General features: G+C 38.8%; 4 protein-coding genes and 1 long non-coding RNA gene across 6 annotated transcripts; 3 read left to right on the forward strand and 2 right to left on the reverse strand.

Moving 5' to 3' along the window:
• Positions 1 to 18,189: 18,189 nt before the first annotated feature.
• Positions 18,190 to 31,730, reverse strand: lhfpl2b (LHFPL tetraspan subfamily member 2b). Its single transcript, XM_036599006.1, has 3 exons — positions 31,600 to 31,730; positions 24,311 to 24,917; positions 18,190 to 18,936 (listed from the first exon to the last, which is right to left on the reverse strand). The coding sequence occupies exons 2-3, from the start codon at positions 24,717 to 24,719 to the stop codon at positions 18,680 to 18,682; spliced, it is 666 nt and encodes a 221-aa protein (XP_036454899.1). The 5' UTR covers positions 24,720 to 24,917; positions 31,600 to 31,730; the 3' UTR covers positions 18,190 to 18,679.
• A 14,993-nt stretch (positions 31,731 to 46,723) lies between these two features.
• On the reverse strand, positions 46,724 to 78,939 carry homer1b (homer scaffold protein 1b). Of its 2 annotated transcripts, XM_036598885.1 has the most exons (9): positions 78,470 to 78,939; positions 70,922 to 71,078; positions 63,019 to 63,150; positions 59,637 to 59,729; positions 58,255 to 58,412; positions 50,580 to 50,736; positions 49,061 to 49,171; positions 48,887 to 48,967; positions 46,724 to 47,997 (listed from the first exon to the last, which is right to left on the reverse strand). In XM_036598885.1, the coding sequence occupies exons 1-9, from the start codon at positions 78,472 to 78,474 to the stop codon at positions 47,809 to 47,811; spliced, it is 1,083 nt and encodes a 360-aa protein (XP_036454778.1). In that variant the 5' UTR covers positions 78,475 to 78,939; the 3' UTR covers positions 46,724 to 47,808. The 2 variants fall into 2 exon arrangements, with proteins under 2 accessions (XP_036454778.1, XP_036454777.1); XM_036598884.1 differs by lacking the exon at positions 78,470 to 78,939 and having other exon boundaries at positions 70,922 to 71,338.
• Positions 53,646 to 54,633, forward strand: LOC118827501. Its single transcript, XR_005008869.1, has 3 exons — positions 53,646 to 53,702; positions 53,770 to 53,848; positions 54,357 to 54,633. It is a non-coding gene; the product is annotated as an uncharacterized LOC118827501 (long non-coding RNA).
• A 658-nt stretch (positions 78,940 to 79,597) lies between the features above and the next one.
• On the forward strand, positions 79,598 to 87,073 carry tent2 (terminal nucleotidyltransferase 2). Its single transcript, XM_036598907.1, is given in 16 exon segments — positions 79,598 to 79,692; positions 80,375 to 80,543; positions 80,987 to 81,014; positions 81,016 to 81,098; positions 81,202 to 81,478; positions 82,016 to 82,130; positions 82,231 to 82,322; positions 82,449 to 82,512; positions 82,608 to 82,674; positions 83,116 to 83,192; positions 84,048 to 84,176; positions 84,337 to 84,380; positions 84,491 to 84,627; positions 86,009 to 86,100; positions 86,226 to 86,305; positions 86,440 to 87,073. Coding segments are annotated over 15 exon segments (1,497 nt in total). The 5' UTR covers positions 79,598 to 79,692; positions 80,375 to 80,406; the 3' UTR covers positions 86,515 to 87,073.
• A 393-nt stretch (positions 87,074 to 87,466) lies between these two features.
• cmya5 (cardiomyopathy associated 5) lies at positions 87,467 to 106,371 on the forward strand. Its single transcript, XM_036598830.1, is given in 15 exon segments — positions 87,467 to 87,839; positions 90,047 to 92,571; positions 92,573 to 93,687; positions 94,969 to 95,064; positions 95,155 to 95,388; positions 96,318 to 96,340; positions 96,605 to 96,726; positions 98,870 to 99,004; positions 100,214 to 100,360; positions 100,657 to 100,804; positions 102,077 to 102,122; positions 102,124 to 102,211; positions 103,203 to 103,317; positions 104,084 to 104,260; positions 105,594 to 106,371. Coding segments are annotated over 15 exon segments (5,343 nt in total). The 5' UTR covers positions 87,467 to 87,720; the 3' UTR covers positions 105,847 to 106,371.
• The last annotated feature ends 8,741 nt before the right edge of the window (positions 106,372 to 115,112 follow it).

The raw sequence follows: 115,112 nt of genomic DNA on the forward strand, positions 1-115,112 counted from the left end.
ACGGATTGGCGCCTGGGAGATGAAGCCGGACTGATAGGCACCAAATGAACAAATTATGATGGGCCCAACTCACTGTGATGAGGCCAAACGCACGCCACCATTTGCTGACAGTTCAATTTCCTCCCAACGTCTCTCATATCAAGACCAGCTAATTATGAGTGAAAAGTTATCAGAGGCCCACCTATTGAAAAGGAGGATTAGATGCATTTTTTTGTCGAGATCCAAATGTCTAAGTGTTATTTCTGACTACATGCCTGCTAAAGAGAAGGTCAAACACAATAAGACTGCTTAATGTAAATGCTACCAAATACCGAGTGATATATTGCAGGCTGGAAAAGAGCAGAATTCCAAAGTTTGCCTAAATATCCCCCTGAAAAACTAAGGAACATTTATTGTTCATTAGGTTGCATGATAATGGCACACTTGTATTTTTTATATGTTTAAGCTATGCCATAAAATGGGCATTACATGGCAGCCTGGAAAAGAGCAGAATTCCAAAGTTTGCCAAAATACCCTAATGCAAAATCAGTTTTTTTTTTGTACTTTGTTTGTTGTCTGTGCATATATGTTTATGCATGGGATGGTCATTGTATTCCAGATATGAAATTCCAAAGTGATATACGCTAGAAAAGAGCAGAATTTTCCAAAATATCCCACTGTAAACATAAGGATTTTTTTTTCATTAGGTTGCACAAATGATACCATTTATCTTCTTTACATGCTTAAACTACACCATGAAATGGCCATTATATTCCAGGTTAGAAAAAAAGCTTAATTTCCAAGGTGATATATTTCAGGCTGGAAATGAGCAGAATTCCAAGGTTTGCCAAAATATCCCTCTAACAAAAATAAGAAATATTTATTTTTTTCATTATTTTGAATGAGAACTGTGTATTTACATGCCTAAACTATACAATGAAAGGGGCAATATTCATCTGCATGCTTAATGAAGGTAACACAAGGCAAGGCAACACAGTTAATGCAGGTTCAATAGTTTAATACCTGGGTCTGACCTCAAACGCCAGCCTGAGATTAAATTATGACACCGAGAGCATAGCTAATATTTTATCATTACAGACAGTGCGAGAAATGTTCGTGATGATATTAGAGGCTCAATCAGTGACTGATAAGACATGCTAAAGAAGGGCTATTAGAATGGGGAAAGCGGGTCCACCACACTTAAATGTCTGTATAATAGAGAACATTTGAAAGGAATGGACACTAATGATCCTTATGAGGCAAGTGTGGATGGGTACAATATTTTTTGCATGTATGGTTGGATATATGTGTATAACTTGCTGATAAAATTCTTGTGCCCTAGATAAAAGCTCTTATTAAACCTGTTTATGTTTTGCATGGCATTAATAATAAACACTTGTCCTGAAGACTAAGCTATATGGTCTGTGAAAGCATGCTCAACTGCCATCTTTCATAATTTAAAATGATCGTTTTCGTCATACTGCATGTCAGACAGCAATACAACATAAGCACAACCATAATCATCCCCAACAGCAGCATCCCTCAGTACAGTAAGGTATGAAGTCATGAACGCTTCCGTCACAAATGGCGTGCTCCCATAACCAAGCCAGCCGTTTTCACTCTCTGAAGAACCATAAAATCCACCACTGGTTCAACACACAAAAGAGACTTGCACAAAAGAGAGATTTTACACAGCAAACAAACAATGAAGTTAGAACCATATCCCATCAAATACCTCCCCATTCAACAATTCATCTTGGTAATAGAGATAGAAGCAGGGTAATGCGCAGTGGTCTTGAAGCGTGAGATTGAGGATTTCTCTGGCACAATGCATAATTCATGGCCTTGGCCAGCAAAGTGTGTAAGATGGGAATTTCACAGCATGCTAAGAGTAATGGGGATAGGGGGAGAGGTGGGCTATATTACATTTCACCATGCATGCTCTTATTTCAAAGCCACCGAGTAATCAAGTATCAGAATTACCCAAAATTGCCTGAAAAATTCATATGCGCTGGAATATTTGCCTGACAACTAATTCTGAATTTTTTTCAGAGGCTATTTCTCAGCCTAAATAAAATAATATATGACTGTTGTGACGGCATAGTGAAGCCCCAGTATTTGCTTTTCATGTTAAAAACACTCATAAGGGCAAAATTCTTAATCTATATGTTCAGCTGATGATTTTCTTGCTGTCATTCCTGAGATAATGCAAAGCCATTCATTACTATCTAGTCTGATTTATGATCACAGCTTTTACAACCTTTAATCTTTACCTTACAAAGCTTGAATTATGACACAAGCACAAAAGTTGTTGCATCTTACTGAGAAAGCTGTGCTCCACCAAAGAAATGTGTCCTATTTAAATTCCTCCACATTACTACTGTTTACTGTGCCTGCCTGGGGGTTTCAGATGTGGAACTAAAGATGAAAATGTGACAGTAACAGGCTTTTTAACTTCCCCCATCGATGAAAAGCCTGTGTTAATCTAAGCTACAGATTTAATTTGTTCGGAGCAGGAAAAACAATATAAATCATTTTTAAAACCATTAGATGCTGACTTACATTAATAAAGTCTTAATTTGGGCATTATGCTGGGTTGGTTATGGAAGCAGCAGGGTGAGATAGCATAATTAGCATCTGTAATAGGGAGAGCAGAGCAGGGTGCTGTGGATCGTCGTCAAGGCCACGGCTGAGCGAGAGAGACCGGTCACAGCGGCCAATTTTAGTCTGAGGGGTGTGTGTGTATCCGCGGGGCGTGCGCATGTATTCATACGAGATAAATGTCATTTGGCCACAGAAAGTCCAGGTACGCTCCTAAGAATAAAGGTGCCAAAAAAGGTTCTTTGTAGCGATGCTATAGCAGAACTTCTTTCTGATCCATGGAGAACCTTTCACTTGATGGTTCTTTAAAGAGCTGTTTTTGTAAATACACTCAACAATAAAGGTGGGAAAAGGGTTCTTTCGAAGAATGAATTTTGGTTCTTCTTAATGGACGGACCCTTTTTGTGGTTCCTGAATCCTTTAAAAGGTTCTTCACAAATCTCTTTTTCAAATGTGTCCTTTAGGGAAGTGGTTTGTTTGTGCCATCACTTCAAGAACCATTTGTGGTTTTTAAGAGTATAAGATGCACACGTCAAGAACCTTTTCAAAGTTCAAAGAACCCCCAGTTTCAATATCATTTTTCTGCACTCTTGACTTGGAAGTACAGTTCTATGAAAAATATTAATTGGAATAGAATGTCCCTATATAAATACTTTATAAAGGTTCTTCATCCATGCTCATATCAGCGAAAATTATGTTTTAAAGAACCATTTATTGAGAGGTTCTATGGTGTTGTGCCAAAGAATACTTTTTGGCATCTTTATTTTTAAGAATGTAGAATCGTACATCCAAGCCAAAAACCATTTTGGAACCTTTAATTTTAAGAGCCTATCTTAAATCTCCTCTTTCATGACAGGTACCGATACAGAACATCTTCATCTGAAGAACCTTTGATGTTGGAGTAGTCCAGCAATGCAAAGTAAAAACCTTAGGTCACTAAAAATACCCTGAATTTATCAGAAGGTAATTAAGGCCACGTCTGTCCATGCAGAGGACTCTAGTCGAGGCTTTGATGCTCGCTGTAAAGCTGAGGAGGAGACAACTTCTATCTATTAGGCAAGCCGAGGAGGATTCTGATCACAGCACAGAGCCACCACAAAGTCACAAAGCCATCTAATAGGGAACGCAGGTAATTGACAGAAAATCAAGTCAACTCTTGGAGCACGAATGGCAACCGGTGCCAGGAGCTCGTGCTAGAGGTTGCAATGTAAAGCATACGGAGGGGTTTAGACAAATTGTCATTGGATTAAGCCAATGACAAGCACGTACACACACACACACACACACGCACACAAACACACACACAGACACACTCTCTCAAACACACACACCTCAGTCCTCAATGTACAGCCAAGGATAAAGCTTGTTATCCATTTACAGCTGGCCCAAAGAGTTCGCTCTTCACCAAATATAATTGCCACAGCACTTAAGAAGATATAATAGCCTCCACCCGGAGTATGAACCTCAGTTATCATCTCTGTCTCCTTTGACACTTTTTTTCTCTTTTAAAATGCACATGGACATAAGGCAGCCAATGAGATGCAGCACATTAAAACTATGCCTGATAAGTTTGCATATGTTGCAGAACATTGCCCCCGTCTACAGCACTTTCACAATGGTTTGACGTCCATCAAAGCCATTATGAAAAAGAAAGGGCTGGATGGATCTTTTCGGTGCAGCCCATTATACACTCGCAGCTAGTTTTTATGAACTGAAAGCTAAAACTAGCACGCCTTTCCCTGCAGAGCACAGATATGTTAGTATAAGTGTGATTTTACAAAGACGTGGGCATGGCAGAAAGAAAAAGAAGAAGAAAAAACACATTCCTGACTAGTGTATGTTAATGTGAAGAGATTTCATTCCCAATCATTTTGCGCCATTTCTAGAGGGCAAAAAAAAAAAAGCTGAAAAAATTGAGCTGGAAATTTCACTCCCTTTGACAGAGGAATACAAAAAAAAAACAGCCATTTACACTCATTATACATTATTATGGCATCCAAACACTGCATAAGGCAATACCAGCTTCCTAGTCAACCAGAACATATAAAACCGTGAGCTCATAATAGGAAATAATCTAAATGTGTATCCCTTGCTTTGCAAACAGGATAATAATGGCTAGCACGTATGACTTTTGGTGTTAATGAGCTGGTTAATGATTGTGCCACGTTTACATTTTGCTTACAGTGGTTATTGTATTTATTTAATGCTATACGGTGTGCCTTGCTAATTTTGAGCATTTTATTTATGTTTGGCGTATTTTTTCATTATATTTTAATACTGAAAATTTGAGCAGTCATTTTGGGTGGGCAAATAATGTGTGGGAGCCTAATCATACTGCCACCACTGGTCCTCCCTATATCAGCTTCTAGCATGGTCTCTTTCACATGCATTTTCAGGAATCCCAGCATGAATGTCACTAAGTCAGAGCAGTATCTTGTATTTATCCAACTAACATTACTCTGATTTCTTTTATTCTCATCAGCCACCCTATTAAACCACAGCCTTTGCCAATTTCATCATAACATCATAACTTTTTAGTTAAATAACCTTAGCTGAGAAATGTGAGCAAACTGAACAAATAACAATTATGACATTACAAAAACTGTGGTCCCATAGTAAATATTAGACCTTAGACATTTACAAGGATTATGTTATGATCTAAACATTCATTGGGAGATATTTTTTATTTTTTGATGTGTTTTTGATTCCTGTTAGAGTGAAGTTGAAAGATTTAGATTTATCATGAGTTTAATTTTTAAATAAAAAAAACTTTATTCCAAAATACTGTCCCACGTTTTCATGTGATAAAAACACAAACAGTTTTAGTCCACAGACGGACTTTTTTTACCCACACCCCTGTATGTTAGAGCAGTAAGTGAGACTGCATCCCTGTCCCTCATGGCCCCATGGAGAGCAGTTCGATCTCATTGCTTTGAAGTAAATGTGTCCCAAAGTCTGAAAATCAGTGTGTAACATTAAGAACTCTCACTACCGAAACACATTTTCTGCAAACTCACTTTTTGGTGTTTAATAAAAATATTCTGATTTTTAAATTATGATCAGAATTGCCCAAATTGTCACTACTGAAACATTTGGTAAAGTTTCAGAAGCATTTTTATTGTAGTGGTAGTGACAAAATGGAAATATCAACCAATTTTTTAATAGAATAAACATAATTAAAATATAGGGTCACTCAAAACAAAAGGATTTTAGTTTAAAGTCCAAGTCAGTTAAAAGTCTGAAAAATACATTTTGAACTCTGACTTTGAACCAGTTTGGTAGAATTGTTCTTATACGAGTTTAGATTATTTTGTATTATGATATTAGGATAAATTAGATTATTGTACATAATGTTAACTGCAGGTAATGGTATACATTCTTGTATAGCATATTTTTGCATAGTGCAGCAAAGAGTACTTTCATAGAGACATAATAAATAAAATATGCTGCTGTTGAGTTGCCCAATTATCTAATTTCAAAGGTGTTATTTTTGTTCATATAAAAAGGAAGAATTACAGCAGGTCTTCACCTTGTTTCATTGTTCTGATTATTCCATGTGTTTTTTGGTTTATGGACTCTCCATCCCATTGACGCAGTCCTAGCTCACTGGTTACGAAAATGCTTTCCATTTGAAACAGCTGCGGATATAGATATATGTTCACAGATGAACAAAGTGAGAGAAGAAACCTCCAGCACAATCAGAACAAAACAGTCGTTCCATTTCCATTGGCATATGAATGTATATTTGACCTCCAAAAACTGTAAAATAAAAACATATATTCAATATACACCCAAAGCATATTCTACCCATACACTTGGCAAACTTTCTCCATCTTTCTAACCTTCAGTGGCACTCAGCATACACAGATATTGAGTTTTTCTTGAGTGCTTCTTAGAGGGCAAATGGCAAATTACAAGGAAGGTCATCATATTCATGCTTTTTGCAAAACTTCCTCTAAAAGCCACCAATGCAGCGAGCAGTTAGAGGCTCATCATCGCATTACTCCAGGAGTCACCCACTCTAATTTGAAAATGGAAATGCAAATTGTGTGGCCTACCAAGGGCCCCTTCCATTTATTAATCTAAATAGGTTTAATTTAAATTTTTCTCGGCATCAGCTTTATTTGTAAATGTCGCGCCCTATGAATACTCTCTGTGTGTGTTTTTTTTTCTTTCACATATTCTTGCTGCCTTTCATTAATATGTAAATAGGAAGTCAATCGCTCTTCTTCCTGACAGTGAACTGCACTTCTAGTGCAGTGTGTAATCAGCTTTGACTGCATTCCACTATTTATCATACGGAGTGCCAGCTTTGACAGTAAATTATGGGAAATGTACTCTGATGCCCCTCACTATTTGGGTGGTACACGTTTAATTGCCGATCATCGTTTCTCTGAGCAGATAATGCAAATACTAACAAACGTAGATTACGAAATAGCAGCGTCAGATGACTGTTTTGAAATATTCAGGTGCTAATTGTCGAGTTCCACCACCTGTATGTACGGTTGTCTGTCGTCAATTATGCACTGACGTCGGGAGTCTGAAATCTAATTAAGCGTATTGTAGCCATATTGGGTGGCTGCAGTGTACTCAAAAACCTCGTTCTGCATATCTGTGGCCAGGTACGGAGCTGCGAGACAACTAATATCTCATACGGTGAATTTGGTGAGCTATATTAGCTGACAGGCTGGTAATAGGAAATATCACTCTAAGCAAAATGCTTGGCCAAATAACAATAAATTCTCCATGAAATGATGAGGGCTACAGGATGCTTCCTTGCATATATTTTGCCATGAATTCTAATTAAGGTGGCATAAACCTGAGAGTGCATGGTCATCACTGCAAGACGGCTGAGGCTTGATTGATAATGCAGAGACGCTGGGCCTTCCTTAAATTAATGGCCATCCCAACAACCCTAATAATGCAGCAAGGATGGGGATGGCACCCCCCCTCCAAACCACCCACCCACCACCAGCAGCAGCACCAGCACCAGCACCACCACACACACACACACATTTGTACACACTTCACCACCTCCACCCCCCAATTTCAATTTTCTAGAGGCATGGAAAATAGGAGAGATCATTCATTTATCTTGTAATAGCTGGATAATAGATCCATCACAATGGAACATCTGCACACACACACACACACACACACACACCACCACCACCAGCACCACTGCTGCTGACACTACACGCTAAACACTCTCTCGCCTCTCTCGCCCCCCTCCCCCTCAGCCCCCCATAACCACCGACTGTGTTGAATCAATATCCCGAGGACACGGGAGCCCGCGTGTGTTTGAAATTCCGAGCACACACGCGGTTATGGATATACAGCCCATATGTTGATTATGTATCCCTGAGACAAAATGTGCTATTCTCTCTGAAATGAATATATTGCTGTAAGATGGAACTTATTCTGGGACAAATTTGCAACAAACCAACACACCTTCAGAGGAAATGCAAACTGTTACGCCAGATAAACATATAAATTGAAAAGGAATATGTAACTGCAGAGAGAAAGGACAATTAATATTATGTAAATTATATGTAATATATATGTGTGTATTTTTAGTTCACTCTAATGATGTTTTCTGGTGAGATATTAACTATATTACCAACATAAATTATATATTATCTTTGTAATCATTAAACATCTAATCAGACATTAGTCTAAGCAATCTATATACACAGTACTGTGTAAGAGTCTTAGGTACTCAGAAAAAAAACTATATATCTTTACAGTAAGTGTGTTCTGGCCCTAAAAATACTAAACCGTATTAGAATAAATATAAATAAATACAAAGGTACAAAGAAATACAAATGTAGTAAAAAATAATAAGATTTTCAATTTTTTTGAGTAAGCTGGTTAGAAGAACACAGGTTGCTTTCCAGGTGCCCCCAGCCATCACCTGGATCTGCACTAATTTAAAACCAAACCAGATGTTTTATATACGGACCATTCTACCAAAGTAGTTCAAAGCGGAAAAAAAGAATTTAGTATTCAGAGCTTAGATATTTATAAGAATTATTTTATGATCAATTTAGACCCAAGACATTAATTGAGTTAGGATTAATGCTAAATATATACAAAGTCATCATTTTAGGGTACTTTAGATTTCAACTTGTGAAAATAGTTAATTCCTTTTTTTGCAGCTGGTTTTATTTTCTATTTTCTATTTATTTTATTATCTTTAGAACTTTTTGATTTCTTTTAAAGATTAAGATTTATTATAGTTTAATTTTAAAAATACATATTTAAAAATATATACGTTTTTTTGTCACAAAGACCACAAAAACCAAAACACAAAGAGTTTTAGTCTGTAGGCGGAGCCTTATTTTAGCCACACCCCTGCTTTTTAGAGCAGGAAGTGATACTGCATCCCTATCCCTCATTTCCACCATTTGTCTGAGCTGTTAACCTTTGTTTGTTCAACAACATACCTGCATTAAAATAAATACAAATAAAGAAATAAACACTACATTGTAAACAACACTTTGTGATGTTATGTGTATCAGTATGTTAGTCTTACCCATTTCCGAAGCTCTCCTTGAGGAAGTTCAGTATTTACCATCCAAAAGCTGCTTTAGCCAATAAATCCTTTATTCTATTAATTCAGGTGTGCCGATGATGGAATTTACCAAATCCCCACAGTGGCTGGAGTGCAGCAGGAAGTCAGGAACCAAACTTGTTCTTCTAATAAAATTATTAATGACTTAAAAATGTTGTGCTTTGTTTATGTTCGACTGTATTTATCTTGATGTTATGTAGCACTTCTTCTGGAAAACATAACTGGACAAATTACATGTTTTGTTGATTTTCTAAGAAAAAATAAGTTAACACATCATCAGAGAGCAAACGTAAATATAGTCATTTGTAGCAAATTGTATTGCATAATTTCTATTTAACATATTGAACAGAAATAAAACCTTAAATTATAAAATGTGCCATAATGTTTCACATGCCACAATTTGTTGTATTTGTTCTGATCTGTTAAATTCAGCAAATAAACGGTAATTGTGTATTAAAATGCGCAGAAGTGTGTTCTCTGTAGAGGGTGTGGGAACTCATTTTCACTTAGAAAATCAACACGTAAACTGTACACACACACACACACACACACACAAACACACACATATATGTATATGTGTGCGTGTGTGTGTGTGTGTATATATATCAGTTTCTTAGTAATCTCAGTTTCATAACTTGTTAACAACAATATAACTCACCCCAACACAATGTTCAATTACAATATAGTCAGTGTCCAGGTCAAATGTTCCAGTATACCGTATGTTGAGTTGGTTCTCTTTTGCTGGTCAGTGAGATGGGATGGGATGGTGTGGGGAAGCAGAGTGTTCTGGAAGTTTAATGGTGCTGTCACCAGTGGTGAAGTGAGGAGGAAAGGGATCACAGGTTGACCGGCCTCTCTCCCATCCACCTGCTGGATTAGCAATGTGCACAAACACAGCAGTCTGCTGTATACTGCAGCCTGCACCCCCCTGCACTCAGAACACAGCAGATGTGCTCTGTGGAAAATGATGCAAATGAAAGAAATGATGCTACACAGATAGCTTAATGATTAAACAGATCATGAATAATATAAGAAATATACATTTGCCCATTATGTGCTTATCTTCCAGTGTCCATGGTTGATTGTTGCTGTTTTGGTTTCACCTTCCACTTCAAAGAAGTAACTACAATTCAAACAGCTAAAAACAAATCCCAGGCCTCATCCATGCAGAACCCACATATATGACAAAAATCAACAAATCCACTAAAATGAGACAACAGTTTGATTTCTTACTGAATATTTCAGTCTATTTCTAACAATGGCTTGATCACTTCTTGTAAATGCATTATATAATATTGCAATAATTTAGTAATACTTGGTATATGATATGATCACATATTACAGTTAATCACCTTGAAATTATGTATAATATTTCATTATATAGACCTGTGTGCACATATACTGTATATAACTCTAATCCCCCTTATTAACTGTAGTGCTCTGCATATACAGCAGAGCTGAGAGGAGTTGCTCCTCATTACCACACACACAGAGGAGGAAAAACGGTAAAGTGGTAGACGAGAATGTTAATGGAGCAGAGGGTGTTAATATCACAGGAGTTGTGCTTGTTTTTTATGCTATTTGTACTTATTTTGATTTTATTTTACTTTTTGCTTTTTCACATTGCTTACATAATGTTATATACTAATACTGCATGAAACAAATGCAATAAATCTTCCTAAAAGTCCTAAATATTTAAAAATAGGAACATTTTGCCGAAGTGTGAATTTTATATTACATTAATCAGAAATATTAATATCTAACATCAGACATGCGCAACAATTTTATGTCAACAAATCATTTTCAGGTCTTTGGTTTACACGCTGATTTGTCATAGCTTCATAAAATCCAACCATTTGGGAGGGTTCCCACACTGGGCCCAATCAGCTGTGATTGGTGTCTGAAACTCACTCTCTCTCCAGTGGCTCATTGTGGAATGAAAAATGAATGTGCAAGTAATCGTATCTAATACCTCCTAAATGTTCATTACATTTGCAGTTTGTCAGTTGGTTGGAGTTCATCTGCATAAGCAGTTTCAGCTGCTCTTTGTGTGAAGGCCTAGCGTGAAAGCAGAGGAGTTCCGCACAGGAGTTATGAACAGCTTGACAAAGGCGCCCCCAAGTGTTAGATATACAGCATTACTGCAAATCATTTAAGAAAGAAAAGACATTCTTACTGCATGTGTAATTTATAGCAGGCCTTCATCTACATTTCTTTGATTTCTCATTAGGTTTTTCTTTGTGACTGATTGGAATTTGATGATAATATAAATATACCTAAATATTACAACATCTGACAGCATTTTTACCATCATATTCATTACCAGAGTGATGTTCATGACACATGAAGTATATCATCGCTGTCGGAACAAAACCTTGTATCTCTAAAATGGTAACTTTTTAGAGGAAAAAACTTTATTACCAAACATTTCTGTTGGTCCATTCATTACAAAATTGAAAAAAAAGTAAAGGTCAGCTGGAATTTTCAAAATATGTAAAAGCAAAAAAGGACAAAAATAAAGAGATACGAGGTTTTGTTCCGACAGCAACAATACATTATTTTATCATAATGGCAAGCTGTAACTGGCCAATCTATTGTGTATATATTCATATTTATGTCTACTCTTTTAAAAGAGGCCCATATCCTTCATCTTTCTTGTACTTTTTTTGTGGGTTTAGATGCCAAAATGAGTCATAATACATTTTTACATGAATTATTTTCCAACCTATCTTTATATGATTAAAATTAAACAAGCTGTTTTTGTCACTATGCCTTTAAGACTAATATATGTAAATAAGCTCTATTCTGATTGGCTGTCCTGTATCATGCCTGGTTCAAAAAGCAGTCTATGCTGAAACACTTCTCATAACTTCAACATGAATGGGTGGAGCTGAACTGCTGTAAGCTGAATAGGTGGATATGTGTAAGTTTGTTGGTTTTTGCAACATCACAACAATGGTTTACTAAAAACAGGCTTTTTTGTTGTAAAAGTAATTGCCAAAGTAATTCTACCTTGAGCTTTATGATTTATGAGAATTGCTGAAAAGAGTGAATGTGTGACATTTTCCAAAAGGAGTCTCTGGCTACCTTTACCCAAACTCTGTCCATATACACGAAACACTCAGCCCTTTGTTTCATGATGCCGCTATTCTAGACTTTTAATTTACAGGCTTAAGTAGGTTCAACATAGCTCCAAACTAGCATAACAACTCCCAAATTGTCACAAGCCTTTCCAAATAACTGTTCCTAAAAGGATTTTAGCTTGGATGTACGGTTCTAGGAATAAACTTTAATTGGAGTAGAACTTTATGTGAAGCAGTGGGGAAGCGTGAATATTAGAGCTAGGCCTTAAACTTGAAACAGGAAAAACCCACCTCTACAATAATGCTAACTTCTGCCAGCAACGCTATGAAATCCTAGTAGTTTGTTAGCACTAAGCTAATGGCAATTCACAATAATTTTTTTTGGCAGTTCTAGATTAAACACAGACATCTGAAGCTACTAAAAGACCGTCCCTGTTTTACCTGAAGCTTGTGACTGATATATTAGCATAAATATATTAGAGTCATGATTTTTCGGCCAATTTTCTGCTGAATGTATCAAGAATAAAACCCTTTTGTTTCCATTCAAACCATAGCAATGAAACAAGGGTAGCAATGAGTTTTGCTGAGTATGTGCTGAGTTTAAATTCAAGCATGATTCTATTGAATACAATTAAAATTATAGACATATTTATCAGTACCCAGAAATCATTAGGCTCTCTCTGAAGACTTAGACGGGTTCCCCTTTGATGTGGATTTTTTTTTTTACTTTAAAAAGGTTCTTCACACTCAATACTTTTAAAAGTGGTTCGTAGAAAATTGCAACAGAAACCAGATGTTGCAAAAAGAAGCTCACGTGTAAAGAGGGGATATCAGACGGCTCGGAACAGGACACAGGACTCTAATGAGACGAAACAGTGAGCCATGCCTGTTTGGACAGCAGTTTAGGTGGGAAGTCCTGCATACATTCATCAGGGAAGAGTCCGCTTCATTGGGAAGGCATTAATCACCACAAAGCTAATTATAAATTGATCGCCTGGTCATACAAGATGAAGAGGCCTGTCGTGTGTTTCTGATCAGCAGGGGAGGGCCACGGAGGCCTTGCCTGGAGACTGGCAGGATCTACTCAGATCACCTAAGAGAAGCTTGTATGAAAACCCTCCCCTTACCACACCTTTCAGTGCAAGTCATTATACCATGTAAAAACTGAAAAGGGCAGCAGTTGACAAAGTGTTTGTGAAATGGGGATTGATGAGAAATATTGCTTTTGTTCATTTGAACTGTAATTTTCTTTCATATGAAGTATGCTATATGGCCAAAAATATGTGGACACCTGACCATCACCTATATATGATATTGGACATCCAATTCCAAAACTATGGGCATTAATATGGAACTGGCCCCCTTCTGGTCAGGGCTCTGTGCAGGCCACTGGAGTTCCTCCACACCAAACTTGTCAAATCATGTCTCAAGACTAGCTCACTTAACCATGCTGGATCATGATAGGGCCTTCACCAAACTGCTGCCACAAAGTGTGCTGTAGCATTAACCTTAAACCCACAGTGGAACTAAGGAGCCGGGCCCAAACCCTGAAAAACAGCCCCAGAGCATTATACCTCCTCAACTGAACTTTACTGTTAGCACGGTGCAATCCAATAAGTAGCTTTCTCCTGGCATCCGCCAAGCCTAGATTCATCTACCAGACTGCTTGATATTGAAGCGTCATCCATCAATCCAGAGAATGTATTCACTGCTACAGACATGCTTTACACCACTCCAGCCATCGCTTGGCATTGCACATAGTGATCTTGTGTGTAGCTGCTTGGCCGCGGAAAGCATTTCATGAAGCTCCCAACACACAGTTCTCGTGTTGACAGGTATTTTTTATGTGAATGGTCTACTGCTTCGTGGCTGAGCAGTTGTTGTTCCTAAACGCTTCCATTTCACAATAATAGCACTTACAGTTGACTAGGGAAGATCTAGCAGATCAAACATTTGTGACTTTGTGGCAAATTTGTGGCAAAGGAAGCATCCTATGACAGTGCCACGTTTAAAATGACCAAGCTCTTTAGTACGATCCTTTCTACAGCCAATGTTTGTCTATAGAGATTGCATGGCAGTGTTCTTGATTCTATACGCCTGTTAGCAATGAGCGTGTCTTTTAAGGGTTGAAGATAACATCTTTTGCAATGTATATCCATTACAGGTCCAACCCCAACTATTACTACCACTATTGCTGGGTCCGCCTTTCCTACAGTCTTTATTTGAGTGTAATTCAAAAGGGTTTTGGTTTATATATTTTTTTTTGCATATGTTATATTTACAATACTTAAGCTTCTCCATTGCCATATTATTTTACTTATTTACTGTTTTCATCAACTTTCAATTTACTTCTGTGTTTGACAGAGGTGTCACTAGAGGTTCATGGATAGGGGGGCTAGCCTGTACTTCAGGGGGCATGGTCCTCAAACAATTTTTTTAACAAACATTTTTTAAATGTTTTTATTGCACTTTTAGAGTAGCAACAGCCAGAAAATGTCAAGTATATCAGCCATGCTAAGTATATCAAAAATGGTTATTTGGTCAAATTGGCGCACAGTAGATCTGTCTCTCTGTAGTTGGTATTAAGCACAGAGCTAGTATAACAAACACTATATCCATCCCCTTACAACAGGACACAGATCAAGCAAAGGTACTGAAATCAAGCGATGCTATCTCCTCTCTCTTAGACAAGCTGCAAGGTCCTAAATATATTATTCAAACAGACAGATTACAGTTCAGTTTCAGTTGGTGCGAAATAGAAAGAGTGTGATTTTGCTCTGTAGGCATGTTTAATAAGCTAGATGACAGAATTTCATGGTCATGGTGACAAATATTATATTTTCTTAGTTAAATTAATTCAGTAATAAAGTTTGCCAAAAACGTATACAACTCTCCCTCGCTTTCTTCTTGATCACTAACCTCCATCCATCAGATCTGCTCCTTCAGCTTTTTTCTCTCCCTCTCTTCCTGTGTTTTGTAATGCATTAATATGATTAAACTCTACAAGAATTCAGGGAAGTAATGATCAATCAATTTCTTTTTTAAATGGTAAAAATCTTCTCACCTGACTGGTCTTCGACGGAGCTGCTGCCTCTTAATTTCCCTTTAAGTAGCTTCTTGTTTTAATGTTCCATCCCACCTTAAATGCTGCAGCGGTTTCATTCTGGCTCCTCGCAGCGGGAAAATTCAAACAAGAATCTGGCAACTTCAGCCTCGTCATTTTCACTGACATTAATATACTGTAAACAGCAGTATATATCAAATACTGGTGTCATTGTTTCCAAATACTGAAGAGAAATCTAAAAACAACGAATATAAGTTAAAGAGCTGTCTATAACGTTATTTTTATCCCTCTTGTTTTTTTACATTCTCGTACGGAGCCCCGTAGGGGTCACTAACGAGGAACGAAGTTGTGAGGAGGAAAATCTGTCCCCGCAGTTCAGTAATCCGTACTCTCAGTTTATAAACCGTACCGACGGATTTGTAAACTGTACTCTCGGTTAGCAAAACTGACTGCACTACTTAAGCTGGAACGGGAAAAGTCGAACAAAAAGCTGACGAATGTCCTCAGAAAAAATGTTACCAGCAAAAAAATAATAATTAGCATATTCTGATAGCCTAAATCAGTTTATCAGGGGTGATAACTATCGAGTAAGATGGATAACCTGCTTAAGGAGGCTGCCAGTCTAATGATGTGAATTCAGTGCGCAGTAGCTTTAGCTCATATGAAGCAATATTCATATTTCAACACTTTAACGACCTCGTAAATCAGAGGATCCAGTGGTATTCGAGAGAAGAATGTTCACAGGACAAAACGTATCGGGTTCTGAACATTTTTATTTAACACAGGGGGCGATAGAGACGTTTTTTCGAAAACACTATTCATTCTGGTCATAGAGAAATGAAGCTTAGACCCGGAGTTCCTAATATGGGCATAAAAGCATGGCGCCCACTACAAAATGACGACATGACTACAGTGGTTTACGAAAGAAGAGACTCTATGGGTGAAACTTGTTGGCTTGTCAGCTAGATAGCTAATGTTAGTGTTAGCTTAGCCTCTTTTCTTTACCTCATTTACACCCAAAGTTAACTGAAGTTAGCTAACTAGAGTTAAGCAACCGAGTAAAACAAAGATATCCAGCTATTCTGACCATAATTTGCCTCAAATCCATACTGTGGGTGGATGTATTCACTCTGTTTAACACTGTTTCACTCTGTATACTGTAGATTTTAAATTAATGTTCATCTTGGTGAGCTTTAAACCGAAATCCTTCTTCAGGTCGGTTGCAGCGCACAACCAGAGACTCGCCCGCAGGTCCGATATGATTGGATTACACTGAATTACAACGTATGAGGTCTGATATGATTGGCTTACAATGTACGGGGTCTGATATGATTGGTTTACAATGTGTGGGGTCTGATATGATTGGCTGAACGTTACGTTAGTCAATCTTCGGTAGTGCAGCAGAGGCAGAGCTGCGTTAGAGCAGCAGCACCAGCGCCTCCCCCCAGGTCGCGCCCTGATATTATTACAGATGGATGGATGGATGGATGGATGGATAGATAGATACTTTATTACTATGATACTTTATTGATACTTTATTGATCCCGAAGGAAATTTAGCAGCCAGTAGCAGTCACACAACACAGGACAGTAATAATAATAAGGGTGAAAGAATATAAAAGGAAGAATAAATATAAAAAATCCTATCTACAGGCATATATACAAATAGAAATATACAAAAATCTGGAATACGATCAGTACATTGTGAATGAGAATAAACTATAGATAATTTGGACTAGTAATGTACATTTACTTGGGAAGGGTAAAGCCCCCTAAAATTGCCCTTTGTGCCATGTTTAAAACGATTGAGCTCTTCAGTACGATCCCTTCTACTGCCAATGTCTGTCTGGGGATATTGCATGGCAATGTGCTCGTATATTCTTTGGGTTTTACACACCTGTTAGCAATTAGTTTGCCTTTTAAGGGTTGAAGATGACATTGTTTACAATCTAGAACCCCATTACAGGTCCAACCCCAACTATTACCACCACCATTGCTGAGTCCTTCTTTCCCACAGTCCTATATTTAGTGTATTTCAAAAGGGTTTTTTGCTTGTATTTTTTTTTTGTGTTATATTTACAATGCTTAAGCTTCTCCGTTGCCATATTATTTTACTTATTCACCATTTTCTTCAACTTTCAATTTACTTCTGTGCTAAATTAGCACTTTGTTAAACTACCCTGTGTGTGTTGAACAAAGGCAGGTTTGTTTACATGGTGGTGCTCACTAGGCTATGGGCAGGATTCTCTTCTTTTCCTGCTTTCTCCATTGATATAGTACTATTTATAGTATCATTTTCCTGAATCCGCTTCCCTTCCTGGCTTCTGTCTTGCACAAGTTTAACAACATTGTATGTGAAACACCACAAATAAACCATAAATGTGTTTTTCCATCTAACGCTTTTATTTATAATGCTCAGTAAGAAGCACAGAGAAAGATATAAAAAAATAAAAAACAAAAAAATAAAGTTTGTTAATATAACAAATAGATGAAAATTAACATGAAAGAATTACATAGCATCAAAAGATCCAGCGCAAAACAATGTGATAGGAACAGTGATTATTCAAGTGTTTGCAACGTTTTTATTGCCATCAGCTGAAAACTCAAAAACAAAGAATAGCCAAAATGAGATGTCTGAACTACAGAGAACACTCTCAAACAATCTTTGAAAATACACTTCTTGTCACTTGGGTGTTGCCCTTTAAGGGCCTATAGCTGAAATGTCTTGTATACAATTTTTTTCTCTACAGTCCACTTTGTGTAAATTTGTGTAAAAAATATTTTTTATATATGATCTCTGTTCTAATTGGCTTCCCTCATTTAAAAAGCAGTCTGGGCTGAAACACTCCTTATAACTTCAACATGAATGGGCGGAGCCAAACTGCTGTAGGCTGAATAACCAGATATATGTAAATATATTGGTTTTGTGACATCACAAATCAATTCAAAACAGGCTGTTTTTGCAGCTTAGTTTCCATATATGGGCTGTATGTACAGGTGAGAGAACGGTACAGCACTTTAACAGCACTTCAAATAAGAACCACAGTGGATGGTTCTACAAAAACACGCAATTGAAACCACTGTACTGAAAGGTTCTTTAGGGAAGCAAAGGTGGTTCTCCTATGGCATCGCTCCAAGGGACCTTGAGGCACCCTATTTTTAAGAGCGTATCTGGGTTAAATAAAAATAAATGAAAATGAAGTCTACATTCACTAAAGTAGTAAAACAGTGACATGTGGAAATATACACATGTTGAATGACAGCATAACTAACCTTTGGTAAACGGCACATTACTACCCCACTTAGTTAGAATTTGGACTAAATCAAAGGGAAAACTCTGTATATCAACCAGCCTACAGAGGCCAACTAGGCAAAAAATTCAGAGCACACAGATGAGCATCCTGCCCTCATCTATCTCATCCTGCACCTTGTCACTAGATGTGGCGATCTCAGCCTGGGCGGAGAACATGGCGCAGATGAAGGTGAGCACTGTTCCTCCTATCGCTGTGTACAGGGCCCAGCCCAGAGAACATTGACCCAGTTTATATGCAGAAGCATCTGGCCCACAGTAGCTCACCACTTTGTCACAGCCAAAGCCTGCTGGGTAGAGCATCAGCCCCAGCATCAGGAACAAACCTGTGCAAAAGCAAAGAAAGGATAGATCTGTAATACACAATATAGCATATCCATCCATCCATCCATCCATCCATCTATCAGAGAAGGAAAATATTTTTTTACTTAGCATCTGGTAATGTAACTTAAAAAATCCTGAAAGGTTTTTCTTTCCAAATTTCTATTGGTCTATTTGTCATACCACATTTGTCTGTGGCATGTATAAAAATGCTGAGTAGGCCCAGCTGACCAAGATTTTGGATCAAGATGACAAAAGGAAAGGATCTAAGTGACTTTGAAAGACGGCTCTTTATTTGGGCACGAATAGCAGGAGCTTCAGACCCAAAGAATGCTCAACTGACTAATAAGAACAGTGAATAAAGTAACATTTAGATCTGTGGACATCAGTAAATAAGGTTAGAAATGGTGGTCAAAATCACGCATTTAATGTGCATTAGTGTGATACGTATAGAAAAAGAGCAACTGTTCCTCAGGTGAGGAACTACATAAAGAGATATTATAGTAGAGTTGCAGTGCATAAACCCCTCATTACAACGAAGTGGGCACATTTGAGAACAACCGGCACTGGTCTACATAGATCCTTCACCCTATTCTTCACAAGTGGGTGAGAGCAAATATGGCGTACACCAAGAGAACGATACAGGCCTGAATGTGTGACCCTACAGTGAGGGTCTGGTGGCTCTGTTATGCTATGGGGTGCATTCTGCTGTTATGGTTTGGGGCCACATGTCCCCTTAGAGGGAAGGACCACTGCAAAACATTTACCTTTAGCCTATGATGAAACATTTCTATCCTGACAGGAGTGAATGACAATGCCCTATCCACAAGGCATGAGGCGTGGGGGGGTCACTGGATGGTTTGATGAGTATGAAAAATGATGTAAATCAAACGCTATAGCTACTCAGCATATTTCAACCCAATTGAACTCCTATGCAGATTTTGGACCATTGTATTGGACAGTCTTGTATTGGACCATCATCAAAACAATGCAAATTCTATTCTAAGCTGTTCTGATGGCTCATGGTGACCCAACACCTTACTAAGACACTTTCATTTGTCATCTGTAAATATATAAACAGAACAGTGAATACAGAATTTCTTAATGAGTTCATCAGGTAAAACAAATTTCCCATTAAAGCATTTACCCCTCTTCTGCAGTCATAATTTGGGTAAAATTATAATATCATATGAAATCATATGGTGTCCTATGGTATCTGAGAGAAAACTTTGTCATTATCTTGAGTATTGTGACTCATTGTAATCCCAAAGGTTCATAATCATAGTAGTTATACACTAAATGGCAGGGAATGGATTTTTCTTTGAGTAAGTATTATGCCTCCTGCTGGATGTGACATCTATTTTCCTCTCCACCAGTTGTGTCTGTAAAGCAAAACCTCACCCATGCTGTCTAAACACTGAGATCCCTTTGAACTGTCTGATATAATCTGAAAGTTCTGTTCTGGGTAGAACGTTCAGATAAAAACTCTCTATGGTACGAAGACTTGCTTCAAAGGATACATATCATGATCAACATCTCAGTGATTTCTCTATAGACCTATTTAGGTATAGACATGCCCTAAAACATTGTAGAAGTGAGAGAGACTTGTGGATTTTATCAGGACAGCTTTTACACATGTTGAACAGAGCAGGCAAGTGAGCTTTCTAAGCCACATAGTGTACTCACTCCATCATCGGATCGGGCATGCGAGGTCCTGCCTCAGAAGCCATTCTTCTGACTGTTTGGGAATTGCTCAATCCTGCTGTCATAAATCTTTCACTGAGATTGCAGTACAACTACGTAACTCTTTCGTCCTTAGATAAACCCCTTTAGATATTAAAAATTCCTTAACCTCTTTAAGGAATGCTTCAGTGCTTTTTAACTTAATCTCTGTCTGCTGTATCTGCAACTTATTTTTCATAATCATGGACAAATAACTTTGACAAAAGAAAAGAAAATGTGTTAACTTAAAGCACATTTATGATAGAAGTCTATGACCAGTTGCAAAAAACACCTTCCCATTGGCTTTTATTATGAGTGTGTTTTGAGTCTTTTTTTTCAGTTCCTTTCTAATCATACACAAATTTCCGTTTACCCCAGATCAGCGTCACTCAGCCATCAGAAATGTTTGGAGCGCATTTAGTAGTGCACTGGAACTACAAGGCTAACACTGCTAACAAACACTAGGAATCAATAGTCACCCAAATCTTTTCTGTAAATTCATCCCCAAAACTTCTCTAAACTCATTCAAACTGCATCCAGGTCTTCATTAAGGTAAAACAGACTTGTCAGTGTGGTTTAGGACACAGTATGACTTAGTGTGAACTAAAACAATGAACAAAACATCACTGTGTAGTTGAACTCAGGCAGCCACTTTAGACATGTGTCTATACTGACAGCCCCTAGCATTAAGCTACATGGTGGGGTTTTAGCAATCTTTTTAGGAGGAGTTCGACAAGTCTGAGCAATCTTAATAGAGACCTGAGTGCAGTTTGAGGGAAGTTTTTGGCAAAAAAAACTGAAAAGATTCCAATGACTTCTAGTGCTTGTTAATGACGATAGCCTGATTATTTCAGCACTGAACTAACGAAGCACATATTTGTACACCAAACATGTCTTGGCTGATCAACTACAGTTAAAGGAGTAAGAAGTCTGTACCTTCTGACAGGTCCGTACAGGTACAACATGAAGAAATATACCTCATGCTAAATGCTATTTTGTTAAAAATGCTGATGCTGTTAAAAATAGCAAAGCAAATAACCACCACTTACCATTATGGTAATGACTATTCTAAAATGGCACTGAAATGGAATATTTTTCTATTGTAATATGATCATTTACAGAGCTGATGTGCCAGCTTTCTATCCACTGGAACTGAAGGACAATGGTTAATAGTGGCACTGGCAACAGCAGGCCTCGCCACAGTCAACAATACAGCTCTGTTGCTGCGGGTTGGACTGGAAAGTGGTGCTGAGGGAGCAGGCAACGTGTGGTTGAGATACTTTACTCACCACTAAAATAAGAGGTAGCAATTTTATGACTTGCACAAACCACAGCAAAATGTAGGCTACTGTAATACTAACAGCGGTTAAAAAATACTTGCACAAGCTTGGAGCCACTGTATTCCAGATTCTTCACCTGCGTTTAGCCTGGAATATATCAGCTTTAAAGGCAACGTCACAAAAACAGCCTGTTTCATTCTAAAGGATGAGAGGTTGGAAAACGATCATGTAATAAAGGCTTACAATTGTGGTACATAAAACCACACAAACGTCAAAAGTGGACCTTGAGGGGGACAAAATTGAAGAAAAACAGGACACAGCCCTCTTAAAAACAACACTTGCCTAAGTTAGAGGCCATGGCATTCTAGATTCTTCAGCTGACTTTAGTACATACACCACCACCTAACACTGATGCTCTCATAAATAACAGGTTTATGAAGATTTAATAGATGATGTAAGAGCTGGGAGTTAGAAGGAGTATGGAATCTTATGATCAGACTGTGTATTTCCCAGGCAAGCCTGAGCTTCTGAGGCTAGATGAAAGTCATCAGAGGAATGTCAGCCTCGGTATCCTGTGGGCTCAGAGGCTTTAACATCTGCCTCAGTATGACCTAAATATACGCCCTAATCTTCTATCTTTGGCCCATGTGGCTGAACTAAAAATTGGAAGGCTAAAACAGGGTAAGACGAAGACTAAACACAAGTAATACCACACAGTATTAGCAAGAAATTGAACCCAAAGCACAGGAGGTCTGAGAAGTGATATAACTGACTTTAAAGGGGATGGGGAGACAACACCCACCCAAGCTTGTGTTGTGAATGTGACCAGTTTACTCTACAAGTTTATGGCAATACATACATACTGCAGTGTATCAGGAACAGATCCACCATACAGAAACACTCTGTAGCTGTGGTCTACCAAATAATATCTGGTCAGTGGTGGTCCACTGGTGGTCCCTTTGCATTGATGGATCACCAGGATCAGTAACTGTATACCTTCAAATTGCATCTGTGCCTGGTAAAATTGTAATAATGAGTTCTTTTGCAGCCCCCCAAAGTTTCAAGGTATTAAGTGGGTAAGTGAAGGTTACAAACTGAAATGTACTAGGTAATTGCTTTGGGGTACATTATGGTTATATTGAAATATGAGAAACACCATATTTTGGGTAACACAATGCATTATACTGAAATTCCAAACAGGTTCTATTTATGAAGTGGATAAGTGTGGTACAGTTTAACTAAACAACACTGAAATGCCTAATAGGTTCTACCTATTAATGAGGTAAATGACATAGTAAACTATCTAGTATTTGAAGTAACAAGGTGGTAAGTATGAACAAATTCACACTAACTTTCACTGTAATGTCATGCATTTAACTAGGAAAGTGCATTGGAAACACCTCCAAGTACTTGATGGCTTTACAGGATAGTCAGGATTAAAACACGAGCCTTACATAGTATGTTCTTTTCAACTACCTAGAAATAAAATAGCACCGAATCTGGGCTGGAAAAGAAATAATAATTTTACCTACCAATTACTTTTTTACTATTTATTTTCCTGCTTAAACATGTTTAATTACAGTGAAATGTATTTCAACCATGTTTGTACTTACCACCTTACATTTTTTAAATATTTTACAATCTCCGTTATCTGCTTAATAGCTAGAACCTGTTAGGCATTAGAGTGTAATTTAGTTAAAATCTTGTTGTCTTGTCACATACCCCTTTTTGCCCAACATGGCTACTATGGAGTTTGTACCACACTTACAGTGAACAGGCAGAACCTGTCTGGCATTTCAAACTGGAACTTACAAATGTTACTCAAAACATTTACCTAATGCTAGGAACTTTGTTGCTCACACTAAGCCAGATATATACCTAGAACTTACAGAGACTGCAAAAGAAAACATTACCAAAATAGCCAATATGTGTAAAAACAAGGTAGTTTATTGTATGGTGTACCTAATACAAGCAACTGGTGACGTGATGTATAAGGGATCTACAGTTTGCACTGTGTCCTCTACTTTCCATGATATAGCTCAGCCAGTCCAAGTATTGGTATTAAATATTCGTTTTGCTGCCGTCACAACAAAACCTTGTATCTCCAAAATAGTACATTTAAAGGAGAAGAAAACAAAACTTTCTTAACTTTGTTACTAACTTTTTAAATTTTTTAACCATTTCTATTGCTCCATTCATCATCAAATTTTAATGCAACATAAAGGCCAGCTGGCACAGCAATGATATTTAGGTTTACACTTGGCTGGATATCAGTGATATACTAGAATCACAAATAAAATTGCACGGACTGAGATAGAAAATTAAATTGTAATTAATGGTGGGACATACAAATTATAACCTTTAGTGATATTCTTACCTGCTATGCCTTGAAGCAGGCCACACACGTTGAAGATGCTTTTCCCCAAGATACTCTGAAAGCACAGGCTAAAGACTGAGAGAAAGCCCACAACGGACAACAGGAAGATTCCAACAACCAGGAATATAGTCGTAGCTTGCCAGAATCCACTTGCAATCTCTGTAAAGTCTGTAGCATATGGTCCACACTGGACCATCTTCTGTTGGGCCACCTTGATGCAGCGGCTGTAGAGGCCAAGGGAAGGCCGGTAGGGTTCTGGTGTCGGGACGACTGTAATGTTGGATCCAGAGGGGTGGCGGGTCCCTACAAGCCAGTCAGCACTCATGAAGGCAACCAGCTCAGCGAACGCCACTACAATGCTCATCAAGGTCCAGAGCATAGAACGACACGTAACAATGACATGACACATGTTGCTGATCTTATGAGCCTTCAGGCAGATGTTCTCTGTAGATCAAACTAGGAGAAAGGTCTGGTGGAGACGCAGCAGTTGAAGATCGCCAGTGTCACTTTCATAGTTCTGTCTTCAGAAGCAGAAGTTCCATGTCCGGTATGACAGTATCCTTACCCATCATGGATGTGCAGAATTGAGAAAATGCAAAGTGGACACCTAAAAACAGATGAAAACAGAGAGATGGGAGTTTTTTTGAGGAAGTTAATGTCCAGACCGCCTTTCTCTGGTATTGACAGATTGCCCAAGAGCTCTGAATCAGACTCCTGCATCACTACCAGGACTACCATCTGTAAACACTGACTGGATGCCTTCCATTTCAACTAGCCTGAAGCCCATAAAACCCCTCACACAGACATACACCATGCCTCTGGCGTATTCTGTCTCAAGATCAATCATTTTATCCTCTCAAAATGTAATATTTAGGGTTGGATTACTGATCGGGCCAGTAGGGCCAGTGCCCTGGGGCCTCAGACCACCAGCTCAAAGACTAGGGACAGTCCTCTGCAGATGCAAAAATCAGATGAACTAATAGCCTTATATGTAACGATTAAAATAAATGCCCATACCCAGCCATTATATGTAAAACAAATAAAAGCCCCCTAACATGAAGACTATACAGAAATATGATAGTAGAGCATAATAGGCTATTGCCCATTACTTGATCATTGGTCATTTTGGTTACATTAATTTTTTTCCAGCACTGTTCAAAATGTACAGAAATACACACACACACACATTTTCTAAACCGCTTATCCGTCTAGGTTGCAAGGGGTGCTGAAGCCTATCCCAGTGGTCACTGGGCGGAAGGCAGGAAACATCCTGGACAAGTCGCCAGTCCATCGCAGGGCAGACACACATAAATACTCATGAGCAGTTTAATCAAGTACCCAAATGAAATTCTGTAATGATGTTTCTGGGGGTTTATGTGCCAAAAACATATATAGACTGTGCAGATTGTGGAGTAAATGGTACATTTTAAACCTCTAACAGTGTCTACACACTACAACAAACCTCCTTTATTGCAAAAAAGCGAGAAAATCCAATTTTTTTCATGATATGAGCCCTTTAAAAAGGTCTATTTTTTCCTCATTTACCATCAGAGTATGGGGCTAGGAGGGCCTCCAAAGACACTTTACCTAGGGGCCGCATAAGACCCTGATGCATCCCTGACAGGACAGTACCACTGAGCTTCTTCTAGGTTAGTAAAATGGCCTTTGATACATTCTAAATTGATTTTGGAAACACCGGTCAATGTTCCTATTGTTACCATGCCAGTAAGCATTGTAACACTATTGCCCATTGGGATTTGGATCACTTGGGTTCAGAGATATTTTCTTTGGAAGTATACATATTTCTCCAAAATCACTATGACGACACTTTCAAAAGAACAGCTGAACAGGTTCTTGAGCAAGTTATCAAAGAAAACTGCAAGCTGTAGGCACGTTGCACCCAGGCTTGAGTTATGACAGGTTCTCTCCTAGATAAGCACCGGCAAGACCATGTAATTGGCAGATGCATAGCTTTAAGCTTGTGCGGACAAGCACAGGGCAAACCAACGCCGTTAGCAGAGGGAACAAAATTGCGCCTGGTTAGTCATAATACAATCAAAACAGACCATAAAGGGTATAACATGGAATTTGAAGCGCTAGTTTACTGACACTTTCTTTCAACCAGAATGGAAGTAGACTACACACAATGTGACAGTAAATACAGGACTGCTATCACATATGTATTTTTGTATCAACAATTACATCAAAGCTCTCCATAGCTAGTGGATAAGATCTGGGCATTTCTTTGCACAGCAAGCAGGCATTTGAGTTAACTGAATGAGGCCTTATTGTTGTTGAATAAAAGCCTTAACATTGCCTAATTACACATCACCTATTCTTTTGATAAAACGAGAATGGTAAGTCAGTAATTAAGGCACTATTTCATTAAACGAGGCCTAAGGGAAATATGTGAATCTTCAGAGAAACTGCCGTCATGTCTTTCTTTTTAAGCACACATTTCCATGTGTCAGTATGGATGTGCTCATAACAGTGCTTGGCGACATATTGTCTGCACCAGAGGTGCCCAACCTCTTTTGTCTTGTTGGAAAAGCACAATGTTTGGCCCAAAAAGGCAATTTATAATATAGAAATAAAGAAGGTAGATTTTAAATCCAGTTTTTAAACATGTATTAAAAGTATTTTAGAATATTATACTACTATTTTGTCACTACAATACTTCAAAAATACAATTTTAAGAGTAAAAAATAAGAATTTAATTAATAATATAACACTATGCAAAAGACAGAGACCCCCCTTCAGTACTTAAAGCTTTCATCTTTGAGGGATAGGAGAAAATCAAGCTCCACTCTGCCTCATATCTGAAAAAATCCACTGGTGTTTCTGTGCATCCTTCCACTGTGAGAAGACACCTCAACACTATGAATCTGAAATGATGTGTAGCTGATGAGCCACCAACAGAAAAGGAAATAGCCAAAAGAAGAAAGTTAAAATCAAACAAAGAAGCTTCTGGTGTTCTCAGAACAATGGAATTACCACCCCAGAGTCCAGACCTCAACATCATTGAATGTGGTTGGGATTACTTTGATCATGTGAAGCAGAAAATCCAACCAACTTCTAAGACTGAACTTTTGAGGTGTGGAAAAATATCCCAGATTTCCCAGAAATGCAGATTTCTTTAAAAAACTGAAAGCAAGTCTTCTGAAAAGAATGAAAACTGTAATAAAGATAAAGAGTGGACATAGCAGCATGGAAGATTTTTGAATTATATTTAGTTGTTGAGGTTTCTGTGTAATTTTCTGCTACATATGTTTTTAGACCCATACCCGGAAAAATTAATAACATTTACTTATTTGCCATTTTGACTAGAAATTAAATAAATGAAGGATATTGTCTATAATTTTGCACAGTAATCTATATAGTAAATATGTTTGTTCTCTCCTCAGTGGAGGGGTGGGGTTAGGGTAACTTTCTGGCCCGGGGGACACCCTTTGGGCAGTCCTAGTATACAGCCATTGTGTCACTTAAGAGTACTGATTTTCAGCTTTAACAGTATTGATAAATAATAAACACTCAGTACACTGCAATCTATGTCATTTGATTCAATTTGTTTTGAAAGAAAAATTCAAATACAAAAAGGTGAATCAACGAGAGAATCTTGTGAATCTTGTCAATCTTGTAAAAGTGAATACAAAAGAGAATCTGGAAATCTGCTTTCTGTCTAGTTAACAACACTATGAAATTTACTTTGGTTAGCATTTTAAGAAAAGCAGAACAGACCAATTAAAACAAACTATGTCAGTTTCTTAAGACATTCTTTTAGCGCGGAGGAGCCGTACTCCACAAACGTGTTTATTAAAGTTTATTAATGCAAAGCATTTTCTCTACTTATGAATTTGAAAATGAAGAAGCAGTCATGTGGCATTATTTTCTGTCTTGTAAACTATTTTCTGTGGTAACTTGTCTGACCAGAAGAAAATAACTGACATGCATATGAAACCCCAAAAAAGGGAAGGTGAATGTGAGGTTGGCTCCCCTTCTGCTCTTCATGTGTGAAACTCTGCTTACAGCAATTATAAAGAGTCGTGCTGTGATGCTCTGTTTACCTGGACAGGCACTTTAATGTGTCTAAATCGAAAAACACACAAGGCAAAATTACTTGAGCGCAGTCTAATCAAATCAGAGCGCATGACTTCCCCGAAACAAAAGGCATAAAGGCAAGACTGCCTCTGATCCTTAAGGGACCTCGCTGAAGAATTTGACTGCCCGTGAGCGGTTGTGAGTTGCAGAGACAATAGCATCTCCTGCTGCGGTCCCAGCGTGGTCTTCAAATTGGATGAGCCCCCACTGACAGGGATCAAAGAACTCAGTAATGTCCACAGATGGAGTTTCAATGTCTGATGGATCAAATGTTGCCTCAGATACTGGTCAACAGCCGACAAGAATCCTTGCTCGTTCCTCTCATTATTTTACTCCTTGGAAAGTCTGGAATCTCATTAAATATCAGAACTAAACTGTTTCTTCATTCCAAATTAGTGCCTACAAAAGGGTTCTGTATTAAAAAAGTACAAAACTTCCCCCTCAACCCCACGTAGTCAATCAGCTGGGACATGTTTAGTGTCAAAATATGTGTCTTCTATTATAACAAAAGTAAACATCTATTGTACTAGGCTAGTAGCACCGCTGCAAAACTGAAGATGCAAAGCTTTGACACCAAGCACATCTTAGCTGAGCGACTACCTATCTATTTATTTATTTATTACTTGCTAAAACTATTTCCTCAGGAATTGGGCTCTTTGGCAGAACTTAAAATCTTAAATTTAAAATAGCTCAGGTCTAAAAACTGGCCAGGCTTGGGATGTAACATAATACAGGTATTAGGAATACGTATTTCATGAAATTAAGTATTTGTATTCAGTCCAAGTTTACGTTTTGTAAAGCCAATATTCAGAATTTAGTTACTTTTTACATTTTAGCATAATACTTTTAGAATATTTAGCCACTAAATACTACTACAAAATTCTACTTTCAAAAGAAACACAATGTTTACTTTTTTAGAATCAGTGCGTGGCATGTTGCAAACATGCTTGTTACATGAATTCTAAAGAGGTTTTAGAATTCTAGAGTGATTTCAATTAATGGCTACTTTACAAACAACGAAGTTCCTACTAAAGCCTGAGTAGACTGATGAATCACATTGATGAGCCAGTTATTAATCTCAGTGTTACTAAGCTTTGCTAAAGCCTGAGTAGACTGATAAATCACAGTTATGAACCAGTTAATAATCTGAGTGTTCCTAAGATCTGTTAAAGCCTGAGTAGACCGATAAATCAGTGGGTCTTATTCACCAATACCTTCCTAAGTTTTTTCTTAAATTTGTTCTTGTGAAAGGTCCTAAGAAAAAGTCTTTGTCAGAGTCATGACATGCTTTTAAACTGCAGAATTGTTCATACCTTTGTGCTCCTAAGTGAGCACAGATTCTGTTTGTACCCAAGAACAAATCCCAAATAAGAAAACACTGATGAATGCCAGAATCTTCATGAAAACTGTGTAAGTAGGTTGTAAGAAGAAAATTCTTCTTAAGAATGGCTGGTGAATCAGGCCCAAAGTGAAGAACAGTTATTAATCTCAGTGTTACTGAGCTCTGCTAAAGCCTGAGTAGACTGATAAATCAATGTGATGACCAGTTATTAATCTCAGCGTTACTGAGCTCTGCTAAAGCCTGAGTAGACTGATAAATCAATGTGATGGTCAGTTATTAATCTCAGTGTTACTGAGCTCTGCTAAAGCCTGAGTAGACTGATAAATCAATGTGATGACCAGTTATTAATCTCAGCGTTACTGAGCTCTGCTAAAGCCTGAGTAGACTGATAAATCAATGTGATGACCAGTTATTAATCTCAGCGTTACTGAGCTCTGCTAAAGCCTGAGTAGACTGATAAATCAATGTGATGATCAGTTATTAATCTCAGCGTTACTGAGCTCTACTAAAGCCTGAGCAGACTGATAAATCAATGTGATGATCAGTTATTAATCTCAGCGTTACTGAGCTCTTTTGAGGGATGATCAAACTAATAATCTCCTCAGTAGTGGACATGTCTGCAAGTGATAAGTTTAGCATCCGTGTTGTACTGGACCTACTTGGGGGACTGTGGGAGGAATAGAAAAAAAAATTCATAATTTCATTTAAATTATGTAACAATTTTTAATAAAATTTATCTGCTAAATAATTGCATGAGGAAAACTGCCAACCAGTATCAGCGCTGAACAGTGTCTTACCAAAATGTATTGCAAATGTATTCTTACTGTATTCTGAGTACACGACTGTTTTAAATGTGGTAATGGAACACATTACTGAATACATTTAAGACTGTATTCAGTGTATTCAGTATTCAGCACTACGTTTTCAGTGTATTTCATACAACCCAGCCAATGGCTGAGGTAAAGCCATCATTTAGAATAAAAATAAAATCTTTATAAGTGAACTCAGCTAAATGAAGAAGCTTTGAAGAAGGAAAATGTGTTGAAACACAACCTTGAATCCCTTCTGTCCACTACCATTATCCAGTGCCCCAAACTGCCAGCACTTCAGCCGCGCGATGGGAGGAGACCTCCCCTTCTACATGGATCTGTTTAACCATAGCTTTCTTTTCCTGAACAAAGACTAAAATAAAACTTTGATTTGTCTATTAAAATACCAAATCTGTCTTGCGCTTAGGCTTAAACCCCTCAGAAAACAGCCATTTTGAGCCGTGTAGCTGGACAGTACCTCCAAGGGCTGCACTAACAGAAGTTAACAATGAGAGCTGACAGCGTGCAGCTCTTTTGTCTCTACCGTTCAGTGACTGCACGTTAAACTCAGCCTGGGGTCCAACAGAAACAGATAGACTAGAATTTGAATCCGATTCGCGACAGAAAGTGTGAATGGAGAGCTTTTCTTTCATTTTAAGACGTTAAGTTACTCTCGGTGGCTGCCTCCTCGACTCTCCTCTCTAAAGATACCCGAACACCGTTAGCGCCGAACATCGTTAACCTCCTAATTCAGCCGAAATAAAGTCTGAGCTCAGAATTCAAACCGGACATTTCACCCGGGGGAGCGGCGTGTTGAACGTAACGGAGAAGCCCGTTACACTGACCAGCTCAGACTAGCCTACTTCCTCCTACGGCGAGCATTTCTGCCCATATACAACCAGGAATGTGATAAAAAGAGGACAAAAACTACGACCAGTGCGATCATTACGAGTCTCCCTCTCAGCTAAAGTAGTGAAAGTTATGGGAAAACCATCAAAATGGCGCTTCATTTTAAAAAGCAAATACGATGAAAAGCTCACCCGTGAGTTTGTTAGTGAAGGCACGTTCATTCTTCTCTTCTTACTCCACCAGCCATTCAGGAAGTTTTCATCTCTCTCTCTCTCTCTCTCTCTCTCTCTCTCTCTGTGTGTGTGTTTGTCTTCTCTCTCTCTCTCTCTCTCTCTCTCTCTCTCTCTCTGTGTGTGTGTGTGTGTGTGTGCGTGTGTGTGTGTCTCTGTCTCTCTCTCTCTCTCTCTCTCTCTGTGTGTGTGTGTGTGCGTGTGTGTGTGTCTCTCTCTCTCTCTCTCTCTCTCTCTCTCTCTCTCTCTCTCTCTCTCTCTCTCTCTCTCTCTAGATTCCTTTTGAATATCCAGGGCGGTTTTATCCACATGGGACAATTCCACCGATTTTTTGAAATTTCTGAACGATTTTTATTTATTTATTTATTTTATTAGTATTAGCAGTGGTTTTGGGGTGGTTTGATGTGAAATGGTTCATTGTGAATCTTAACCAACATCTTTACAGTGGTGGTGACAGGAACCAGGGGTCAATGTCTGCAACACAAATGTATTTACTACCCAAAACGACCAGTGAACCCAGACGTGCCCTCTGAGTTTTCATACATAATGTTGATAATGGTAAAATAGTTGTAAATATGTAAAGTACATTTTCTAATTAAAGTACTGTTTTCCCTACAATGCCCTACAAGCACCTCTCCGCCATTTATGGAATTTTTAAAAAATACTGTAGCAACCTGCTACTGGCTCACGCTGCCTCCAAGATACTCTGGAGGCGTGGTCATGCAGGTGGCCATACGTGGAGGTTCATGGTAGGCACCTGCCCCCCTAAAAAGGGACTTTTATATTGTTTAAATGTCGTTGTGTGCTAGTGTAAAGATGTTTTGTGTGCTGTTTGTGGTTTATTGTGTCTGAGTGTGTGGGTGTTTTGTGTTGGGGGTTGGTCAATGTGAGCATGAAGCCTGTAGCTGGTGGTGACTTCCTCCACAAGTTCAGTACCTTGTTTGTTCCTGTCTACCTTGGCGTTTAATAAAGATCACTTCCTGTGGTGGAAATCATGGCCTTCCTTGTGTCTTACTCTACACTGATGCCACAATATGTTTTGTGCCAAACGCTTATGTAAATCAATATCTCAGACATCAAGAGGTGTATTTGCATGCATTTAATGTATTAGCATTATGTGAGGTAGCTTTTAGTAGCATTAAACACTTTAAGCGTGAATTTGCCATCACTACAGTTGTAAAAATCTAGAATGGAGCATTTCACATCACACCACCCTGAATTACATTGTTTAGACCTCAATGATTTAATTATGCAAAAAGTATTTATTTTTTTTTAAGATAAGTAGTTGGAACAAAACTGACACAAAACTGAATAAGATTATATCAAGACATAGATCAAGATATCATTCAAATATTTTATACTTTTAATTATACATATATAATGAAGATCTGTGTGTAAATATTATTGTTGTCCAAAAAGCACAAGTCTCTCCTAATGGCAACTTTACAGTCAAAGGCAAAAACAAGTTAATGGACTTGAGCATTTCTATTGGTCCATTCATCATGAAATTTTCACTCAATGTAAAGAGCTGCTGCTGTGCTTAAAAGAAGTAGAAATGTAAACATTGAAAAAAGGACACATTATTTTTTAGTTTTTATGTAATGCATCCTATACATGCATATACAAAAATGAATTTATTTATTTTTAGAGAAATAGGGAAAACTTAATCACGCACAAAGACTGTGCATATCTTTGTTATATGCCTTTCCTACAGATGATGTATAACAGTCACAGAAAGGAAATGACTCAGGGCAGTGTGTACTGAAACTTGCTGAAGGTCAAAAGTTTAATCTGCTACACAGCTGACTGTATGACAAACTCTGACAGCAAGAGGCCTATCTAACCAGGTCCAGCTGCACTTTAAATACAAATAAATAATAACACAGAGATTCACTTTTGATCACTTCCATTACTGACTGAGAAACTGTATGCACAAAAATTCTCATCATCCTAAGCATTTATTATTAAAGGCTGCTATCGTTATCTGTATAGATCATTTCACTGTTTGACTGAGATGACAGTTAGCACTTAAGCAGAGTCACAATACATTTCCATTTTCAGTTATGCTTTTCAATCTCAATAAGTGTCCAGCCAGAAACGTTCAGTCTCAAGAGTTGTTGATGAAGAGTGAAAGAAGCCAATGTCATGTCTGTAAGTCCAACAAATGGCTTATCTTATGCTCTAAAATGAATGGCTAATAAAGGGAATGTGCTACGTGAACAGTGAATAGAGTTTATATGAAATGAATCTGCTGCCTGTGCAATGCTGTGAACATAGACTGAGATGTTTCTGAGAGGAGATGTTTCTGAATTTTCTGAGATGTTACAAAAAGAACCAATGCCGTTAAATTGCAAAACATGCTTAAACGTCAGTGTACTAGTCAACAGACATCCTTACCGTGATCTCAGACCCACTCATCTTCGTGTTTTCCAACACTGTATGACATATATACTTCATCTTTAGTTGTTGAGTCTTCTGTCTTAAAGACACTCATCAGCCATAACAGTAAGTTTTCCTCCTAATTTCTACACTCTTTGTCCATTTTATCAACTCACCAACAAAGATGAAAATCCAGTTCACTTCCAGTTTTGTAAATCATGCACATTTCCATCGAATATTTATTTAATCAACCTTATTGAATAAAAAAGTGTAAAATTTAACTTAGGGATCTCCAAAACAGGCAGAAACTGCATTTTGTGTGTACTGTGAAAATGGGTTAGTAACACATTAAAAACATTTTTAACGCTTTGCTCTAGTTAATTCATTCATCTCTGTTTGAGGACAAGGGATTATTCAAACACAGGTCAAACTGCTCTGAGGTAATTCACCTTTTCATTCTTTCTGGAACGCAGAACTTTAAGCAACTTTGTGGCTCCTGAGTGGTCCAATGCAGTACACATCACAGTTTGACTCAATTATGTTGAACTGAAGACTGAATACTTGACAGGTATCCAGACTGTAGGTGCTACTATGATTCCTTGACGTGTGTAAAGACTGACAGAATGATGAGGAAAGGAGTGAAGCACGCTGGTCTGAAGGCTCATTACATGGTTCAGCCCTTTGCCCTTACCACACCCCAGACCACAACCATGGAGGTTTCACCGAAACAAAAAAAGGGGGATTTACAGGAATCAATAAACACAGATGGATTTACATGGCAATGTGCCCTTTTAAATCACTGGAGCTCAGAATGGAGACCAGGTGGAAAGTGCACGAGTATTCCAAGGAAACCTACAATGTCGTCATTTGCTATATGAGAGGTTTCTGTGAATCTTTGAATCTTACCACATCCATCCTGCTCCTCCTTCCCTGCTGCCTCTGAGAAACACAACCTGGAAATGCACCAAACCCTGGAATCTAGTAACTTATAGGAAAGAAAAATAAAAAAGAGAGGTCTGCTTAATATCTCTGTGCTTTCTCCAAGACATCAAAGAGATCAGGTGGAAAGACAAAGGACACTTTTGCCACTCAGATATTTCTAATGAGCAGAAGAGCCCGGTAATCTCACATCTTGTTTTGAGTTTAAAGTGACAAGTTGTGCTCAGGTAATAACGCTCATGTTTATCTGCAAATAAACAAGAATACAATCTTAACACAAACTCAGCCATTTCTTAACCAAGAATAAGAACCCTCTTAGTTTTGATGCTGGGAAAACTTATCTAGGCCTGAAGGATCTAAAGTCTCATGAACCATAAAAGATCAATAAACTTATCCTCCTTTCATGCACAACATAACATAAGATTTCTTTATCTATCTGTAACCATTGGTTGCATTATGCACATTTTTGTAATGAGGAATATACTAAACAGATACATACTGGCTAACATTATCTGGCTAATCTTAACAGTCAAGATTTTCAAAATGTGTACAACAACATAATGATATTATCCATATTTCTGATAAACTTGAATGCAAACAATTTTGCATCTTTGCAAGTGGGAAATATCTGATGAGCAAGCGAAGGCTGCAGTGAACTAGAGGGAGCGTTTCGAGTTTTATAAAGCATTATAACGTTGTATAACATCATGTAGCCCATTAAGACTTTTACTTTTGAGAATCTAAGTCTGCATTGATATTTAGTTCCTGATGACGACCTTCTTGTATCATTCTCACCACAAAGGTCTTGTTGGGCACAGATGCTGCTGGCCTCTGGAGAGCCTCACTGTCCAGTCTTGTCCTTTCATGAGTACTCAGGTATCACTAAAACCCACACAAGCCTGCTCCAGCACAAGGAGCCCAGGAGAATTAGCATGTGCAGCAAACAGAGGTGGATAGTTCAGGTCAAGATAAATGAGTCAAAATCTTTCCCAGGATAGTGTTCCAACTGCCTCGCTTCTCTACTCAGAGAGCAGTGGTGTCAGCACACTTGGAAGAAGATCCTGGGGAGAATTTTTACTTTCTGGACCTGAATTACCCCCTCTGGGCCTGCAACTGCATAAGAAGGTCAATGTTAATTAAAATTTGAAGGTCATAAGATATTACAGCAAGTCAAAGCTTGCACTAGTATTAAGGGCTATTATATTGCTTCTGCTTCAGAAGTTGGCTAAGCAAATGTCAATGCCTGTCCCTCTGTGGCTTTCAGTGCACTGTCTGCCTATTGCCCATCTGCCTTTCCTTGATATTTATTAATAACACATTTTGTTGTATTTGTACTTGTTACGAAAATGTGCTTAATGAGATTTTAGTCAACATTTCTTTTAACTTAGTTGTAACAAAACACAATTGGGCTCTTTTCTGGTACATAAACATTAAGACAAGGACATGAGTGCACGTGTACTAGTTGGATATACACAAAATACATCCCTGTTGTCACAGGATGAGGGAGCTCTTGGGTGTTTATTCAGTTTTATTTATTTGTTATTGTGGTGTGAAGAATTTTTACGGGTATGAGGTGGTAAAGTGAAATAAATATGTTTGATGTCACTTTGTGGCGAGAACGGACGCCAGGTTCGAACCGGCGACCTATTGCGCCCCTAGTGGCGGCTGGCATCATAGCCTGATCCCTTACACCTGTTTCCAAAAAAGTTGAGACACTGTGCAAAATGTAAATAAAAACAGAATGCAATGATGTGCAAATCATTTAAACTCTATATTTAATTGAAAATAGTACAAAGACAACAAATCAAATTGGAATTTGATACCAGCAACACATTTGTCAACATAAATTGCAAAAAACTCAGAGATTTCATCATCTATAGTAAATAATATCATTGAAAGATCCAGAGAATCTAGATAAATCTTTGTATACAACAGACAAGGCTGAAAACAAACATTGATATATACATATAGGGTTTGGAGCAACATATGCTGCCATCCAGATGACATCTTTTTCAGGGAAGGCCTTGCTTATTTTAGCAAGACATGGCAATTTGGTTTTTTTTTTTACATTTTGCACTGCAATTTTTTGGAAACAGCGTTGTAAGTACAAAAACAACAAATAGACAATAGGCGATAAATACAGAATAAACTAGATGCACAGAAGTGTACTGGTGCATAGAAAGTGTGTATATGTATGTGCAAAATATGTATCGGAATTTTTAGAAGTAGTGTTTTGTAAACAATGAATGTTATGAATGTTAGTTCAAGTGTATATGACTGTCAGCAGTTTGGAATAACATTGTGCATACAGTTTGAATAGTGTTTGTATTCATGATCTGGTGGGTGCTGTGGGTGTGGCCAGTTTAACAGCTTGAGAGTAGAAACTGTTCTTGAACCTCATCTAAAAATTAAAAGCTAAAAGCTCACACTTTTACCTCCTCCCCCTCCAAATTTCCTCCTGCAGGTTAGGATGGTTAGGACTCCCCCTCTTTTACCGCACTTTTGGACTTGCGGGGAAAGTGCTTTCTACTGTCAGACTCCCAGCCAAGGAGGGCTGTGTCTTCACTGGTATTCCCTGATCTCCTGAGGATGGGGCAGTTGGACAGTCTTGACACTCTGTATGTTTGTGTACTCTGGCTGGGTGTGAGGAGCTATTTGACACCACTCTGAGTCCACTTACCTTTTGATTGTTTTTGGACATTGAAATTGATATGCTTTCAGAACCCTTCATGGTCTGAGAGTAAGAAGTGCTAACCCTCCACTTGAGGGACATAGAGGGATCTAGCCAATGAATAATTTGAGGGGGGAGGAGGTAAAGATTCAACAAAAGAATTTCAGCAGATACTGAGGCAGCACATTTGCTGCTTTATTGAGTAAGATCAACTTAAATTGTATTTTTTTTTTGTACTTAACTGAGATGCAGGACTGAAAAAAAATTTTTTTAGGAGAACTTTTGACTAAACTGAGTTGAGTAAACTCGAAAAAAGGTATAAAATCTATTACCTTAAAATTTAAAAAAAAGTTAACCTGCCTGTACCTGTGTGCTGTCAGCTCTGGAGGCTGTACTGTTGTTGGAATACATAATGTTGGACAGCAGTCAATGCAATGTGCTCACAGTTTGATCAGTAGTTTATAGATTATGCCTTCATGTTAACTCAGTATATGGAAGAAAATATCCCATGAGAGCAAGAGGATGAGTGTGTGTTTATTAGCAATGTACAAATATTTTGATTCACTCTGTGTCATACTGGAACTCTTAAGTCATTCCTAGTGCAAACACTGCTCATGATAGAACAAGAAGGAAGGAAGCAGCAAACATTCATCCTATCCATATAAAAGAAATACTACAGAGAAAATAGCTTAACATGGGCCTTCAGGAGCTGAGGTTATTAGCTTTAAATTCCAAGGGTGTATATGTGGACTCACACTTCAATTCCTCATAAGTACATAACTTACATAGTAAAATGTAACTGTCAGAACAAAACCTTGTATCTCTATTATTTCGTTTTTCAGCTTTTGGCATAATTTGAAAATGTCTGTGGCCCTTTACATCATGTGAAAATTCCATGACGAATGAAACAAACGGCCCAAAATTGCTTGGACTGACTTGCATTAAAAGTAAAGTGTGCTTTTCTTTCTCCATTTTGCAGATATGAGGTTTTGTTCTGATAGCAGTGATATAGTAGTTACTGAATAACAAGTCCTCAGATTAAAAAGGCTGCAGCTGAAAGGATGACCTGCACATTCGCTCTTTGTCTTGGCTCTGATAAAGGAAGGAACTTAACTGACGGTCCAGTACATTGTTCAACCCTCTGTTTACCGCACCCCATACCGCAATTGCCAAAGTCTCAGCACCCTGCCAGAGTCGCTGTTAATGGAGCCAAGACAAACATGACCAACTCACAGCAAAGCATATGACTAAAGACGTAAGAATGGTTGAAATGACATTGTGCTGTTTTCTTTGTTTTAGCAATTGAGTTTGGGATTCTGACCAGGTGGGTCATAGAGAACCGCACATGAGTTGGCCACATCGGTGATATTTCGGTCCGCTTTGGGTTTGTACATTACCATATCCATTAACAACCCAGTGAATATCAAGTACACGTATGCCACGTTAGAGAAAACTGAACTTAAAGTTACGGTTCTTTATGCAACACCAGGATCTTTTCATTAAAAATAAAAGGCAGAAAAGAGGTGGATCCTCTAAACATTAGTTCTGATTGTTGCTTGTGTTTTCTATATGCTTGGTATCTATTTTCTTGTATGTTATTGTTAACATTATTTGTTGTATGCACCTAGTCTACAAAAGAAAAGGTCTGATAGGCTACATCCCTGTGCATATATGATCACATAGAGAGAGTTTCCCAGCTTAAGCCTAGCCTACACACTAAAAAGATGGCTCTTCAAGGGTTATTTAATAAAGGCAATGGTTCTATTTACAACCATGAGTTCTATATGGAACTATTTAATGCTTAAATGGTTCTTTACATGGTGAAATGGTTCTTTAGATTGATGGATAATGTGTTGTATTCGATTGTATACATAGAACCTTTTTGAAAATAGTTCTATATAGCACCAAAAAGGGTTCTTCTATTGTTACAGGCTTTACATCACAAAACACTTTTTGGTACTATATAGAGCCATTTCACCATGCAAAGAACTATTTAAGTGTGAAATGGTTCTATGTAGAACAATTGCCTTTACTAAAGAACCCATGAGGAACTTTTTTTAAGTGACTAACAAGATTTTCCAGTGGTAATTCTCCATTGGCACTGCACTTTGTTCAAAGTTTAGGCTTAATTAAAGTCTGGGAGAACAGCATCTAATGTACTGGCAAAAAAGTGGATTCTGATTCTGATATTGTATTTTTTATCGGCCTTTTAAGAAGACATAATAAGCACTGTTAACCAGGGATAGACAATGAAACAGAGTGATCTGCATGACTGTATGAAATATTAATGTTGCAAGAGCTTATCTTGGAACACTAAGGCACGTTTAAGCTGCCATTCACTGAGCTTTGGCTCCCTCTAGTGGTTGCTTCTGTAGCATGTAGCTTTGCTGTTAAAGGTTTTAATTAGCTGGAGATCAGATGGAAGGTGTTGGGCCTTCTCAGGCTTTGTAAACACAATACCAAGTGCGAGACGTAGCTATGTGCTTTGTAAATGAACACTGTGAAAAATAAATGAAAGTCAGGTCAACTTGAAATTTGAAGTCAATTTTTCTCAAATTAGTTAAGTCAAAAGTTCTCCTCGCTTACATGTTTAGTATTGCATCTAAATTTTCTACAAAATACAGTTTAGGTTAAGCTTACTCAGCAGTAAGCACTTTCATTTTCACTCATTTCCCCCCACCACTTTAGTCACTGACAATTCCCACTCACAGAGTGTGACTCCCCCTGTCATACTGTGCCTCCCTTTGGCCGGGGATGATTTGAACTCATGACCTCTAGTCTCCTTAGAATCAGGCCATAGGATAGTGAATAGCAGAAAGTAACAATGAAGAGATAGAAAGGAAAAAATATAACAAGGATCAATAATGCAATAGAAACTAAAAAAATAAACTACCTTTAATAACCTTGTTATACATTGTAAAAAAGGTATTTTCACTGTCAAAGTACTGTAAAATGACAGAATAATTAGCTGAACTAGTCAAAGCGTTTAATAACAGTAAAAGACTGTATTTCTGAGAAATTAAATGACTGTAATTTTGCAGTCATGTGAGATGGGGGGGGTTGTAGCTTGTGGGTGGGAATTTAGCAAAGGCTAAATTAATGGGAGTAAAAGTCCACCAAAAATGTTTATCAAAAGTTCAACTTCGTATTTTGTGTAGTAAAATCTTAGCAAAAAGGGTTCTTTGACTTTGAGTGCTATGTAGAACCGGTTTTAAAAGGGTTCTCTAAAGAACCATATATAACTGTTTTTATCAATTAGAACAACCATTTGACCATGCATGTGTGTTCACTAGTGTGTATGTGGTGTTTCACTGCACGGATGGATTAAATGCAGAGGTCTAATTCCGATGTGTTCAGACACAGTTGGCTAAAGGTTCGTTTCATTTCATTTCATTTCAAAGAACCAGTTATGCATTCAAATGGCTCTTTGAGTGTTCGTTTGTAAAAAGAACCTTTGCCTTTACTGATGAACCTTTGAATAACCATTTTTTAAGAGAGTAACTCCTACATTAGGAAAACTTCTGATTCAACTAATTTGAAAAAAGTTCCAAAAATGTGATTTTTTTTTTTACAAAACAAGAACTTTTGCCTAAACTAATCTGAGAACATTTAAAAAAAACATGAGTTAAAATTTAAAGATGATCTGACTTCATTTTGTGCGGTGAAGAGACACACAAAGAATTTCTCTTAAACGAAAGACTATACAAATCATCCTGTGGTTTCTTTGTTTATTATGTAACACATTGCATAATCTCAATAATTAACCATTGACTTGTTCCGTCATTGTTTGTTGCACGACATTATAGATCGACCTGGATTCACTCCTCTGTTTCCTGGAGAAAGCTGATAGTGATCCTAGTGTAGCATCTTTGACATCACCTTTTGGGCTGAACATGTTGATGCAGATAACACGGTCTAAAGCTGCTAGGACGCTTGTATATACAGGCAAAATAAAGGGGTGATTTAAAGGCTGCAAACACACCGAAGAAACACACCGTTTCTTCTTCTGGGTCACGGTGGGGTGCTGGAGCCTATCCCAGCTGTCTTTGGGCAGAAGGCAGGATACACCCTGGACAGGTCGCCAGTCCATCGCAGGGCAGACAGACAGACATACACATTCACACCTAGGGGCAATTTAGCAAGTCCAATTGGCCTGACTGTATGTCTTTGGACTGTGGGAGGAAACCCAAGCAGACACGGGGAGAACAGGCAAACTCCACACAGAAATGACCCTGGTCACCCAGCCGAGAATCGAACCCAGGCCATTGCAAATAATAAATAAATATATAATATTTTTATTATTAAAATTATTATTATACTATTTATATATAAATATATACATAGTATAATAATAAAATACACATACCCACCTATTACCCACCAATAGCCTACTCTGCCAATTCATGGTGAAGTTATAAGGAGTGTTTCAGCCCTGGCTGCTTACTGAATAAGGCACAGTACATGGCAGCCAGTCAGAGCAGAGCTAATTGACATAGAGCAGTACTAAAGGCACAGTAACAGAAACAGCCTGTTTAATTCTAAGGGATATAGAGAGGTTGGCAAATGGTCATATGGTACATAAAACCACACAAATGTTGTAAGTGGACCTCAATGGAAAAAATAAAATAGAAGAAAAACACTGGATATGGGCCCTTTAAGGTCATTCACTGGTTAGTAAGCTGAGAGTTCAGGACGTTAGTGCTTGGTCCTCAACTATTGGCCTTTTGCTGCTTGATTATGGCAGCAATTGTGAGTCAAAGCTGATTTATATGGTGATTTATATATGGGAAAGAAGCTCAGTGATCATACACAGGCCTTACCATGGAGTGTTCCTTCCTTGTACGCCACAAGATGTCTCCCTCTACATGCTGAATATCTGTTACTCGCAGTGTGTGGGCGGCACTAGCGCAGCAGCTCTGGCTGTGCTGGAATGTTGAGCAGTCTGCTGGAAACGTGGCTGGCAGGTAAACTGCAACAGAGGCTTTACAGTCATCCTACACTGAAATATGGACATGATATTTAAACAAGGCAGACATTTTCTCTATGAGACACAACATTTTAAACTATAAACTGTATCAGTGTGTGTCTGTGCATGCGTTTGGTTGTGTACATTTTTAGGACACATTTTAAGAACTTACAAGTAAATCAGAGAAAAACACAACTAACCTACAATATCAGGACTCACAATGTTCATCACATGCAGCGATTTTTTTTACGAAATTTACATGTTTTTGGTTACTGCGGTTAAGCTTAGGGATAGGTTTAATGTTAGGCATGTTAGGCTTCTTATTACATAAATAGCACTGTGCAAAAGTAAGTGACCACCATTTTGTTTATTTAATTTCCTGTCAAAATGACCATCAAGTATTTTCAGTGTCAGAAAACAAGTAGGAATAAACAAAAGCCTCCAACATTAAGTATAATATCAATTCTATCAGTATTTAATTTGTCCACTCTTTATGTTTGTGCACCTACTGCCACTTTAATTCTTCAATCCTTCTAAACTTAAAGGTGCCATAGAATGGAAAACTGCACTTATATTGGAATAGATGAATAAGGAGAGTTTTGTACTAGGAACTGACATTCTGTGAACCTCAAACCGTGTTGTCTCCTTCAAATACAAATCCCACTAATCCCTTAAACGAGGGCCAATTCCAAAATCCTAAATTGTTACATAACAGTCTTGACTCATTGATATTTACGCCCTCAAAATTTACAAACATCAACCCAGGTTCTAGCCCAGCAGGTATTGTGAAGAATGAAACAAGGACAGCAGAGCATCAGCAATAAAAATGGCAGACTATGTGCAGAAATGTACCATTCCAGGCTGTGAGGGGGATGCTGGCACTTTTCATACCTTTCCCAAGGAACCGAACAGTCAACAGCCATGGCTGATGTTTGTCTTTAAACGAGGCTAAAGTTGGCTTCCTATTCGCCAGCTTCTTAATCAAATGTTCCATTCCACCATTCCAGCTTGTACAGGAGCCAGAATGCAGCACCATTTACAGTGAAAATTCTCAAAACTAGCTGGCAAATAGGAAGCATAACTTCAGCTCCCACATCTTTAAAAGGATTTTTTAAAAGTTTGTAAAGATTTAATTCGAAGTGGTCAGTTTGCTCTGCACATTTCACTCTGGACAGTTTCTTAAACCTTGAACAATACCAAGCAACTTTGCACAGCATTTGACACTGCAGAGACTGAAAAGAGGGACAGTTCCAACTTTACTAGCATCATAACCTCAACAGCAACCTGTAACTACCAGCCATGCCGTGTGATTTTATCCACTTTTTGGCCGTTAAAGCCAGATTATCTTGAATTGAAGATTTCATAGTGAGCAAACTATGTGTTGTTATCAAGATCGAAAGTAAGTAGCTAGTATAGGTAGCGTTAGCTACTAGCAAGCTCCAAGTATCTACCATAGCAAACTTAATAGTATGATGACCTAGCTTATTTACATGGAGATTCGTTTAATTTTCCTGTCTGTGTCTATTTCGACATGTTGCTTCTGTGTGAGCCATCGCAGTGCCTCGCTGTAAACCAGCAAATCAGAGAAGGGCTCATCAAATTATTCATGAGCCCACCAAAAAAGGAAAAAACAGCTTTTTTAATTCTAGGGCCAAATCATAGGGTTGTAAGCGTGTAAAATCACGTCTGGGCATTTTTCACACCGACCAAAGACACATACCTTCTATATAGACATCAGAGAACAATTTAAAATACTGAATAAATGCATTCTACGGCTTTAAAACCAACGGGTTACAGCTGTGTCCGCCCAACAAAATCAGTTCCCAAGTCACTGACATTACGTTCCCCTTCAAAGAGACACTAACATTCACACAAGCAACTACCCAAACACACCATAGCTGCCTCGCAAATCTAGAATGTCTATAGGCAACATTAATGCTGAACGATATATACAGGTTTTGGCAACATGTGCTGCCATCCAGATGACGTCTTTTTCAGGGAAGGCCTTGATTATTTCAGCAAGACAATGCTATTCTGCATGCATTACAGCATCATGGCTCCATAGTAAAAGAGTCCGGGTGGAAGACGTTGCTGGCATTAAATTTAAAATGGGCATATGTTTTTTAAAAAACAATAAAATTTCTCAGTTTCAACATCGGATGTGTTGCCTTTGTACTATTTTCATCATTACATTCTGTTTTTATTTACATTTTGCTCAGCATCTCAACTTTTTTGAAAACAGGTTTGTATAACAATTATGCAAGTCCTGGTAGACCACCAACACTGTCAACATCAGATAAACAGTAGCTTTTATCTTTGAGAGACGGGGGGAAATCATTTGTAATTAATGGTTCCTGACTGGAAATTAAATATATGAAAGGGTGGTCTATGACTTTCAGACAAACTCCCTATTAATATCTTTGATTTCAGAAGAAACGTTGGATAAGCAAGTGTCTTAAATCTTTGGACATAAAGTGTATGTACGACCCCACGTCCTCAAATTGTAGAGCAACAAATGTGTGTGTGTGTGTGTGTGTGGGTGTGTGTGTTGCACTGTCACTGCTCTTAGATAAAAGCATTCATGCAGCAGTCTTGTCGGAGCGTTAGGGATGGGAGAGTAAGCAGCTTAAGCAAGTCATTCATAAATAAAGTCACTAAAATAGCAAGAAAGTTTTGAAGTTCACTTTAACAAAGACCAGAAATTTCAAACATTCAAGGGGCAGCAGGGTTTTTTGCACGCAGATAAAGCCTAGTGCTAAACAAAAGGGATTCAACTGTGAATCCCAACAGGCTAAGCTTAATCTGTGTCTATGCTTTTGTGGTTTAGACTTTAATGTAGACATAAAATAATACTATGTTTAATTGACCATCTTACTACCAAGCAGAAAACATTATACTGATGCACTATATGGCCAGCTGTATGTGGACACCTGACCATCACATCACACCTCTATAAGCTTGTTGGACATCCCATTCCAAAACCATGGGCATTAATACGGAGTTAACACTACCCCCACCCCCCTCCCCCCACACACACTTTGTGGCTATAACAGATTCCATTGTTCTGGGAAAGTTTTCCAGCTTTTGGTGTGTGATTGTCATTTGTGCCCATTCAGTCAAAAGAGCATTTGTGAGGTCAGGCAGTGATGACGAGAAGGCCTGGCTCACGATCTACATTGTAATTTATCCCAAAGGTGTTCAGATCAGCAGGGTTGAGTTCAGGGCTCTGCGCAGACCACACCAAACTCATCAAACCATTTATAGAGCTCACTTTGTGTACAGGGGCACCGTTATGCTGGAACAGGACAGGGCCTTCCCCAAACTGTTGCCAAGTCCTGAAAAACAACCCCAGACTATTATCCCCCGAGACCAAACTTTACTGTTGGCACTCTACAAAACCGCCAAAGCCAGATTCTTCGATCAGACTGCCAGATAGTGAAGCATTTCCACTACTCCGGAGTCCCCTGTGTGCTTTACACCACTTTATCCAACGCTTGGCAGTGCGCATAGTGATCTTAGTCTTGTGTGCAGCTGTTCTGCCATGGAAATCCATTTCATGAAGCTCCCGATACACAGTTTTTGGGCCAGTTTGGAACTCTGTAGTGAGTGACGCCACAGAGGATGGTGATTTCTATGCGTTACATTCTTCAGCACTTGAGTTGTTCAGTTCTGTGAGTTTGTGTGGTCTACTGCTTCATGGCTGAGCTGTTGTTGCTCCTTGATGCTTCCATTTCACAATAATAGCGCTTACAGTTGACTAGGGCAGATCTAGCAGGGCAGTAATCTCACAAACTGGCATCTGGCATCTTTGGACAGTGCTATGTTTAAATAATGATAATAATAATAATAATAAATAATAATCTTTTCTTATTATTTGATAATAATAATAATCATTTGTGCCCTTAAAGTCTCTGAGCTTTTGTGTACGACTCATTCCACTGACAACATTTGTCTATGGAGACTGCATGTCTATGTGCTTGATTTGATTCACATGTTAGTGATGGATTTTGCTGAAACACCTGGACTCAATCATTAGGAGGGGTGTCCACATACTTTTGGCCATATAGTGTGCATGCTGTAAACCCTATATGAACCACACAAGTACTGCTTCTTTTCATAAGCACCTTTTCTCAATATTTTTAAAGATTTTTTATTAATGTTGGGAAATAAAATTGAATTTTCCCATCTATAAATACAATCCTATTGACAGTGCTCTATGTACCTTTATCCATCAGCATATACAGCTCATAATAACACATTACATAATGTCAAACTGTTAAGTTGAGCACACTGCATTTGGTAATTCAACAAAAAGAGACAAGAGAATCCTCATCAAATGAAATATTAAGTGCTGAAAAATGTATAGACTAAGGCCGATACAGTCCAAAAGCATTAGAATTGGTCTGAAGAGAACTAGAAGGGGTACATCCACTAAACCACATTAGTCCATAGATCAGTCCAGAGTTGGAATACCTGATAAATACACTGAGGTGGCATAAAGACTCGCTCTAATATTGCTCATTGTACATTACAGGCCAATATGCCACACCTGCATCTATGTGTTTGGTGACCTCCTAAAGTGTTTTTTTGTTGGTTTTTTGTTGTTGTCAGGAAGTCAGTGGTAGAATATCCTGAAGCTTTGACTGAATGTTGAGGCAGTTTCCTTGAAGGTGACGAGGCAAGCCAACAGGGTCTGGCTACAATATATGGCTCGGAACATCCTGTCGCGATGCGTGACGGACGATCCAGTGATTGTGATTGATTTGAGTGTCCTCAGCAGCATAGTAGATGTCCTTTAATGCCAATTGACCAGGCACATGTAACCAGCACCTTTGAAAGGAAGAGCCTACATGCAGCCATGTTCGTCTTTGTAGGCCGCCTACTTTCACTAGGATTACTACCTGTGTTTAAGTCTACAAATAAGGAAAACAAACAGTAAGAAAAAAGAATAAGAGTAGTACATGGGCGATATCACCTAAGTAGGTAGCAGTGGCACTGAAGAAATATTACCCACCTAAAAAGTACAAATTCAAGTGCAACCGAATGCTTATCACACCGTTTAAGTAAATATATAATAACCAGTCCTCCAGTCAGGAAGGCTTTGAATGAATGTACGCCAGACTGGAATGGTCTGGGCTCAGAAGCTGTGCATGTTGTTCTTGTCGCTGTGCACCTCGAAGTCCGTGTTTTGAGGCAGAGGTGAAAGTGAAGTGTTCTAGCTGTCCTCTATGAGTTTGGCCAGGTTGTCCCTCAGCTCCGTCAGCTCAAAGATCTTGCCGTCCAGAATCTCCAGCAGTGTTTTGAGACTCTTACGGAAGTTCTCCTGCTCCACCTGGCTGGCCTCCAGGCGCTGCTCCACGTCTGCTAATTGCTCCTCCAGCTCCTTGTTCCGTGAGTCTGTAGCCTGGAAGGAGTCAGTAGTACAGCTGTAAATCTCTGACCTCGATTATGATTCTTTAGGAAACTTTAGCATTTCTTTAGCACCGAAAGCACCAAGAACTCTCAAATTTGATTCATATTAAAATTCTATTTGATTTGATGATACGATTCAGTATTACGTTTAAAAATACCCTGAATACACGTGTGACTGGATGAACTATTTAAAAAGCAGTGAAATTGTGATGTTTTAATGCATTATAAGGCCCTCATACTGCCCCATTTCTAAACCCCGCCTCTGCCTTCGCTACAATCTTAAAAAAGATGGTTCTTCAAGGGTTCTTTAGTAAAGAAAATGGTTCTAAAAACTCTAAGTACCCTTTGCATGATTAAAGGGGTGTTCACATCATGAAAGTGTTCTTCAGATTGATAGAGAATGTGCTGTAGATGGTTCTGTATAGAACCTTTTTGAAAAGGGTTCTATAAAGCACCAAAAAGTGTTCTTCTAATGTTACGATGTCAAGCCTGTAACAATAGAAGAACAATTTTGGTGCTATATAGAACCCTTTTCAAAAAGGTTCTATACAGAACCACGTAAAACACTCTCCATCAATCTGAAGAACGCTTTCATGATGCAAATGGTTCTTTGAGTGTTCATGGTTCTATACAATTTTATTTACTAAAGAACCCTTGAAGAACCATCTTTTTTAAGAGTGTACCCGGCATGTGGTCTCTGTGTGACAGACTGAACAGGCTGAGATGAAACAGAGTAGATATAAAAAACATCTGCCACTGTATCATTAATAATCCGACAGATTCACTCCAGTACCAGTCACTTGATTTCACTCACTCAGATTTGAGTCTTTATCTTTCATATTTATCTTTATCTTAACTTGCCTCAGTGCAGCAGCACTTACCTCCAGTTTCTGTTCCAGCAATTCTTTCTGTGACTGCAGCTGCTTAGCGTTTTCCACTTCCTCCCTCAGACGCTCCATTTCCTGTGAGGAGGGGGGAAAGTCCATTACAGTTCATTAGAGAGGACGAAACAAGTGGTAAAAAATCAAGGTGTAATATAGCACTTAGGCTGGTACCTCTTCTTTAGCCTTCAGTGTAGCCTCCAGCTGCTCGATAGTTTGGTTGAGCTCTGTTTTCTGAGACTTGATCACATTGGCTTGACTGCTTTGGCTCTCCAGTTCTGACACCTGAAGGTCCAAACATCACAATCAGTATTACAGATCAGCGTCAGATCTATTACCACCGACAGTTTAAATTCCACCAACTTTCTCTCACTCCGGGCACACTTTCCACATCATACTTGGTTATTACTGCACTTGTAAGGTTACAGCTGCAACCACATTTACAAACATTTACTTTTACTTTCTAAAACTCAAGGCTTTCACTTTCAGAAATACGACGATAATAGAAACTACACTGAAAAAAGTGATGAATTGAATGCAGTTATTGTAAGACAGTAAATTGAAAGTTATGTTGTAAACTTCAGTTTATTTACATTTGTCAATAACTGTGTAGATGTAATATGTTTTATTGATGTGGAAATAATGTACACATTTTAGAGTGTTTCTGCAACTACAAGCACTTTTAGGTGGATTTTTGGATACAGTCATATGCAAAAGTGTGGACACTCCTGGTCAGATTACATGTTTTGTTGACTTTCTAAGTGAAAATAAGTTAAAACCTCCTCTACAGAGAACACACTTCTGCATGTTTTAATGCACAATTACTGTTTATCTGCTGAATTTAACATATTCGGGGAAAATATATGTGTATATATAAAATGTGGCCTGTGCAAAAAGTTATGGCACATTGTATGTTTTATTTTGTTCCAGTATGTTGAACTGTGCTCTACAATTAGCAGATAAACATCCTATTTAGTTATTCTGTGCACTTTAAAGGATGTGTTAACTTATTTTCACTTAGTAAATCAACATGTAATTTGTCCAGCGGTGCCCAAACTTTGTATCATAGCGTGTGTGTTAACATTTCAAACATGAAGCATAATAAATACTGTAATATGGGCCTTGACATATTTTCAAAAACAATATTGTTCTCAATGTAATAGGTTAACGTAATTTACAAATATTTTTGGTCAAAATAGCAGATTTATTCATGCCCCACAACTGCAAATGACAAAATGATCTCTTTTCAATTTAACCTACAATGTATATGTAATAAATAAAAATACATTTAATTAAAAACTGTTGTTGATCAGTCACTTATGCATTTATTTTTTATGATAAAAATATATATGTCCCACTTTTCATGTGACCAAATTACTTAAAATAAAGTTTATTCAAAGCCAAAAAAAACTATTTTTGATGGAAAGGTAAGTTTGCCAGCAAGCGCATGGACAAAAGTATATATAGTGTATAGTGTAGGGCGCAATTTAAACAGCATGCTCTTTTTTTGCGTGTCGCAGAAAGAGCTTTTCTCAGAAGCTGCAGGAGGAGGGCGTAAAACTGCCCTTCTATGACTGTCATCAGGAACGTAAGTCAGATCTGTCTGTATGTGTCCAGTGTAATCGCACTATCAGGCTGACTCTTAACATTTCACTGAACCGTCTTATCTTGTCATCACTCTGCTTCTTCTCACCCTTTTATGAAGCCTCTCAGCCTCCTCCTGATAAGCAGCCAGCTGCTGTTTCCATTGCTTTACGTTGGCTGTGGACTCCAGCAGTGCTGCCGTCAGCTTAGCATTGTTGCTCTTCAGCGCTGCTAGCTCTGCTTCCCAGTGCTTGTTGGTGGTCGGGCTGGACAACAAACAACAAAAAGACACAGTACATCAGTGCTAGCTCACGTTAATGACAGCCACTAGTCAGATACCATTATTGTAGTTTTTAAGGCTGCTTAAAATTTGCTATGAATAATCAACGCTGGCATTTGAGAGGGGGGTTGGGGGCCTGGGGGGTCATGCATTTGAAATATGAGTTTTTTGTCCTCATGAAACAGATTTTCCAATACCATTAACCATTTTATATTTTTTACCAAGATGTATAAGAATTATAGCCCTAACACATTAAGCCTGTGACAGAAGGGCTGCCTCAGCTCCTTTAGAGGGAATTCCACTGATTTTGAAACAAATCAAGTGGTGGTTACAGGAACCAGTCAACACCAATGTAAAGAAATCAGAGGGAGTTTTTCTACAATGAACCATTTCACACCAAACCACTATGAATGACTTTGTTTACATCTTAATGATTGAATTAGGCAGAAATCAGTGGAATTCCCTTTAAAATTTAAATGACATAATTTACTCATTTATGTCCGAATATGTTTGGTTGATTTTCTAGGAGAAAATAAGTTCATACTCTACAGGTAAAAAACTTTTTCTGCAAATCTTCGTGCACCACTTTATTTACTGTGTTTAACATATTGGGAGAAAAGAAACATAAAATACAAAATATGTCATAACGTCTCATCAGAGCCCACATTTTGTTTTATTCTTTCTTCAATATGTTAAATTCAACAAATTAGACAAAAAAAAGCAACAGTAATTGTGCACTAAAATGTGCAGAAGTGTGTTTCCTGTAGAGGATGTGTTATTTTCACTTAGAAAATCAACAAAACATGTCATTTAAACAGAGGAGTTCAAACTTGTGCATACAACTGTATATCTATCTATTCTACTAGCAAAAACATGATAATGGACCTTGAATTCATATATTTAAGCTTTAAAAACACTTATTAGCAGATTTCTGTCTCTAATACAAGGCACTGAATATTGTGGCACTCTTATGGAATACAGGAATACAGATTGCATTCATTCATTCATTCATCTTCTAAACTGCTTATCCTCCTGGGTCACGATGGGTGCTGGAGCCTATGTCAGCGGTCACTGGATGGAAGGCAGGAAACACCCTGGACTGGTCGCCAGTCCATCATAGAGCAGACACAGACATACACATTCACACACACGCTCATACCTAGAGCCAATTTAGTATCTCCAGTTTGCCTGACTGCATGTCTTTGGCCTGTGGGAGGAAACCCACGCAGACACGGGGAGAACATGCAAACTCCTAATAGTAATTAGTAAAACAGTAAATAGTAAAATAGGGCCAACAGTAATACTACAGGAATTACTGCAGGAATGTCTTCAGTATTCTACAAGTGAATTCAGAAAGTTACTACAGTTTACTACAGGAAACTACACAAGTATTATAGAAAAATATAAGACAGTACAACAGAAACACTACAGGAGGCTGAAATGTATTATCATAGCAGTATTATACAGCACTACCAAAATCTCTCTAATCTATTCTATTTTCTAATAGTGTCACTACAGATCTACAGTGAAATGGTGTAAAGAAATAAAAAACAAAAAAACGAAATTTTCATAGGACAGTGACCACAAGCAATTTAGCAATAAACAGTATAAACAAATTGAAATCACGCCTGAGGCGACTTCAAACACGGTATGTTCATTTTGCAATCATAGCTCAGTTTTTGACACCACAGCAGAAAATGTAGACCACTCATTAACACCGCCTCAGGCCAGATAAGGATTTATCCCTTACAAGCTAAAACTTCCTTCTACTTGAGATCATATATTTATCTGAAAAGAGAAAAAACAGCAGTGAGAGTCATAGTTACTCTCCCAGCCCTGAAGCACAAAGAGGCCAGAAAGAGGCTACTTGAGGCCGCATGTAATTACAATGCCATTCTGGGTGACTGAGAGAGCTGTTTAATTTGAGCTGTCTGTCAAAGACGCTGTGTGCTTTTAGCTACTAGAGCACTTTCAAGAGCATCACAATTAGAGGAGCTGTCTAACAAATCCTGTTGACTGGAAATCCACAGATTCTACAAATTCTGACGCAATGACTCCATACATGCTTTACTGAATTTAATGTGTCAATATTTCAGATTTAAAACTGGTCCTGGACTCCAAACATGTCAAAGACTCTTACATGGTTATATCTGGGGTAAGTGGAAAACTGGGTAGATTTTTCGCTGAACTATTCCTTCAATTAAAGAAACTAGAGAAGAAAACTTTAAACAACAAACATGTCTTGGTGGAATGACTACGCTTAGGGTAAGGGGGAAATTCTATACATTTGATATTAAGCCAGAATATTCCTTTAAAGAAACCTAAGCCTTCCATGCAGTGAAACATAAGATGAGTGGGCCATGGGTTTTAATGTATGTGCAGAAGTATTGAGATGCTGCCACTGAAGTGGATTACAGCCCACAGAAACCCCCTCTCATCCTCGTCCTCATCCTCCACCGTGTGTGAGTGGTTTCTTGTGTTGCGTTTTTCCCCCAGCTTGTCTCCTTTTCCCTTCTCCTCTCAGCCACCCACCAGCCAGAGCGTAAGGCAGGCCGCCTCTAAAGACTCCAGCACGCTGAACGCCCACGCTGCAGCCCACAAGGAATCATGCTAATTCCCTTTCATCTCCCACCACATCGCCACCTCTGTGCTGACGTCAGCGCCACCTCTCTCTGTCACCCGCCACTACAACTGACAGCAGATCCTCAGCCCACACTCCAACACCTACTGAAGCCACGAGCTTATAAAGCTTCCTCACACGGGAAGGCAAGACAGACCAGACCAGACTCAGCGAGACTCAGAGAGAGAGAGAGAGAGAGAGAGAGATAGAGAGGGAGAGAGAGAGAGAGAGAGACAGAGAGAGAGAGAGAGAGAGAGACAGAGAGAGAGAGAGAGAGAGAGAGAGACCTATAATGGAAATGGAGAAGAAAATTTAGAAGGACCTCAACTTTGGTAAGCTATTCACTTTTTCCAAAAATTGTCTAAATGTCTTGATTAATGCCTCTTCTTTGTTTTTTAGAGATTGTTTAATAGCCTTCATTCAGCGATTCAGTCTAATTGATGACAGTGCAAGTCAACAACATCATTTATTTATTTAGGTATGGAAATGTACGATCCTTGGTATTTATTGATCAACTGCAGTTGTGTTCAAGTTTGAGATTCTGTTGTTTTGCTTGTATTCACAGTTAACCACGATTAATAATCAAGGCTGTAATGTGCTAATGATTAATAATCGTACTTCTAATATGCAAACATTTAATTTAATCCATTTTGGTTCCTCATCATGAAGACAGTTAAAAGATAGCCAGAAAAAGGGGTCAGTGGTGAGCTAGTGGTTGTGTGACTGCCAGGATTTGATACAAAAACATCCATTTTATATCATTATCATTGCATTAATCCTATGTAATAAAATGGACATGGACATGAAGCTCTTTGAGCACAACTCCTGGTCCACATGTGTATTAACTTAGGATAGTATTCACTTTTTATTAAGTCACATGACTACAACTTTACCAACTTCTTGAAAAACGTTGGCATATTTCTTTAAAATGAACTGTGTTATGCTTCATTGATGATACAGGGACAATTTGTTATTTTTCTGCATAGCTATGCCCAATTTGAAAGCAGCACAATGTTGCTAGTAGGGTAAGTGCCTTGCCCAAGGGCACAACCAGGAATACCCAGTCAGTCCTGGAATTCGAACCCACGACCTTCCGGTTGCTGGCTCACCTCTCCTACTATTACAACTGTAATCCAATTCTTGCAACGAATGTTCATTTAATAATGTACAAATGTCCCAGCAAAATGCTTTGATTGTTCTTAAGATGTACAAATGAAACTGACAAGGCCTTCATTGTTTTCATCTTTGAAAAGTCTGGACATCATTGAACTACATACAGTGTGTTTGAATTTCATATGTAAACCATCCACTTTTGAAATAAACTCTGCATAATCTTTGGCTTGTAATCAATTCTACACCTCATGAATAAGCATATTTAAAGTGTAAAATGAGAGTATGGATGAATACCCATCTACACCAGCTCAGTGAATTCCCTGAAGTGAACCCCTTAATGAATCAATAAACAATCACACTGACCAGTTACATCACTGGCCCTGCCTGTCTGTGCACCATTCTAGCACATTACATAGCCAGGCTTGCACTGCATTCATCCATATCTGTACAAAAGCACAAATACACATGTATAGGCTAATATGACTCCTACTGCATCCAAACCTAAGGAACCACTGCAGTGCTACACTTTGACACGAACAAAGTCTGTTCATCAGTAAACGCCATACATTCCAGCACTGTGACATAACAGGCCGTCAAAGTGAGTCTCATGTGCTTGATGCACACGTAACTGAATTCACCACCCACACAATGAGTGAACAAACTGGAGTCAGTTGCCACTTTATGCTACTGAGCTTGGATTCTTTTATTTGTAAAACAGTGAGTCTCTATTTGTAGATCATTCACCAACAGCTGAGATACAGCGACTCATACAGACTGTCTAATGTTCATGTTTATTTAAACAGACATCAGTCAGTTTTAGCGTCCTTAAGTGCTTCACTTACACTGCATTTGTCTACAATTACAAACCTACTTTGATTTGACAAGTAAGAAGTTGAATTACAACAACCTGAGAAATGAGGGGGATGCAATATTTAATCAATGCAGAAAATAACTCTTCTCAGAAATGTTTATACAAGTGCATAATCATTATTAAAGTACAGCAAGAAACATTCCAACAGTCACAAAGTTACAAGAGGTTTACAAAAACATACCATCCCTGCATAAATGGAAATATGAGCTGCATATCAAAATCAAAATAATGAAATAATTAGTAGTTCAGTCAAAAATGCTAATGTTGTTAACAGCGAATGGAAGCGAATAGTCACCAGTTAGAATAATGAAAATCAAGATAACTGGGGGCTACTTGCTTGCATTCAGGGTTAACTATGTTAGCATGTTTAGTCAAGTTGTTCCTTTAAAATGAACAAAGACAGGCTTAAAGAAAGTCCTTTTAAGTGGCTACAAAACAGTAAAAGGATGCAAAGTTTTCAGTCATCAAAGAGATCAAATACTCAGTAATATGCATATAGAAATGCTGCATTGTGGATATTCCAGCAACGTCAAAAACAGCCTGTGTGCTTCAGCAAAACATGAATGCCAACAACGTGCGCAATGGCTTTTATCAGAAGGAGCAGACCCGACATGCTTTAAACACGTGTCTGAAAAGAAAGACAAAAAAATAAGACATTTAATACCAAAGAAACAGACCTTGGTCATATTGTGGGACCAATGAGGCATTGCTGACTCAACGGTTTGACTCATTACACTGGGTCCTTACGAACAGATGACGCCTACTTCAACCTAATCAACAAAGTCTGCACAGCAGGAGGAATGCATCATTTGACTAGAAAAACACTGCATTACAAAAGCACAGAGGTCCCACTGAGAGCCTGTGCTTCATTTTCAAATCTAAACAGTAAAAATAAAAATCTTAAAGGGGCTGTCAACTCGACAGCAAACAGGGGAAATATCTCAAGTATCACACTAAAGATATGTGAATTAAAGTCCCAGGGAACACAGTGAAAATTATTAAAATGTTTGTATGATGCGAAATTGATGTTTTATAAAATACCTAGCAAAGCTTGACCAAAAACACAAGATAGATACATAATAAAAGACAGCTTCAAGTCCTAATATTCTGAGCACCTGTGAATGACCAGTCTAGCACTCCTGGCCTGCTACACCACTGAAGTAGAGCTAAACACAACAGCAAGTGTGACGTGGAGAAAAATGAGGGTAATGGGCTCTACATGTCATCACTGTCCCAATAAAAGAAGTATCTCCAAAATGGTAACATTACAAGAGAAGGCTAAAGACATTCTTTATTTTTAATGTAAGTTAATGTCATGAGATTTTATCCAAGTCATTTTGGAGCATTTCTTTTGGCTTATTCATCAAGAAATTTGGACATGATGTAAACAACAGCTCCTGCGCTCAAATGATGCATAAAAATAAAAATCTAAAAAAAAAAAATGATTCAGTGTTTTTGGAGAGCGACGATATGTAGGTGGTGTTTTAGACCCCACTGTGTCCAGTCACTTAAAATATTATCCAATGGTGATGTCTTTAAGAAAGTGAGTTTCTTACTTGCTTTACTGCTGAATGCGCATCCAGGGAATGCTGGCGTGGCTGACTGAATTAACAGATGAATGGATAGATGGACAGATGACAACCAAACAGATGAACTAGCTTGATTGCTCAGTTATGTTTGCTGGGTTAGCATTCGCTTGGTTGTTAGCTTTTGGCTGGTAAGTTTCTCCAATAATAGGATGTACTTTGTACATGTATATTGTTATGCGTCCACAAGAGCAACCTATTTAGATAAACATAGATAAACCTACTTCAAAAGAAAATGTGGATTTAGGTTCCCTGGGCCTTTAATGAAAATTAACCAGTTATATTTGAATAGACAGATCCTAAACCCTTGTTACAAACAGGAAAAGTTCAACTGCACTGCCTGAACTGGACTGGGCATTTCAGACAGCGTGGTGATTGACAGTGGTGTAGCCATGGCAACGTATGCACTGACACTCAGCGTATTCTGTAGCTTTTTTCCTGGCAGAAGAGCTTTGAAATTGTGTGAAATATCAGATCATGGATATAAAGTTACATTCAGCCAGCCAACGCAAGTAGTTCATAGCTAAATTATAGTACAGTTGCCAGTTGGCTTTCAAAGGCAAGTAATCGTTCAGCAACTTGGGATTTGCCTTTGGTTTTGGACTCTTTGTAGTATTCTTTGTGTCTTTGGATGCCACAAAAGGTGATGGCATGACAAAAAGAAGAATCAAGGGACGGAGTATTGAATAAAATGAGACTTGAAAAATAACCTGCCAAAAGCTCAACATGACAGCTAGCTAGACTACGTATTAGCAGTCACTGGTTTGTGTTGGGTGGTGTGGCAAGGAGTTGCTGATGAAAAATCCAGCTTAGTTCTGAATGTTGAGAAACACTCTTAATGTCAGCTTCTTCCAGAGCTTCTTCCAGAAGTCTCTAAATGTATCAACTTTGTTCTGACCCTCTAGCTCACTAAAAAACATGGATTAAGGAAATAAGTTTACAGCCCCTTTAAAATTGCTACAGAAAAAATTGGCAAAATGTGGTCTTTAAATAGCTATCTGGCAGACAGCTGCAATGTGGGCGTAGCATGCGGCTAGGGCCACTGTACATTAGTGTCCTCTCATCCCGAGACTGTCAGTGTTTTTCAAGTGGCGGGTGAGAGCCAAAACACATGAAGCTGAGATTATGTAAGGTGCATCGCTGCGCTCTCAGAAAACTGTGTTGGGTTGTCGAACCAAAGCATACCAACACGTGGACCCACATCAAGTGGGCGTCGAGGGCTGTGAAAGCTCCTCTCATAGTCACAATGCCAAGCTGTTAGTTTTCTGTAGTGCTCACTCAAACACTGAGTGCGGGTGCTGGTGCTGTAGTTACCTGTGTGCGAGGGACGGGGTGGTCGGGGACAGATCCGACTGCAGCTCTGAATTCGGCGACGCGTCAGACAAGGTGACGTCATCGCCCGTGCCGTTCACCCGGCAGAGGTCAGAGGTGACGGGAGGGGTCAGAGGTGAGTGAATATCAGCAGGTGATTCCTGTGAACGCATCAGAGTCAGAAAATCAAAGATAGTATTCACTTTTAGAGCAACTAGAGCTGGCTCTCAGTAAACACAGCATTCTTGGTCAACTACAACTCAACTATTTGCATATAATGATTTTTTTATTTACAGTTGTCTTTACAGTTAACACCTCCTAAATAGCACAATTTTTTAATTGGAAAAAAAATAAAATATAAATATAAAATATAATTATGCATTAAAATGTGCAGAAGTGTGTTCTCTGTGCAAGATATGCCAACAACATGTAATTAGACTAGAGGCACCAAAATTTTGCCTACGACTGTATGTATTTACTTATTTATTTTTGCGCTAGAATTATAGTTATTAAAACGTTTGATAACTCAAAGAGAATCCTTCAGCAAGACTCTTAATGCTACGTTCGCCTAACACTGTAAAGCCGCGGTCACACCGAACTGATGCCTGGGTGAGGTTGCTACCACGGCTAGTGTAGTATATAGCACCAAAAAAGGTTCCTCTATTGTGATAAGCTTGACATCATAACAATAGCAGAATTCATTTTGGAGTTATATAGAACCATTTTCAAAAAGGTTCTACACAGAACCATATACAACACATTCTCAGTCAATCTGAAGAATCATTTCACCGTGCAAGGAACCATTTAGGCATGCAAATGGTTCTTTGAGCCTTTAGAAATAAAGGTTCTGTGCAGGTACTGCTTTCAGTCGAAAAGTTAGTTTGATTTGATGGGGACACCCACAAAGAAAACTCAGTCTTATTTCTGCTGCAACACTAGCACCCACGTTTGTGCTTATTTTGCGAAATACTGTGAAAGCATAATGTGAAGGAATTCCTGTAACTGCCTGCGGGAAATCCTCTGAAAACTGTGACTGTACTGATAACAACAAATACCCAACAGGAAATGACTGCAGAGGCAGAGCAATTACTGATTTTAGCAGCCCAATTGCATATTAACAATACATCATTTAGGCTTCGGTTTAAGATTAAGAATGGCAAAGCTGTTTGGAAAATTAATCAACTGCTGTGAGCTTTTCACTCAAGAGCACAACTGTGAATACAACTTCTTAACTACACGCCTGAGTGCAAAGCTCCAGGGAGCTGTCTTACATTTACCAGGACAAGAGACTCTCAAGGAATCGAATTTAATACACAGTAGTGTGACACAGTGAGTTAAAGGCCCTGTCGAGATCTTACAGTGAGAAAAACAAACAGCTGTCGCACCTGAGAGGGAGAGCTCGCCATCTCCATCTTCTCTAAAGACTTCTCTTTGGCTAAACGAGCCGCTTCCTTATACTCCGCAAACTTATCTGCAAACTGTGGAGAGAAACGAGGTCTGAGTTGGAGAGAGTCATGTTTACATGAATAAACTCACATCCTGTCAGATTTTCATCAGAGCACATTTCCAGTACTGAACAAATCGACAGAAATGCAGCCGTATGCAAAAGTTTGGGCACCACTGGTCAAATTACATTAAGTAAGTAATGTAAGTGTAACTTATTTTCACTTACAAAATAAGCAAAACACGTAATCTGAACAGTGGTGTTCAGACTTTTGCATATGACTGTACGTGAGCACAAAATATATACAGTGAATATGATCTGTAAAGCAGTTAATCTGGGCAGTAAGCATTTATTTGTTTAATTAGAATAAATACAAATAAACAAATAACACGCTGTGATTTGATGTGTCAGTGTGTTGGCATAACAATTCCCAAAGCTCTTCTCAGAGAAGCTGAGTGTTTACAGTTACCATCCAACACCCAGTTCAGCTAATCAGGCCTTCATTACACTAAATCAGGTGTGCTAAAAACAGTGCAAGGACTGGAGTTCAGTACAAAATCAGGAACCAAAACTGTGTTCTTCTACCTGTATCATTCTAAAAAACACCAGTAACTTATTAAAAATTAAAAAAATCGGTGACACTTTATTTTAAGTGGTCCTATTTAGATGAAACAAACACTCAACAGACTTTCAGTAACATGTCAAAAACATTTGAGGGTTAGGATTAGGTTTTGGGTTGAGGTTAAGGTTAGAGTTAGGATTAGGGCCAGGATTAGGGTTAGGTTTTGGGAAAGGTTGGGTAAGGTTAGGTTTTGTGTAATGTAAGTAACATATTAGCAATACATCTACTTAATGTAAGTAATGCATCAACAGAACATCTACAAGATATTTACTTCAATGTATTCAGATGCTTCACTGCTGCTACTTCACTGATATGTTGTTGATGTGTTACTGATAATCTGTTAAGAGTTTATTAATCATCTACAAAGGACCCCTCCAAATAAAGTGTTACCAAAAAATCTTGTTACATTTTCCTGTATTTATGTATATTTGTATTTACTGTGATGTTACCGTAAGCACATTCACTACCAAGAGAAATAGTTTTAAACATTAAGACTTTTGCACAGTATTGTATGTTTTGGTAAAATCTTTAAAGAAACACTACATTAACCCTTAGAAGTTGCAGTTATCCCTAGAAATTACAAAAGCATGTTATAATTTTATATGAATTATTTCTCTAGTAGCGCACTGAAACAAGCAGATAACTTCAAGTATGGATTCATTTGTGTTTGTGTTTGTGAGAGGAGGAAGAGGAGATGTATAATTATGATTTGAATTGAATCAAAAGTTATTACATTTTTGCCAAGTGTTTGTTATTTTTGTCAAAACAAACAGAAAGGAGTTGGAGGTGAAGCTTCACACCTGTCAACAAAGAATGTAAATTGAATATAATTCCTTACTGGAATTACACAATTACATGATTTGTTACATAGGTATAACTATGTAATTACATGGAATAAAAAATAATCTTTCTAAGGGTTAACAATAAGACTGAAATAGGGAAAACAATTCATACATAGCTCATTGTGAATTTGCCCATATGGCTGTGAAATGCCAAAAAAAGCAAAGCCTCGTCTTGTACAAATATATAGTACTTTTAGAACTTTTTTGTGTGGACCTTTTTTATACTAAACAGGAAACAAGGTGCACAATGATAGCATAGATCCATAACAAATCCTCTCTCACCAGCCTCCCTCCCTCCCCATATCCATCCTCAGCTGGTGTGCTGACACAACAATGTTTACATAGAAACAGAAGCTGAACACAATAAATCACAGATAGCTTAGTGTACACATGCACATACCTAAATCTACACAACATGCAGGCATTTGCACAGCTAATTTCAGTTCAGATGCTGCTGCTTCACTGTTAGAAGGGAATTCCCAGTTATGCTGTAAAATTCCAGTGTCAAGAAATTTGACATAAGATTTACATGTAATTAACTGTGAGAGATTGCTGCTACACCAACAGACACAAGTGAGAGAACACTTTGGGAAGAATATAGGCTGATGCAAGATTGTGCTTCATCTTCTACACATCATGAGCATGCATGTTCATTCAAAGTGACACTGATCACACATTATGGGGAACAGACTAAGTTCTTAGCAAAAAAGGGTTCTATATAGTGCCAAAATAAAAGGTTATATGACTTGTGACAATAGCAGTATAGTTAGTGTTAGTCAGAGACCACCCTTATGTAATTTCCACAAGTTAACAAGTTATTCATTTTTCAGAGTCAGGAAAAAAAAACATATATTTAACAGAAAATTGCAAAGAAGCCTCAACAACTAAACATAATATCAGTTCTTTCAGTGTTCGGTGTGTCCACTCTTTGTCTTTATTACAGCTTCCATTCTTTTCAGGAGACTGGTTGCATTTTCTGCTTCTCATGATCCAAATATCCCAAATCGCAAATCTGAGACTCATCTGAGGGGCCGTGTTTGGTGGTCTAGCAGGTCTTGCATTGTTGTTAAGAGTCCCATTTTCTCTTCATCCTCAGTTTTGGAAACTCTTGCTTTTTCACTTATTTTCCTTTGACTGTCCTCTTCCTTATGCAAGTGGAATATCTTTTATCTAATCAGCTCAGAAATATATCCTGAAGCATTAATAACATATACTCAAAGGCTGTTTTTAATGGCCATTTCTGACCTGTACAACATGGTTTCCATCAGAGAGAAGAACCACTGAAATGGTTCTACATATAACGATTACCTTTGCTAAAGAACCCTTGAAAAAACACTTTTTATGGGTGTAGTTATACATGGAGACCTTTAGATGCAGACAAAAGAGCGAAGAGTGAGGGAGGAAGAGAGAACCCGCAGAAATGTGACAGGGAAGGAGTAGTGCTGGTGCAAGTGAGTGTGAGGGCATGATGTCTCTCTTGCATAAGCCTGATAGTGAGGCCTTGGTGGTTTTCCACCCCCAGTATATGACAGTGCTTAATCATAATGCAGAGGAGCGAGAAATAGGAGAGAGAGTGAAAGAGAGAGAGAGAGAGAGAGAGACAGAGAGAGAGAGAGAGAGAGAGAGAGAGAGAGAGAGAGAGAGAGAGAGAGTGTGTGTGTGAGTGAGAGAGAGAGAGCGAGGGGAGAGGAGAGGACCACGCAGAAGAAGCCTCCCACGCACTGATGACTGTACAGCTGCTCATTAGGGCACAGTGTGTAGGTGTTCCCCAGCTCAGAGATGCAGAGAGAGAGAGAGAGATAGAGAGAGAGATAGTGAGAGAGAGAGTGAGAGAGAATGCTGTAGAGAATTCCACCCACCTTGGCCAGATGATGCTCGGAGGAGAAGCCCAGGCCGTACACTGTGTTGGCGCGGCTGTCTGCCCACTGGCCAAACTTCTGCGACGTTTTCGTGAAGCTCATGTTCGGGGTGATGGTGCTGTTTATTATAGCCTGTGACAAATCACAAAGAACAGCAATTCTCTTCACAACCTGCTGCTGAACAAGTGAACATGAGAGTGGGAGCAGGGACAAGAGCTTCACAAGAACACTGACAGAAGGTTTTCGAAGCTGCTTGTTCTCCTCAAGACCTCAGCCTGGTCTCTGCTCGCTCCACTAACAAGCTACACAGAGCATGAGCACAGTGGTGGATGGTGTCACTGAAAGAACATTGCAGTAGAATGTCCCTTTGATTAAGGGTGGGCAATATGGTCAAAACATGACATCACAATACTTGACAACATTTTCATACATGTCACAATATTTTGTTTATTTCTACAATTTTTTACTGTTATATTTAGTTAATAATTCTGAGGTTTGCTAACAAGTTGAAACATTCCAATATAGTTCTTCTCTATAATATAGAACATGTTCTATACAGTTCTTTAAAGAATCTTTTTTAAAAAGGGTTCTGCTGTTTTTGTAAGTCTTATAATCTTTTTTAGTAGCCAAGAATGAAAGCATCACTTTCATAGATAAGCTATTCAAGAAGAAATATGAGGGAAAATCAAATAACTGCTAAATGTAAATTTAAGGAGTATTCCAGCATAAAACTAGAGGTTAATATGTTATTTGTTGTGTTATGCAGTATTCAGCAGCGCAGCTTTATAGCCCTCAGCCTCATTGGTTTGACAGAATTCCCAGCATGCATTGCATAAATGCATCATACAACCTTTGGGAATCCCCCGATCCTGACTTCTAGCCTGATCAGTAAGCTGTAGGCTAATATATACAACCAAACTAGCATTGGCTCACCTCAGTCAACAAACAAAATCATGAAGAAAACAATGATTCTGTCTTTATTTAACACACAATGGATGCCAGAAACAAGTTTTCACCCTTTAATCAGAGAAGAGAACACAACCTGAGGTAAGTTACTCAGAGAGTAGGCCTGTCATGATGATGAAATTTTAGCTGTCCGCGCTCACTGACGTCATGAATGTACATGAGGCACCGTTTTAAAGTCCAATAACGTGAGTTCAAAAGCTCTTAAGCTTCCAGCTCGAGCTCAAAGAAACAATAATTACTCACTGCCCTCTAAAGGTGTTTTAGCAAGTTAGAAGTTTTGTTCTTGTCGTAGACCCATTATGCAGCTTAATGTGTGCTTCCTTCTTTCTTTTATTTACACGTATTTGCCTCCAACCAATGGATGATAATACAAAATGCACCCACTTTATGTTCAAATGACTGTGAAAGCTAAAAACTGTGGACAACAATCGTGATCAGCTCCAAAAATTGCAATCAAGTGATTATACAATATTTGTGACAGGCCTACTACAGAGCCAGCTAACTTGCAAATTTTGCTTCTTGTCATTTCTGTCACTTGACTTTAGTATCTTTATTATAATGATGGTCTGAATACAGTTACTACAGTTGTACAGCTGCAGGAAGATATTCGGCTTATGGAGCCCACCCCTAAAAATCCACCCCAACATGGTTTTTCATCAGTTTCTTACCTTACCTTCAAGATACAACATCAGACTGGGTTTTTCTAAGTATTCACACTGAAAAATCTACTTTAGAGATTACTGAGGCACTACTGCATGTTTACAGTTGATGTAGCAACGGTTACATTTTTCATTTTGGCCAGAGTGTCCCTTTAATAAAATAAGATGCCATAGTGGATTGACATACAATCAGCTACTTGTTATTATGCAGTTTATATATACTGGCTCTCTGTAATTGGTCTGAATCTGCCTCTTTATGAAACAGGCAGTTGTTCTACAAGTGTTGATCTCAATATCAGTAACATATAGTTTTATCACCCATTCCCACCTTCATTTTGAAAGATGAAGAGGGTCAAATGAAGTGTTAATTTAGCATGAACTGACTGACCGGTGAAAGCGTCAACAGGATGTGAAGGAGACAATAGAGTGTGGTCATGTACTCTTAGGGAATCGATGGGTGTACTATTGATTTGTTCACTGGACACGCTCATGCAATGCACAGCTCCTATGTGAAAGATCATGCTACAGTGATCGATTGAACTCAAGGGGGGAGTGAATGTGTGCCCCTTAACACGGTTCTCAAAGCAGGAGGCCGACCTGGAGAAATAGCTGAGTTTACTAGCAAGATACTTCAGCAAATGATCTCACCATAAATCCTTCGTGTGTCTCCTCCAACATTTAAACAGGGTGGGAATCAACCCAAGAACGGCCCACCATAAACACTTAAGAGCCTCTACTAAAGCTTAAGCCATGCCGCCTTTATTAGACAGTGAAATGTTATCGGTGGAATGACCAGCGTTACTGCAAGTGAATGTGTTTGTGTGGGTGTGAAGCTGAGAGCAAATCCGAGCGTGGGGAGAGAGAGAAAGAGAGAAGGAGAGAGAGGTAAAAGCATTGAGCAGACGGGGGGGATGGGGGGGTATGTGTTGCAGTCAAGTGATTAAACCATCATGTTTTTTTTGCCAATTGCAACGGCCTCAGTTTGCGGAACTCATAATAACATTTAAGCCTCTATTGAGCTTCCCGTGCTTTGCCCACAAATGCCACAAATTTCATAGCACCTGCTGTAATGTTGGACAAGCTTCATAGAATGTTGGTGAAAAAACTATTTAACCTAATTATTTGGGTTGGAGCTCAGATTCCTCACATAACATGGAGTTTCCAGTTTTCCAGTTAGGTATTATTCCAGTTTTGCTAGGCTACTGGTCTGGACTATGCTGTTGTTGCTAATTCATAAAGATTTGGAAATGACACGCTAACTTTAGCTTGATTACACAACAAAAATGACACATAGTAGTAGTGGGTGGTATGGCCACAAACTTACTTGGTATGACCAAAATTTCTGATGATCTCAGTACATATCACGACTTATATATGCTTACATGAACCTATTTTTGTAGGTTAATGCTGGCTTATTATTTTGAGATGTTCCTTCACTTTTAATAAGAACCAGTTTCAACAACCAAAGTAAATCCTAAATATTTTATTGTGCAAAATGGTAAAAACACAATTGAACAATATGTAAATAAACTTATGTCAATATTGCTTTCTTACTAGACCCATGAGCACGGCAAAAACGGTACTAAATGTTGTTTCACGTCTGAATTTCTACAAGACTGAGTTTTCTGTTTCACCCTAAAGACTGCAGCAGGTACATTCTGGTACCTGTATAGGCACCTGAATGTAACTGCTGCACCAATTAAAGTGAAACAACAATTCAGCTTCATCGAATTTCTCAAATTTCTTCTCTCTCACATGCATCCCATATAATTGTGCCTCCGACCATCAGACACTGTTGGGATTTGAAAAATATTAGTTATACAGCTATCAGTATCAGCTAATTCAGTGCTTGTTTTGCACAGAAGGCCCTGGTCTGGTGTCCATGCTAGGCTAAGGCTAACCTCAAAAGACCAGCTGTTCCTTTGTGCTTGCAGCCTCGAAAACAATGCAAGCAGTGATTGATGGTCTGCCCACTACTAACACCTATCTACACTCCCATCCCATATTCCCCATCCCATACATATCATTTAAAATTAATACCACAGTCAAAATGTAGGTATTTTGACAAAAAACTCAGTTGTGCACTACAATTTCTCTTTGAGCCGAATTAGATTTTTGCTAACAGTCTGTAAAGCTTGTCTACTGCCACAACAATTGCTATGAAAAAAACATAATTTGTGGTTAGGATGTGGAGAGGTCAGTTAGCAAAAGCCACCATAAGGTTTTTCATAGTTTTCATAGGCAGAGACACATAAAGAGCAAGGGGGGACTGGATGTACATCAATTTTTACGGACGTACAGTATAAAAGGCTTTCAGATACTCCTACACACATCCGGAAACACAAGACGGAGGCGGGCTCCACACAACTGCAGTACATGAGCTCAAAGAAAAAAAACTGACAGTGGGCCTCAGCTTCTCTTGCGCTACATGTTATACAATCCTTCCTTCAAAGTAGTAGTGGGAAGAGAGCGCTCTCTCCTTCATCCCATATTCCCCCCATCCTCCCTCACATAGAGGAGCCATCACTCATTGTCCTGTTAAACTTCTGCTAGCCCCACTGTTCATGCTTTAGCTTTAGCCAAAGAGACACTGTAAATACGTTTTGACAGCACAGGTAAATAAAGGCATTTTCAAACCAGTACTGACATTACTGATCCTGAACACTACTGTCATACAGCTGAAATGAGATCAGAATTTGTGTTATCATCTCATCTGTTCTTAATTTAATGCTAACTGTCAAATCTAGTGCTAGCTAACTGATCAAGCTAACACTACGTAAATCAGAGCATAACGGCAAAGCACTGCAATATCCGCTTGATTACTGCCCTGGACGTGTGCCAGCTAATGAAGTGAGCGTATTTGCAGGCTATGCTTGAGCCTTTTCATGTCTATATGTGGCACTCTGCTAGCTGAATGGTAAGCAGGTTGAAATTGGTGTTTCTTTTTATTTTCAGATATGGGGGGGCAGTGCAGCGGGTGCCCTAATCGGAGTCCACACAGGCAGCTGTATAATCAGTTGCTCCAGGCTTGTAATTGCATGGAGCTGCGCAGTGGGTGGACAGCTCTAACCTGCAGCAGCAGAGCTCACACTCTGGCGTTGGAAGCTGATCTGAGGCCAGTTTTGCAGCGTACGGGATTCCGGAGTCTCTTCCGAAATTGTAGTCTTGCTGGGCCAGACGTGATCTTGTAATGAGAACGTTTGCGGACAACCATGAGATTTTTTGCACTAAACATGCTAAATGTGGGTGGGAATGTCGACTTACTAGGGTGGAAACAAACCGTGTGAAATTTCAAAACCATTCCAACGCCTTGTGGTGGAGCTCAAAGTGGGCGATGCTGCACTTGTCAGCACTGCCTGATGGACAAATAGCTTGTAGTTAGCCCATGGATGTAATGTAAGTTAGCATGGGTAAAAAGTCTATACTTTTGGGCATGCCTGGTCAAATGACATGTTCTGTTAAATTTTCTATGTGAAAGTATGTTAACACATTCGCTACAGAGAACACAATTTTGCACAATTTATTGCACAATTACTGCTTATTTGGTTAATTTAACATATTAGGAAATAAAAACCATAAAATGTGGCCTGTGCAAAAGTTCTGGCACATTTCATTTTTCATTCATGCACTAAAAATTGCAGAAAAAATGCCATATTCAAGTGTGTTCCCTGTAGAGGACGCTTATTTTTAAAAAAATCAGCAAAACAGTGTTCAAACTTTTGCATACGACTGTATCTTTGGAAAAGTTTTACCCAAAAAAGATCATATGCAGATGTGTGTTATGTGTGTAGATAACAAACTTGCCAATTCAAAACCAGAAGAACCACTGCGGGAGCAATCTGTCACCACAAGACTATGGAAATCTGTATACGCTAGCAGTACAAATTTAGCAGTGAAGAACAGCTTTTGAAAGCCAACTCTAAATGGTATTTGTACTGCTGTGTTGTTCAAACGCACCAAGCACTAGGGCTGCAACTATCAAATATTTGAATTCATTTTAATAACTGAATAGAAAATGACTTTTCATACTTAGAATTGGCTTAATTATTAGCTTTTACACTATTGCATATGTATTTATTTATTTATTCAGCGTTTTAATGGCTCTGTCTGAACAGCAGTGAGCAGAGGCGGAGAGAAGAAACAGAGTCTTAAAAATTGAAATGACTTTTTTGTTGAATTCTTGTCAGTGAATGGGAGGTTTTTAAGATGCTCAAACCACATTATAATGTAGAGCATGCTAAGCTCAGCCAAGTCAGCTTTAACAGCCGGTGCAGTCTGAATAATTTTCCTACAGCTCTGGACACTCAGCTATTAGCTAGTCAGCTAGTTCTCAGTAAAAATCATGATGGAGAGCCAGGTAGCTAGCTAGCTAACAAGCTAGAGAAGAAGGAAACTTATTTTGACTGCAGCTGGAGTTAAAACCGATACTGTCACCTGGAATTGTGAGATTGTGAGAAGCTGTGCCAAGTCACAAGGAGTCTGCAGAAGTCCAGCGTACAGGCCTGCAGCTACATGTTACTGGTGAGAAGCTAGCACTAGGCCCGTCTGTGTTCATTCATAAAAGTGATATATGTGTCCATTATTCAAATGGCTTTCCCATTTTTTTATATTTTAATTATTACATTTATCAAATATTTGCAGCCCTGCAAAACACCAATACAAATACAAATAGCAATTTCTGTGTTAATAAGAAAAATGTTTAGTAAAAGGATTAGGTAAAAGAATGTAATCCCTGCCCTGGCACTAATGCCAATCTCCTGGCACGGTCCATAATAGGTCAGTGCCAGTTCACTTCAGGCCAAGGCTTAAGTGACAAACTGTAGCCTGCACAATGGTGGAACCACAGCCTGCTCCACTGGAATTCACAGAGGTCAAGGCAGAAACCATAAATTATGAGTAGGCAGAGGGAGGCACATCACAGCTTAAACATCATGGAAGGCATTACACAAAGATGGATTAGTGTACTGTCCTGCTATTGCCCCACTGGCTCTTACTGAACCACCTCTCCTGGCCTTAAGATCAGGCTCTTATCGTGTCTCCCTCACTGACCTCATTCCACTGCTCCAGTCTCATACAGCAGCTCGTAAAGACCTCATATATATTGTGTATTTACTGCTACTTCACGGAACACACAATACTTCAGATCCAGAGACACATTTACAACCTACAGAGTGCAGTTACAGCAGTCAAAGATATTATGCAACGCCGGCAGAGTTCACCGAAGTACAAAACAGATGACGACTGGCTATAATTTTGACGTGGTACTAACTGCTGCTAAGCTAACAGTAAGTTGTGGCTGTGGGTCTAGAGAAATATGCAAGCCATAGAGCAGTTAAAACCACTTCAGTGCACTGGGATCGCTTCACACGTTATTTCTGTCTCTGAAGCCACGAGCTGGGGGACAGAGAATCCTAACACACAAGCACACACGCTGCTGGGGCTATTTTAACCACTCTGCACTCCCTCTGCAAGAAGGGGCTAGAGACCGGAATTGAGTTGCCAGTGGCCTGAACTACAGTGTTTCTTCTCATCTAAGAGCTTTATGTGAGCAGACATTTGGTGCATGAGAAAATGTATGAGTTTTTGGTGTGACAATGAATATGTATGGGTTACGTCGCAGTCATGTCTTGTATTCTGCTCACTGCTGAGTGAGTCAGGAGTGCGATTCAAATTCTAATCATGATTGCTGCCCTTAAGGGTTTGTGATGCAAGACTGGTGAGCCAAAATAGTCCCTATGTGCAATCAATGAAGTGACTTTGGTTAGCATGACGGAGACTGCTGCAATCTAATACAACAGAGTCCGCTCTAGAGCTGCACGTTACATCAAATCCAATTAATTCAAACAGTGACATATGCAAGCCTGTGACCAAATCCACTTTGGAAGACAATGCACTTGTCTTCTGCATGGACCACTAGGTCATTGCATCCTTAATGTAAGGTTACACAGTGATTGAATCCAGTGCAATCCACTAGAAAAGAGACAAATCTCTTGGGCAACACGTTTAACAGCAATCACTAGCATGCACTATGCAGGTCTGTTCAGTGCTTGTTCATACACTCAAAATGAGTCATTTACAAAAACTAAACACTGACGAATGAACTGTTTCAGTTAAATATGAGTGCAATATTTGGTTTGTATGCTTCTTCTGGATCAGACTTAATCAGTGCAAAGCTGTACTGAACAGAACGCATTTTGGAATTAATCTGTCTCACAACCAAAGTCATCAAAGGTCTTCCTGTCCAAGCAGGATGAATGGAAAACACTGCAAATTCTTACCTTTGACCCATCCAGGCTGATGATCCTGTAGACATTTCTGGTGCTGTCATAGAAGTAGGAGACGGTGACCGCATGCTTGCTGGTGGGCACCCAGTTCTTCTTGGTGTTGGGGTCGATCTGGAAGACGTGCGCCCGCGTGCTGTAGATGGGCTGCTCCCTAAAGGGGACGAAGAAGAAATGGTGAACCTCTTTGTGCCGGAGAACCGTTGTTTCCCCGAAGCCATTGGGTGAACTTGCACGACCCGGCAGACGGATCACCATCTCCTCTGCCTCCATCTTGGTTCGAGCAGGAACCGGAGGAACTCAGGAGGAACCTGGTCCCACCCACCCAGCTAGATACATTGGTGTCCTGCTTTACAAAGCAGTAGACCAGCACATTCAAGTCGCTCAGCTGAGATGGAAATGCCAGCTGTTTGGCAGGGGCCAGGAGGGAGGGGGACTAAATATAGTCTGGGCTGAGGTAATCTGTTGCAGCCCCACCCCTTGCATTTGCAAAAGGGGCTTCAGTTCATTTGAATATGGTACTGAAACTGATGAGAACTGTAGTAACCCAAAAGGCTGGCACATTTGCCTAGTTTCTTTTTTTGTCTCAAAAGTCGAAGTTTCTAGAACCTGTGTGTTTTATTTATGGTGTTAATGATAGCAATATGTTGTACACAGTGAGAGTAGTGCTAACTAGTGGTTACAGGCCTTCACATCTGCATTCATCAAGACTCACTGTAAACTGCAACCTTATACTGGATTGTAGTAATGCAGAACCAGGGTTGTGCATTCCGATTGATTTTGAGATTCAAGTATCCACATGAGTTCATGAACAGATATCCAGTTAATCAGAGGTAAGGAAAAACAACAAGCCAAAAAAAGGAAAAAAACTGAAAACGATGAAGGCCTTCCTTTTTAGGTGACATTACAGGTGTTGCACAAAAATACAGCATGCAGACGAATACACAAATGTGTTTTAGAATTCAAAAACATCCAAGGGACACCAGTAGATTTGTTGGATGACTTGGATGATGGATGCTGCCTTTTCAGATAAGTTAATGACCTAACAGAGCTAACCAGTGTCACATTGGATGCTGGTGACAACTCGTTGTCTTCTACATGAGGTATATGCCAACATGTTATTTGTCAGAAAAATTTTCCTATGATGAAATGTAACGATTTAAATATTGGCACCTTGAATGGTTAAGTGAGTACTTAAGTAGCCATGCACATCTCTATACAGACTTCTGTCCTGGGAAATCTGTCCTGGGAAACAACATAAACGAAAGCAAGAGGACTTTTGTTAATTTACATCCTCTTTCTCCTTCCAGCTCTAGGTAGAACTTGCCTTTTACAAAATGCCAGGAAAATTCTTACATTGCTAATTGATCTATCCACGCTTGGCCCATAAATGTGTTCTTTTATAGTAACTATAACAAGTTTAACAGAGCTTTGGTAAAAAATGTAGAAGGTCACAACTTTTCACAAGCTTTGGTGTTAGTCATTTTAAATCATACAGGTTTAATATGCAAGTGAAAGCTTTCACTGTTAGTATAAATCAGATGTAGTTTTTGTTATTTCTTTGATTTTAGCAGGGTGAAAAAAAATTCTTCACTGTCATTTCCAAATGGCTACCTTTGATTTAGCTATAGCAACATAGTCCAGCTCAGTAGCGGAGCACTGGACATCTGCATTTTGTAGCAAGTCTAAAACAAAGATCACTAAAATTGTCCATTTGATTTAATAGGATTTTTGACAGCATTCTGTAAACCTTCCAACATTGTCCAACTAACACTAGTTTCTATGAAACAAATTGTTAAACATAATAAGAGAATACAGAAATCATTATATGAGTGTCCAGCTGACCTCAGACCAGCAGCAAACGGCTGCTTTTGCCATTAAACATTAGCAGATGGAAGCTTCCCTGTACCATCCCAAGACCCATCATCCATATGACCTAATTCCACAGATAACTCCCTTCCCCCAAACCCGAGAAAGACTAACACGCAATCCCTACATATACTAATATACTGCACTGTATTATCAAATCATAGGATCAGACGACGGAGCGCAAGGGGGTGAGCCAGGAAGCTAAGCAGCTGTGAGCTCAGACACAGAAGCGTTTCTGAGATAGAGTTTGTTGTTCCTATTCCCGGGACAGCTAATCACCATATTCAATTCCATTAGCGTGCTTCTAATCAGCAGCCATTGGGCTGATGTACAGAAATGTGTACACATAGAGGGAAGATGAGTGAGAGGCAAAGCGATAGCTGGGGTGGTAAGAGAGAAAGAGTGAGAAACAGAGAGAAAGAAGCGCTGCTGGAGCACGGAGCTCTGCGAGATAGAGAAGTGCTTACACTGCACTGGGGGGCTGAAAATCTTTGAACAACATCAAAGGGGCATTGCATAATTACCATTAAAATTCAGCAGCAATACCATACATGGGAAAAGAGGGTGAGATTCCTGAATGGGGAGTGGGGGAGTCAAAGTTGAATTTCAACCAAACTAATTTTGGGGTATCCATCAGAACAATGCAGATGGCACTGGTTTAGGGAAAAAGAGTGAGTTCAGGCAACTTAATAAGATTGTTTTTTTGCCGTTTTCCCACAATTTTCTTCCCTGTTTAATAACTAGGTCTCCCTCAATCACACAATACTACCAGCACCAGGACGGTGAAGGCTAGCCAAGTCATGTGAAGCACCTTCGTAGCTAATACAATGTCACTGGATGGCTCAAGGCACTTGAAGAAGAGCACTAAATGCCAATCCTGAGTTGGCTAGCATCATGCTGAGAAGAGAGGAGGTCCATCCTACCCACCCAGAAAGAGAAAGAGAAAGAGAAAGAGAAAGAGAGAGGCCAATTATGCTATCTTAGCCTCCCAGCCTCGGATGGCTGTGGTAATAATAAGGATCTCCCAGTGATAGAGCTAAAAAAGGGTTCTTTGCAGCAATGATGCAATAGAAGAACTACTTGTGGTTCCCAAAGGAAATTTTTACTGGGTAGGTTTTTTTTTTTCCTTTTTGCCAACAGTTATGTTCCCCCAGTCACACAATACTACCAGTGCTAGGAGGTTGAAGGCCAGGTTGTTTTCTCTGCGACTTGTGAAGCTCGCCATCATCATTTCCGACTGCAACTAATGCAGTGCCATTGAACAGCTCAACACACTTGGAGGAGACCCACCGCTAGCATCGCACTGAATAATGGGAGAAGCAGGAAAGCCAACCTACCCATGAGCCCACTTATTGTCTTTGTCCAAAAATCGGGGAAACTTGTGTTTTTCTGACAGTGGCATTATGCTCTCCTGGACTCCTGGGCCAAATCCCATTTCTTATTTTTACCCTTACCTCTAACTCAGTTCCAAGGGGCAAGGTGATATTCGAATATCACCTTGCCCCTTGGAACTGAGTTACAAGGGGTAGCGGCTGAAATCTTCCTCTACAAAATGGGACCCTCAAGTAAAAAAGAACATTACGTCATTAACAGGCTACTAGCTGTGCTCTGTAGAACCACAGAGGAGGTTAAAGTTCAGCAACCTCGCCGCTGCTCTTTAGTTCAATTTAGTGACTCATATGTCTTTAAAGAGGTGAGAATAATAATTATTTGTAATCGCCCACCCCTAATTCTTGGTGATATGAAGCTGAAGTCAGACATTCGCCAGCTTCTTTTTTGAATTTTCCCATTCCACCTTAAATGGTGCAGCAGTACATTCTGACACCTCAGGCATCAGAACTGCTGCACCACTTAAGGTTTACCAATTAAACTAAATTAATTCAGTGGTTATCATAGTTTTTGCAGGTTTCTTTGGTCTCTTGCACAGCCATCTTGCTGTTTTTTCTCTTTTCTCTTAACACTCTGTTTGGTGTTCTCTGAAAACCCTCCGTTTGGAGGGTCATGTAGGCCTAACACTTCGCCCCACCCCTCTATCACAACAAAAACCGAGGTACCCTACCCCTAGGCGTGAACATACAAAACGGAGGGGTAAGAGCTAAGTGGTAGGGGTAGAGGTCACAGATGGCTGTGGCAACATTAAAGAACCATTTTGATCAATTAGACTCTAAAGTGTGAGAATCACATAATAAAAAAATTCTATACTAAGTAAGTTTTTCCTTTGCCCACCTAGGTCAAGAACCATTTAGGAGTCTTTATTTTGATGGTATGAGTTTATTCACACTGGCTATTTTACTGAGGCTGAGTGTATCTCTGTGTTGAGATCGCCTATTGATACCTCTTTTAGTCATTAGCACAAAGTGGCAGGTCCTCTGAGAACAAGCCTCCATCCCAAAACCACTAAGCTGTGTCGAGGCCCACACTGTTTCACCCTCATGTGTACAATACAAGAGCAGTTATGTGAATCACATGCTGTGTGGGTGGACTGGAGTCTTCTTTGTGAAGCTCATCACCAGCATATCAGATTTAGCACAAGCACCGCTATGCTACATCCTTCGACTAGCGCTTTGGTTTTGTTACTCACTGTAAAAACGCTACAGCAGAGTAATTAGTGTGTCGCTTTAATGTTGACACTAACGGAGTCACGTTGACACACACGTTCCCGGTCGCGGTGTGAAACAGGGGGCTGCACTCATCTGTATTCAGCTCAGATGAGTGACATTAGCAGTAACTGTGGTGTGATAAAGATCATTTCACACCACTTGCCTCCTACAACCAGCCAGAGTCCAAGGGTAAAAGTGTTCACCCTTGTCTAATAGCCCTTCTGTATCTCACTCCCGTCCTGTTGGTGCTCGAAGGGGACAGTACATCATCCCTCTATGGGGATCAAACTGACGCAACATTCACACATATGGGTGGGTTTAGGATGCAGATTTGTCTAATCTCTGCAGTAATTCAGCATTAATGAGTGTATTAAAATGCATAATCACAAAACAAACGTTCAAAAAATCACGGAATTTAAATGAAGCCTATGACATACAGGAAATCAGAGGAAAGAATACAGATATGTGGCATATTTACATTTGATAGTGGACTAACAGCCTGCTCAGCCTTCACTTACATTGCTTATTCTGTCCAGCAGGAGGCAGATTTTACAGAAGACCCCAGCTGCCCTCATTTATCTACAATTTTAGGCTATGGTAGTGCAAACAGCATGGTTGCCCCTTCCGTAGTAACTGGATTAGACTGAAAATTTTCCCGCTTAACTCCAAACTGTAATAGCTAGCGGAATACAGTCTCCCTGAATGGGTCTGAAGAACCACAATCATGACAATTTAATTAAGAAATAAGAGCAGGGGCTGTTACACAATGAATACGGCTTAATAAGAGTGAGGGGTTTTCCACCACAATAAAGAGCATTTAATACTGAGGTGATTACTCCGCAAAGAAATTGAAATAGAATCAACGGAAAGGGCGAAAGCATAATTAGAAATCATTCTGTAGCTAAAATCAATTAATATCATGATACTCACAAGTCCTTAGTCAATGGAAATGCCTCAGTTGCTGCGTGTGCTGGTGTGCTGGCATATAGATGATGAGTTGTAGGCTAATATTTGAAAACCTATAATGGATCTGGCCTCATAAATGAATAAGAAGAGTTTAATTGAACCACTAATGGCTGTCATTCCATTAATATCTACACTCTTTAAAAAGATGGTTCCTCAAGGGTTCTTTATTAAAGGTATTAGTTCTATATAAAACTATTTCAAGCCTAAATGGCTCTTTGCATGGTGAAATGGTTCTTCATTGATGGAGAATGTGTTGCATATGATTCTACACAGAACCTTTTTGAAAACTATTCTATTCTGCAGCAAAAAGGATCTGTTATTGTTAAGATGTCAAGCTTGTTATGATGCAAGAACCTTTTTTGGTGCTATAAAGAGTCATTTTCAAAAAGGTTTTGTGAAGAACCATATACACACTAAAAAAAGGATGAGTCTTCATAGGTCCTTTAGTGAAGAAAACGGTTCTATATAGAACCATGAGCACTCAAAGAATCTTTTGCAAGATTACAGCGTTCTTCAGATTGATGGAAAATGTGCATAAATGTGCTACAGATGGTTCTATATAGAACCTTCTATTGTTACAATCTTGACATCATAACAATAGAAGAAACATTTTGGTGCTATATAAAAACCTTTTCAAAAAGGTTCGACATAGAACCATATATAGCACGTTCTCCATCACTCCATCCATCCCTTTCATGGTGCAAAGAACCCTTTAATCATGCAAGGGTTCTTTGTGTGTTTATGGTTCCATATAGAACCATTTTCTTTAATAAAGAACCATTGAAGAAGCATTTTTAAGAGTGCACAACACATTCTTCATCACCTGAGGAGCCATTTCACCATGCAAAGAAGCCTTTAAGCAGGACACTGTTCTATATAGAACTCATGGTTCTAAACAGAACCATTGCCTTTACTAAAGAACCTTGAGTGTACAAATGCCTGATGATGTCACTTTATATCTCCACTTTATAACAAGCCAAACAACCAATGCTTGTTCTGCGTCTTCTTCGTCTATGAAAACAGGTTCAAGAAAACACGTTTATCCGTGTGGAGAACGTGCCTCATACCTTTATTCCTTATCATAAATCTACAACCATTCCTAAAGCCGGAATGCTGAGCTGTGCTGTGGAAATTTCACGGCTGGGTAAACCCAGCACTGATCTTATTGCCGGTACTGGAGTCAAAACTCGATTACTCAGGTCTTGCTGTATAGCTGGCTTCTGCTGGAACTGAGATTACACGGATGGAAATATTGGGGATGGCACAATAGGCATGTCTGCGTGATGTGAGAGTTGATTAATTGCTTTAATTAATTGATTCATTCAGGCTGTAGAATTGCATAACATTGTGTAGCACTGAATTACATCAGAAATAAAAAAAAATGAAGAGAAAGTTTGATATTAACAGCTATGTCACCTCAGGAATCAAGTTCATTGACCAAAGATAATGGACCAAATACAAATATTAAATAAATGTAAAAAGATGAGCTCAGCGAAGTGCTCTTTTATAGTGTCGATGGGTATTTTTGTATTCTACAACCAATCAGGTCTAAAGTTCAAGGCACCTAAACAGGGTGGGTATAATAGAATCACATATCAGAAAAATCTCCCAGTAATACATAATAATGCGCTGTTACATTAGTCATACATAGTAATACTACAGGTATTACTACAGGTATTCTATAAGAATGTTACTGTACATTTGGACAGTTATAGTTTATTATAGGACCCTATAGAAGTATTACAGATAAGACAGCACAGCATAAGGCTGAAATATTACAGATTATAATACTGTACTATCCTATACTATACTATACTATACTATACTATGCAGCACTACAGTAATATTACCTCCTCTTATAGTATTACTAGAGCTTACTAAACGTCAGGGTTTCAGGGTTGATCCTGACAGTTATTGTCATTGTCAATGTATACTGATTGTTTTCTGTGCTGCCGTCTTGGTCAGGTCTCACTCGTAAAAGAGATTTTTAATGTTAGTGTGATTTCCCTGGTTAAATAAAGGTAAAATGAAAATGAAATTAATGTCACAGGAGCTGCTAAAACCGCGCTATTCCTCTACTGACTGAAGGCGTTCACAATCAGAAACTTACCCCATGTTGGCTTGTCTTTTTCTTCTGAAAGGCGAAATATCCTGAGAGTGAATGCAGACTGAGGCTAAGCCAATTTGTTCTCACGTTGCCGCTGAGACAGTGAGTGGCCTCCGCGTTTCTCTGGGTTTTAACTGAGCCGTGTGAGTGAGCTGGCCATCATCAGTCCGAGGCTGGCCGCTGCTCCGCCCGCTCCCGCTGCATCTCCCCCCGCAGCGCGGTGGAGTTCCTGACGCTCTCGGTGAAGCCCACGGTGCGAGCAGCCTCGGGTCAATCTACACGCAGCCTGTGCGCTCATGAAATACACAACACCCACGGCGAATATTTATCTACCTACTGACTGCGGTTCTCCCACACCAACGAGCTGCAGTACGGTAGCCGGAGATGGCACTTAATGAAAAGATGAATGAAGACCCCTCTCGGTGGGCGTGAGGACGAGGATGAAGATGAGGATGAATCCTGCTGCCAATCGCTACTACAGCCCACATAACATCACGCAGGACAACGCCTCCTGGTAGGTCTACTAGGGCTACTTCATAGGCATTGGTTTCTCATTACGAGCAATTAAAAAATAATAATAATAGTAATAATAATAATAATACGTTATATATATATATATATATATATATATATATATATATATATATATATATATATATATATATATATGTGTGTGTGTTTGTGTATTGTGAATAATAAACATTTGTGTTTGCGTAAACCTATACTACTTGCAGCATAATTATTAAACCAGCAGAGATAACGAAGACTCTCATAAGATTGTCATTATATTAATTAAGCTTAATAAACCTAGCCCAGAGTATTACAGCATTAGTACTGTGAGACTGTAATTACAGAGGGGACTTTTATTAAAAGTTCAACCCAGAAGCAGAAAGCGTCGTGGCCCGCGTCAATCCTAAATAGCTCCCTTCCCCCTACGTAGTGCATTACCGTAGATCTTAAAAATAATGGCTCTTGGACCAAACCCGTGCATAATGTATCTAACACAGAGCCATTTATGATTTAACCACGTCTGCATGCTTGTCTTTGACATATAGTGGGTGCAGAAGCCAAAATTTCGTAACTCGCGTAGTGCCCTACATAGGGAGTAGGGGGCCATTTGAGATTCAGCCCTAGTGTTAGTAACGTTGCCGTGTTTTCATGTAGCAAGAGAAGAGATACAAGCTAATAGCCATCCGGCTAAGTGACTGTATATGCCCGCTCTGTCAGTAAGTTCGTTGTTATATCATACTTGGTACGGATTAGTAGCTAGAAAGACAGATTCTTAACATTTTAGGCAAAGTGTCTGCTGAGAAACAGTGTTTCATATTTATTCGCTTAGATAATTTAAACGTCTGTCGCCCAGGTAGCAGTTGGGTTACCTGAGTGGTTAGCTTAGTGGCTAATTGCGTTTAAAATCCGTAGCTACTATGATTTGTTGAATTTGAAAGTAAAAGTTACAATTAATGACAACAGAGTAATATCCGAGTGACTTTCGTTATTAGCTAGCTAGCTAGTGAAAACTACCTACAAATCAGACTTTCTATTTATTAAATTGGTACAGTTTGTGGCGAGATTGGTTTAGCTAGCGTTAGATAGCGTTAGCTAACACCGCTAGTAACTGCTTCATTCGTTTCTTTTTAGCTAAAGTGTGAATGTAACGTCAAAACAGTAAACATACAGGTACACTGTGGGTGTTGAAAAGATAACTGTTCATAATTAAGTTGAATATGCACTTAATATGCCTTCCCAATTTAAGCTTGTTTATGTGCTAAATTTCCTTCAGGATCAATAAAGTATTTATCTATCTTTCTGTCTGTCTATGTATTTATCTATGTGTCCTTTTCCGTGTTGCAACCTTATCGCACAAACATATCTTGCTTATTTGTTTCATTCTTTATGGATCTTCAGGTGGCAGATGCGTGTCCCTCTCTGTAAAGAGGATGTTGCCGAGGTCTCCAGCCTTCCCCCATAAACATGGGCAAACCAGGCCTGATATAATATTCACCCAACGCCTTTTACCCCATGCCTTCTCACAACAGCAACGAATCGAGTCACATCTGAACCTCACTAACACAAAGTGAGTTTTGATTCTTCTTTGTAAAATTTAGGATCATTTTGATGTCATAAGTGCATCTGGTACTCTACTGAACTGCAAATGAAGTATACTGTTATATCACACCCTGAATAAACATAGAATGACAGTACACCCAGCTTAATCTCATGCATGTGTGTGTATATATAAGTAAGGATGAGGGATAAAGAATAGCAGCTGACTGTGCAGTCATTGTGCAAGTCTAACATAAAAAGTCATACTGGCCAGTTTACAGGAATAAGTGCCTAGTTCAAGAACCAGAACTGGCAGTGTGGTGCAAAGAGATGCTAATGTTAAGTCAACATTTGTAGTTTTCCTGAATGCTGTCTAACCAGTTTGGTTAATTAGAGTATTTGCTAGGCAGAAGAAACTATTTAGATGGCCATTCTTGATAGCAGTGGTTTGCTCAAAATCTTTCTTTTTCCCAGTTTCCACAGCAAACCTCTGAATGTATTCCCCTATCATCCCAACCTATCAATGGAACCCAGCACCCGACATTCCTTTCACCAGTCCAAATGGGTCAAGAACGAAAAACAGGAAGTAAGTATGTCTTTTCACGACTCATTATAAACACAATTGAATGTGTTTTCGGTATGGTCTAACTGTCAGGCACTCAAGAACCTCTCATGTAATTGTGCTGTAGGAGGAAAAGTGATGGCCATAGTCAGGATGACCTGAAGAGGCAGCGCTTCAGCTCTCCACACCCATACAAACAGCCGGGTAAAACATCCAGGTTTAGCCCAGTATGTCGGGGAGAGCAGGGGCTAACTAGAGTGTCTGTGGGTGAGGGCTGCTCTCCTGTTCGTTCTCCTATGCACTCCCCTGGCACCTCGCACTCAGTAGGCTGTGTGCCGTCTCTCAGGGAGGACTCTTGTCAGAATGCCAACAGCAGTCTGCCACCGTCCCTCGTCAAAGATAAGGTACACTTTGTTGAATTAGTGAAATAAGCTTAGCAAAATAGTGGGCCATCTTCTTTTTCAGGGGTCATCAGTTCTGCTCCTGGAGGCCCGGTGTCCACAGTTTGATTTCCCTGCTCAAACACACCTGATTTAACTTGATTACTTTTCACACTTCTGAGATGCAAGCTGTTTTCATTGAATGTTCCTTTACTAACTGCAACTGCAAATAAAAATGAGGATGTAAAATTGTCAGTTCTCTACGCTCTCATTCTCATACGCTGCCATTGCTTTAATGTTTTTTCCCACTGCAACAACTTCTGTGGCGTCAAATCTGGAAGTGTGAAAAGTTTCCATTACATGAACCGATGACACCTGATCTTAGATCACTGTTCTTACTCTGAGGTGCTTAATATACTGGTCATGGGATTGGAACTGATGATTGCTGTTGTAGGACATGTTTGTTTCTTTTTGACTAGATGATCAAACCGTGCTGTATTTCATTACCTGTGTACAGAACTGAATTGCTTTTGTGTAATAGATAAATGTCATATATTTCAGCTCAGTCAGCAGATCTTAGAGCTGTTCCTTGCTTGCGAACAGCGGAGTGAAGACCTGGAGAGGAAGGAGTCCTGTCGTGCGCAGTTACAGAGGGACATTCAGAGACTATTCCCATGTACGTCTCCCTCTGACATCCACCCACCATGTTCAGTTGTTCTTCAAAGCTTGATGAGTTCTGCCTTAACTTTAATGTTTTTTAACTGTTGCATGTATAGGTGCGAGAGTGTTCCTGGCAGGATCATCACTTAATGGTTTTGGTAGTCGCTCCAGTGATGCTGATCTCTGCCTCGTTGTTCAAGACGGGCCAGTAAGTTTATTTTTTTTGGATTGATCATGACATTGAAAAGGAATAAACTTTAATCCATTTGCTTTTGGAGCAGCTGGCCATTCTTTCTGTCTGTATGGTTATTCTTTCATTACTTTTCTATTGTAGGTAAACCAGAGAACAGATGCTGTGTGTATACTCAGTCTTGTGCAGAAGTTGTTATACAAATTGTGTAAGTGCTTGCCATTGACATCTAGTTTTGCACTTCCTATTACAAAATTATATCCCTTTGCTTTTGGTAGAAATTATGTTTTTTTTTAACCGCAGCTTACATTGAGAGACCTCAGCTCATCCGAGCAAAAGTGCCCATACTGAAGTTCAGAGACCGAATCAGGTAGGTTTCTTAAACAGCTCATAAGTGCTGTCATTTTTATTTAGTCAACTCACTGGAGTTACGTATGGCAGGCTGCTCGTATGCTGTCTTTTTGACATCTTTGCCTTTTTTTTACAAGCATCAAATCATTATTTTCCCACTTTTTACGAGCTAAGTTTGTTGCACTGTTGCATGTGACAAGGCCGAGGTGAGTGGAAATGCAATTTAGGGACAATCAATTGCACAGAGAGAGCTCTGACATGATCAATAAATGCCTTTCATATAGGGATAAAATTAGTGTGCTCATTTTCACCCTGCATGTTGGGTTAGCTTTGCTGTGGAAATTCTTGATAATTCACTGCTGAATTTTCCACTGGTAGTCCATAATAAGGCTGATCATAATTTGATGGTTTTGTTGATTGATCAGTAATTCCAACTTTCTGAACTCCACTTTTATTGCAGTGGAGTGGAGTTTGATTTGAATGTAAACAACATTGTCGGGATCAGAAACACCTTCCTGCTACGGACATATGCGTACAGTAAGTGTGACTTAGTTTACCTATGTTCAGGTCATTGAACGTATTCAGTAGTGAAGAGAGCTAAAACAAGGACTGTTAGATAATTAAGTCCCAAAATTGCCGATTTTATACAGTATTATAAACTGGATTCACAACCATCAATTCATTTCTGTACGAATGCGCCAAAATATGAAAAACCGTTGTGCTGTTCATGGAGTAATTTTTGACTGTTATGTTGCATATAAACCATAACCTACTGTTAACAAGCTTCATTTCTTGGTAAAAGAATTGTTAAAGCTGTGGTTTGGTGAAAAACAATTAACACATTTTCCACGTACACCAGATGTGGTTAATCAGCCAAGACTTGTTTGGTGTCCAAATTTTGCTTAGTTAAAAACTGGAGCTACAAGGCTAATGTTGCCAAAAAATATTTTGTCAGTAGTCACCCAAATCTTTTCCATTAATACATCCCCAAAACTTCTCTCATTCCACTCCAACCACATCTAGGTCTTCAATAGGGTGGCACAGACTTGTTAATGTGGTTTAGAGCAAAATCTGACTTACTGTGAACTATAAAAATGAACAAAACTGAACAAGCAATGTTAGCCTCGTAGCTCCAGTTTTAAACTACAGAAGTAAAAGTTTCTCATCAAGCTGATCAAATACAACAGGATAAGTTGAAAATTGTATGAATTAGGTTTTTTTGCTGAACCACATCTTTAATCTGTAATTATTATAATTATTATTATTATTATTATTATGACAATTGTTTATTGAATATTGGTGTGATGGTAAAACCACTAAGGTGGCCATTTATGATTTATTTCTTTTATGGAAAATTGATTTGAGTTTGTGGTTGTTCATTTTTTGCTTTAGTTGAAAAGCGAGTTCGTCCAATCATCCTCGTGATTAAAAAGTGGGCCAGTTATCACAGAATCAACGATGCAAGTCGTGGAACCCTTAGTAGCTACACACTGGTGTTGATGGTTCTGCATTACCTCCAGAGTAAGTGGCGAAGTGTTCTGATTATCGTTTATATTGTTTGTTTGTCCAAAATTTCTCCTTCCTTGAGCTTATTTCTGTAATTCTTGCTTGTGTTGGTTATTTATACTGTCAGGGCTTGTTGTAGGACTGGTTATAATCTTCAACTCTCTGTCCCATTTAGCTCTTCCAGAACCTGTCATTCCTTGTCTTCAAAAAGATTATCCTGTAAGTAGTTCATACTAGTTAATATTCTTACACAATTTAATTTACCACAAGAGTGCAGAAGAAAAGCTTTGGTTGTGATACGAGCTAACACGATACTCATATCTCCACAGGAGTGTTTCAGCCCAGTAATGGATATCCATCTTGTACCAGATGGACCCAAGAATATTCCTTCATTTGTGTCAAAGAACCAGTCGTCTCTTGGAGATTTACTCCTCGGCTTCCTGAAATACTATGCCACAGTTTTCAGGTACTTATCAGCAATACTGTAATCATTTGTCAAGACTGCAAAGCTAGGGATGCACAGAAGGTTTGGCTGCTAATAAATGTTTGGCCAAAAATAGGTCTACAACAAGTTGTCAAATCTAACTCTTATCAAATTATCAAAGTGATGATAAAAATGAGAAATGGAGATTTAAAATGCCGTTTGTGTTCTTCACTCTTCTGCGTCACCCAGCACAAACAGTCTGAACACCAGCAGATCATCAGTAAACACACAAACACGGTGTGCTGCAGCTACGTACTATACAGTCTTCAGCTTGCATGCTTTTTAACGTTTTAACTGCTCTGATGAAATTCTTTTCTGGAAATTATGTCAATAGTAGTTAGTAGCATGGATGTTTCTTCTCTTTAAATGCCATACACTAAAGCAACTTGCGTGCTAATAGCGGCTTCTGCTTGAGAAATGTCAGACTGTTAGGCAGGAGTTCTAAAGCCACGTCCATGTGCTGTACATAGTATAAGTTTTTTCCTGTCATTATACTGGAATTGAGCTAAAGATGCCCTTGGGAAAGTGTGACATTTTCATAATTTTACAACTTTTAATATTAAATTTTATTTAGCAGGCTGTTTAATATATCTTTGAAGCATTATTAGCATTATACATTAATTCAAAAGCATAATTAAAAAGGCTAATTATGTTTACAATAACACTTTCAGTGCATAGTGCAGAGCGCATCCTCTTTCAGTGCAGAGTGCATCCTAAATTTGGGTTTCAGTTTAGGTCAAGAATTTTAAGTTTGGTGCAGGAAGCCACTCTATGTACTGCCATTGTTTTTGACTGCCCAAACCATAAATTGGTCACAGTTGTTTAGGTTCCTGTCATAAAAGCCTTAGTAAGACACAGCTGCACTTGGCAAGCCAGATACTGTAATGACAGGTTTTCACACCGCAGAAATGTTGTGTAACAGTACCTATAATGAATACAGTTTACTGTTTGTTTATAAACGTATTTCCTGATTGGACTGTCACTTCGTTTAGAAGGTATTTAAATTCACTTCCTGATTCCTTGCATGTGCCAGTTCAGAGACCCCACATGTGTACTTGTTGTGAAGTAGTTGAGGCTTAGGTTAGTGTTGGAGGAGCCTCTGGAGGGGGAAGTCCCCCTAAGAATGAGCAAGGCTTGTGCCCCACACAGCCTCCTACCCGGTTAGGCTCTCGTTTCATTTCAGTGTGTGATTGACAGCAGCAGATATGACTTTTGCCCTTTGGAAGCCCCTGGCTGGCCCTGTTTGAACAGCTTACTTTGACCCAATAAAAATCAACAATACATACAGCAGTATAACGACATGAACATGTGTGGCCATTGTGCTGTCAGATTCTAATGTCCTGCATCGCTGCTTGTGTTTCAGGTGGGACAAGTGTGTGATCTCTGTGCGTGAAGCAAAAGCTCTGCCCAAACCAAACTGCCGGGAGTGGAAAGACAAGTTCATCTGTGTGGAGGGTAACGTCCAGAATATGTTTACACTTCAGAAGTGTATTTTGTTTTCTGTTGAAAGTTGGTTGTCACTTTAATTGCTTATCTAAAGAGTCTAAAGAGCACAATGTTGACACCTGTTTTCCCCCCAGAACCGTTTGATGGATCAAACACAGCCAGAGCAGTTCATGAGAAAATGAAGTTTGACGCCATCAAAGCACAGTTTACAGAGGTATGTAACACAAGTGACCTCCTTCGTGGCATGTTCCCGACTTTTTTAACAGGATTGATATAAATTATTCTTTAAAAACTGTTGTGTTGCAAAGCCTTAAAAGGCTGAATCTCTTGTATTTGCCTTTTTCGTAGTCCTGGCAGGTGCTGCAAGTGAGGAAAGATCTGAACTACATTCTACCCATCAGAGAGACAAGACTGAAAAGATAACCCAAACCTGAGCTGCCTTCAAGGGACCTTTTGATAAGAACACAGAGAAAATAAACAGCAGTAATGAGCACTGGACACTGATACACCTCCTGTGACCTTTTATTGTGTTTACACAAATGTTCCTGCAACACTTTTGGTAATACTGGACCTGGGAAATTACTGTTTTGCCTGATTTGACCTCATTTACATGACCAAGAGGATCACGTTTAAGAGGCTAAAACTGTATTCTATGTATGTTTCACAGATGAAGTGGTGCATACTGCCACATATCTGCAGTACCTTACTTTCTCTTCTTGAGCTCATTAATCTATGCTGTCTTTCCACTGTTGTTCGATTTGTAGCAAGTACCTGCTTTTGTTTCTGAGCTCACTGAAACAGGATTTCTAGGATAAAGATTTACTTCTCAGAAGCCAGACAGTATAAAGTCACCTTTTGGCACATGCCCACTTTTATCTCAATTCTGTACATTTTTACTTGTTTTGTTCTGTCACTTCTTGTACATTTTGTACAGTCTTTTAATGTTTATTTAAAAGATTAAACTTTGGAACATTATCACTTTGCTTGCCTGGCACACATGCATCTTTAATCAAGACCCAGAGAAACATGACTCTAAAGACACCATTAAAAATGGATCTTAAGTCAACTGATAACACACATTGGAGCAGTTTAACACCAGTGCAGGGTTTATGCTCTTATAGATGGATGGAAATGTAACATTACTAGAAAGTGCATTGAACATTAAACGTAATGAACATTTTCACCCGTGTAATTACGCCTAGGTTTTATGGCGTGTACACAGTGTGGGGGGTCAGGGTGGAAAAGGAGGATGGTTGGAGGTGTAAAATTAGTACTTGGCAGGGCACCACAGCAGGCCTGCCCCTCACAACATGGAGGGCTCCACCACTATCATATTACACAGAACTGCGCTCTAATAGTTAATCATGTAAACTCTTCGGGTCATTATTTAAGGTTGATCTTAATATTAAGTGGGTCGTAAGAAAATGAGCAATTAAAATGTAAAACAGTTGTAAATAATGATAATGATAATGACCTCATAGACTCTCACATGGCGCGCCTTGAATTATTTGCCTTCTATTTCGAGCGCGCGCTGAGTAAGGCGAACCTCGCTCCACTCGCCATGCTCCAAACACGAAGCTGCGCTCCTTCAATTTAAACATCAAATAAGTTGGACTTATTTTGGACGTAATGGAGCCTCGCGCCGAACACGAGCGCCGCCGGACTGAGGCGGAGATTGAGCACTTGGAGGGAGACGGAACGGAGCTGGCCAGTTTTGACGAGGAAGAGATTGAGGAGCTGCACAACAGGTAGGTCACTTTTCCGTCGGTTCCAGTTAGCCGACACTGCTAGCTCAGCTGCTGGGGTTTGGGCTTTAACATGGGGCTGAGGTTGGGCTTCCCATTCGCCAGCTTCTTGTTCGAATTTTCCCGTTCCACCTTAAAAGGTGCCACAGAGACATTCTGGGGTCTCAGGTGCCAGAAGGTAACTGCTGCACCATATAAGGTGGAACGGAAATATTCAAATGAGAAGCTGACTCCAGCCTAGTAGTGTGTAGTTGGCTTCTTATTGGAGTCGTACGTTCCACCTTAAACGGTGCGGCTCATTCTGCCACCTGCTCAGGCGCCCGAATGTAACTGCTGCACCCATTTAAGGTGGAACGGAAATTCGAACAATAAGCTGACTTCAGTTTCGTAGCCTGTAGTTGGCTTCTCTTTCCAGCTTTTCCATTCCACCTTAAACGGTGCAGCACATTCTACCACCTGCTCAGGCGCCCGAACGTAACTGCTGCACCCATTTAAGGTGGAACGGAAAATTCGAACAAGAAATTCAGAAAGACTTATATATATTAAATATTACATTTTATAGTTGTTCTTCTTATTCCAAAGCGTCTTGTACTAGTTTGGGAGACTTTTATAGTTACATGTTCTTTTATAGGTTTTTTAAAACCTAAACTGGCCAAAGTATATCAGGCTATTTATACAGTGACTCATACTCAGAGTGTTTCTCTGTGACATTTTAAAACGTTTAACGTCAAAACAGCTTAACGTGTCATGATGTACTAAAGCAGCAACAACCCAGGAGCACCAAACCTCTCTCACTCACTACTGGTCATTAATACTCTCTACTGCTGAAAGGATGAACTTGTGATCCAGAAAAGAAGTAACAGTAACTGTATAATCCATGGAATGATTACTTTCTTTTTGGGTCACAGGTTCATCCTTTCAGCAGTAGAGAGTATTAATGACCAGTAGTAAGTGAGACAGGTCTGGTGTTCCTAGGTTGATGTTTTAGTACGTTACGCCACGTTAAGTGTTTTATAACGTCCTTGTTTCTATTCTTAAAATTCCTAAATGAATCCACCTTGTATTCCTACAGAGTGTATGTCTACTCAAAAACATCACAGCCTGTCATATGGTATCAGACATATTTTCATAATATTGGATAAACATCTTCTCAGAACACCAAGCCTGTGAAATCCAGGTTTTTGTTCTAGCCAGGAAGATCACCCTGCTGAAAATACCCATAGACACCATTAAGTGTGTTGATATCACAATGTAAAGGATCCTAATTGTTAATCAGGTGACTAATGGCTGATTCTAAATGCATTTGATGGTTTCCTAATTAACAATTAAGCCAATTCCCATTAGAAAGCAAAACCAAAGGAAAAATTCTTTTTCAGCAGGGCAGATGCAGAGCTACAGATCTTAGTGTCCCAACATCATTAGTTAAGCACTCATCACTCCTGTGCTCAGGTTGCTGTACTGTGCTCTCACTTAAAGGATCAACCTTTTTATGTCACATATAAATTGTTACCTGACTCACTCCATGAGACGGGTGCCAAATGGTCATGCTAATTTGAACATTTTTCATGTCAAGAAACCACATTTTTGTCCACCATAGTTACGTATTCCACTTGCCAGAAACAAATTTTCAAACCCCAGGAATATTTTTTAGTAATGCATTTATTTGTTTGTCTGTGCCAAATAACATGAGGGTTATTAAATTACATGACTTTTAATAATAAAACTTTTTTTCTGTCTATGTGTGACAAAGTGGACATGTTTAGCTTAACTGACCCTGTAAAGGTGTGACAGATTGGCAAGCAAAATTTAAGGATACGCTTAGATCAAATTAATGGTTTTATATTTAGTAAACATGCTTTGTGTTAATGTAGAAACATACACATTTAAATAGGCAAAGAGTTAATGTTAAACCAGCTTTTAATTTAGTTATAATTCAGATGTAACTTCAAGGCTGTAAGGAAGTGTTAAAATGTCTGTATCACTAAAATATATAAATAAAACCCCATTTTTTTTTGTTGTTAAAGTCCTCATGCATTATTTTAATGATGGACCTTGAACTGATATCTTTAACCTTGAAAAAAAACACTTTTTGTCACTTATAAACGGCATCAAATGTTGTGGCACTCTCTTCATGGAATGACTCACCTGTAAATGCTTTTCAGCTGTGAATAGACTGAATATCCCTGACTTTTAAACTCCTTTTCTAACAGTTTAAAGGAAGTTGTCCAAGACCCCTTCATAAAGCCCAGACTCCAGTGCCTGATGGTGGACGCTTCTTTTTCCATGGTGACAGTACAGAGTGAGGACAGTGGTATTGTATGGGAAACTGCATCCAGCAGGTGCTCAACCCCGTGGGCCTCAGAGGCCAGTTCTCCATCAGATGCTTACAGCATGGAAGGTTCTGGGACGCAGGGAAATATCATTATCATTATGGATGAAGACAAGATCAAGAGGAGAAAAAGAACAAGCAGTAGAGGGAAGCTGGGTGACCGATTTCGGAGACGATTATCAGGTGCAGCAATAGGAGAGGAGAGGCCTGCAATGATTGAGGTATCTGTGCCAAATATAAGGCCTGAAAATTCAGAGGATGGTCAGACAGCAGAGAGCAAGCCAGACAAGGATCAAGAACTTTTTAACCTGATTTCTGAAGGTTTTGAGATACTCAACATTGTTGTACCATCAAAACTTCCTACCGTGGACGAGGAGGACGTGACTGAAATGGCAGACAATTTGTCTTACTTGGAAGCCACACCAAAGATCAAATCAAAAAGCCCGCTTGAAAACACAGCTGCTGTCACCAGCCCTGAGGATGTAGTCATAGACATTCAAGAAACTAAAGATGAGGGTCAAAAGGACTTGTCTCAGGCCTCCCCTGATGAACGATCCAAGAAAGATGAAACCGATTTGGACTATTTAGAGAAATTCACTCTGTTAGATGAAAATGCACCAGGTGATGTGTCTGACAAACTTGAGTCTGTAGAAGTTATCCAACCAGAGGAACCTCAGCTGTCCCAACACAAGGAGAAAGTGGAGGACAAACTTGACGAAGATTCCTTTGTCATTATCAGTGATGTTGAAATTGCTGGTGAACATCTTGATGAAGTGTTTTATGGAGCAAGTTGTGATGAAGAACCTAAACTTTCGTCTCACCCCAAAGTGGATGAGGAACGTATAGAAAAAGAAAGCTCTAAAACGCTCAAAGAATGCGGTTCAACTTTGTTTGGCAGTCAGGAATGTATACTTACTCCTATTTATCTCCCCTCTGGGCCACCCAAGATCATAGATCAGGATCTCCTTGATGAGCCAAGAGCAATGTCTTTCCATTACTCAGACCTTTATGAAGATGCTGTTGGAGACAGGAAGAAGGATGATGATGTTTCGGATGTAGAAAGTGTAATTTCAGAAAAATCATTCAAGCGACGTTATTCTGACTCTGATGATGCAGATGGCTATCTAGAGAAGTTCACTTTGAAAGATGAAACTCCAGTAGTTAATGATGAACTGGAAGTAGATACTACAGAGAGTGACCGAATGATTTGGCCACAAAGTAAATTTGAAATGACTGGATGTTTAATTCGTGTGAAGGAAGAAGTTGAGTCCCAAGAAGAGGATGTTAGTGTCAGCCAGTCAAAGTTAGAGGACAAGCAAGATGCCACTGACAGGCAAATTCAACCTCAGTTTCCTTCAGAAGACTGTGAAGATTGTGATGAAGTGAAAACTGGGCATGTAACAGTACAGAGTGTTTCAGAGGCTTTAGATGTCAGTGAAGATTGTGGTACTAAAACCGGCTGTGCAATAGCAAAAGTCATCTCACATGATCACCTTTCTCAAAAAGCAGCGAAGGTACTAGAAACAGTAAATCAGAAAAAAGATATACCTCCATTGCCAAAAGATGGAAAACAAAGTGAAGTGGAATTAAGACATGAGAGCACTCATGCTCCTGGTGGTGTAGTGCAAGAAAAAATGGTTAAAATGAAGGATGAACCACAGAAACATGAAAAAACAAGCAGTGTAACCAATAAACCTGGCTTGGAAGTTGTGACTGATAGTACAGTTGAAATAATAGAAACCATTATTGTTACCAAGGAAAAAGCATCAGCCAGAAGTAAGACACCAGAAAAAGCTGAACCTCATTGTGTGATGACGGCAGATGTAATAGACACATCTATGTCGGCAACTCCAGTTAGTCCAGAAGAGCTGAAAAAGAAGGATGAAAAAGAATTAACAGGTGTAACCTTTGAAAAAAGTGAAGAAGAGGCCAAACCTTTTGTTGAGAGAGCAGTTAGTCCTGAAGCTAGTTGTCAAATGGAAGTAAAGTCTGTAGTTTTTGAGAATAGGCAGGTACCTGCTTTAGTAGAGGAAGAAGTGAGAGCTGAAAGTGAGATGCAGGAACAGGTCACTGACACTGTGGTCCCAGCGGTGGATGTTGTTCTGACAGAAATTGAGGAGAAAGACAGTGAAGTCAAAAGTGAGATTGAATCTATAAATGAACAGAAAGCTACGGAAGGATTACTGACACACAAAACAGACACAGCTGAAAAGAAAATGGAAGAAATCAAGGTGGACGTCACGGAAAAGAGAAAACAGGAAAATGAATGTATGGAAGATAAAGTGCCAACCGTGGAGAGCAAGCTACCTGCTGAGGACCTCATGACAATAAAGAAAATGGAAGTACAAGATTCAACATCAGCTGTAGAAAGTCTGAATGATGTCAGCCAGTATGTCGTTTCCAGCTGAGGAGCATGTTTTAGTGGAGGAGCCTAAGAAAATGGAGGAAGACATTGGGCTGAAACATGAGCTGCCAGTTGATGATAAAATACCAGAGAACAGTGTGAGACGAGATGTTGAAGGAGATACTGTTTCAATTGACAAACTCCCACAGGACATTCCTGTGGCACTTCCTACTGTTTCAGAAGTTCCAGAAGAAGATCTGTTACCAGCAGTAGTATTACCTCCAGGTGTTGCTGAGGAGGTAAGCAGGAAGATGGCAGATGTACTTTTAAAAGACACACATGTTGAGAGCAAGAGGGAACACGCTGAAACCATTTCACCTATCGCTGCTGCCGAAACGGAAGATTCATCCAAAGTTACTGTGTTGCCACCAGTACCAATTGAGGTGGTGGTCAATGAGATAAGGGACGTAGCAGCAGACACAACTCTCAAAGAATCCACTAGCCAGGTCCCTGAGCCAGTTTACCCTGCAGCTGCAATCGAAGAAGATGCAGCACAAGAGGTGGAAGATAAGACTGAGACTAAGTCTAGAAAAGTACTTTTAAAGGATACACATAAAGAAAATATATGGAGAACACTGGAACCCACAACTCCTTCCCCTCCAAAGGAGATGCAGGACTTATCAACAATGAGGGTTTCACCTTTGGAACAACCAGAATACATTAGAGATGATGATGAGGACTTTGTTGTAGGTAGAAAACTGAAAAGGGATACAGGTCTTTTCTCAACACTGCGAAGCTTCAGCCCGCATGAAGATCTTTCAGGGTTTGGACGAGACACAGCTGAGCTTGATTTGAGCAAGGAAGCCATTGAGGAACTAGACTATGAGATGATAACTAAGCAAGACGCAAGACAATCAGAATCAGAAGTAATTATAGGGAAAGAGGAACTTGGTTTTGTCCAAGATAAGTCAGCAGAGCAGACAATTGAAGAAAGCTATGAGTTTATTGAGGACTTGGATGGTGCCCAAACATCAGAGCTCGGACATTTGATTGAGGAAGTAGAAATCCAACCAATGGATGCATTCTGCCTTGTCTGCCGTTGCCCAATATTGATGAGTGATGGGGGGCACCAAAACCATGAAGTGTCAGCTTTGGATAAAGCATTTGATGACATCAGGGTAAGGTCATACTTTCATTCTTCCTAACTGCCTAAGCGCATCTGTGCACTCCCATAATTTAGCTGTGCTATGCTGTAACCGTGGAAAATGTCCTTCATGAAATCATCTCATGGCATCAATCTGACATCTGATCTACATCATAGGTTCTCTTGGGGAAACTTGGACCATGAAGTCATAACCATTATTACTTTTGATGTAGAGCCAGTGACTCTCTTCACTCTTTAAATCTTGTGTGTCTTAAATTTGTTGTAGAACTGCTAATTAGCAACAGTGTATAAACAACAGCAAATGTTTAGGACCAAACTTGGAAGGAAAAATGGAAAACTCCATTCCATTCCGTTGCCTGCTAATGGAGTTTTCAGCACACTGTGAGTCAGTCTGACTCAGAATGAATTCTGAAGAGTGCATCTCTCTCAAAATAGACAACTGATCTGTGATTCATCATCCAAGCTGTATTTATTCTCTAGACCAATCCTAAGGGTAGGCATTTGCATCTGTAAAACGCACAAATAAAAACACAATGTTCTGTGCTTATTTAGAATTCATGCACTCAAATCTCTACAAATCTACTAGGGGATGCACCAATGTGGGAATGTTGGGCCGATGCCAGTATCCAACATTTTTTGTGTATATAGCTACTATTGCCAATACATGAACCTTTATACATATATATACATTGATTTGCCTTACAGAGAAATGAAACACTTATTTCTATGTGGTTACAAATGCAGTAAATGAATAAAATTCAGATATTTTAGCACACTAGCCCAGGGTCGCCTAATATTTCAACAAATATAAGTTTGAAATATTGGTCATAGCTAAACGTCTATCCAATGCTGGAATTTTTTTCTGCCATAGGAAATCAACGCAGACATTTAGAGTTATTACAGTTGGCTCTCTTTGTGTGAAATGTTGTGTGTGTTGAGCTGTTAGTGACAGCCATGCAAGGATTAACCAGAGACTAGAATCACAGCTTTATTGTGCATCTGCCGCAATAACAAATAGCAGGTTTCATAATTTATGCAAAAAAAATAGGTTTTATAAATAATGTACATTTCCTTTAAAATACATTCCATCAACATTGTTTAAGAAGAAAATGTACAGTTCAACTGAGAGTCCTTCTCCAAAATAGGTGCAAATTGCATTTTATGGCTGCTGTGAAAAAGAGTTGAGGAATAATACTTTTCCAATATCATCATCATGCATCCCTGAAATCCCCAGTAGCTTGTGTTTTATTTTAAAGCTCTATCAACTGGTGTTGTATTCTGTGACTGTTTTCAGAATCAGCTGAGTAACTGGATATCAGTGCTACAAGAAAGATCAGAAAATATTGAAGACATGGTATCTGAACTTGAGCTGGCTTACAACTCAGTGGAGGTACATAAATTTGAATGTACAAACATGTTTTGATATTACATTAAAACCAAAGCTGTAAAATGCCCATTTCATCGTGTTCTTGGCACACAGGAGCTCTGCAAGGACAGCGAGAAGGCCATGGACGAGCAGAACGAGGAGGTGTTGAAGCTCGTGTTGGATCAGTATAATGAGATGTCTCAGACTATGGAGGATGAAAAGAAGGTCAAACTTGAGCAGCTGTATGACCAAATAGTCTCTTTCCAAGCGAACATTGACTCGGCCAAAGAGACCATGGAGAAGACAACGAAGGAGCTGGAGGAGACAGATGAGTTAGCGTTTGTATCTGTGAGTATGCTTCACAAAATCTGTTTATCTGCTGCTTTCTACATGTGAAGTACATTACTGACACTTTTTATCTGATGATCCACAGGCCACAGCATCATCGGAAACAGCATAAAAGTATATTTTAATTGTGCTACTCAGTGTAAAGTGCTTTTTGATTTAAAAAAAACATGCAGCGTGCAAGGCCTCAAGGCCTCAGTTAAATTACCAGTTTAGCCCCAAATGAACACTATTAATTTAGTACTGTTATAGCTACAGTACAGTGCCATAGTCAGAGACCGTTCTTCATTTATTTAATTTCCAGTCCAAACTGCCATCAAGTACAAGTTTTGTTTTTTTTTCGGCATTGACATATGCAGAAAATGACATGGACACAACTAAATATAGTACAATATTTTTCCAGCCTTTATTACTGCTTCCATTTCTTTCAGTTTTCCAAAGTTCAGTCTTAGAAGTTGGTTAAAGTGCCTTTTATCTGATAGTTACAGTTTTGGTGGTCCACAGTTGTTAGGGTCCAATTTCTCTTTATCTTTTAATAATTCTTAGCTCTGATTTCAACTCCAGTGTTTTCATTTATTTTCCTTATTTTTCTCCTTACTTATGTTATATCTTATATATACTTCCTGACAAATGGATAGTAAGTAACAGTCCTAAATGGCTGTTTTGACTGGAAAATAAATAAATTATCTTTGACTTTTACACAATACTGTATTTCCACACTGTGGCACTCACTATTTACAGTTTTGGTAGTCATTAAAACCATCATTTGTCTGTTATTGTTTAAAATTAACCCATAAAAATCCTCATCATTGTAGTTTTTGATGTCCGTAAGGTGCCAGTTTAAATTAGCAGCACACATTAGTTCTTCAGTCTCTTTTTTACATTCCACAGAATGAATTATGCTTAATCATTTCTTTTTCTCCCACCCTCAGTCATTCAAAGACATTAATACGAGGTAACCAAGGAGTGTGTTGCACACGTAATGAGCTCACTAAACTGCATAACAGTGCTTGGTGTAGTCTGCACACTTTGTTTGCAGTGAATAAATGCTGATTTTATTGTCCACTAATGTTTTGAAATGTCTGGTTGTTTGCTAGCTTTTAATTCTGCTTGTGGATCCATCATTGCAGTGCTGAAGTGGGGATGAATGTGTGCCATGTGGGATCTATTCAGTGAATCATGCTTCTTCTTTACATTTGTGCTGTTTGTTCTGTGACAGGCTAAAAACAGCTTTAGAATCCACCATGTCGCTAGAGCTTGGCCCACGAGGTCTGCTTGTGTTTGAAGATTATGCCAAAGGCACCACAGGAAATGAGAAGAAAAACCGTCAAGTTATTCCAGGCAAGTCTTTAGCAGTTTCAATAAGAAGTGAGTGTAACCCTGACTGATCTCATTAAAAGTGAGATTTGATCTTGGAGGCTGTGGGCAGAGAGTCCAGCACAGTAAGGAAGAAAGTGTCAAACTGAGGCCCTATTTGTGCTGGATTAGTATAACATGGGGAGGTGCTGTAATTTAAGTGGTAATTGATAAGATCTGTGATTTAAATCTGCTATGAATTTGCAATGTCTGTAGTTTTTACTGATCACCTGTGTAGTAACCCAAGAACAAGTTTCCTTATGTAATTTGTAAAACATGGAGTTCTCTCGTTAATAGTAGTCCTGTTTAAATTAACCTCATGGTAATGTAACAACACAGCTTAGATATACATCGATCAGGCATAACATTATGACCTTGTTTCTTCGCTCATTGTCCATTTTATCAGCTCCACTTACTATATAGGTGCACTCTGTAGTTCTACAATTACAGACTGTAGTCCATCTGTTTCTCTGCATACTTTATTAGCCCCCTTTTACTCCAGCAGCACAATTGTGTCTGATCCACTCAGACCAGCACAACACACATTAACACACCACCACCACGTCAGAGTTACTGCGGTGCTGAGAATGATCCACCACCCAAATAGTACCTGCTCTGTGAGGGTCCATAGGGGTCCTGACCACTGAAGAACAGGGTAAAAAGGGGGCTAACAAACTACAAAGTGCACCTATATAGTAAGTGGAGCTGATAAAATGGACAATGAGCATAGAAACAAGGAAAGTGGTCATAATGTTATGGCTGATTGGTGTATATAACAGCACTTCTGTTTTTGGCAACCAGGGACCAGGGATAACCACTAAAACATCTCTTTATCCTCAGGTTCTACACAGGACTACTGTGATCTCCACATGCTAGTGGCCTAATTATTAGGAAAAGAAAAATGAAATATCTTAAAAGTGTGATTTCTGTCCTGTTAGGTGACATTTGTTACATAATCCCACTTTATTAGCCTACTGCTGTTCTGTCTGGTATTAACTAGGAGTTTGTTTTTGTTGTTTGTTTGTTTGGACACATTTCATTTCAATCTTAATGCTGATGTGAACAGCCAGGGTATGACATTTTGATCCAGGCTCTCTGAGGGAAGTTCATCCCATATGAACAGGGTCACTCAAATCCCTTACAAATTACTGGTCCTCCTGGTAAAAGTAACCCAGCTCAAATAGAGCATTAAACAGATAGACAGAACATACAGTGTCTACCATGATGACCTACAAATGGCTTCACTTTTTGACATGAGGAACATAAACAGAATTGAGTTGCTTCTCGGTTTTCCCAAGCTGCATTCCACTATTCAATAACACAAGCACTGAGAAATGTTAAGACACCCCCAAATGTTCTTGATCCTCCTCACATACCAAGAATGCATCAGTACGAGACTTGCCAATGAGAATTAATTGACAGCTCATAATTCACGGCAGTGTTGCACCTCATGAAGCCGCTACATTGAAAAGGATATAACACTTTCAAATAACAGTTTACTCAGTACCAGTGAAAAAATCAACTTGGATGTTTCAAACTAGTCTTTGGCTTCATTATAGTAATGAAAGACAGCACATTTGTGGAGTCATTTTAGATGACGTTCAGTGATTTGTAATGTACTAAAGTATTCCACAACTTAAACATTTAGCTTTCCAGACAAGGATTAAGCCTAGTCCTGGACTACACAGCATGGAATATTCTGCTGTAGCAAGTACACAGCACATCTTAAACACTTATAGGTGCGTTCTCTGCTCTCTGTCCTTATGGGCTGACTTAGCAAGGACATTCTTCCTATAGACACAAGCCCATTCTTTGCGTTCTTAAACTCGTAAATAAGGTTGCCAAAAGGGTGCTTTGGAGTGATGCTGTAAGAGAACTACTTTTGATTAACTAAAGAACCTTTCAGTTGATTGCTCTTTAAATAATCTTTTTACACATGAGTTGAAGAATAATGCAGGTGTGAAGAATCTTTTTAAAGTTTGGAGAAACTCCACATAATGTAAAGGTTCTATACCAACGATTTTTTTTTTCTTTGTACTGTGTCCAAGCCAGCAGTCATTTAAGGTGGCCAAGTATTAAGAAAACCCTTTGTAGCTGAAGCTCTTCTTTCATTCTTGGTTCTTTATAGTGCCTCAGAAACCTAATCTTCAACCTCAGGAGGCCAATTCTGCCACAAGCACCTCTGTCACCGTGTACTGGACAATCAACCAGGAAGACATCATCGACTGCTTCCAGGTCTACTGCATGGAAGAACCGCAAGGAGGTGAGATTAGGGTAGAAGTGAATACATAGGGTCTTTAAAAACTACTCTCTTTAATAACTGGCTTGAGAATAAAAAACCTGTATTCAAAGCCAATACTGAAATCTTCCCAGAATACGCTGACAATATTAAATATATTTCCCTTGATTAAAGATAAGTGTAATTCTAGTGCAACAAATCCTGTATTATTGATAACCAGTTTTTATTACATTGCCTTGATAAGGGGTTCCAAACCTTTTGCGGTCCCACACAACTGACCAGAAAAGCTTCTGCAGCCCACAAGATTTAACTGACCTGATCATTTCAAATGCTAACACAAAACAATAAATAGTTTAACCTATCAAATTCTACTTGACTGCATAATCAAGCAACATAATAAACACCAAAAAATATCCAAATGTTTTCTATGTGTAGTCGTTTATCCATGATGGATGAATTTCATACAATGAGAAACAGCAACGTTTTTCATTGATTTGCACCAAAAATAAACATTAACATATCTAGCTAGATACTTTAATGATTAAAAAGTAAATGTAAAATATAATAAGGTTGAAAAGCATTGGCTTAGAATATTGTCTATGGGGTTTTAAAACTTTTGTTTGAAAAAATCTTTGGGAAACTGAAGTTGATTGTGACTCTGCTCTTCAGAGTTTGATTAACCCATAGAAGTTGCAGGTATTATCATTAATAACAAAAGCATATTCATTTTTAACAGTAATTCTATAATAATTATTTCTTACATGGAAAAAATTCTGTCAAAATTGTGGATTCTAAACGTGTTCAGTCAATACCACATTGTGTTTCTTAGTAAAAGAGATATTTTACTATGATTTGAGTTTGATGAAAAGTTATTGTGTGCATATTCTTGTTTTGTAGTTGTGCCTTTACATTTTTTGCCATATTTTTGGCATCATTATAAATAAACCATAGGCTTCAGCACCCCCCCGCAACCCTAAAGGATAAGCAGCTTAGAAAATGTGTGTGCGTGTGTGTGTGTGTATAAATAGAAGACTGTTGAAAGTGCAGACTCAAGCCTGTTGTTGCAGAATGTAATTAAAATGTAAATATATTTTATTGTGTAACTATTCTGTAATTACATATTAACTACATCATTTGTAAACACAATGGGGTTTTATGCAGTTATAAACCTTTTTATAAAAGTCATAATAGTCTAATTACAGTTGTTCTGTGCACCATGTAAATGAACTGCAGCCATCTCGGAGGAGTATAGAGTGACGGTGAAGGAGAGTTACTGTAACCTGGAGGAGCTAGAGCCAGATAAGTGCTATAAGGTTTGGGTGATGGCGGTGAACTACACTGGTTGCAGCCTGCCCAGCGAGAGACTGCCTTTCAGAACAGGTCAGTGGCTTGGAGCTCTATTTTGGTGTGTGTGGGTGGCTGTTTGTGCAGAATTGAAATGGAGTGCTTTGTGGAATTTACATGGAGAATGCAGCAGTGTGCTATTAAAGCCTTCTTGTAATTGGTGATGATCTATGAAGTGCTTACAACTGCATCAGCAACTGCAGAACACAACAGATTAAAAATATACACACTTTGTAGCTTATGCTTACGGTTTACAGCTTACAGGATTAATACGATTAATGGTTTGTAACATGATTAATCCATACATGTATTCACGATATGTGTTTCTGCAGCCCCCTCGGTTCCAGTGATCAACCCCGAGGCCTGCACAGTGCTGTGGGACTCCGCCACCCTCCGCTGGAGTTCAGCTCAGCCCAGTGCTGTGGATAGCTTCACTCTGGAGTACTGCCGCCAGTACGCTATGGAAGGAGAGGGGCTCAGGTACATGCCACATACTGTACCCCATTTACACTGATGCACAACTAATGTAGAATGACAATGTGTCAAATTCTGCTCTCCAAACATTGGGCTAACATGGTTCTGTTAAGGGGCTCATGTCATGGAAAACTCTTCAGTCTGTTCAGTCCATAGATTTTTGGAATTCATCATGGTTGTGATGTCACAAACATGAACATATTTACATACAATTGTCCATTCAGGCTACACATGTTTCGCTCAACCGTATACAGTGAAGTGATAAGGGGTGTTGTTACTGCTGTATTTTATTTTATTATTATTTATATGGTCCACTTATACCGTCTCTTTTCCCCTAACAATTAAACAGGCTGTTTTTAGTGCACCTTTGAGATCTTACTGTACCTGATCTGTCAAAGAGGTCTGTTCTGATTGGCTGTCCTGTATCGTGCCTCATTCAAAAAGTAGTCCAGGCTGAAACACTTAAAATGCAACAGGGCAGAAAAATGAGTTATCAGGACATTACATAAATGGTAAATTCAAAATGGGCTGTATTTATAACTTAGTTTTCATACATGGACTGTATGGACTGAAAAATGAATAGTAAATTATGAAGCTTTAACAATTTTATGTTACTTCAGTCTTATTTATTTCAAAACCATGAGGAAAATTCTGTTTTCCATTTTATGGACCCTTTAAAAATTATGCTGTTTCTGGCTGTCAGGACGTAAATTAATTATATGAGCTGTCTAGAGGAGCCAAACATCCGAAAGAAGTGGCTTATGTGTATTTTTTGACATCCCTTTTTCCTGAAAATTCCAGTTTGAACTTTTTTTGAACAGTTTGTTTGGTTTTATTATAAACGTTAAATGGAGTTCAGAAAATGGTCATGTAACGGTGAATTATGGTTGTTTTTAGTGCCTGAAACTGCACAAGCATTGTAGGTGAACTTCAGGGGAAAATAATAAAATACTAGAAAAATACAGAATGTGAACCCATAGACAAATTCTTGCTAAATGCTGCCACATTAACATGAAACTCCACTGTCTTATGCATTTTGCATCTTGTAAAGCACCAACAAATGCCTATAAGCATTTGATGCAGACTCTTAGGTAACATTTCCTTTCTCTCCCACATAAGCAGCCTCAGGCAACATGTTATGACCTCTACAAGCTGTTATTCTCAAATCCACTTCTCAGACAGTTACTGCTTCTTGTGGTTCTGCACCGATTCACCTCAAACCACTTACAAGCTGCGTAATAAGATTAAGTTGACTGAAAACGAGCTCTTACCTCACAGGTCCGTGTCTGGCATTAAAGGCTATGAGCATAAGGTTCTCCTTCAGCCCGAACGAGAACTTCCTCTTCTATATCAAATCAGTGAACGCTGCAGGAGCCAGCGAACAGAGCGAAGCGGCCCTCATCTCCACGAGAGGTCAGAGACCCCCTTACTAGCCCAGTGTTCAAGCCACTGTAGCTTTTTGTTCAGGTCTTTGTGCAAGCTGAGTCTAATTATAATGTCAAATTCTGATTACAGAAGATAGAAATTTCATGGAATTAGACAATGCTTTAGGTTAGGCTTATGTATATGTACAGTACTGTGCAAACGTTAGAGACCACGCTTCGTTTATTTACCTTTTATTTATTTAATTTTCAGTCAAAATGGACATTAAGTTCAAGTTTTCAGCATAAGAAAAAAGGACAAAACATATTTACCAGAAAATTACACCGACGCATCAAGAATATAATATCAAATTTTCCAGTGTTTAGTGTGTCCACTGTGTCTTTTCCTCTATCGCAGTTCCTGTTCTTTTCAGGAGACTTACTTTCAAAGAAATCTAAAGAGATATTTTCCACATCTCCAAGTAATCCCAAACACATTCACTGATGTTGAGGTTTGGGTGGTCAGTCCATTCTTCTGAGAACCCCAGCAGCTTCTTTGTTTTATTTACAAATTTTCTTCTTTTTATCAATTTTCTTTTCTCATTAACGGCTTCTTGACAGCTACGAATCCTTTCATGCTAATAACATTCTCACAGTGGAAGGACAGAAAGAAACGTCAAAGCTTTAAGTACTGTTTATCCGATGGCAACTTGCATCGGAAGGTCTTGCATGGTTGTTACGTTTTTTTCTTGTAATCTTTTAATCCATTTATAGACTCCAGTTTAATAAACTCCAGATTTTTCACTTTTTTCATATGCAAGTGGATTATTTTACATCCAATCTCCTCATAAATACCTCCTGAAAAATTAACAACTTGGCCATTTTGACTAGAAATTAAATAAACAAAGGGTGGTCTCTGACTTTTGCACAGTATTTTATGTTGAAACTGTTAAACAAAGAAACAAGACAGTTAAACATTATTACACAAATATACACTATCAGTGTTGAAGCTATGTTGCTGTCTCTGTTCTGTAACTGTTCAGGTACCAGGTTCCTCTTGCTGAGCGAAACGGCAAATCCGGTGCTTAAGGTTTCTGAGACCAGGACATCAGTGGAGTATCCTCTAGAAACCTACAATGAGATGTTCTCACTTATTGAGTAAGATGTGATGTATAGTTGGCAGTTTGTTAGATACACCTACCTTGTATCTGCAATCACTGGCCATTTTATTAGAAACACCTGCAGTGTAGGTGCACTTTGTAGGTTTACAGTTACTGACTGTAGCCCATCTGCTGCTGCACAAGTATTCAGCCACACTCAATACTGTCTAACAGTGAAAAGAGCCAACTACAGGACCACTACTGACCAGACAGTTTTTGTGTGGTGAACTGTACTTAGCACAGCATTGACACCAGTGTGTATTGTGCTGGTATGAGTGTGAACATTCGTTGCACCAGTGAGATTTTTAAACATGTTATTGCCACTGCTGGGATGAAAATAACCAAAACCAACCAAAAATACAGAGCCAGCAGTGGTCCTGTTGTCAGAAACTGGCCACTGATTAAGGCCTAGGGCAGATATAGAAGAGCAGTGTCCAGCACAGTTTTTGATTTTCCTGCTCTTAACACACCAATTAAGCTTTCCAGTTAACTGCTGAGTTGAATTGGGTGCGAAAATCACAAAACTCTGCTGGATTAAGGAGTTAACCCCCTCTGGTCTAGAGAATAGCAAAATTGTGCGCTGAAAAAGGTAACCTACAGTCAATAACTGTAACAACTCTAACAAGGTAGATGTTTCTAATAAAGTTATTATATTACAATCAATTGAAACTATATCATTACACTGTGCTATGATAGCCTGTTTGAATTGTAATTTGAACGCTGCTCTTCTTTTTCTAACCTGGGTACTTTTCTTCTCTTTACAGATGTCCAGCAGTGATGGGAGAGATTTTGCCCCCTGTTGGGTATCACTACTGGGAAACAGTGGTGGCAGACTGTAAAGCCTACCGCATTGGTGTAGCCTATAAGACAGCTCCAAAAGACAGTGCAGTGGGGGACAACTGCGCCTCCTGGTGTCTACACTGTGTACCAACATCCATCAGGTTCTCTACCATAGATTAATATATCGTCACTGTCAGAACAAAATCTCATACTTCCAAAAAGCTCACAGGAGAAGGAAAAGCCTTAACTTTTAAAGGAATTTAATGAAGAATGTTTTCATTCCAAGTAATTTTGCATCATTTCTGTTGGTCCATTCATCTTGAAATTTTGACACAATATAAAGAGTAGCTGGAATTTGTAAATTATGTTAAAAAAATGGACATACAAGGTTTTGTCTCGACAGCAACAATATGCTACAGACCAAGAGTATGGAAGCATGCAGTGCTTGTTTCAAAAATCCTTTATGATAAAAAGCTCCATGTCACAGAGAGACAAAATTTCCTTACTGTTTTATTGTCAGCTAAACATATTTACATTTATCCGCCTATTAAGACTACAGCAGTTTAGCTCCACCCATTCACACTGAAGTTATAAGGACTGTTTCATCCTGGGCTGCTTTTTGAATGAAGGACAATTTACGGCAACCAGTCAGAATAGAAGTGATTTACATATATCAGTCTTAAAGGCACAGTAGCAAAAAAACAGCCTGTTTAGTTCTAAGAAATAAAGAAAAGTTGCAAAATGATCATTTAAAAATGTAGGATATGGGTCCTTTAAGTCGGTTTGCCAGCAACAAACATTAATAATAATAAGCAACAACATTTCTCCAAAATATTCGGCTGACTTGGAGTGATGTAGTCTTACATTATTGTATTACATAAGAAAAGCTTTCATGCTCTTTATTGATTACTCTAACTAACCTGATTGAATTCAAGTCTTTAGGAGCTGAATGTGAGAATTAGTTGGATCTGATTTATAATTGCAGTACAACTGTAAAAGAAACATGAGCAAAAGCATGTTACTGCACACACTGTAAAAATGGTAGCAAGTAAAATGATCTTAAATCTAGCTGATATATATATATATATATATATATATATATATATATATACATATATATATAAATTTCTCATTTTGAGATTGCTGTAAGCACGTTATAAGATATAACATTTTTGTTTGGTTTAAGAAATATGCTTGATAAAAGCAAAATTATCTGACATAGTGAAATTAACCCATATTGAGATAATTGTACTGTAAAAAAATACTTCAGTCAAGTAAAAATGCCTAGAAATAAGTGGAATAACCTTAAAATAAGCTAACGAAGACCTCAAAATGAGAAATGTAAGATATGTTTGATGATTTCACTTGCCAAATAGTCATTTTTAGCAGTCATTATCTCTAGAAAAAAAATTCCAGTAATGTTGTCTGCTTTATCAATATTGTTTAGTACCTCATGCCACCATTTCAGACTTTCATTCTTCTCCATCACCACAGCTGTAGGTTTGAGCTGCTGCACGACAACGTAGAGTCAGACATCTTCGTGATGGACGTTCCTGTTCGCATCGGCACTCTGCTGGACTTCACGTTTGGCCGGCTGGTTTTCTTCAACGCTCAGAATGGCCAGTGCCTGGGCTCCTTCCAGCAGTCCTTCACCCAGTCCTGCCATCCTGTTTTTGTGCTGGAGAGAGCTGGCAGTCTGGAGCTGAAGATGACCACAGAGGTGCCAGAATTCGCCAAGCACTGGTAGCTCATGGAGACTGAAGGTTCCAGCTTTATGTTCTGGGCTCTGTGATGGGTCAGCTGTTAGATTATGGCTTGTCTGTGTGTGACTGTTATGTGAGAGTCAAATTATTCTCAAAGCAACTGATTCTTGCAAGAAATGTGAACGTTTGGGCTTAGAAGAAGTGTAAAGCACTTCCCTTTGTGCATTGAGAACTTTAAGTGTAATTTTTAAAGGGAATAGTCTTTAAGGTTGTATAATCTTCGGGTTTGGTCATGTGGTTAATGGGATGTTGTTTTTGTAAATATGGAAATGGTGAATGCATTCTGTTCATTAGGAGCAGTTAATACATCACCTATAATGTATAGTGGTATAAAGTACAGTACTGTGCAGAGTCAGAGACTGTGCTTTATTTATATAGTTTCCAGTCATAACAGCCATTGAGTACAAGATATTCAATTTTCAACCTCATAATTACACAGAAGCTTCAACTTCCTTCAGCATTTAGTGTGTGTGTTTATTTCAACTGCCAGTCTTCTAGGAGACTTGCTTTCATTTTTTCAAAGAAATCTGCAGGGAAATTTTTCCACACCCCCAAAGTTCCGTCTTAGAAATTGGTTGCACTGTCTGCTTCTTACACTTCAAGTAATCCCAAATACATTCAGTGTTGAGGTCTGGACTCGGGGGTGGTCAATCCACTGTTCTGAAAACACCAGCAGCTTATTTGTTTGGTTTTAATTTTTTTCTTTTTCTTAGTAACAGCTTCTTGACAGCTACACATCCTTTCAGACTCATAGTGTTGAGTTGTCTTCTCACAGTGGAAGTATGGACAGAAACACCTGTGGATTTTTCAGATCTGAAGCTGCTTCATTTTCTCCTCTCTCTCACAGACGAAAGCTGTAAGTGCTGTTTATCTGAGGGGAACAGTTTTGCTGGTCTACCAGGTCTTGTGTGGTTTTTAGGAGTTCCATTTTCTCTGTATCTTTTAAATAACTTTTGAACTGCAGTTTTGGAAACTCCTGCTTTTTCACTTATTTTCTTTCCTCTTCCTAATCTCCTCAGAAATATTTCCTGAAAAACTTGTACATAATGGCCATTTTGACTGGAAATTGAATAATAAAAAAGATGGTCTTTGACTTTTGCAGAGAACTATAAAATTGTGTTCTGCTGTAGTGTAGTGGTTATGGGATAGTTACTTGCTATGCTTTAACTATTTAATAAACTGCAGTTATGACTTTTACTTTAGCAAATTTGAAACAAAATATTTCAACTTTTTTTTATATCACATTGTTTCCATTGTTCTCCTGCACATGGCAGAGTATTAAGGTTGCATTTAAAATATATTCCAATGTAGATTACTGATTACTTGTTTAAAGTCAGTGTGAATCTGAAATCGTGTTGGTGCACAGTGACAAAATCAACAATCAGAGGACGTTTTAGGGGTGGATACATACATTTTGATGGGTGATTTCAGGAAAACAAGAATGTTCTTTAATTGTATTGTATGATGAATTGTGCTTAATATAACTTGGGACATCTAACAAGGTAAAAATGGTCAGTTGTGATTTCAGGCAGCCTAGCGGAGTTTTGTCCAGCAGATGCTGCTGTAACTCCGAGCCTCATGCATTTTCCAGAATCACTTCTAAATGCAGGAGAAGAGGCCATTTTTAGTCAATGAATGTACTAGCAGCTGCCTCATGATGACATTTTACTCACTTTTTTTTTTTTTGCTCATTGCTCATTTTCACCCTGACGGACAAAAACCTTTAAGCATTAAGCTGATTTAAAACTATCATCACTAACATAATACAAGGGATTACACAACATTAGTGACATTTGCTGATGACTTTGTCATTAATATATAACAAAAATAAAAAATATATTAAATGTTAAAATCCTGCATTCCCATCCTGTAAAAACCTTAATGAAAGTCACTTATACTGCAAATGTGTCACATTTTAATAATTTATATTTCCTTTGTTTACATTTTCTTTTGTGCCAACAGCAGAAACGCTGCTTGAAAATTTCTATCTACCTTTTCACCTTAAATCATTTGATTGCCATCCCAGTAATATGAACTTATTTTTCAAATGTATGTACAACTATTTTTGTTTTGAAAGTGCATCTATGTGCTAATGTTCCCATTATTTATATCTTGCTACTTTTTAAGGAAAATGGAACTTTCTTTGTGTTTTTTAAATGAAAGTTTGATGTAGCATGTAAGCAAATCATTTACTCTTCAGTCTACACAGTTCCTAAATGGAAATCGAGCTGCCAAGTCAGCCCCGTTTAAATTCATCGTAGTGATGTCACAACCATGAACATGCTTACATATGTCCATCCATTCAGCCTACAGCAGTCTAGGCCACATTCATGCTGAAGTGGTTAAGGAGTCACTGCTGACAGTCTGAGAGTTACTGAAGTGCAAGTTGGAAATGAGGAAAATGATTAAATGTTCAGCCATTCCTGGCTGTTAGGAAGCAGATGTATCATTGCAGTCTTTCCAAAGATCCAGATGTCTGAAAGGAAGGGCTATGTTTTATTTTTTGATGTCTTTCAGGACTTCAGTTAAGTCAGTTGGGTCACCATTCAGAGGTCATAGAGCTCAATTTCAAACATCAGTCTTAAAAGCACAGTAACTAGGACATCCTGTTTAATCCTAAGGAATAAAGAATTAGAAAATGGTCATGTAAAAATAAAATACATAAAAACCACATGACCTTTGAAATGGCCTTCTGGAAATAAATCTGAGAGAAGTTATGAATATGGGTTCTAAAGATGGATTAATTATATAATTAATTAGTATAAATTGTTACACAACTATACTTGTACAAACAGCATATACCTAAACTAAAATTATGACTCACATACTGATAGCAAACAAGTATCAATAATGAGTTTGTAGCTCTCCAATATTTATAATATAAGCTCTGCAAGATCAGCAAGTCTAGAAATTACAGCCATGTCTTTAAATTTTGCCATTAGCTGGCAAACACTCAAAACAAATACATGAGCACAGTGACATCTAATACTTTTTGCTCCTCTGGGTGCACATTAATGTACTTTTACCAAAGCAGATTTTTCCTGCAGTAAAATGAAGGGAATTTTTTTCAATGCTCTGTCCAGAACTGTTTAGTATGTAGGAGTATCTTATATGTTCTTATATTTATCTCTGAACAAGATTCTGGTTGTTTGAATGAAAAAAATCATCTGTTGTAAAATCTTTTGTGTAGCCTTAAAAGTCTCTGAAAAGATTTCATGTAATTTATGTCAAATCAAAATGGAATCAGATTTTTTGCTTTATCAGGGCTGTACAATGCGATGACATGCATGTGAAGGAATCCTGTGCGATAACAAAAAAGATCACAGTCGCACTCATGCAGTAGACCCTCATGTGTGCGTGTTCATTCAGATATTATGTTGAGCCCAAGTGCTAATTGAAGTTTAGTCAGTTCTTCATGAGCCGTAACCACTTTGTGTGTCCAACATTTCCCAACAGCCCAGGTCATCTGCTCTGCATCATCGTGTGAGCTGTGCCGCAGATTAGGTTCTTGTATTTAGGGTGGTTATAGTCTATCCGGTAATACAATCAGATGTTTGAAAAACCAAGGGCCTAAGAATGTACAAAATGCCCCAGTTGTTTAGTTTGGGGCTATGTTTTATGTAAAGCTAGCAATTATTTAAGAGTTTACTTTTGCCTGCTGAAAAAAGAAGTCCTCCTCCTTCGGTCTCCCAATCGAAAGCTGCAGTGTCCCCTGCTGTCTTTAGCCTGTTTACTATCTTTATGCTGTTTTTGGAGTACGTTGATAAATTGAAATTGCATATTAAACAACACTGAGCCTTACCTTTAAATTAAACTATTTAGTTTCCCAATTTGAAAGTTGACTCTCATCATACATGCGATTTCTGCTGGTGTGGGTTTCCCTGTGCTTAAAGATGCAGAAAAAGACTGCTTAAGTGATATTTGTGCCCTGTTATGGGGAATCTGAATTAAGAGGAGAAAATTAATTATCTGTGTATTTCATAAATGGAGTTTTAAAATACAAACCTACTGCTTCACAGGTAAAATGAGAATTTGTTCCACTTATTGAGATATATACTTTTTTAGAAGCATCTTATGTAGTTTTCATCCTAGAGCTAAAAGAATTTATGCTACAGCACAACTTTTATAGCACCAGTGCTACATGCTCAAAAGATTCATAAACAACCCTGTTTATTTGTACTCTTTTTCAATATTTTGCATTACTCTGAATGTTCTACGCTAGTTTTTTAAAGTAATTTTTAAAGGGATTGATTTTGCATGGTGATGCCTGACTGATCTGCTTGTTCCAGCTGTGGCCTGTTTTCAGTTTTGGTATTGATACTGGTTTCATCTGAGATGGTCTTGTGATCTCACTGACACTAAACAATCCTAAATATAGCTATATTTCCTAATCATAATTTATGCATATTTTAATTTATTTTCTCTCTGGTGGCCTTTTTGATACTTTTTTCTTTCACTGTAACCAACAGATATTTGTCTTCACTATGGATAATAATATGTGTTTCTATGTTTATTGATCTTGCAGTCACATAAAATTGGCATATTTTTGTATTTGTGTGAAAAGTGATCCACGTATTATTGACAGTTGTATTTAGTTTATTTGGAAATAAAATTATTAAAGCTACAATCTAGAGTCATTTATTCACATATGAGTCATTTCATGTCAACTGACCTAGTGCCTGTTCATGGATTTCCATGAAAGGTCCAAGAAAGAAAATTAAAATACACACTAAGATTAATATTTCACTTTAAACCTGCTGGTTTGATTTTAATAAATTCTCTGAACAGGTTAATTTATTGGAGGACATACACTTTTGTGACAGATGGTGTGATATTTTATCTCTGAAGTTAGATCATTCAGTCAGCTTTCCAAATTATACATGATTATGGATGTGTTGCCATTTTGAATTGTCTTTTGTGACGTGACAAAGCCGAAGCACGTAAATATATCCGCCTATTCAGCCTACAGCACTTTAACTCTGCCCACTCACACTTAAGTAATAAGGGGTATTTCAGCCCGGACTGCTTCTCACTGAGGCACAATACAGAGTAGGCAATCACAAGGGAGGTTATTCAGATACATTCGATGGCCATAAGTATGTGGACACCCCTCATAATTTTTGAGTTTGGGTGTTTCAGACACACCCATTGCTAACGGGTGTATAAAATCAAGCACAAAGCCATGTGATCTCCATAGACTAACAATGGCAGCAGAATGGGTGGTACTGAAGAGCTCAGTGCCTTTAAAGGTAGATCTGCCCCCGTCAACTGTAAGTGCTGTTACTGTGAATGGAAGTGTATAGGAGCAACAACAGCTCAGTCAGGAAGTGGTAGACCACTCAAACTCCCAAGTGCTGACACACAATGCACATAAAAAGTGCCTGTGCTCTTGCGTCACGCTGTACTAAGTTGCAACCAGCATCAAGAAGCAAAATCAGAACAAAAACTGCATGTTGCAAGCTCCATTAAATGGATTTCCATGGCCGAGCAGCTGTACACAAGCCTAAGATCACCATACGCAATGCCAAGTGTCAGCTGGAGTGGTGTAAAGCACACTGCCACTGGACTCTGGAGCAATGGAAATACCAGAATGCATAGTGTCAACGGTAAAGTTTGGTGGAGGAGGGATAATGGTCTGGGGCTGTTTTTCAGGGTTTGTGCTAGCCCCCTTAGGTCCAGTGAAAGGTAATGTTAATGCTACAGTATACAAAAATAGTTTAGACAATTACGTGCTTCCAACATTGTGGCAGTAGTTTGGGGAAGGCCCCCAACTGTCCCAGCATGACAGTGCTCCTGTGCACAAAGTGAGGTCTATAAAGACATGGAGGAACTCCAGTGGCCTACACAGAGCCCTGACCTCAGCCCCAGTCAGCACCTTTAGGATGAATTGGAATTTCAACTGCAAACCAGGCCTTCTCATCTAACATCAGTGACTGACCTCACAAATGCTCTTTTGACTGAATGGGCACAAATTCCCACAGACACACTCCAAAATCTTGTGGAAAGCTTCCCAGAAGAGTGGAGGCTGTTGTAGCTGCAGAAGGGAGGGCCAATACCATATTAATGTTCATGGTTTTGGAATGGGATATCTAACAAGCTCATACAGGTGTTATGGTCAGGTGTCCACCTACTTTTGGCCATGAAGTGTCAGTCTTAAAGGCTCAGTAACAAACCAGCCTATTTAATTCTAAAGGATACATTCTTCATATTTCTAAGGTAATTACTTGTGTTAATTATGCTTTCATCAGTCTTGTTTTAGAATTGAATAGACTTTATTTGTCCCCAGGAGGCAATTTATAATGTAAACATCTACAAAAAAAACAGGGTCAAACATTTTGCTTAAAAAATAAGCCAAAGAAAAAGTAGTGAGCACATAGCTCAATGGGAATGGTCACTGATCAACCTGATGACACACCGTCAGACAGGCAAACCTCTGGGGCAGCAATAATGGTGACCGAGGGGCAACAGCTCAAAGGTGGAATGGAGAACTTGAGAGGGGTCATTAAAGCTACACTACTTAGGTTTTGGGGATTTGGAGACCTCTCTGGTGGAAATGTGTAGGGGCATGCAACTCATGGAAGAACTATTTTTAACTTTGGTTGTGCTTTGCACCCCTTCCCCAAGGAGATGAACCTGGCCATTATGAGCAGGTTTAAAGAATATTCAAAGAGAAGGACATGAAGGATGTGTTCTCAAAGATGTGAGTGAATTATCCACTATTGTCATTGTTTTATCTTCATGAGTATGATGCTGATTTTGCATTTTAACCCTAAACATCAAGTCAGACCTTCTTTTTGATCCTGTGTCTGTAATGTAAAGATGCTTGATGCTATGGCTTGGTTAAAAAAACTCCTGTGAAATCTGACCCAACACTTCAGACTTTTAAATGATTATTTCAGGCTTTACAGAACGACTTGCTGCAGTACACACACCATCTTTTAGAGTGTTTTTCTTCTTTGACCCAGTAATACTACTTTCAATATGAACAAACAAATCTTACACAATGCAACTTTAATAATAGGATGTTCCTTGTTTAGTGTCATTTATGTAATACAGAGTGGAAAACCAATCATTTTGAAGCATTTTTGGAAGTGGTTTTAAGCAAATAAAGCAAAATGAATGCTGGCATTTCTTTTTTATTTCGGTATCGAAAATAATGTTTTGGTAAAAACCACAGTGAATATTGTATTGTGAAACTGTTACTCCCCTACTGTTTATTAATATTTTCCTTATAATACAGTCCCAGAGTCATAATACAGGCCCAGAATCTTGCGAGCAGATGTTTGGGCTTGCAGAGTAAGGAGCTGGTTTATGATTCATTGTGTGCCATTTCTGAAGAACATTAATATCAAATGTGTAATTGGATTAGTTCAGTCAGGTTCTCACTGGTAAAATGAAAACACACTTTGAGACAAACACAGTAAAACTTTACACGGTACAGCGACTGTTCCTTTGAATGCTGATACACAAACCATAGAGGTGACAAACTTGTTTTGACGTGAACCTGCTGGGCCGAAGCTCAGACAGTAAAACATGGTTTAAAAAGGACAGCCTTTGTTTGCAGGAAACGTTTGGGAACAGAGAAATCAGCCAGCTGCTTTACAGGTGGAACAGTTTGTCCTGTTCTGCCAGAACATCCTCAGGCCAGTGGAATGACCTCCCTAAAAAAAAATCCTAAATGTAATCAGCTGAATTTATCTAAAGTACTGTGGTCGAGTCTCAATTCTTTCTTAGAAGTGGTCATAGACTTTTTTCTATATCCTTAGCCTCTGGGTGATGCACTGGTTTCAGTTAAATATACTACAAAAACTTTCTTATAAACAGCACATTTCCCCACAAAAAAGCTTAAAACCCTCATTATGAATAAAATGTTGATTCATGTCAGTTTCCCAGAATCAGTTGGCAGACCTGGATATAATTTAATGATTATGTTGTGGCCACCTTTTCATTCCAGTCATCATGGACGCAGGAATTGGGGATGCTGTGGGGGCTGCTGTGGGGGCTGCTGGGCTAGCTGAGCAATATCCGCTCGATGATGGTGGTGGTGGTGGGGTGAAACAATGTTATTAGTTAATATTATTTTTCACCGCCCACTGCACAGTGATGTGAATGAAGAGACGGGCAAAAGACATTACAGTTCAAATGCAAGCTTTCGATATTAGATGCCAACTTAAATATGACTTCTGCAAATTTAATGCATAATTTTTATTTATTTGCCGAGCTCAACATATTGGAATAAAGTATAAAACGTGTCATAAATTTTGCACTGGCCATATTTTGGTTTTATGTCTTTTCCCAACATGTTAAATTCAGCAAATAAACAGTTGTTGTGTATTAAAATGTGCAGAACTGTGTTCTCTGTAAAGGATGTGTAACTATTTTCACTTAGAAAATCAATGAAACATGTAATTTGACCAGGTTTGCCCAAACTTTTGGTTAAAAAATTGTTTAGCAAGACCATATCAACCACCTGGGATACCATAGCAATGGCCTAGAAAGACCTTAGCAACCACCTGGGATACCACAGCAATGGCCTAGCAAAACCTTAGCAACCACCTGGGATACCATAGCAATGGCCTAGCAAGACCTTAGCAACTACCTGGGATACCATGGCAATGGCCTAGCAAGACCTTAGCAACTACTTGGTATACCATAGCAATGGCCTAGCAAGACCTTAGTAATCGCCTGGGATACCACAGCAATGGCCTAGCGAGACCTTAGCAACTACTTGGTATACCATAGCAATGGCCTAGCAAGACCTTAGCAACCACCTGGGATACCACAGCAATGGCCTAGCAAGACCTTAGCAACTACCTGGGATACCATAGCAATGGCCTAGCAAGACCTTAGCAACTACCTGGGATACCACAGCAATGGCCTAGCAAGACCTTAGCAACTACATTGGATACCATAGCAATGGCCTAGCAAGACTTTAGCAGCAACCCAGGATAGCACAGCAATGACCTAAAACACCTTAGCAACCTCCTAACAACCAAAACAACAAACTGGAATAGCACAGCAACCTCGTAGCAAGTCCCTGGAATTACAATATAGATCCAAATAAGCTATCAAAATCAACCAGCAGTGTTCTGCAACTGTTTGAGCTTTTGAAGCAGTATTAACTTTTCTGTTCACAAACTTTCGTGTCTTAGTTTTTTTAAGAGTTTACTCTTTTGCCTCATTGCAGTTAAAGAACTGGAAAGGAGAAAATAAAAAAAATCAAGGAGGGGAAAGTTGAAAAATATAGAGG

The sequence above is a fragment of the Colossoma macropomum genome, unplaced genomic scaffold, assembly GCF_904425465.1.
Source record: "Colossoma macropomum unplaced genomic scaffold, Colossoma_macropomum, whole genome shotgun sequence".
Taxonomy (NCBI): domain Eukaryota; kingdom Metazoa; phylum Chordata; class Actinopteri; order Characiformes; family Serrasalmidae; genus Colossoma; species Colossoma macropomum.

Bases quoted from the DNA above. Each gene is read 5' to 3' on its own strand.
- lhfpl2b (XM_036599006.1), bottom strand. From the start codon at position 24,719: ATGTGTCATGTCATTGTTACGTGTCGTTCTATGCTCTGGACCTTGATG. The intron at 18,937-24,310 runs GTAAGAATATCA...GCTTTTGCACAG, and splicing joins CCTGCTTCAAGGCATAGCAG to GTTTGTTCCTGATGCTGGGG.
- homer1b (XM_036598884.1), bottom strand. From the start codon at position 71,197: ATGGAGGCAGAGGAGATGGTGATCCGTCTGCCGGGTCGTGCAAGTTCA. The intron at 50,737-58,254 runs GTAACTACAGCA...TTTGTTGTCCAG, and splicing joins ACCCCGTCCCTCGCACACAG to CCCGACCACCAACAAGCACT. The intron at 49,172-50,579 runs GTGAGAAGAAGC...TTGGACCTTCAG, and splicing joins CTGAGAGGCTTCATAAAAGG to GTGTCAGAACTGGAGAGCCA.